The 144179-nt window shown below is 38.3% G+C and overlaps 3 protein-coding genes across 11 annotated transcripts in view; 1 reads left to right on the top strand and 2 right to left on the bottom strand.

The window, feature by feature from the left end:
* LOC306843389 (centrosomal protein of 128 kDa-like) overlaps nt 1-8897 on the bottom strand; it is a 65747-nt gene extending 56850 nt beyond the window's left edge. For 4 of the 6 annotated variants that reach the window (XR_013781838.1, XR_013781839.1, XM_079374859.1 and 1 more), the window contains exons 1-5: nt 8782-8895; nt 8250-8406; nt 8067-8153; nt 7856-7982; nt 5955-6076 (exon numbers count right to left, since the gene is read on the bottom strand). Coding sequence is in view for 4 of the 6 variants with exons in the window: in XM_079374859.1 (XP_079230985.1) it covers nt 5955-6076; nt 7856-7982; nt 8067-8153; nt 8250-8405 (492 nt within the window). In the remaining 2 variants the exon portion in view is untranslated. Of the gene's footprint in view, nt 1-5954; nt 6077-7855; nt 7983-8066; nt 8154-8249; nt 8407-8781 lie in introns of all 6 variants that reach the window. The other 2 variants (XM_079374860.1, XM_079374858.1) reach the window with 2 other exon arrangements.
* Nucleotides 8898-29840: 20943 nt separating this feature from the next.
* Nucleotides 29841-55084, top strand: LOC306844173 (thyrotropin receptor-like; the record flags this gene model as incomplete). The annotated part of the gene is made up of 8 exons (XM_079376124.1): nt 29841-29901; nt 30701-30833; nt 32729-32803; nt 32888-32965; nt 33352-33420; nt 49764-49841; nt 51066-51254; nt 52809-55084. The coding sequence occupies 8 exons, from the start codon at nt 29841-29843 to the stop codon at nt 54205-54207; spliced, it is 2082 nt and encodes a 693-aa protein (XP_079232250.1). The 3' UTR covers nt 54208-55084.
* An 11418-nt stretch (nt 55085-66502) lies between these two features.
* Nucleotides 66503-142494, bottom strand: LOC306843388 (pumilio homolog 2-like). 4 transcript variants are annotated; one of them, XM_079374853.1, is made up of 23 exons: nt 142316-142494; nt 140628-140964; nt 139650-139718; nt 139373-139478; nt 115626-115813; nt 108787-108959; nt 107271-107565; nt 98701-98794; nt 98393-98497; nt 98150-98292; nt 94775-94886; nt 93820-93960; nt 93355-93657; nt 91215-91445; nt 87667-87934; nt 87025-87154; nt 85637-85771; nt 85271-85408; nt 81661-81786; nt 80475-80546; nt 78924-79045; nt 68969-69161; nt 66503-68874 (listed from the first exon to the last, which is right to left on the bottom strand). In XM_079374853.1, exons 2-23 carry the CDS (start codon nt 140952-140954, stop codon nt 68743-68745), a joined length of 3603 nt encoding a protein of 1200 aa, XP_079230979.1. In that variant the 5' UTR covers nt 140955-140964; nt 142316-142494; the 3' UTR covers nt 66503-68742. The 4 variants fall into 4 exon arrangements, with proteins under 4 accessions (XP_079230979.1, XP_079230980.1, XP_079230981.1 ...); XM_079374854.1 differs by having other exon boundaries at nt 85643-85771; XM_079374855.1 differs by lacking the exon at nt 80475-80546.
* Nucleotides 142495-144179: the final 1685 nt, after the last annotated feature.

Here is a 144179-nt window from a genome sequence, read left to right as displayed (position 1 = left end):
TTCCCCCAGAGAAATGCCTGTCGAAAGTGTGGGACCATTTTGGGTACACCAAGAAGTCATTTAAATATTGCCGTAAAAAAACTAATGCTAAAGAGCGAATACATAAGGGATAATGCACGGCTAGCTGTACGTTGAATGATTTTAATGCACGACATGAAGGTAAGAACCACCTGACGTGAAGCTACGGCTCGTTAGCTCAGCATTCTGCCCGCTTCAGATCAGAAAGAGATTAAATAGTGCGGTAAGATCACATTTATTTGAATTAATTATATTTAGCTACTTTAATTATTCGAGAGAGAAGGAGAGAGAAGTGACAGTTGCCTGTGTGAAGGCTGTTTCTCAATTCCAAGAACGCAAAGAACGGATTTGGGTTCTCGTGGAGAGACCGGTCTTGCCAAGCTTCCTTGGAAGAACGAACTCGGAAGGACGAGAGAACACAGAACGCACACTTATGAGAACTGGGATGTAATTTACTGCGTTCTTGCTTAACTGCCCGCATAGTCTCAGCATAAGCAGCGGCCAATGAACAATATTACAAAATGTCATAATTTATTAAAACATTTCATACTATTATATATATATTACTATATATTACTTAATTGTATTGTGTTTTATTTTACAGCGTTATGTGTTTTATTGTTAAGATTCATTTTAATATGCCAATAAAAATACAAACTTTCTCCGGGTCTTATAACTTTATTAAAATTAACCAAAACAAAACGATAAATGTTTACTTTCAACTTCAAGAGCCGTCAAGTATTTGCGAGAGCGAGTTTAAAGCTTACAGGCTTCCGTACACCGGCCGCCCTCAACGTCTTCTGGGATTTCTAACGGCTCGATTCTCTCAAGTCTGCACTCGATGCATCCTCAGTTTCAAGAACATATCCGGGCACTTTCACGCATCCTCTATACTTGCGTTCTTGAGAACTGGAACTGAACTTCGGCGGTTAATGATGACGTAGAACGAGAACACAAGTACGCAAGATCGCTGAAGAACACATATTGAGAAACAGCCTGTGTCTCTGCAGTAGGCTATTTCATTTATTTAATTAATAAAAGTAACGGGCAGTGTTCTCAAGACGTTTGTGTCCTCCTGAATGAATTCCCGATCTCACAAACCAAAACAATAGACATGATTTTCTCAGGCTACATGTAAAATCATATGAATTATTATAAAGATTATTAAAATGAATACGTATGGATGACAGTTGATTACAATAATATTTCACTTTATTTCCATCATTAGTAACAGTTTCCCCTGTGGGATAAATAAAGTTAATATTAGTTGTATATTAATAATACTTCATTAAATGTATTTACTATTCCTGTTGTACTATTTACTATTCCTTATTATTCATAAGTAAAAACCAACAAGATTTTTTTTTCACCATGTTTCCCAATTCTCTACCCCAGGTACAAAAGAAATGTAAAGAATGTACAAACTGAAAATATTAAATACTTTTGTGATCTATTTCCATTTCTTATTTTCAAAAGAGAAATACTGTCATGGATGTTTACAGAGCAGCGGTCACCTTTTTTTATTCTAATGGGAGAGATGGACTTTTGTTTGTTGTTTGTTTATTTTATTATTTTGTGCTGTATTGTTGGTTACTGTGTTATTTCTGTTTCAAAAGCCAGTAATAAATAACACTTTAACATCTAAAGAGTGTTCATGTGATTTTATACATTATTAAATGTTAGGAAATTAGTAAATGCATAATAGTCGTCATAATCGTAAAACCGTGATTATTCATCAGACAATAATCGTACCAGCAAAATCTATAATCGTTGCATCCCTAGTGGGATGAATGACTTAGATGGGCAATGTGGCCAAAATCTTATATCATGGGTTATTATTTCAGTTTCACATGGGGGGTTGTTTCGGCTGGGAAGCGTGCAATCTGTGATCGCGTACATTTGCTGAAGCTCGCGAAAGCGTGCAATCGCTTTCTTATGCGCGCTGTGTTTTAGGTTTCACTTTCAATGCATACAACCAAGTAGGTTTCCAAGATTCGGAATAGAAGAAGGCATCAGTTACTGTAGAAGATCTGTCGCCTCGCGCCACTTCCCGTGTGGACAGTCACCGCATCAACTGATTATAATGGGTTCTCTTAGTGTAGACACGGCTTTAGATATGGATTAATCACACGTCTTAGGCTGGAAATATCCAGAATTAGGTCAAACAAAAGGTGTCCATGGGAACGGAGCTAGTGAAACACACGCCATGCATTGAATATACAAGCATCATGCTCATCTAAACAGCACCCGTCATGTGCCCTCAGCTTTTTGAGCTAACTGCATTTTTTTTATGTAACATCAGAAACAAACCCGTAAACTGATGTCCAGGGGCATTTTTTTTAACTGCATTAAATGTATGCATGATGAATATGGAATGCCACGTTCTTAATTCCAATCGATAAATTCAGTTAAAGGTGCCATAGAATGAAAAAATGTCTTTACCCTGGCATATTTAAATAATAACAGTTCTGTACATGGAAATGACATACAGTGAGCCTCAAACACCATAGTTTCCTCCTTCATATGTAAATCTCGTGATTAAAAAAGACCACTGAAAAACAGGCGAATCAGAACATAACACCGACTGTGACGGTGTTAACAGTCGGGATCACTACGCCCCCAACATTTGCATAAACCCGCCCTTGTTCTAAGCCGGCCGAACCATCAGAAGCTCTGCAGGTATTGTAAATAAACAAGCGCGGACAACAGCGAAAATAACCAAATAAATGTTATGTTCCAGGCCGTGCAGGGGGTGTGAAGTGCAGGGATGGGTTGGTGTCTGTATTCAGAAAGGCACAGAAAGCAAATAACGCGAGCCACTAAAGGGACATGGTTAGCTCCTTGCTAGCGGTAGCCTGTTACAGTACATAAGATTTCACTCTCAGTAAGGAGAGATGAGGATGATGGCGAATGACTTACAGATCCTGAGCACCACTGGCAAGCATCTGATCTTGTGAAATGTGTGGTAAGTACTGTTGCTCCATAATGTAAACATAGTTTGTGTGATCGCGTCTCTTGAAAGTGAACTATAACGCGATCGATGGATCGTTCAAAAGCAGTTTCAATGCCTCGCATATTAACAACGGCTCCCTGATGCCCGCGTTTTATAATACAGTATAATTACCCGACGATATAACTGCGAGAGAAAGTATTTAAATATATATTTTCCTCCCTGTGCTTCCTTCTTGCTGATGAGCCATACTGTGAAACAGCCAATCAGAGCAGAGCTCAACATTGAGCAGCACTGTGAAACAGCCAATCAGAGCAGAGCTCATTATTATTCATGACCCTGCCAAATAAGCCAATAACAGACCGTTTCATTCTAGGGAGAAATCCTAGGGTTGTAAATGGACATGTAAAATCGTTTCTGGAGATTTTTTGCCCTTACCTAAGCCACATACCTTCTGTGTAGATATCAGAGAACAATTTAACATACTATATCAATGCATTCTATGGCACCTTTAAAATAATAAAGGGCTGTTATTAGAAAAAATCCAATCAGTGTCAACACAAGCCATCAGAGGCATCATTACTGAATGCATTTAAAACTGCAATTAGCCTACAAATGCATAAAATGTTATGAAATTAATGTTTTGAATTTTGAAGGCAGAAATATGTCAATCAATTAAATTATACGTTTGATATTAAACTAAAACAGACACTAGGTGGCGCCAAGTCACTGCCTTAACAAGTGAGTTCAATTCATTCAACTGATTCCTTCAAATAGGTTACGCCGATTACGAAAACACCACTACTTGTTGCTGCAGTTCAGCTGTGAATTTGTTTCTGTGATAATTATATGTAAACCTAATGTATTATTTAAAAAAAAAAATCTTTACATGAGATCTTTACAAAATGATCAAAGAGATGGCAGGTAGGGGACATGTTCGGGGGAGCACAAATTCTTATGTTGAGAAAACTACGTTTATTTTTCGTGGCCATGCGTTTAATGCACGAACCTGCATGACCATAGCAACCTTGGATTATTCAGAAACGGATATTAAGAATACATTAGTAATTACATTAGCAATGTTAGTACATTAGTACATTAGCAATGTTTTGAATTCAATAAAGAGCAAAATTAAGAAAATATTATATTAACCTACCTGTACATTGTGCGCGTGATATGTTGCAGATATATGCAGTCCACAGACAGCATTTATGAACCTTGTTATAATCAATACTGTTACATTCCATGTTTATTTATAATATTGTTGGATGCTACATGCTGCTGTGTGCTATCTTTCTCTCTCTTTTCGTGTCTCTCTTTGTGTTACTGCTGCTCAACCAGGTGCGGAGGAGTGGAAGGTGATCGCTTGCACCTGCCACTCGTTACTGTGCAGAGGATGCAAGCTCAAAAGCTGTTCAACATGCCTACCCCACTGAAGCTTGACTTCCAGAGTGTTGTACCTCTCGCCTGCCTTGTGTTGTTCTTGTAGTTTTGTCTGAGATCGATATTGTGTAAAACTTACGGCTTATTGAAGCCTTCCTAATTAGCGTTGTTGTTGCGCTACGTGTCTCTCTGTGTTGGAAGCCGTAGGGAGGTGGGTGCCATTTTATTTCTTTGAATCTTTTTATCTGGTTTTTGCTTAGTTAGGGAGTTAGTGTACATTTCTGTTGTTCATTTTGTTTTGTCAGTTTAGACAGTTTTACTCCCTAACTAGACAGAGGGGTCCTTTTTATTTGTTGTTTTGGCCTTTCCCCCTCTTGTCTAAGTCTATTTTGCTTCCTATTTTTACTTTTGTCACTTGAAAATTTTGTAAATAAATACTTGACTTTGGAATTTGATGTCTGTTGTGCTAGCAAGGGAATGGTACTACCTCACCCCAACCAATTTTATTTTTACTTTTCTCTGTTACACCCTTACCCTAGACCAGGGGTGCCCAACCCTGTTCCTGGCGATCGACTGTCCTGCAAAGTTTAGCTCCAACTCTTATCAAACACACCTGCCTTTAATTTTCACGTGATCCCGAAGACCTTAATTAGTTGCTTCAGGTGTGTTTGATTAGAGTTGGAGCTAAACTTTGCAGGACAGTCGATCGCCGGGAACAGGGTTGGGCACCCTTATATCTGGGATGTAACAATGCATTTAAAAATAAGACCTGTGACATGCCTAGAAAAACATTACTATCTTTCCCATCCATGCAGCTTTTTAAATCCATTCAATGATCATTTTCCAGGAGATCCAGGAGGCGTGGTTGGATCCACATCTAGGAGGTGGAGATTGGTAGGTTTAGGGGTGGAGATGGGGGGTGGGTTTAGGGGTCAGGGGGTCCACGCCCCCTGGATCTTGTGGGCTGCTGATCCTCACTATGGGAGCTTCTCTGAGCTTTGTACCTAACAATGCCTTTCAGGTGTAACTATACACACAACACCACACATCCTCAATTATGTACTTTTATAAAATGGTCACCTACATTAAGAAATATTATTTTAAAAAATTAAGAACAATTATTTTAAGCAATTTTGTTTTATAACGTTACAAGGTTACACCCTGACAGTTATTAATAAATTAAACACTTGCAGGACAACAGTGCATATAATGATAAACATTTCTGATTGGCCAGCTACAAACATGGCTTAGACAACCATATATAATTAACTAGTATTTACTATACGTATTTCCGTAACTTTTTAAGATCTTAATTTCCATGACATTTTTAGGGCTGGACATAAAGCAATAAGCCCCAAGAAGTCATGGTTATAATCATGATACTAAAATTCCATGACCAAAAGAACCTGTTCTGGTATCTTTTTATTTTTTTTTATCAAAAAGTAGCCTATATGAAACACTTTTTTTTTTTTTTTTTTTTTAAGAGAAAGTTTGAGTCATTTGAGTAGTATTTAAGTGGGTTATTATTACTCGCTGGGTCTCCAGAGCAACACAAACCATATCCAGCAATTCAAACAAATCTGGGTCACAGATGCAGTCATACCTGCTCTTCAGCTTGAGCGAAGTCTCTGAAACGCACAGCGACAGATCTAGACCGTCTTCTGTTACCTGTGCCTGCACTGCCATAATCTCTTAGAGGCGACGTGGGGAGGTAGCGCCTCCTATCTACAGGGCAAGAGACAGAGATCTGGAACTTCCGTACTGCTTACAGATATTGTCTGTGTCTCATTTTGAAGGCTGTGCCCTCCAGACAATGCATTTGTTGGCCACATAGGTCACAAGTCACCTTTACTTCTATAGCACTCTATATAATACTGTGTCAAAGCTGCTTTACCATCAACATTAACATCAGAATCCATTTTGGAAAATTAACTATGGAGAAAGATTCTGCTGTAAGGACAATAGTGTCATTATTTAGCTCAAGTCAGTGCAGTGTTGGTTCAGTTCAGATCAACAACAGTGTGACGTTCATCAGTCTGAGGTGAATTAAATTCTGCAAAAGGCAGCAATTTTGTCATTCAAGCTTGAGTCAGTTCAATGCTGATTCTATTCCGTTCAACACCAGCGTCAATATCGCCAGATGCAATTCAGTTGTAAAGCAGCCGACAATACTGCCATCATCCAGCTTAAAGGATTAGTTAACATTTAAAAAACTTTTGCTGATAATTTACTCACCCCCATGTCATCCAAGATGTCCATGTCTTTCTTTCTTCAGTCGAAAAGAAATTAAGGTTTTTGATGAAAACATTTCTCCATATAATGGACTTCATTGGGACCCAAACGGTTCAAGGTCCAAATGACAGTTTAAACGATACCAGACGATGAATAAGGGTCTTATCTAGCGAAACGATCGGTCATTTCAAAAATAAATAAAAAAAGTTTAAGTTTTATAAGCACAAATGCTCGCCTTGCTCTGTTCTGTGATGCGCGTTCATGACGTCACGTAATGCGCAATGACGTTGAAAAGGTCACGGTTGACTTAGGCGGAAGTACCGAGTCAGTGTTTACAAATGTGCGGAAGGAGGACCATATACACATATTCAAATGTCTTTGTGTCAGTTTATCGTTTAAAATGCCCATTTCATGTGCGTATCCTGGGTGTTTTAATATTAAAAAGCCTACTGACTCGGTACTTCCGCCTACCTCAACCATGACCTTTTCCACGTAATTGCGTATTACGTGACACGAATGCGCATCACAGAACAGAGCAAGGCGAGCATTTGTGCTTATAAAACTTAAACTTTTTTTATTTATTTTTGAAATGACCGATCGTTTCGCTAGATAAGACCCTTATTCATCGTCTGGTATCGTTTAAAGCCCTTTGAAGCTGCACTGAAACTGTCATTTGGACCTTGAACCGTTTGGGTCCCAATGAAGTCCATTATATGGAGAAATGTTTTCATCAAAAACCTTAATTTCTTTTCGACTGAAGAAAGAAAGACATGGACATCTTGGATGACATGGGGGTGAGTAAATTATCAGCAAAAGTTTTTTTTTTTAAAGTGAACTAATCCTTTAATTCAGTTCAAATTTTCTCATTCAATGGTTCAGTCACTGCAGTCAAAACTGACACTGAAGATGTCTTATTTCAGAAAAGTAACTATTATCAAATTTACTGTTATTCCTTGTGAGCTGTAAATTATTGTAATTTCTTTCTTACTTTGGAATGTAATGGTCACTGTTCTGAAATGATGTTTGCGGCTGACAAATGTGAACTCGGAAGGGCGCATCCTTTGAAATGAGACAGCAGTTTTCTCGTAAAAGAAAGTGAAATGTAATTTTGTGTAAAATGTCTTTTAAAAAGTACTTTTAGCAGGAAGAGTAAAGAATATACGCTACATGATGTATTAGCATTAACTATTACAAATAATAACTTGTACAAATAATAAATGTACTGACATGCTTCCACTACTTTAATCAAGCAAGCAATAGCTTGTTCAGTACCTGTGGTGTTGCCATCTTCCAGGTCACTGGTGTGCAGGGTGGAGAGGGAGGCGCTCCACCCACCAGCGGACCTCCTCAGCTGCTGAGCCTGCAGATGCTGGATGGACTCCTCTAAGCTCTCCCTCAGCTAATACACATGGCATGCTCTCAAAACAACACCCTTATCTGAAATCAGAGACAATCCCATACCATTTTGTGCACCGATACTCACTGTCGCCATGGCTTCAGTTTGGTCATCTGTGTGTTCCTTATACTGTCCCAACATCCGATCTACTTTGTTTAGATTTCGGCTTGTATCCTGTACAAAAGCACAAGCTTGCATGTTAAAAGACCCCAGCGATCCCTGTTCTACACAGCAGATCGGGATTAACGTGCAATGAATAAAAAAGCTTACTTGTAGAGTGTCTGCTAAAGTATCAATTTTGTCTGATATGTCTGATACGTGAGTGTCCCTGGGAAACCCGCTGTCAGGCCTCGTTCGGCGCTTTCTGACCCGCGATCGATGCCCCGTGGGTCTGTCATAGGTGTCAGATTCACTGGAGGAGTCCATGCTGACATGAGCCAAAGAATGAAAGTAAGAAACAGCACTAATCTGAAATCAGAAACCAACTTCACCAGTCCTGACACATGCATTATCTGTTTAACGTTACCTAACTGACAGACGTGTGTAATTACAACTGGTGAGAAAGTATTCCGCTTAATGTTGAAGGCTGATTATCACTGGTCCAGTTACTGAAATCGTCAATTTTATGTAACGTAAACAAATATGTAAACACTTGACTGAGCACAGTTTACGTACCAGTTTAAATATCAAGCTAGTTAACGTTAGCTTCGTGCTTACAGATTTTATTTGTTTAAAAGCCGTGTCCGTATGTAACGTTATATTACCAAATTGCAAAACTACAAAAAACCGTATATAAACCTACCCCTACCCACGTAGCCAGCAGTTTGACGGTTATCTTGTATGATCAATGTAAGGCACCGCCATCCTCTGCTATGGCAACTTAAACTGACCGCCTAACAGGAAACCAACAAACGCTATGAATCATGGGAGTTGTAGTTTTGACACTCGCGCTGCACCTGTTACGTTTCAGGACAATTCCTTTAAATGATTTGTTATATAAAAAAGCAGTGATGCAGGAGTGATTCCAACGAAGAAAAACAACAACAAAAATATTTAGCTATTAATTTAATCAAATATTTTTGGCTGATGGCACCTACACAACAAACATCACCCCTCTCCCTCTCTCTCTCTCTCTCTCTCTCTCTCTCTCTCTCTGTATATATATATATATATATATATATATTTATTTATTTTATTTATTTATTTTATTTTTTTTCGTGATAAGACTGATCAATCGATCAATCTGATCGTGATCAGACTGACGCAATTATTAGTAAAAGAGAGCCGAATGAAATGTTGCTTACAACTATTCAGTTCCCATAGAAACCGCAAGGGCGCATCAGCCGTCCGCCTCACTCACAGCCTCTCTCGCTCGCACTGACTCTCACACTCAATCAAGTTTGAGCTTTTAAAATGCTCGTCAATGTTTGTGTCACTATTTAATGGTCCAAGAGAAGAGACTTTTTCCAGCGGAAGAAAATAAATTTATTCTTTATATCATGGCGACAAATGTGCTGTTGATGTTGATAATGTTAATTGTGTGTGTGATGGGATATACGAATTCATGCCCTCATAACTGCGAGTGTTCCCAATGGAAAGCCTTCGCCGTCTCATGCATGGGCATAGATGTTATTCCAACATTTCCCCCAATGACAGAATTCTTGTAAGTATTCATTCTTTTCTTTTTTTTCTTGTGAGCTACTTCTTTTTTCGTTTGTTTTGTTTTGTTTTGTTTTATTTCGTGTTTGTGTGCTTGTAATATTCCTTTATGAACGTTTTGGCAGTTTAGAGAATTATCTGAACAACATTCAGAAATCTAATACACTTAAGTGAGAACCACAGATTATAACCACAGAGTGTTATATCACTTTAACCAAAAACAATAGTGAACAATTTATTAATTGGCACAGTCGGCCTATACATACATAACATGCATGAACAATTAGCAATTCTAACAGTTATAGCAATTATAACACTTATAACACACACTTAGGCCTATGATGTGTTAGGTTAACATTAAAAAGAAATCCCATGACATTTCATGTATAGATAGATAGATAGATAGATAGATAGATAGATAGATAGATAGATAGATACTTTTGCTTTCTGCTCTATTTAAATGCTCCTAGGGTCCCAGGTTTGTCATTTCCTAAAGTTAATTCAGGGTGAGAGGGGGACATCAGCCCCAGGGCCACTGCAATACTGTTTATTGTTTATTGTGCAGGGGCGCCCTGTGCAAATTTGTGGTCCGGGGTGGGAGATGGCCCTGATCAGCCTTCGTGTTGTGTTGTAATTAGTCTACACTGAGAGATTAGCAAAGGAGGTCTTGAGAGGTTGAGTTTGAGATACCAGAGGTAAATTCAAACCTTTTATCCTCAGCTCAGTAAATCGGCACCATCCCGCCAAAGTTATTCATTTAGAAGACTCATAGTGAGTTAATACTCAAACTATCTATTAATATCTAAAGGTTCTAAAATGATCCCATGTGTTGTATGATAACATGTTGTAAAAACATACTAATAGTAATATCATTTTCTATCATTAGCATATAGTACAGCACATTTAAACAAGACCTTCCCTGCAAACAAGCCTGCACTGACCCTTTACGGGCTGCCAGCGCAGGATCCCTGAGAATTTGCTCATTGGCAAGACTTTGGTTTGTAGTAATCCTAGAATACAACTGCATGAAATTTTGTCCTGCTTTAATATTTTGAACATTAAATCGTTATGCAGAAATTATTTGGATGGTATTACATAGACTCACACAGATATCAAGATTAAGTGTATGAACCTCAACAATGGTGACAGTCAACAAATGGTCACACTTTATATTAGGTGGCCTTACTATGTACTTACATAAAATAAGTACAATGTACTTATTGTGTTAATATTGTATTGCAGCGGGTAAGGTTAGAGACAGGTTTGGTGGTATGGGTAGGTTTAAGGGTGGGTTAAGGTGTAAGGGATGGGACAACAGTGTAATTATAAATGTAATTATTGAAATTAATTACAGATGTAACTACATATAGGTATTTTTTACAAATATAAGTACAATGTAAGAACATGTATGTACACAATAAGTGCATTATATGAAATTATTAATTTAAATGTAAGTACATAGTAGTTGAGGCCACCTAATATAAAGTGGGACCCAACAAATTATTCAGATCAACTCTGAACATCACAGAACAAGCTTTTCGTTGATTGTCACCATTGTTGAGGTTAATACGCTGAATATCTGTGTGAGTCTACATGATCCTGTCCAAATTTTTAAAAACATTCAAAATATTAATGCAGGACAAAATTTCATGCCGTGGTATTCTAGGGCTACTATAAAGTGAAATCATTAAGCCTAAATAATGTTCTCAGAGATCAGTGAATCAGGACACTACATGATGACTGAATCATCAATAAATAACCATCACTATCTGATCTGCTTGTCTTCTTACAACTTTTGCTATAGCAAATGTGCTTCAGAAATACACAGTTACAACAGCTGCTAGAGAAACCTTAAGTTAAAAAGTCAAGGGTCAGGAACCCAACTAAAGCAAGCTCTTACCCCCATAATGGTGACTTCAAACTTTATTATTTTCAATAAAACAGCGCTAAGGCTTCCTGGAGGTTAAGTGAGGGCTGCCCGTGCACTGTAAAGGGCCAGTGCAGGCTTGTTTGCAGGGTCAGTCATGGATATTAATTAGCCAAACAAACCCTAAAGGCTATGCATGTAATTTTATTATTTTTTATTAAATAAAAAAAAAAGAAAGAAAGATAGAAAGAAAGAAATTTGGCTTATTGCTGTACAAATAATTGTTGTTTACTAAAAAGCAGTGTTGTCTTCCATGTTGAATTAAACCTAAGTGATGATAATTTGTTTTTAACATTCTTGATAACACCCTTTTTTCAGACATTTTTACTAATTTATTTCTGTTCCAAGTATAGTGGAGTATCAAAATTCAAAGACAAAAATGTCTCTGAAAACACACAGAATTGATACACTTCACCTTTAACTGTGGTAAAATCACACATACAGTGGGGCAAATAAGTATTTGATACACTGCCGATTTTTCAAGTTTTACCACTTACAAAGAATGGAGAGATCTGTAATTTTCATCGTAGGTACACCTCAACTGTGAGAATGATTTTTGAATAATTAATTTCCATTTTATTGCATGAAATAAGTATTTGATCACCTACCAACCAGCAAGAATTCTGGCTCTCTCAGACCTGTTAGTTTGTCTTTAAGAAGCCCTATATCCTCCACTTATTACCTGTATTAATTGCACCTATTTGAACTCGTTACCTGTATAAAAGACACCTGTTCACACACTCAATCAATCAAACTCCAACCTCTCCACTATGGGCAAGACCAAAGAGAGTCTAAGGACACTAGGGACAAAATTGTAGACCTGCACAAGGCTGGGATGGGCTACAGGACAATAGGCAAACAGCTTGGTGAGAAGGCAACTGTTGGCACAATTATTTGAAAATGGAAGAAATTCAAGATGACTGTCAATCTCCCTCGGACTGGGGCTCCACGCAAGATCTCGCCTCGTGGAGTATTAATGATCCTGAGAAAGGTGAGGGATCAGCCTAGAACTACACGGGAGGACCTGGTCAATGACCTGAAGAGAGCTGGGACCACAGTCTCAACGGTTACCATTAGTGACACACTACACCGTCATGGATTAAAATCCTGCAGCACGCGCAAGGTCCCCCTGCTCAAGCCAGCACATGTCCAGGCCCGTCTGAAGTTTTCCAAAGACCATCTGGCTGATCCAGAGGAGGCAAGGGAGAAGTTCATGTGGTCAGATGAGACCAAAATATAACTTTTAGGTATAAACTCCACTCGCCGTGTTTGGAGGAAGAAGAAGGATGAGTACAATCCCAAGAACACCATCCCAACCGTGAAGCATGGGGGTGGAAACATCATGCTTTGGGGGTGCTTTTCTGCAAAGGGGACAGGACGACTGCACCGTATTGAGGGGAGGATGGATGGGGCCATGTATCGCGAGATTTTGGGCAACAACCTCCTTCCCTCAGTAAGAGCATTGAAGATGGATCGTGGCTGGGTCTTCCAGCATGACAATAACCCCAAACACACAGCAAGGGCAACTAAGGAGTGGCACCGTAAGAAGCATTTCAAGGTCCTGGAGTGGCCTAGCCAGTCTCCAGACCTGAACCCAATAGAAAATTTATGGAGGGAGCTGAAACTCTGTGTTGCCCAGCGACAGCCCCAAAACCTGAAAGAACTGGAGAAGACCTGTATGGATGAGTGGGCCAAAATCCCTTCTGCAGTGTGTGCAAACCTGGTCAAGAACTACAGGGAACGTCTGACCTCTGTAATTGTAAACAGGTTTCTGTACCAAATATTAAGTTCTATTTTTCTATTGTATCAAATACTTATTTCATGCAATAAAATGGAAATTAATTATTCAAAAATCATACAATGTGATTTTCTGGATTTTATTTTTATATTCTGTCTCTCACAGTTGAGGTGTACCTACAATGAAAATGACAGATCTCTCCATTCTTTGTAAGTGGTAAAACTTGAAAAATCGGCAGTGTATCAAATACTTATTTGCCCCACTGTATCATCTATCTCACTCCATAATGTAGTTCATCTTTACATGGTAGGAAATTACTGCCGAGATAAATTTTTTTAAAAGGTCAACACTCACATTTACTGGTTAGGAGGACACTGGTGACCTCCTCTGTTCTGTTGACAAGTGCCTCATGCCATGCTCTAATCCACACACTCCATGGGTTTGTTTAGCCATCCAGGAACATTCCTCCATGGCTCGTCTCTCCAGTCACGATCACATTATCTATTTTTCCTCCATCTCGCCTCGTCAGGCACCATCACATGAAATTACCGCCAAATCAGTGCGCCAATTGAGGCTGCCGCCCAACTTTGGAGCGCAACATTCCTTCCTCCTCAGAGTGCTTGCCTGAAAGGAGGTGGACAGATAAATATAACTAAATATAACAGCCAAATATAGACCAGATGGGACCAGTAGGTCCTGAAGGAGTTTTTGTTCCTTTGCCACTGTTGTGGCTTGCACAGCTGGGGCGTAAAAGACAATTATACAAAAAATATTATTGCCATTACAACTTTTACAGCAAGACTATCAGATGAGAACATAAACCTGTAATGTTTGGGTCAAAACAAGACCCACTACATTTTTGTTGTTCCAGGATAGCTTGATATGATGCTTGATAAGAATGTGCTTGGTACTACTAATGGCACCAAAAGTCATGAAAATCTTTCAGTTCTTTTTTGTAACACCATCAGTTGTGTTGGTATACCTTCCTCCAAACCGACTCATTTCCCTAGTTTGCTTTCATGGTTTTGTACCTTAAAAGACAGACTGAGCCAGTGTTTTTCTTAAAGACAGAGGTTGGCACACGTGTCCACTGTAATGTGGTGCAATTTAGATTGAGGTTGAGGTGAGCCAACCAGGATTGCGGTGTAAAGTAACGGTCTGTTCGCTGTCATAGAGTTTGTTTAATTTATCAGGGTGGTCTTTTCCCCTTTGTGTCTGTCTACAGCTTTGGGCTGTGAATCAGCCCATTGTTTAAACACCCATCAGTGGCCATTTCTGACAAGTGAAAACTGGACCATATAGCAGTTTCTTTATATACTTTTATAAACAACAACAACTTGACAACATTATTAATCATGTTTTCTTTGCCATTTAGAGTTGTAGTCTGTGAAAACACGTTATAGAGGCAACATTTTCCTTTCTATAGCAAAAACAGGTGAGATATTTGTTTGATTTGGCCATGATTAAATCCACACAATTTTGTTTAGACTTACCGCTTCAAAGAACTGCTCCATTCACTCAAGGAGAAAACAGGCAGTAACCAGAACCACACTTTAATTGCCTCAAGACCTCTGTAAAGCACTATCCACTTTTTCAGCACTATCCTTTTTTTCAGAATTGAAGTCTTGAAGACTTACATTCTTCGGTTTTGGTCTCTTCATCTATTAAGTTTCCGATCTTTATTTTAGAACTATTATATATACCCTCTTCCCAATTTGTGATGATAATTATTTGCTTAATGAAAATCTCTATGTGGCTTTAAAGGAATAGTTCACCTAAAATAAAAATGATCATCATACTCTCATGCTGTGAAAGTTTACAGTATCTGGATGGACTCTGTCAAACTCCAGTGGCATAAAATTAGTCCATATGACTTCTGTCTTAAGTTAAGTCTTCTGAAACCATACCACACAAACAGTTATGGTAAGAAGATATTTTCAGTTAAATTTGGAATTAATTAATTGAATCTCCACTGTGTTATTTCATGGTTTTAAAGAATTTACTGTCCGCTTCAGACTTCAAACTTAACCGCTTGTTAAGTCTGAATTCACATTTTCAAGTGCAGATTACAAAAGCATCAACATACTGTAATTTATACTGTGTGCTGTTAATCCTAACATGATCCTAGGATATATCCATACCAAAATCTTCATTGGTCTGATTAATTTTCTCTGAAATGTTGGTATCCAGGATCCCAGAGACTAATGTGTACACTGTGAGTTTTTAAAAGCTTTGCTTGTGAGCAATAAATAAATAGTGCTCATAAACAGCTGTGGAAATTGTCACTTGAAATGGAGTGGAGACTTGGAACTGGAAACCGCATTCATGATGTTTTTGTTATGTTGTTATTTTTTTAAAGGTGAAAAATACAAAACACAAAATACTGACACAGTGGAAAGACAAAGAAAAAAGGGAAGGTTAGGAAGAAAAGAAAAAGACAATTTATTTGAAGGCAGTGGAATATAAATTATAGTAAGAAAATTAATTGTCATAAGCTGACAAGTTATAAGATCCATAAGTTAAATTAAGTTATGTTTTCAGCTACGTAAGGTATGTTCCTCATAGGTTTATCATGATTTACGACAAAGAGGAATCAGTTCTGAAAGTGTTGAAAAAGGGGACCAGGTTTGGAATCAATTTTATCATGTGCAGATGTGATACTAATACACACTAATAATGGAATAGTTTTGATGCTTCCAATTGAGGCGAATGTTTGTTTGTTTGTTTTTTGCTACTGTCAGTGGGGTAATAAAACTGAAAAATCTTTAATGTAAACACATCTCCCAGTAGAGCTATTATGGGTCAGACTGGGATGCTGAGCCTGCTCATAACCTCTGAGCCTGCTCATAACCTCCGACCAAAAGTGGTGAACAAGTGGACACAAGCAGAATATGAAAGTAATCGGAGGCTAGACATTATGGACACTTACTATTTTCATGTAACCCATGCACTGAAGGTTGTACATTGTGAAGTGTGTTCTATGGATAATTCTATATAGAATTATTTCAATTCTGGTATTGCAAGACACAGCATAAATATTATTGCATGTTAATATTTTATTCTATATTCTGCATGAAATATTTGGAATAAATGGAATATTTCATTTTCCCATTGTTGAATTGGAGCAAGTATGTTATTTTCTTTATATTTTGAGGATGTATATATTTTTATATTATTTTATTTGGTTTTAAAAAAAAATAATAGTTTGGTAGATGGGATAATTAGTTTTTAGAGTACTAGAACCGATAGTATTTTTGTATAACTCTTTATATATAATGGTATATATTGAAAATAACTTTGATTTGTATGTTGTATTTTAACTGAAGAACATCAAAGGTCATAACAGGCCTTCATTGAGGTGGCCCAGGCTGGTTACTTCTCATGATTCCATGTGGAGAAATAAAAAGTAAAACTTAAATATTGTATTGAGTGGCAGTAATCATAAAGAAAAATCATTGATATTTGAGTATGTTCATTTCTACCAAATGATAAATTTGCCAATTAGAGATATGGGCAAACTGTTCCATCATTTCTGTAGGGATTTTGGACAATTGTCAAGTCAAGTCATCTTTATTTATATAGCGCTTTTAACAATACAGATTGTGTCAAAGCACTTAACAGTATCAAATTGGAGGATAGAGTGTCAGTAATGTATAATGATAAGATTAAACACTCAATTTTCAGTTAAAGGCATTTCGTTATTGAATTCAGAGATGTCATTGTCTAGCTCAGTTTAGTTTAAATAGTATTTGTGCAATCAAATCGACGATAATCGCTAGAAATTAAGTGTCCCCAACTGAGCAAGCCAATTGTCTCTTTGCGGTTTGAAAACAAGTGATTTGAAATTCAAACAACAGCACTATATGCACGTGCTGTCTGTGAGACTGAATGCACTGCTCATAGAGTGTGACTATTTTTGTTGCTTTATTGGCCTTGAACAGTTAAATACACATACTAATATGTATGAAAATGCCCGTCTTTGCAAGTATCCTCATAAACACAAGCTGGGTTTCCATCACCCTGTTTTAATGTGCATTTGAAGTATCGTATGAGAAACGAGTGATGGAAATGCCAAATTTCGAATAAAAATCCCTTAATTCGCAAAAACGTTTTTATGCTCGCTTGAGGTGGTTTTTGACTTGTGCAAAAAAGGGTTAATGTGAATCATGGGAGATGGAAATGCATTTTGCGAATAAATTGCTCCCAAGTGCATCAAAAAAGTCATGTGACTTTGTGCTATGAGATGGGATAACTTGACTAGCAGCGGACTCGTTCCACAGCATCTGAAATTTTGTTATGTTCGTTCTAAAATGCCTGAGCAAAGTCTGCCATCAAATTATTTCTGTATAATTGTCTTACACGACTGCGTTCCCAAACAGCAGCATTTACCTCCGAAAGCAATGACAGCATTTATTGTGTTTCGTGTGCACAAGGCGCAATTAATTTTTAATATTATGAAAATTATTATATTCAGTAGCTTATCCTAGTTTGCTATAGGCTATTTAGTGCCAGTTTACCAGGAAGTGACGATTTTGTTCTCTTTGACTCGTTGGATGGAAACGGTACTTGTTTGCAAATGTTTTATGCAATATTCCAATTTTGCGCATAAGTTAAATTCGCAACTTTGGATGGAAACCCGGCTACAGTCATTTTAGGTCTTAAGTGAAAGGAGACAGCTGAGAAAGAAAACACATGTGTAACAGTTGGATGTTCGGTCTTAAAGGCAGAGGTGTCAAGTAACGAAGTACAAATACTTCGTTACCTTACTTAAGTAGAAATTTTGGGTATCTATACTTTACTTGAGTAATTATTTTTCAGCCGACTTTTTACTTCTACTCCTTACATTTTCACGCAATTATCTGTACTTTCTACTCCTTACATTTTAAAAATAGCCTCGTTACTCCTATTTCATTTCGGCTCGTTTTCATTCCGGCTTGCCATCGTCATGGGCGTTGCTAGGTCATTTTTAGGGGGGCTTTAGCACTTTCTGCTCAGAGAAATAGGTAAAGGTGGCGCAGAGGAGAGGACAAGGTGCGTGTTTATCGATAGATTGTTATAATATCTACATCTGTGCAGTTCTTTGTCTTAAATACAGTTTACAAAAAGTCATGGGAGAGCAATCGGTTTCCAATCTTCTGTAAAGTTTTCGCTGCATTCACCACTCATCACACCACAGCTGTTTCCTTCAGCGAAAGTCCTTAACACATTATACGCATACTTTATAAAACGATCACGTTATTGCTATTTTCATTTGAAAATTTAGCTTTCAATATAGAACTTAATATTACAGTGCATGTGGCATTAACTACCATACAGTTATGCATAGAAGTGATTAAAGACAGTGACAGACAGCACTCAGTCAGTGCACTCATTTTAATTGCATATCAGAGTGATTGACAGAGATTGAAACATTGTGTGTCCTTCTCACAGACTGCTTCAGTTTTGCGGGGTTTTTTTATTTTTTATTTTTTTACTTTTAAAAGTTAATCACAGCACCCACATTTTAATCCATTGCCCAGCCTTATAGCTGTGTTGTTTATATTGCTAATATGGATAGTCAGTGTAAGTTTAAAGTGATATGATGTTTTATGTTTACAATTTTCTGTTTGTACTTGAGCATAGAAAAAGATTTGTACTAGTAATGCAAACAGTAACATTTTTGGTTTGTACAGTAAACAGGTGTGTGTGTGTGTGTGTGTGTGTGTGTGTGTGTGTGTGTGTGTGTGTGTGTGTGTGTGTGTGTGTGTGTGTGTGTGTGTGTGTGTGTGTGTGTGTGTGTGTGTGTGTGTGTGTGTGTGTGTGAGATCAGGTAGACTTGGGGAAGTTGTGGCCTAATGGTTAGAGAGTTGGACTCGTGATCCAAAGGTTGTGGGTTCGAGTCTCGGGCCGGCAGGGATTGTAGGTGGGGGGAGTGAATGTCCAGCGCTCGCTCCACCCTCAATACCACGACTGAGGTGCCCTTGAGCAAGGCACCGAACCCCCAACTGCTCCCCGGGCGCTGCAGCATAAAATGGCTGCCCACTGCTCCGGGTGTGTGTTCACGGTGTGTGTGTGTTCACTGCTGTGTGTGTGCACGTTGGATGGGTTAAATGCAGAGCACGAATTCCGAGTATGGGTCACCATACTTGGCTGAATGTCACTTCACACTAGACTTGTATTTGGCTTGTACTCGGATGTTATACCCATCTATGCAATACAGTGGAATACTGCAATAAGTTTAGTATACCATCCTACCCTATTAATACATTTGTTTGTAAATATTTATTTATTTTTTATTATTATACCATCATTGGGGGCTGAGCCCCCCCTAAAATGAAAATCCTAGCATCGCCCTTGCTCATCGCTCAAAAAAAAATATAAAAACCTATCCAGATAAATCGCGCCATCCGGAGAGAGTGAATTGTGGTTGGATGAGAATATAAACCTATACCATTCCGACACCCTATTGGTTTGTACGCGATCCATCGCACCTGCACATGACACAAATCACGTCACACTCAAAAAAGATTATTTCTTAAAAGTTATTATTTCTCCACTACTGGCTCATTTATCAAACGGGTGCTTTCTCTTCGTCCGTTGCCCTCACAGATTCCTGCAGCTAAGCTTGGATGTACATTTACATTCCAATAAAGGTTATTGATGACATGCCTCTGAAGTTTGACTTTTTGCACCATTACAATACTTACAGGCAACTAGTCATCATATCTTCCGCTCCATGAAACACGTTAATCCTCAGTAGTACACATATATGGTTTTTTTAATGTATTTGCATTGTACTAAAATGCGTTCATTTTCAGTGGGCACATATCCGGCTGAAACAGGTAGCCTAGTGCATCCCACATTTTTCAACATTAACATTTTAATATAACATTATAGTCATTATGGCCTTTAGAAAAAATTTTTTTGAGGAGGTGGGGTAGTGCACAATAGGCCTAAGCCTATTGTGCACTACCCCTTTAGAAAAAATTTTTTTGAGGAGGTGGGGTAGTGCACAATAGGCCTAAGCTTTTGTCCTTAATGGCATTTTTTTTTCCTTCCATTGCTTTTACTTTTATACTTTAAGTAGTTTTGAAACCAGTACTTTTACACTTTTACTTGAGTAAAAAACTTGAGTTGATACTTCAACTTCTACAGAAGTCTTTTTAAACCCTAGTATCTATACTTCTTGAGTAATGAATGTGAATACTTTTGACACCACTGCTTAAAGGGGAAGCTGTCTTAAATCATTCCTGTTTGTCATTCATTTTGAGAAAATCTCTCACTGCTCTTGATGAAATGTCACTATCCCAGTTCTGTTTCTTGTTGTTTTGTAGGACTTTTATGTTGACATTTTCCTTGGGTTCTATGCATCTTTCCTGTGTTTCGTTCCTGTCTCTCCTTGTCTTTGGTTTCTATGTTTCTATGGTTACCGTTATTTGACACACCTGTAATTAGTGATGGGAAGATTGGATCATTTTACTGACTCAGATCTTTAAATCTCGTTCATCAAAATGAACAAATCTTTTTCATTTCGTTCATTTCAGCAGAATATAATTACAATGTTACATGTTCATAGCCAAATTCCACAACACATCTACTTACGCAACATTTCAAATAAAACTGCTAATGCAATAAAACTATTATGAAACCAAGGCCAGATTATGAGAAACAGAAACGATTAATTAATTTCTGATTATGCTTAGTTTCCCTTACCTCCTGATCCGTATCGTTCATTTTTTTGTCACATCACATCCCCGTAAACTATGCAGTCTGTAACGGAAACAGAATTTATTAGTTCATGTCTCGAGTCTTTGGGTTCAAGTTGTTCGTTCCCAGTCCCATAAGCTATAATGCTATGCAGTCCCGGAAACCGAACTGATTAGTTCATCTCTCGAATCTTCAGGTTCGAGTCATTCGTTCTTTTGTCATGTGTCGCTTCCCGGCTCAGTATCTTACAATAAATACAAAAAAATACATATTTGTAATAACTGTATGCTGTTATTATATGCTTTGCTTTATCCGAGTGATTTTTCCTCATCAGACAGATAAAGTTTAAAGCCTCTTTATTACCACATTATGTTAACCATCATGACAAAAATTTACAAATATAGTATAAATTGTGAGAAATAAAAAAGCTACAATTTGAGACCAGAAAAGCATCACATAACTGTAAATGTGTTTGTAAGGAAGGTTGGGAATTATTAAATTATAGGCCTATCTGTATCCAATACTGCTGTCATGTCACAAACGAACAAAGGACTCAGAGCCGAAGACTCGAGTAGTGAACTAATAATTTCTCTTCCATTACAGACTGCACGGGATGCAATCATAACTATACCGTCGATCACGGGATGAATGAACAACTTGAGATGTAAACTAATCTTTTCTGTTGTCTGTAAAGAACTAATAGGATTTTGCACATGCATTGTCAACACAAAATGAACAAATCTCTCGCTGAGATGAGTTATCATTCCCGAGTCATATTAATAATTAGTCAGTCATGTTTTGTGAGCCGTTGTTTGTTGGTGTTCTTATTTTTGCTCAAGGTTCAAGGCATAGCAGTGTTTCCCAAATGAAACAAGAGCTGTTCATTTTGAATGATGTAGAGCAGTGGTTCTCAACTCCAGTCCTCAGGACCCAATGCTCTGCACATTTTGCACCTGATTCAGATCATCAGCTCATTAGGAGAGAGACTCGTGAAGTGAGCTGAGTGTGTCAGATATTGCTGGGTACACACTAAAAGATTTTTAAAATCTTATAAGATCTTCAAAATGTGAGAGACCACAAACATAAGGACAAAAAAATCATAGATTTAACCATTTTGCTCCTATAGTGTGTGGTGTCCTCGGGTGTGTGGTGCCGACAAACCTAGGTAATGTCCCGATTATCTTGGTGGTTCTAAAGAGTATCTTATCAGATTTTCCTGTGGTGTTGAACATGTTGAATATTTACGATCAGAAATCCTGCATAAGCATAAGGCTGGCCACACATTTTTTAAGCCCGATTTGCACCCCCGAACGATTCGAAGCTTGTCGCAAACTACTTTTTGTCCAAAAAAATCCTCTATTGTGTGGTGTCATTACGATTATTTATCTGCTTCCAAACAAGACGGAACATCCCCGAATTCAAATCGTAAATGTCACACATTGATATTTACGACTCTTGATCTGGCTGCCTCTGACATGATACCTGCGATAGCCAATGAGAGCGTCTGCAAGAAAAGTAATGCTGTAGTATAGGGCATGGTCTGCAAGTAAGAGCTGATAAAATGTAAAAGCTGTAACTTGAATGCAATGTAAGTAGCTTTGGATAAAAGCATCTGCTAAATGCATAAATGTAAATGTAATGGTCAAAAATTGTAATTGCCCGAAAAATTTATTGGTTAATGGTTAATGATTTGAAAAAAATTAAATAAAATCTATACCAGAATGAGATTTGTGATGTGGGGAATAGTATGATAAAGATAAACCACGCATTGTCATGCATTAAGAATTTTACAGTGTGTCAGATTATGGACTGACTCGAAAATCCTAACAATAAGGGCTACCCTTTACTGTTAGGATTTTCAAGTCAGTCCATAATCTGACACACTGTAAAATTCTTAATGCATGACAATGAGTGGTTTATTTTGTAAATAGTCCTTTTTTGGGTTGTTGCTTAATAAAGTGGGTTAATATGTGGAAAATAGTAATAATAAGCAATGAATAGTTAACAAAATGTTGTGATATTTAACATTGTATATTGACAATGATGTTCTTTGAAATTCCATGTGCAACATTGTTTAATATGTAAATGTCAATAGGTTGTAATTATCATACAAATTTATATGTATTTGTGATGATCTTTTCAATTGTAGAAGTCTCTACGAGTCAAGCCTGACGACAGTTCCCCAAGATGCCTTTGCAAATATGGTCAACATCTCAAGAATGTAAGTACTTTTTTAGAGACCAGAGCCATTTGCTATTAGATTATTTACCAGTGTGTGTGTGTGTAGCAGTCTTACATTTTTTTGTGGCAATCCGTGCCGCCCCCATATATATATATATATATATATATATATATATATATATATATATATATATTAGGGCTGTCAACGTTATTAATCAATGTGATTAATCTAAAACTTTTAACGCGTTAGTGTGTTTTTAACGCAAATTAATCGTTCGATAAGGTTTGACCCAACTTCTTGCCGTCATCGCAGCACGGAAGATAGTCATTGCCTGTGTCCCAGTGTGCACACTATCCATCCAAAATTCTGTATCCATCCTAAAGTGTATTCATCTCATAAATTGTCGTATGTAGCATGATGCTAATGTTAGCTCTAATGAACTTGCAGAACAGGTCCAATTCTTCTTCATAATGCATTTTATCATAATACTTCATGTAAGGTCGCAAGAAAATGTTTTGTTGTATTTATTTAGAAATACTTTTGATAATAGTTGGGTAAATGTGTACTGGGATTGAAGCGATGTGGCTTGGTAAACTTTTTATTGCCAATACAAAGGCTGATAATGGCTGAATTAAAACAAAAGAATAATAAGGATTATGTCTCATACCTGGAGGAGATGTGAAAGGTTCTGTTTCCTTAAACTAGTTTGTCGTGCATTCCTTTATTTCAACACGTTTACAGGTAAATCCTAGTATTTTAAATTTGCGATGAATCGTGATTAATCACAGTCCAGGACTGTGATTAACGCGATTAAATTTTTTAATCGATTGACAGCACTTATATATATATATATATATATATATATATATATATATATATATATGTGTGTGCAAATTGCATATATATATATATATATATATATATATATATATATATATATATATATGCAAATTCATTTTCTGCCAGCAGAAGGTGCTTTTAGAGTGCCAGAAATAGGTTTCCCCGTTAACGCTGTACATAAAGCAGCGCTCCACAGACAAACGCTGCTTTATCAGGCATTACATGCAAGATAAAATGAAAATGACATCGAAAATGTTCTGAAGACAGTCGGCTTCCTTCTGAAATACAGTGATATAAAAACACCCGCGCCGGAATTTGATTTGTAAACGTGCGGTGCTCATGTTTATTCAACGAAATCAAAGCCTTTTGGAAAATCAATTTTTCGATCTTTGTGTATATATATATATATACAGTAACTAGTTACATGTAACAGAATTACGTAATTTAATTACAAAAAAGTAACTGTAATGTGTATATGTATGTATGTATTTATGTGTATATATATATATATATATATATATATATGTGTGTATGTGTGTGTGTGTGCGTATATGTATGTATGTATGTATAAGTGAGCGATTGAACCGAATCATTTAAATGATTCATTCAGGAACGAAACACTGTCACAGTGCTGTGGCTGTGTTTGGAATTATTTTTGTTTTGGCGAAATTGAGCAAAAACAGGCAATATGCTGTCTAAAACGTAAGTCTCTTAAATAACTTCTTGCTTATTGAACTGTTGTAAGAATCATTTGTAATCATGCTGATTTTTGGAGAGAAAAAAAATGTACGCTTCTTTGATATTGATTAACTTGAAATTATGTAAATATATACATTTTCAGCCCCACATATCTTGAATTTTGTTATCATTCTGAATTAATTTTAATAGGCTGAATCATGCAGTGAAAGAACGCACTCTAAATGCGCACATGCGCACTAATCTAATAGGGTAATATGCAGTAATAGGATTAGTCCAACGAATCGTCTGGTTTTTTAATGCGTACCGAATTACACCCCCTAATATATATATATATATATATATATATATATATATGTATGTGTGTGTGTGTGTGTGTGTGTGTGTGTGTGTGTGTGTGTATAAATATATATATATATATACATATACAGTGCCCTCCAAAAGTATTGGAACAGTAAAGACAAAATTGCTCTGTTGGTTGTAGAGTCAAATTTACAAATATGATTAAAAGATGAATATGACACAAAACTACAGAATGTCACATTTTATTATTGGGTGATTCAACACATAGATGTTTTACCAGCTAAGTTCAGCACTTTTAGAGTTTCATCCCCCTATCTGATGTGAGCATAAGTATTGGAACAGTTGCCTCACAGGTCTTTCTAAGGGATCAGCTGTGTCCTGTTGCATTAATCTTGCATTCGATGATGACACACACAAACCAGGACGAAGATGAGGGAGCTGACTTCGAGAGAAAAGCGAGCAATTTGGATGCTAAAAGAAAAGAGGAAGTAAATTAGAGCTATAGCAAAAATAAAGGGCATGGAGAAATCAAGAGTTTGGATACCACCAGCGACACCAGCAACCAACAACTACCCGATCGGCTGAGAAAACAACAGTAGCTGATGACAGACAAATCATAAAAACTGTGAAAATTAATCCTAAAAGACGTGTCTTTATAATCACCAACAACTTCTAGAGAGCTGGGGTGATGCTCTGACAATCTACTGTCCTCAGGAAACTTTGACACAGAATTACAGATGCTACACAGCAAGATGCAAACCTCTGACCAGCACCATAAATAGAAAGGCGAGATTAGAGTTTGCAAAAAAAGCACAAAGGTGAGCCAGAAGAGTTTTGGAACTGTGTTTATGGACTGATGAGACAAAGATGAACCTTTATCTAAGTGATGGGAAAGCAAAAATGTGGAGGAAAAAAGGGAACTGCAAATGATCCCAAGCATACAGCCTCATCTGTAAAGCATGGTGGAGGTGGTGTCATGGCATGGGCATGGGCATGCATGGCTGCTTCTGGAACAGGCCCTCTCAACAGTAGCAGAATGAATTTGGAAGGGTACAAAACCATCTTGCCTACCAATATTCAAGAAAATGCACCAGATTCATTGGGAAGTGCTTCATATTGCATCAGGACAATGACCCAAAACACCCTGCCAGTTCAGTCAAGGAATTTATAACGGCAAAGAAATGGAAAGTCTTAGATTGTCCAAGTCAATCTCCAGATTTAAATCTGATTGAACATGAATTTCACAGCTGAAGAGGAGAGTAAAGGCAGAAACTCCCCAAAGCAAACAGCAATTGGAATTGGCTGCATTAAAGGCTGGGAAAAGTATTTTTTTATATATTTACAAAGGATGAGACCAAGAGTCTGGTGATGTCTATGGGTCACAGACTCACTGCTGTGATTGTGCTCAAGGGATCTGCAACTAAATAATAGCTTTTAATCTTTTATATCTGCCTTATGTTCAACTGTCCCAATAATTATGCTCACATCAATGAGTGGGATGAACTCTAAAAGTGCTGTTCTTTTTATTTGGTAAAACATGTATGTGTTGAAACGGCTAATAATAAAATAAAATTTGATGGGTTATTTACAGATTTTTTTCTCTTCTTAGAGGTGGGCAACTTGAAATAACCCTGTGTTTTTATAAAACTCAGGATTTTAACAGGATTTTCTCCATTCTTTCCTTAGCTATCTGTCCGTGGATGTTTCTCTGAGCAGGTTAGAGAAGCATTCCTTCTACAACCTGAGAAAGCTTACTCATATGTAAGTTAAAGCATCCAAAATCCATATATAAATTCCAGTTAACCACACAAAATAAAAACAGAAATTTAAATTAAATTAAATTAATAAATTGCGTAGAAAACATACTTTTGTAAGTTTGGGTAAATGCTGAAATGTGCCGTATGAACATGTTGGCAGGATTAAAAATGTAAGCAGTATTATATTTAAAGCTATAGAAATTTAAAATAATTATAAATCCTTTATATCATAAATATATTATTATTAACAACATTGTTAAGGTGTGTTTGTGCCACACATGTACACGTTTCTCCCAAGGTTTTTTTTTTTTTTTTTCTCCCTTGCTACCACCAAAATTGAGTTCCCTAATGATACTTCACTCGTACTGCATCTGCTAAGACGCTATGTGAAAACTTATTTTTCTCCGATGACTGAAGCCTTTTTCAATAACGCAGTGTAATTGCATGGACATTGGTTCGTGCAGTGAATTAAAACGACTGAATCGTGCAGCTACATGGCACGGCCAGCAAAGCAGTACTCGTTCCTATATCTCAGGGAAACAAGATTATGTTAGTAACCGAGTATGTTCCCTATCGAGCATATAAAGGGCTGTTCCCACTGCCTGAATGGGGTAGAGCGTTCAACGTAAACTTTCAGCGCCCTGACGGGGCAGAGTGAATTCAACTCTTGGTCTTGCTCCAAGGGAAGAAGCGCCGATAGAGTTATTACCTGTGCTTTGAACGGAGTAGAGAGCACTTTAGGTACGTAACCATGCCTTGGCTCTGACGATTTCAGAGTTGCTGGGCCCGAATTCGAGGCAGGTGGGGCTCACAGAAAGCGCCTGTAAATCTCCCATACGCTTTACCGATGCTAACACCAGTAGCAGATTGGTTTTTAGCATCAGGGGACAAAAGTCAATGGACTGTAGTGGCTCAAAGGGAAGGTTTCTTTCTCCTAGACCCCTTCAAAAAACAAACAACCAGGTTGTTCCTGCCCACCGATTGGCCAGCTATAGGAGTGTGAGAGGCTGCTATGGCTTCTACATAGACCTTGAGTGTTGAAGGGGAACAACCCTTATCCAACAGCTCTTGCAGAAAGAACAATATCAGCGATATGTCACAGGAAATTGGGTCTGCGCCAGTGTTAATTTTGGCAGGCATTTTTGATTTAGTCTTAGTCTTTATCTTGAGACGAAAATGCTTAATAGTCTTAGTCACATTTTAGTCATTTGAGTCTTTCATAGTTTTAGTCTAGTTTTAGTCGACAAAAAGTCATTGCATTTTTGTCAACTTTTAGTCATTACTTTTAGTCAAACTGCAGTTACCAACATTTATTTTGGTAGCTATTTTATATGTATTATTCAAACAAAAATAGTCATTAATTCTTCTCTCTTTAGATCAAATCAACTTAAACCATAACGGACTGTATTTCCATGAGATGCTCTACATGAGAGACATGTGGACTGCTGTGTGTGTATTTGAGCACTGAGAACTGATCGTGCTCTGTATGAGAACTGAAGAAGTGGAGTGTGCGCGAGAGAGCACTTCTATCACCACGTTTCCACCTATCACACCTTCACTGACTTTAAGTTAATCGACAATGAATTTTGACTCCCGGGAAAAACGGGACGTCTAGTCACCCACTCCCTAACCCTTCGGGTGCTGAGGCCATTGTTTCAGATCGCTAGTTCGCGTTTTGGTAGGCTATCCGTCCACTGCGGCTGCCATGCAAACGCACCTTATCCAATGACAGAGACGCACATTTTGAAAGACAAGACAGTTAACTTAGCCTATAGGATGTATTTTGAATGTCCGTTAGACCTCAAATAACATTTTAGTCCCGTCTCGTCTTGTTAATGAAGACGCGCATACATTTCATCATAGTTTTTATCATCAGATATTAGTTTTAGCTCGTCAACGTCTCGTCTTCGTCACAGAAAAAAGGCTCATTGACGAATATTTTTTGTCATCGTCGACGAAATTAACACTGGTCTGCGCTGCGAGCTGCACACCAGGCGGAGAAGACAGACCATTTAAGGGCAAGAGGCATCTCGTAGACAGTGCTCTAGCCTGAGAGATTATATTTAGTATGCTCTCGGGGAGGTCCGCAGGCTACCATCAAGAGGCCAAAGGTGCAGAGCCCACAGCTTGGGCTAGGAGTGCCATATCATTCTGTTCGCCTGAGAGAGGAGGTCCCATCTCAAGGAAATGGGCCACGAGGCTGCGGAGAGCGGGTCACTAACAGAACCTTGTGTTTCTGTTCCCTGATTTGCCTGATTGTCTGTGGGATCAGGGCGATCGGGGAAAAAACGTAAAGGAGGAGGTTGGGCCAGTCGTGGGCCAACGCATCCCTGTCCTTCGAAAAATAAGTTGGGCAATGAGCGTTGTCTTCTGAGGCAAAGAGGTTGACCTCTGCCTTGCCGAAGATCTCCCAGATTAGCATGTCTGCACCTTGGTTCAACCTGCTCGGCACATGCGTTGCTCTCAGTGAACGCAATTTGAGCTGAGCCCATTCCAAAAGGCACTCTACCAGAATGAAGAGGTGCTTCAAGGAGAGACCACCCTGGCGATTTATATAGAACACCACCGTCATGCTGTCCGAGCAGACTAAAATGTGTCGCACCGCACTCCCCAACCTGTGTTAGAAGCATCTGTCGAGACCACCTTCCTTCTGCAGACCATTTCCAGGGGCACTATGCAGGCCTGGTTCACCTTGATATGAAGGCGTCCAAGACGCCAAGTGTGGGATGGAATTCGTGGTTTCAGCCAGTACTGAAGGGGCCATATGCGAAGCAGGCCCACTGAAGTACCGGAGATACGGAGGCCATGAGGCCCAGCATCTTCTGAAACGACTTGAGAAGGCTCCAACTGAGGCCGCGAGCTGCTGAATGGACAGTGCACGTTCTGGCGTGACTACCGCCCTCATTTGGGCTGACACGAGAACTGTTCCCAGGAACGATATCCATTGGCTGGGGGACAGTGCGCGCTTGGCAAAATTGACCCTGCGTCTCAGTGGCTGAGGAGGAAGGATCTGTGAGATAGCAGCTCGTCCTCTGACTGGGCCAAGATGAGCCAGTCGTCGAGGTAATTCAGAATGCGGATTCCCATCTGTCTCAGCGGGGAAAGAGTTTGCGAGGTGCGAGGGACAGTCCAAAGTGAAGGACCGTGTATTGATATGCCACGCCCTCGAAGGCAAATCTCAAGAATCATCTGTGGTGGGGGGCTATCGGGATGTGAAAGTAGGCATCTTTCAGATCCAGTGAAAAGAACCAGTCCCCTGGGCACATTTCACAGAGGATCCATTTCAATGTAATCATCCTGAACGGCTTTAGGCCGTCATCCTTTTTGGAGACAAGGAAGTAGCGGCTGTAGAAGCCTGACTCGCTCTGAGCTGGGGGAACCATTTCTACGGCTCCTTTCGCCAGGCAAAATCATCACTTCGGAGCCCAGGATGGGTGCGCCTTTGCTCTGAATAAAAGGAGGGAACCACACCGCTGAATCGCAGAGGTCTTCTAGCGAGTTGAAGTGAATAGCCTCGTTTTATTATCCCCAAGTCTGACACTCAGGGCCTGCCAGGCCTCAGCCTGTGTGGCAAAGGGTTGGATTGGTTCGAGAGGTGGGTCGCCTTGTGGGGACAGACACTCGCGATAAATGGAAGAGAAATTTGCTCTCCTTTGAAAATGTTGGTTGTGTGGACACTTTTTGAATGGACCCAGAGTTCACAAAAGTATTTACAACAAACACATTGGCATCAGCACCTGGAGCTGAACGAGGCTTGGAGGCTTGACAGAGGCCGTTTGGGGGCGCTAGACTCGATGCTTTCATAACGAGAGCAGTCAGCCCCCGTGGGTCACACACCAGCGGATCAAAATGCAGCAGGGGGGCTTTGTGCCGGTGTGAGATTGCTCAGGCCCAGTTGCTCAGCCCCATGACTCCGCTGTTTCTCTCTCCAAGCCTTGCTGAGAAAGGAGAAACGAGAGGGTGGAGCTGCCTTCATTGAAGAAGGCAAGCAGCGAGCAGCGTTTCCACTACAGCTTCAAATCTGCGCTCAGTGCCACTGGCAACGCTACAACGCCACTGCTTTGGGGCATGTCAAATTTAGGGCAGAGCATGCCTCTGAAAACAATGTTTACATCCTGTTTGCGTTTCATCTTCTACTTTTCACAGTGATTGAACGTTTATGCTCAATTTACATAGGAATGAATTGAAAATGCTTGCTCCGCTGTGCTCACTACGTGCCAGTGGAAACGCACTGTTAGTGAGAGAGCGACTCTGCTTGGGGACTGCCCAGACAGGCGACACACTCACTGCCCTTCTGCATTGTGCATGTTGACATGTGTTGACTTTGTAGCAGCTCCCTGTTTATACTACTGAAGAGATAGGCAATCTTTACCGTAGAAGTAAAAGAATAAAATCTTTACCATTTTCAACCAAAGTCTTTACCACAGTAATTATTTTCCACCATAATATGGAACAGAATCACAATATATTAAAGGTGCTTTATGTAATTTTTTGACTCTATTAAAGCATAAAAATACCATATGTTTTCAGATATTTAAGAAACATGCTAAGTTAACACTTGTTTACCTGAAAAACAATGCTACAATCAGTTATTCTCCTTTGAAAATGTGCATTCTGGCCCGGAATGTCAGTCTGTGTTTTGGTTTGTGAAACCCACCCACAGCCAGTTTACCCAATTGTATTTAGGCACGCCGGGTTGCCAGTTGGCGGAAAACACAGCGTATTTAATTTCATTTATTGTCATGTGCGCTCGTTCCTGTTGGTGTCGTTAATTTGGCAACCTGCATATGCATCAAGTCTGAGGGGCTGGGTGAAAAGAACCCTCTCCAATATTTTGAATTTGGACTGCAATACCTAGTTCAACCGCTAGTTGTCAATCCTACATACAGCACCTTTAATTCTACCTCTAATCAGAGACGTTACAAACTTTTGTTACTTAATTTTGTGCACTCAGGCATGTGCCCAAGCATCAGACCTTTTCAGATTTTTTATCGACAAACAAATAATATTTTCATCAATACATTTTGAGATTTACTCTCACTTAGAACAAAACTAACCAGCATTTAACTGAACAATACCAGTATTGAATCCCTGATTAAATGCACCCATGATTTTAGTGAACTGTTCTGCCACTGTACTTTCTTTGTTGAGGTTTTCTTATTGTACTAGAAAATGTGCTTTCATTTAGCATATCTGGCTGAGTAAACTGAACAAGAGAAAATGACGTAAAGAACTGTTATTCTCATCATCTGCAAAAACAATGTGAAATGAATTCTGTTACATTCAAGCATAATGTCCAGCTAAGATACTGTAGCATCCTATCTCTTTCATTCAAGCACTTTAAAAAGAACATTTTCAATTAATGTAATTTCTCTCTCTCTCTCTCTCTCTCTCTCTCTCTCTCTCTCTCTTGTTTCAGAGAAATAAGAAACACAAGAAATTTGACATTCATCCATCCAGAGGCCTTTAAGAATCTCCCTAAATTACAGTATTTGTGAGCAAGACACTGTCTACATACTTTTGTCTGCAAATTGCAAAAAAAAAAAAAAAACATGTTTTGTCATGTATTCCTGTTTTAAATATTTTATTGAGGTTAATGAAGTAACGTTCAGTTAATGAAGTAACAACTTCTGCTATTAATCGATTAGGGATCACAAATAATGTCAGAAAAGTTTCTTTATGGAACATTTAGACAAAAAAGTTTATTCTATGGCATCATGAAGCACCTTTATTTTTGAGTGTAGATATAGAATGTACTACATGTTTGATTATTGTGCTCAAGAGAATGGTCTTGATATGTAAAGCTATAATCAGGTAGCCCAGCAATAGCATTAGGGCACTCAGTAGTAGGAACACTTATTTGCAACCAAAAGTGCAGGTACCTCTAGCAATAAAATCAGTGTCATTATGGACAATGCATAAGAACTTGAAATAATAACCAGGAGGTGTTATATTTTGCAGAGGCTTATTCAACACAGGCCTCACCATCTTCCCTGTCCTGACCAATATCCAGGCTGATGACTCATACTTCCTACTGTGAGGAGTGTTCTAATGCAGCAGTTTTCGTACAGATCAGTGTTTTGAAAGTATTCTTTTAATCTATTTCTGCTGTTCCTGCAGAGAACTAAGCGATAATCCCTATATTGCTGAAATTCCAGCTAATGCTTTTCTTGGCATTACCAATGATCTGCTGTCAGTGTAAGTCTTGTAATATTCCCTCATATTCACATTTTTGTCACACATTTTTGTCAACAGAGAAATATTAGTTTTGAGCTATCATTTGTCCATTTCCTCCATGATTTATTCTTTTTTTTTTTTTTTTTGGAGAAAGTGCATAACTATTGTTACTTATAGTTATATTGGAAGGATTCTAGTGATGAAAATAAACCCTTTTAGCACAGGATATTTGTAATTCTGTTCTAGTTCCTGGTGCAGTTATTTGCAGTGACTCCAGCATCTCTGTCTCCTGGAGAGGCTATTTGTATATCTACTCCAGATTGTCAAATTCTGAACAAGTAGACACTGTTATTAGCAAGATTTTTACACAAAGACATGACTCTTATTTTTTGCTTTTTATTCAACAGGAGGCTGTACAGCAATGGCTTTACGAAAGTCCAACATCATGCTTTCAATGGCACAAAGCTGGACTCAGTGTAAAGTTGTTTATAAAAACTTGTTTAACAAAAATTCAAACAATTAAGTGCTACAAATGTATCTAAAGCCACATAAATACACAAGTTTGATGCAACACATTTATGGAGCATTGATCATTAACAGAATAGTTTACCCAAACATGAAAATAAATAAATATACAGGTCCTTCTCAAAAAATTAGCATATTGTGATAAAGTTCATTATTTTCTGTAATGTACTGATAAACATTAGACTTTCATATATTTTAGATTCATTACAACACAACTGAAGTAGTTCAAGCCTTTTATTGTTTTAATATTGATGATTTTGGGATACAGCTCATGAAAACCCAAAATTCCGATCTCAAAAAATTAGCATATTTCATCCGACCAATAAAAGAATGGCCATTATGTTCATTTATGCACTCAATACTTGGTCGGGAATCCTTTTGCAGAAATGACTGCTTCAATGCGGCGTGGCATGGAGGCAATCAGCCTGTGGCACTGCTGAGGTGTTATGGAGGCCCAGGATGCTTCGATAGCGGCCTTAAGCTCATCCAGAGTGTTGGGTCTTGCGTCTCTCAACTTTCTCTTCACAATATCCCACAGATTCTCAATGGGGTTCAGGTCAGGAGAGTTGGCAGGCCAATTGAGCACAGTAATACCATGGTCAGTAAACCATTTACCAGTGGTTTTTGCACTGTGAGCAGGTGCCAGGTCGTGCTGAAAAATGAAATCTTCATCTCCATAAAGCTTTTCAGCAGATGGAAGCATGAAGTGCTCCAAAATCTCCTGATAGCTAGCTGCATTGACCCTGCCCTTGATAAAACACAGTGGACCAACACCAGCAGCTGACATGGCACCCCAGACCATCACTGACTGTGGGTACTTGACACTGGACTTCAGGCATTTTGGCATTTCCCTCTCCCCAGTCTTCCTCCAGACTCTGGCACCTTGATTTCCGAATGACATGCAAAATTTGCTTTCATCCGAAAAAAGTACTTTGGACCACTGAGCAACAGTCCAGTGCTGCTTCTCTGTAGCCCAGGTCAGGCGCTTCTGCCGCTGTTTCTGGTTCAAAAGTGGCTTGACCTGGGGAATGCGGCACCTGTAGCCCATTTCCTGCACACGCCTGTACACGGTGGCTCTGGATGTTTCTACTCCAGACTCAGTCCACTGCTTCCGCAGGTCCCCCAAGGTCTGGAATCGGTCCTTCTCCACAATCTTCCTCAGGGTCCGGTCACCTCTTCTCGTTGTGCTGCGTTTTCTGCCACACTTTTTCCTTCCCACAGACTTCCCACTGAGGTGCCTTGATACAGCACTCTGGGAACAGCCTATTCGTTCAGAAATTTCTTTCTGTGTCTTACCCTCTTGCTTGAGGGTGTCAATGATGGCCTTCTGGACAGCAGTCAGGTCGGCAGTCTTACCCATGATTGCGGTTTTGAGTAATGAACCAGGCTGGGAGTTTTTAAAAGCCTCAGGAATCTTTTGCAGGTGTTTAGAGTTAATTAGTTGATTCAGATGATTAGGTTAATAGCTCGTTTAGAGAACCTTTTCATGATATGCTAATTTTTTGAGATAGGAATTTTGGGTTTTCATGAGCTGTATGCCAAAATCATCAATATTAAAACAATAAAAGGCTTGAACTACTTCAGTTGTGTTGTAATGAATCTAAAATATATGAAAGTCTAATGTTTATCAGTACATTACAGAAAATAATGAACTTTATCACAATATGCTAATTTTTTGAGAAGGACCTGTAAATATACACTGCCCATCCAAAAAAAAAAAAAGTCACCACCTGGATTTAACTAAGCAAATAGGTAAGATCCTCCCATTGGATAATTACTGCATGGATGATTATGTTATGTGCCCAAAGAATGAGGTCAGCTGACTACCTGAATATACTGAATGACCAGGTTATTCCATCAATGAATTTTTTCTTCCCTGATGGAACGGCATATTCCAAGATGACAATGCCAGGATTCATCGGGCTCAAATTGTGAAAGAGTGTTTCAGGGAGCATGAGACATCATTTTCACACATGGATTGGCCACCACAGAGTCAAGAGTCAGACAGACCTTAACCTCATTGAGAATCTTTGGGATGTGCTGGAGAAGACTTTGCGCAAAGGTCTGACTCTCCCATAATCAATACAAGATCTTGGCAAAAAATTAATGCAACTCTGGATGGGAATATTCTGGAATGTTGTGACATTGCAGAAGCTTATCGAAATGATGCTATGGCGAATGCGTGCCATAATCAAAGCTAAAAGCGTTCCAACGAAATATTAGAGTGTGTGACGTTTTTTGGGTTTTTTGGACAGGCAGTGTATAAATATGTATACAGGTGCATCTAAAAAAAATGGAACATTATGGAAAAGGTCTTTATTTTTTGTAATTTAATTTAAAAAAGCAAACTTTCTTATATTCTAGATTCATTGTCAAGTCAAGTCAAGTCACCTTTATTTATATAGCGCTTTTAACAATACAGATTGTGTCAAAGCACTTAACAGTATCAACATTAACAGTATTAACAGTATTGATGTCAGTAATGTATAAAAATAAGATTAAACACTCAATTTTCAGTTAAGGCATTTCATTATTGAATTCAGAGATGTCATTGTCTAGATCAGTTTAGTTTAAAAAGTATCTGCGAAATCAAATTGACAATAATCGATAGAAATCAAGTGTCCCCAACTGAGCAAGCCAGAGGCGACAGCGGCAAGGAACCAAAACTCCCTCTGTGACAGAATGAAAAAAAAAAAAACCTTGGGTGAAACCAGGCTCAGTTGGGAGGCCAGTTCGCCAGGAGAGAATTGTTTATTTATTGTTTACTTATTGTTTTAATTAAAATTTTAAATGTATAAATGTATTTATTTCTATTTTATATTGTTGCAATTTCTAACAATAATAGTATTATGTAATTAGGTATTTTATTATATTTTTAGTTATTTTCTTTTCTTTTTAGTTTTATTTTATTTAAGTCGAGGTCTTCACTGGGGATATGGCCCCGAGGCTAATCCAGGTGTCCCGTCCTCCGCCGACGATCAGGGAGACATCATCTCCCGGCGCTGATCCCACCATCTGATCCGGACACGGACTGAGAAACAGAATAAGAAAGAAACAGACAAATATTAGTGTAGATGCCATTCTTCTTACGATGTAACGAGTACATCGTGTGTTATGGGGAGTGTTCCCGGTTCCGGTTGATCTAATTAATACAGCCTAACAATCCTTTAATGGATTTGAATAATAGAAGCGTGTAATAGAAGTGTGTAATAGAAGTGTGTAATGTGTAAGCCAGGTTAAATAAATGTGTCTTTAATCTAGATTTAAACTGGCAGAGTTTGTCTGCCTCCCGAACAGCGTTAGGTAGATTGTTCCAGAGTTTGGGTGCTAAATAGGAAAAGGATCTGCCACCCGCAGACGATTTTGATATTCTAGGTATTATCAAACTGCCAGAGTTTTGAGAACACAGCCGACGTGGAGGACTATAATGTGATAAGAGCTCGCTCAGGTACTGAGGAGCTAAGCTATTCAGGGCTTTATAAGTAGTTAACAAGATTTTAAAATCTATACGATGTTTGATAGGGAGCCAGTGCAGTGTTGACAGAACCGGGCTAATATGGTCATTCTTCCTGGTTCTAGTAAGAACTCTAGCTGCTGCATTTTGACCAGCTGTAGTTTGTTGATCAAGCGTGCAGAACAACCACCCAATAAAGCATTACAATAGTCTAACCTTGAGGTCATAAACGCATGAATTAGCATTTCTGCATTTGACGTTGAGAGCATAGGTTGCAATTTAGATATGTTTTTGAGATGGAAAAACACAGTTTTACAGACGCTAGAAACATGGCTTTCAAATTAAAGATTGCTAACAAACAGCACACCTATCTTCCTAACTGATGAAGAAGAAATGACAGAGCAGCCGTCAAGTGTTAGATAGTGTTCTAGGTTATTACACGTTGGGTTTTTAGGTCAGATAATTAACACTTCTGTTTTCCTTTTACACACAAACTGAAATATTTCTGAAATATTTTTTTTATTATTATTACTTTTTAATTCTGATGGTTACGACTTACAGCTTAGGAAAATAAAAAATTCAGTATATCAAAAAGTTGGAATATTTTCTCAAAGATTAATCAAAAAATATTTACAAAACAGAAATTTCAAGATCTCCAAGGTAGGTTTAATTATGCACTTAATACTTGGTTGGGGCTCCTTTTGCACGAATTACTGCTTCAATGTGGCGTAGCATGGAGACGATCAGCCTGTAGCACTGCTAAGGCGTTATTGAAGCCCAGGCTGTTTTGATAGCGGCCTTCTGCTTGTCTGTATTGTTTGGTCGGATGTTACTTATCTTCCTCTTGACAAAACCCCATAGATTCTCTTTTGGGTTCGGGTCAGGCGAGTTGGCTGGCCAATCAAGCACAGGTCCTGGTCAGCAAACATATCATGGTCATGGTCAGCAAACCACTTGGAAGTGGGTTTGGCACTGTGCACAGGTGCTAAAGTCCTGCTGGAAAAGGAAATCAGTATCTCCATAAAGCTTGTCAGCAGATTGAAGCATAAAGTGCTCCAAAATCTCCTGGTAGACGGCTGCATTGACTTTGGACTTGATAAAACACAATGGACCAACATCAGCAGTCATGGCACCCCAAATCATCACTGACTTCGGAAACTTCACACTGGACTTCAAGCAGCTTGGATTCTGTGCCTCCCCAGTCTTCCTCCAGACTCCAGACCTTGATTTCCAAATTAAATGCAAAATTTACTTTTATCTGAAAAGAGGACTTCGAACCACTGAGCAACAGTCCAGGGGCCTCATTTATAAAGTGTACGTACGCACAAAACCAGCCCTGAAAGAGCTGTACACCACTTCAAGATTCAAGATTTTTATTTGTCACATACACAATTATACAGAGTATAACCAGCAGCGAAATGTAGGTCAGGTCCGTTCCAAGGACAGTGCAATTATAAAGTATAAAAATATTAAGAAAAAGAAAAGTAGAAAAAAATTAAATAAAATAAAAGATAAAAAATATAAATATAAATATAAATGTGCAGGTCAGTATGTTGTTGACTTAGATAGTAATAAAGAGGAATGTGCAAAAAGTTGTACAGGGTATTTAAATAGCAGCAATATGAGGTAGAAAAAATTATGAATAGCTTATTGATATGGTGATATTTACATGGAGTCATGTGATGTTATGACACAGAGTTAGAGTTTAGGAGCCTGATGGCCTGGGGGAAGAAGCTCCTCCTAAGTCTCTCAGTCTTTGCCATCAGGCTACGGAAGCGCTTACCAGATGAAAGCAAAGTGAATAGATGGTTACCAGGGTGATTTGAGTCCTTGATGATTTTAACAGCTCTACTTTTGCAGCATTTGAGGTAGATGTCCTGCATAGAGGGGAGAGCAGACCCTGAGATGCGCTCAGCTAAGCGCACAACTCTCTGTAGTGCTTTGCAGTCCTGATTGGAGCTGTTTCCATACCACACCACATACGCACAATACACTTTCTATGGTCGCTGAATAGAAAGTTTTCAGGATTGCTGGTGAGACCCTGAATTTCCTCAGCTGTCGCAGATGGTACAGTCTTTGCTTGGCTTTCTTAACCTGTGTTTGGATGTGTGTAGTCCAAGTCAGGTTCTCGGAGATGTTTACACCGAGGTACTTGAAGTTATTCACCCTCTCCACAGGGGTCCCACTGATCATAAGAGGAGTGTAGGGCTGCTGCTGTCTCTTCCTAAAGTCCATGATCAGCTCTTTAGTTTTGCTCACATTCAGAGAGAGACAGTTGTCCTGGCACCATGATGTGAGTCTCTCTACCTCATCCAAGTATACGGTCTCATCGTTGTTGGAGATGAGGCCCAGAACCACAGTATCATCAGCGAATTTGATAATAGATGTGGAGCTGTGAGAGGACACGCAGTCATGCGTGTAGAGAGAGTAGAGCAGGGGACTCAGGACACAGCCCTGTGGGGCTCCTACATTCAGGGTGATGGAGTTTGAGGTGAACTGGCCAACTTTCACCACTTGAGGTCTGCCGGTGAGGAAGTCTTGAATCCAGTCACAGAGTGAGGAGTTTAGGCCGAGGTCTGTGAGTTTAGAGGCCAGCTTGATGGGGACTATAGTGTTGAAAGCTGAGCTATAGTCAATGAATAGCAGCCTTACATAATTCCCATTGTTGCTGTCCAAGTGTGTGAGGGAAGAGTGGAGGACGTGAGAGATGGCATCGTCCGTAGATCTGTTTGGGAGATAGGCAAACTGAAGAGGGTCCAAAGTATCAGGTATGGAGGAGCAGATGTGGCTCTTTACAAGTCTCTCAAAAACCTTCATGACTATTAATGTGAGGGCAAGTGGGCGATAGTCATTCAGGCAAGAGGGTTTATTGTTCTTAGGCACAGGGATAATGACAGATTTTTTGAATGAGGTGGGAACCACGGAGGTAGCAATGGACTCATTAAAGATAGACGTGAACAAACCAGCAAGCTGATCGGCGCAGGACCTCAGAACACGGCCGGTTATCCATCAGGTCCGGCTGCTTTCCTGACGTTCACTTTCTTTAGTGCCCTCCGAACCTCATCCTCCGACACGGTGATTACAGGATCATCGCTGCTCTGCCTGCTGCTTCCTGACGAGCTGGACGGCAGAGACGTGCCGCCGCTGTTGCAGTCTAAGCGGCCGTAGAAGATGTTTAACTCGTCGGCCAGCAACGGATCTGCTCTCACCTCCGCGGAGGATTTGTTTCCAAAGGCACAGATGTTCCTCAGTCCCTGCCACATGCTTCGAGAGTCATTGAGCTAGAAATGAGACTCAATTCTCTCTTTGTATCGGTGTTTGCCGGCTCTTACTGCGCGTCGGAGAGCATAGCACGATGCTTTGTACTCGCTCATATTCCCGGTTAGAAGAGCCTCATTGTAAGCGGCAGTGCGTGTGTTAACCGCAGCACGGATTGTTCTGTCCACCCACGGTTTCTGATTGGAGAATGCCCTTTTAGTTATTGTTTCTGTAGCTTGCTCGGTTAGCGTGTTTACAAAGCTCAGTGCTACATCCGTGAACTCGCTGACGTCAGAAGAACTCGTCCGGAACATGTTCCAGTCGACGTCATCAAGAGCCGCCTGCAGCATAGCCTCTGAGTGGGAGGACCAGCGCGTCACTACTCTCTGCACCGGAGGTTCCTGAACGAGCCTTTGTTTGTATTCCGGTGTTAGGAAAATGGCGGCATGGTCCGATTTGCCAAAAGCCGGTAGTGAGCGGGCTTTGTAGGCATTCTTGAACTGAGTGTAGCAATGATCCAGTGTGTTTGGTCCTCTAGTTGGACAGGATACATGTTGATGAAAGTTTGGCATGACCCGTCTGAGGTTAGCTTTGTTAAAGTCCCCCGCGATGATAAATGCAGCGTCAGGATGTTTGTTAATGTAGCCGCTGAGTACATCGTGAAGCTTAGACAAAGCCAAGCCAGTGTCCGCCTGTGGAAGCCTGTGGAATGTACACAGCAGTAACAATGATCGATGAAAACTCCCGGGGCAGATAAAATGAGTGGCAAGTAATGGAAAGATGTTCCAGATGAGGCGAGCAGGAACGCGACAGAATGGAGATATTCCTGGGATCACACCATTTCTTGTTAATCATGAAACACACTCCTCCACCCTTGGATTTACCGGCCTCTGCTGTTCTGTCCATCCGAAAAACAGAGAAGTTATCACTCGGCATTACAGCAGTGTCCGGGATCAAGGACGAAAGCCACGTTTCTGACAAACAAAGGATATTGCAGTCCCTTATGTCCCATTGGAAACTAATCCTGGCTCTAAGATCGTCCATCTTATTATCCAAGGATTGGACATTTGCGAGCAGAATGCTCGGAAGAGGAGGACTGTGAGCCCATTTCCTACGCAAAAGGTGGGATTTATAAAAACAAACTTCATGGGAAAATGTGTGCACCTGCACACAAACTCTGACCCATGCCACAAAGTCTTTTTCCCTTAAAATGATTTTAAGCTGTTTTCATGTCGATATATGCATTTACATTAAATATTCCACTTCATTAATGGAGATAAGAACTGAAATTACATAAAGTCATTACGCAGAAGTTAAACCAAAATTATATGAATTTAGACCTATTTGTAGTGGATGCGCTTGATCACTTTTCCTCTTTTAATGACAGCGAGGAGTGCTATAGGTGCACAATAATTCATCTTTAAACTAAACTGCAGATCTCATGTTATGAGAAAATATTTTTTTAGCAAGAACAATGATAAATTATACAATTTCTTCAATATTATGGCGGACACTTCTGAATTCGGTGGTCAAACGTTCCATTGTCCGGTTTGAATAGGTCCAATAATAATAGCTTACTGTACAACCACTGCTGCACGGAGGTGTTGATGTCGTGTGAAGGCATCTCCACAACATTATGAAAAGTACCGCTGTATTTGAAGGATAGGACGTTTCCTTTAAAAAACACTTTGTTAGTGACTCACCGAGTCAGACCATTTGGCACTGCAATAAATCCCATCTGTTTCCACTAAAAATAGCTAAAAGATGTTCAACTTATCAGCAAAACTGCATACATTTAGTTTGATTTGAATTGTTTAAAACTATTGAAATACTGTTTGGCCAGTGTAAAAGCATTAGATCAACTCTATTATAAAATATTCTAATATACCTGCTAACTATTTTAAACAGTTTTTGTTTTTATTTTGTTAGTTTGTATCTTGATATATTTATTCTAAAACATAACAAGAATATTCAATCATTTTTAGCAATAAAAATTAATGTATGGCACAAATGGCATTTATAGTCTGTATCTCATATTTCCTTAATGCACCTTTGACGATGTTAAACATGGCATCAGGTGGATGGGAGTATGCATGGAAATTATATACAGATGAGGTTATGCATAAAAAACTAGGTGTTGTAAGCTCCATATATGGTGATTTCAGGGAGGAGTCGGGGTGGAGATGCACGTATGCACAATCTTCCCATGACTGGGATTTATAAAGGGATATTTGTGCAGGTTCTGGCATACGCATGGCTTTATAAATCTGAAAACTTTTGTGCATACGCAAAATCTAGCTTTTGAGCATACGTACACATTTAGAATGAAATCTACAGAGAGTTTTATAAATGAGACCCCAGTTCTTTTTATCCTTAGCCCAGGTAAGATGCTTCTGACATTGTTTGTTTCAGAAGTTGCGGTGTGGGTGTGGGCGTGCACTTGGATGGGTTAAATGCAGAGCACAAATTCCAAGTATGGGACACTATACTTGGCCACACGTCACGTCCTTTCCTTAATACAGCACTCTGTGAACAGTAGGGCTGAGCGATATATCACACACGATGATCATGCACATCTTGTCAGTAAAGCCGATTCCGTGATTAGCGCTAAATCTCCATCACCTGCGTTCAAATGGAAAGCTTTCATTTAATACACAGAGCTGTAGTTCACTGACAAGCTACGCAATGTCACGTTCGTTATCGCAGATGAATCGCCTTCGATGATGAAAGCGATATTGTGTCGCTTGTCAGTGAACTATGGCTCTGTAAATTAAATGCCACTCCATTTGAAAGCAGGTGATGGAGATTTAGCTAATCACGGAACCGGCTTTACTGACGAAATGCGCATGACAATCGCATGCGATATATCGCCCAGCCCTAGAACAGCCACCCCTTTCAAGAATAACCTTCTGTGACTTACCCTCTTTGTGGAGTGTGTCAGTGATTGCCTTCTGGACCATTGCCATGTCAGCAGTCTTCCCCATTATTGTGGTTTCAAAGGACAAGAGATACCGTTTCAGTTACGTATATAATCCTCATTCCTTGAAAGAGGGAAAGGAAGCATCACGTCTGTAACCTATAAACTGGCATCTCGCTTAAAGAGACCTATCCACTTCAAGTGTAACTAAACGAGCTAATGCACATTGGCATGCGATGATTGCATGCAGCTGCTGCTGATCACAGTGTGAGTATAAGTAGACAGCAGGTGCAGTGCATGTTCAGGTTTTCGCTGAGGAGCCGAGCTGGTGACCCGGTCACTCAGCGGTGGTACAGAAGCAATGGTGACGTGACCTCTCCTTTTCCTCCTTCACGTAACCGAGACGTTCCCTTTCAGTCGGTCACTCCGAGTCACGTCGGTGACCGACGAATTGGGTTCCCAACCAATGGGCCACGAATACTGCCCCATCCAGTGTCCTGTGGAAGCCTCCTGCGCCCCTTCTTTTTGGCGTAGGCCGGGGCTTACCACAAGAAGACCAGTTTCTGTTGTTTTGGCACTACCCACTCAGTAAGACTGGATAACACTGGGAAAACATACCCGTTCCGAACAGGAACGCTGCGGAAGCCCCATCCTTCCCAAAGGAGGTTCAGAGGACTTATGCATATGAACAACCATTTAGGTGCATATGAAAGACTAAGGTGATTGTAACCCTCTTGAAAAATGGCAGAAGGTTTGCCAGGGAACATGGCTCAGGGGTTATACCGTGGAATTTACACATCTGGGATCCATTTAGGTACATATGGAACCCAGCCCTCTAACGGTTCTCATGGATTTATAGGGTGAGGGCCTGTCGCTGGACGCTCCGCCACGTCTGGCTGCCGAGGGGACGGAGGAGCTCAACAGGGTCTACAGTACAGACTCTCTGGAGTGATTTTAGCAAGCATTCCCCTTCTGCTGGCCTCCGTGACAGATAAAGAGCTGGTCTGAGGTCCTGAAGCATGGCGTCCTGTCAACATTTGAGATGCTCTCAATGCTCGGACTGGACAAAGCAAAGCTAGGGCTGGGTCTGCCTCCTCTGGGGGCAGCGCTTGCAGGTTCACCACCTGATCCCTGAAGGGAATAGTGGGAATCTTGGGCACATAGCCGGGCCAGGGCCTCAAGATTACATGGGAGTCAGCCGGCCCAAACTCTAGGCACGAATCGTCGACTGAAAACGCTTGCAGGTCCCCTATCCTCTTGATGGAGGCCAGTGCGAGCAGAGTTTTCATTGATAGAAACTTAGAGCTCAACTGTCTGCAAAGGCTCAAATTGACCCTGCTGTAGTAAGAGGGTATAGAGGAGGTTCTGTGGAGGATTTAACCTTCTCACCCCCCTAAGGAACCTGATGACCAGGTCATGCTTCCCTACCGACTTCCCTTCCACGGGGTCGTGGTTAGCAGCAATTGCAGCCACATAGACTTTTAGAGTGGAGGGAGCCTTCACTCCAGCCCTTGCTGTAGAAAGGACAACACAACTCTGATCGGGCATTTCCAGGGGTTTTTTCTGTGAGAAGAGCACGACTCGACGAACAGGTTCCACTTCAAGGCGTAAGCGTGTCTCGTAGACGGTGCTCTCACCGAAGTGATGGTGTCAACTACCTCTCGGGCTAGGTCACCTAGAACCTCCGTATCCCTTCCAGGGACCAGACATGAAGTTTCCAGAGGTCTGGAAGAGTGCCCCATCTCTGAGTCAGAAGATTCTTCCTCAGAGGAATCTGCCAAGGAGGGCCTGTCATGAGGAGCATCAGTTCCAGGAACCAAGTCCGATTGGGCAAGCATGGCGCCAGGAGCAGGACCTGCTCTTCGTCCTCCCTGATCTTGCACAATGTCTGTGCGAAAAAGGATCACTGGGGTAAAAACATACTTGTGAAGGCCCCACGGCCAGCTGTGTGCCAGTACGTCCGTGCCGAGTGTTCCCTCGGTCAGGGTGTAAAACAACTGGCGGTAAGAGTTTTCTAGAGATGCAAACAGGTCTACCTGAGCGACTCTGAAACTTCTCCAAATCAGCTGGACCATCTGGGGATGGAGTCTCCACTCTCCGGGGAGCGCAGCTCGTGATAACTTGTTGGCTACCTGGTTGTGCAGGCCAGGAATGTGAATGGCACAAAACGACCTCAGATGGTTCTGAATCAAGAGGAGGAGGTGGTGGGCGAGTTGCGACATGCGACGGGAGTGTAGACCACCTTGTCGGTAGATGTATGCACAGTGTTGTCAGTGCGGACCAGTACGTGCTTGCCTCGTAAGTGTGTCTAGAGACGGTTCAAGGCCAGATGTACTGCCAGCAACGCTACGCTATGTGCCTGTGCAGTTGGGGGCCTGTCCAAACCCCCGACACTGCAAACCCGTGGAACGTGGCCCCCAGCCAGTGGTGGAGGCATCCGTGTGAACCACGGCATGCCTGGAGACCTGTTCCAGGGGCACTCCTGCCCAGAGAAATGAAAGGTCTGACCACGGGGTGAAGGTTCGGCGGCAGGCCGGTGTGACTTGAACCCGGTAAGTGTCGCGTTGCCATGCCCACCTCGGGAGTGTTGAAGTGGTCTCATATGAAGCAGCCCCAGCGGTGTGACTGCAGCTGCCATATGCCCCAGGAGCCTCTGAAACTGTTTCAGTGAGACCGCCATCCTGCTCTTGAACGTATTCAAGCAGTTCAACACCGACTGAGCATGTTCCTGAGTGAGGCAGGAATGGCCTGTGGCACGGAAGGATCGACACATGGAAGTACACGTCCTTCAGGTCGATCGCTGGAAACCAATCTCAGGGACAGACGCACCCGAAGATGCACTTCTGCATGAGCATCTTGAACGGGAGCTTATGAAGGGCCTGGTTCAAGATGCGCAGATCCAAGATTGGCCTTAACCCACCACCTTTCTTGGGTACAATGAAGTAAGGGCTGTAAAACCCTGTCCTCATATCGGCTGGAGGGACCGGCTCTATCGCATCCTTCGCCAGTAGGACTGTGATCTCTGCACGCAAGACAGAAGCATCTGATGGTCTGACGGAGCCAACGAAACGGACTGGGGAGCGCTAGCCACCGTACAAGAAACCGTACAAGTGGCACCAACAGAACCACCGACAGTGGGGCAGCGAGGGGGAATGCAGGGACCCATCTCGGGTGTCTCATTGTGGGCTCAGTGTGTGTGCAACACCTACCTGCATTCGGGCAGAGGGTGCGTGAGTAGTACAATTGATCGCACTCTCGAACCGCCCACAGCTGCTCACTGGCGAGAGAGGAGGGTGAGTGTGAATCATGACTGGCTCGTCCACAACTCTCCATCCCCTCTGGGGACCCAGAGATAGAGGAAACTGCTCTTTTGTCTTTTGCCATCTCTTGGCCGCCCATCTCAGGGCCTCATTTTTCTTCCGCTTGCCACCAGGTTTGGCGAGGGCCCGGACGGCTCCACGGTGCCGCTTTGCTGGAGGCTCCTGCGTTTGCAGGGGGCCGCCCTCGGCGACGAGTAGACTGGGGCGCTGCTGTCGGAGGCCGGGTGGAGGCAGCAGCTGCACGCCGGGGCAGGATGTGCTTGATAGCCAGAGTCTGCTTCTGTACAGCTGAGAACTGTTCTCTGTACAGCTGAGAACAAAATTCTCCACTGCGTCACCAAAGAGTGTCTGGGACACAGGTGCATTCAAGAACCGCATCTTTTCATTCTCCCTCATGTCAGCCAGACACAGCCAGAGATGGCGCTCCTGGATCACCATAGTGGACATTGCACGGCCCAGAGACGCTCGTAGCGCGAGGTCAGTAGTGATACAAAGCTCTTTCAGAACTTCTGGGTCGTGCCCACCCTTATGCAGGTCCTTCAGTGCGTTGGCCTGATGAACCTTCAACAACGCCATAGTGTGCAGAGCGGAGACAGCTTCTCCACAAGTCGTATAGGCACTGCCGATCAGGGCCAATGAGTACTTACAGGCCGGGGAGGGGTGCGATGGCTTGCCCCACCAGGTGGCAGCGGTATTTGAACACAATTGCATCGCAACCGTCTCCATATCTCCATATACTCCTGGGCTGCCCCCCATCGAGGGTGGTGAGGTAGGACGAGCCACTGGGGCGGTTTCGGGCAGTGAAAGGTGTCGTCCACGACCTCTAGGAAGAAAGGCACTGGGGTGGGCCCTGAGAACCAGTGCGAGCCACCCCGAGAAACCAATCGTCCAACCTCGAGGTTTCAGGACGCGGTGGACCCTCTCGGCGGCCCGGGCAAGCATAGCCACCATTTCTGGATCTGGATCTGGTATTCCTGGCTGCGTTGCCAGATCATCATCTGTGCATTGGCTCGTTTAGATACACTTAAAGTGGATTGGTCTCTCTAAGCGAGATCCCAATTCGTCGGTCACCGACATGACTGAGAGTGACCGACTGAAAGGGAACCAAAATTTATACTGTAGAGATGGTCATTTAATGAAACTCAAATGTAAATATTCTAATATTTTGAGATACTGGATTTTTGACTTTCATGAGCTGTAAGCTCTAATCTTCAAAATTAAAACAATAAAACTTTTGAAATGTTTTACTTTACGTGTAATGAATCTAGAATATATGAAAGTTTCACTTTTTTAAATAAGTTACAAAATAATTAACTCTTTCACAATATTTTATTTTATTTTATATATATATATATATATATATTACATAAATTACATTACAAACCTGTTTTTTTTTTTTATTCTTACCATACACCATTCCAAAAACACTAAATCACCACCAAAACCGGTTCTTAAACTGTCCAAATACCCACACTTGCTGTCTTGGCCACAAGTGCGCAAGACTGTCCTAGGTCTTAACGGCAAAGCGCAGTGCCCTTAACGCACACTAAATCCACACTCTAGAGCAGTATTCGCGGCTAAGTGTATCCCATCCTGCATCATGTTCTGGAAATAAATCGTGAGACTTTTTGATGAGATCTCGCGGGAGGTCACGGAAACCTTTCCAATGTAAGTTAAATATTAATATAATAATTAGATATTACAAATAATTTGGTAGAAAAACAGTGGTTTTATTGGTGCAAAGATGAGTAGTGGTGATATTTATTTTGCACAACATTTGCAACTGCTTTTTATCATTTAATTAGAAGCACCACAAATTAAAATTGTGATGTTATAGGGACTACTGAACAGACATTTAGAAGTTGATTTTAAAATGCAAAGTAATTAAAATTCAAATAAAGCTATGTAAACACTTGCATTTTTACAACACTATAAGTTCGACACACACTTGTGGTCTTCATCCTCACTTGAACATTTGGGCCAAACACAGGAAATACGTCATATAAGTTGTCAAGTGGTCAAGTGCAAAGACCGCAAGTGTGGGTATTTGGACAAGGCACTAATCTTCCAAGAAACAGACTAAAAAGGACTTAAAATATGGTCTGTAGCTCACACAAAGCTATCATATTGCTTTAGACAACTGTTTCTGGAAAGCTAGCAGATTGCAGCTCCAACTCCAATCAAACACAACTAAACCAGCTAATCAAGGTGTTTAGGGTTACTTGATAATTACAGACAGGTGTGTTGGCTCAGGGTTGGAACTGAAGTCTGCAGGACGTCTCTAGGAGCAGGGTTGTAGATCCCTGCTTTAGGTATACAATATATGTTAAAGTTGTATGGACTATTGTATGGAACTTTTGTTTTTATGTCCTTTCTGACAGATGTGTTCAGATGTTATTCCACTGAAAAAACAACAGGTTAAATAAAGATATAATTTCTATATCTGGTTGAACTATCCATTCACGTAATCGTGTGCATAGCATAGTGTCTTCTCAATCAGTTCCCATGGAAAAGTGTATTCTAGAGTAAAGGTTAGTTTGGGGGTATAATATTTACTATTTTCTTGTGTTATTAACCTCTGCTGAGAATACAGGATATTAAGGTCAATCTCCCTTATATCTCAAACTCCCTTAGGTTGTAATCTCTTGCTAATGTCTCTGGTTTTGCATGTTTACATTGGACTGCTAAACCAGGACAAAAGCACCTGATGAAAGTGTTAAACTCCATTTCTGGATTTCTAAATTGCTTGTAAAGGTGGTCCCCCCTAGCAAGCCTTGTTGCGCTGCTACATTGCACTGGAGAATTCATCCAGCATGGTTATGAAATTCATGTTATTTTAGAAACCACATTGCACAGAGTAATTTTCTTCAGCATTCAGTATTTTTGTCTTGTTTTGCAAGAAAAAATAAATAAAAAAAATCTTAAATGTGTTGTAGGGTATTTAAAGGAGCAGCTATTTAAAAATGTTCTTATTTTGAATCAAATTATTGGAGATTGCATTTTCTAAAGAAAATGTGGTTTTGTGGCAATTTTTGCTTCCTGGCCCCAAAGAGTCTTTATGACATTCTGGTTCAGTCCTGTGTGTGCTTTAATGTAAATCAGTAGGACTTTTGCTATCAGCCAGGTGAAAGGTCTAAATCTGAAGACTTATAACAAATAATTGTGCACCTATTCTCAACAAGCAGCATTTATATAGCACAAATATTTTGGGACGTTACCGACTAAATACTTTAGGGTTTATGGGTTTGTTTGTGGCTTAACAAGCACCACAAAAAGTATTTTAATTTCATCTTTAATATTTAATGACAGAATTATAATCACCAAACTGAAACCTTTTCTTTACAGGTACCTGCATAGAAATAAGCAGCTGACAAGGCTGGATGAGAGAATGTTTGCTGGGACTAGCAGTGGGCCAATGCTCCTGTGAGTGCCTTTTGTTTCTCCTGAAAGCACTTCAGATTCAGTGTCTGTAGTTCTCTCTGAGCTCTTTTACTCAGGGTTTGCTGCCTTTGTCCATGAATGATTTTGCTGCATTTTGGTTATATATATAAATGTGTGTGTGTGTGTGGGGGGGGGCGTGTGTGCGTGCGTGTACAAATTATAAAAATGTACTCTAAATAATCAGATTAATATTGTATTATTATGATTGTAATATAGGGCAGATAAAGATGACTTGTACAAGTTTGTAAAAAAAGTTTTTAGAGATTAGATCATGTGTCATAAGACAAAAATACACAATGGAATTAAAATTTTAGCATTTTCTCTTTAAAAAAAAATGGAAATAATGTGGTTTAACTAATTTAATAAAGATTATATATTTATGTTCGTAACAGACTTCATAAATCTAGCCTACTCTTCATCGGTGTTACTAATAATTTTCCTGTAAGTGCAAAAATATCTTCTCATCTGAATGCAGGATGTTGACCATAGTAATCTTATCTGTCTGCTAATGTGGGCCTGCTGAAATCATAATTCTTTAATAAGTTAATCATGTGGCCCCTCAGCTACCCTCTCAGGAGTCAGCTCAGTGTGAAATCATTGCTATGAGGTCACTGGCTAACTATCTCAAAATGAAAAAATCAGACAAGCAGGCTGCAATTGTTTTTTTGTTTTTTTGTTTTTTTTCTCTCTTTTTTCTTCTTAATTTTAAACTCATGTTGCACAATAGACTCTTTGGAACATCTGCAAAAACATCAACAAGCTCATATTATCATGGACATTTTTTACTCTGAGGGTTAATATCCTATAGGGAGGATTGATGATTTTCAGAGAAAAACAAAACAGGCAGTGGTAAATTTATTCTTTAGGTAATACTGAAACCCACACAGCACAGCTTACCCTAAGTCTGCATTTAAATTGCAAGCACTAACGCCCTTTTGACAGTGTATCCATTTTTTGTATCCATTAACAATCTTACATTGTTAATACTTGAACAATTGTTTACAATGTTGTGCCAGAACACTCTAACAGCAGCACTAGTATTAATTCTAGTATGCTGTATAGAATGCTGTAGAATGTTCTAGAATGCTGTATAATGAGAGCACCATGAGTGCTGTTTAAATGAGAAAGTATCTGATCTGTTTATCGGAAAATTAGTTGCATATCTTAGCCATTCTTTGAAAGTCTGCTGTCTTCTTTTCTCATCAGTGATGTATCAGAATCGGCTGTCACTTCCCTACCAACCAGAGGCTTGGAGTCACTTCGGGAACTCTGTGCTCGGAATGTCTGGGCCCTCAAAAAACTACCACCGATCAAGACTTTCAGACATATGATTACAGCAGACCTGACCTACCCCAGCCACTGCTGTGCATTCAAGAACTTGAAGAAAAAAAGAGGGTTTGTGGCTTTGATTATTCATTGCAATACTACACTAAACTGTGGTGTCATATAATTGGTTGCCTAATTCTATAAAAAATTCTGAATATTATGGTACAACCCGAATTCCAGAAATGCTGGGACTTTTTAAAATTTGAATAAAATGAAAACTAAAAGATTTTCAAATCACATGAGCCAATATTTTATTCACAACAGAACATAGATAACATAACAAATGTTTAAATGGAGAAATGTTACACTTTAATCCACTAAATGAGCTCATTTCAAATTTGATGCATGCTACAAGTCTCAAAAAAGTTGGTACGGGCGCAACAAAAGGCTGAAAAAGCAAGGGATTTTGAAAAGATTCAGTTGGGAGAACATCTAACAATTAAGTTATTATAATTGACATCAAGTCTGTAACATAAAAGGGATGTCTTAGTGAGACAGAGTCTCTCAGAAGTTAAGATGGGCAGAGGCTCTCCAATCTGTGAAAGACTGCATATAAAGATTGTGGAATACTTTAAAAACAACGTTCCTTAACATCAAATTGCAAAGGCTTTGCAAATCTCATCATCTACAGTGCATAACATCATCAAAAGTTTCAGAGAAACTTCAGAGAAACAAAAAAAATGTGCGTAAGGGACAAGGCCGAAGACCTTTGTTGGATGCCCGTGGTCTTTGGGCCCTCAGACGACACTGCATCACTCATAGGCATGAATCTGTTATTGACATTACTAAATGGGCCCAGGAATGCTTCCAGAAACCACTGTCGGTAAACACAATCCCCCATGCCATCTGCAGATGCCAACTAAAGCTCTATCATGCAAAAAGGAAGCCATATGTGAACATGGTCCAGAAGCGCTGTCATGTCCTGTGGGCCAAGGCTCATTTCAAATGGACTGCTTCAAAGTGGAAAAGTGTTCTATGGTCAGACGAGTCCAAATTCTTGTTGGAAATCAAGGACACCGTGTCCTCCGGGCTAAAGAGGAGAGAGACCTTCCAGCAAGTCATCAGCGTTCAGTTCAAAAGCCAGCATCTCTGATGGTATGGGGGTGCATAAGTGTATACAGTATGGGCAGTGTGCATGTTTTGGAAGGCACTATGAATGCTGAAAGTTATATAAAGGTTTTAGAGCAACATATGCTCCCCTCCAAACAACGTCTATTTCAGGGAAGGCCTTGTGTATTTCAGCAGGACAATGCAAAACCACATATTGCAGCTATTACAACAGCATGGCTTTTGTAAAAGGAGATGCTACACCATGGTAAACATGCCCCCGTCCCAATTATTTTGAGACCTGTAGCAGGCATCAAATTTGAAATGAGCTCATTTTGTGCATAAAATTGAAAATTTCGCAGTTTAAACATTTGTTATGTTATCTATGTTCTATTGTGAATAAAATATTGGCTCATGTGATCTGAAAGTCTTCTAGTTTTCATTTTATTCAAATGTAAAAAATGTCCCAACATTTCTGAAATTGTAGTTTTAGTGAGCATGCAAAAAAGATTTAAGGCCTTTTAAAATGTATTTTCTGGCATGCAAGCATAAGGATTTTTGCTTTTTACATGACAGGTACTTAGAGGACATCATATGTAACCTTACTGCCAGATATAACCAACTTCAAAAAAGATCTGTGGGAACTTTTACAATTCCTGGCCTGCACAGCAGCATGGAACCTGGCATCGATTCGGGTGATAACCTCTTTAGAGACACCTACGACCACCAAGACTTTTACAGCAGCCTGCACTACCACACCTACTTTGGCGGGCACCCAGATGATGATGTGGGCTTTGGCGAAACCCTGAAGAACCCCCAGGAAGACACCAGCCATGAGTTTGACAGCCGCTATGACTACATTGTGTGTGAGGAGGGAGAGGAGGTCGCCTGTTTTCCTGCCCCTGATGAGTTCAACCCATGTGAGGACATCATGGGTTTCAGCTTTCTAAGGGTATCTGTGTGGTTTGTAAGTTTGCTTGCTGTCTTGGGCAACCTGCTTGTACTGTTGGTGCTGCTCACCAGCCACTACAAACTGTCAGTTTCAAGGTTTTTAATGTGCCACCTGGCCTTTGCTGACCTGTGTATGGGCATTTATCTTCTGCTGATTGCTTCCGTGGACCTCCACACACGTTCTGAATACTATAATCATGCTATTGATTGGCAGACAGGTCCGGGATGCAACCTAGCTGGGTTCTTCTCCGTCTTTGCTAGTGAACTTTCGGTCTACACACTGACCACTATTACTCTAGAACGCTGGCATGCCATCACATACGCCATGCGACTGGACCGTAAGTTGCGTCTGTCCCATGCTTCAGTCATCATGCTGGTAGGCTGGATCATTTGCCTCTTATTGGCTCTTATGCCTCTCATTGGGGTCAGCAGCTACCAGAAGGTCAGCATTTGTCTGCCCATGGACACCCAGACACTTGTGGACCAGATCTACATCCTATGTGTGCTTGTTTTTAACATCCTGGCTTTTGTAGTCATTTGTGCCTGTTACATCAAGATCTATTGTGCTGTTCACAACCCCAGTCATCAGTCTGCCAACAAAGACACCAACATTGCCAAGCGTATGGCTGTGCTAATTTTTACAGACTTCCTTTGCATGGCACCAATTTCAATGTATGCTATGACCGCTGCGTTGGACCACCCACTCATCACTGTGTCAAACTCCAAGATTCTTTTGGTGCTCTTTTATCCTCTGAATTCCTGCGCTAACCCTTTCCTATATGCCATCTTCACCAAGGCCTTCCAAGGAGATGTCTTTATACTGCTCAGCAAAGTGGGTCTCTGTCAACATCAGGCTCAGCTGTTCCGGGGTCAGACAATATCTTCGAAGGCAAGCAGCAGAGGAATCACTAGACGTGAGAGGGAGCAAACAGGAGCAAAGGAGACCCCTATTTCGCTTCTAGATTATCCAGGCAACCTGCCAGTCACCCAGCAGCAGGAGGACAGTGATGGTCAGGACACTTGAACCCTTTATGTTATTTCAGGCCACAACAACTGGAATGTAGACGTCCAACCGAGTTGGAGTCCATTAAGTTGCAATACAGCACAAAAAAGACAGGAAATTAATGAATTACCTGAACAATCTGCATTAAAACGAACTGATGAATTTTAGGTTGTATATTCAATGTATTATGTATTATGCACTGGTAATAGTCAATGATTGACTAGTATACAGACAGTGGGCCTTGTTCATTTGACACAAGCATCATGAATTAATGTGTAAATTGTTGATAAATCAATCGACTGTTCAACTGACTGAATCAACGACTGTTTGCGTTCAATACAATACACTAAAATTTATTAAAGAATCATTTTAGAATTGTTTTAAAAACAAATTTGCTCATCTTGGTGTTTTTTGAGGCCATTGTGAATGGTTTATTAAGCTGTTTAACACTGCACACAAAAGCAGTGCATAGTTATTCCAGCACCCATATTAACTTTGTATACATTGTGCATAAGCAGCCCAGCACTTAGAATTATATTTCATGATGATGTTTTTCATATGAAGTTTGTAACAATTTTCAATGGCCCAACCGTGATAACTGTTTTAGAATTTATGGTTGTAATTTAGTAACATCCTGAACTACTATATTTTCTATATAGCGCCTTCTACTGCAGTTCTTCTACTGGCCATTGTTGCTGAGCATCATGTTTTTGTAAAATAAGAGCTTGTGTGTAGATCATTCAAGTGTTGTGCTTAGATATTGTTTTTAGCTTGTGTCACTAACAGTTTCTAAGCTGTAATGTTGATGTTGTAATCACAAAACATTATATTTAGTTTATTTAAATTCATGTTATTATATCGTCATGTATAACTAAATAAAAATGTGACACTTTTATGTATTTAATGGTGATTTGTTTATTTTTTTAATTATTCCTCCTATTCCAACTTAAAATAAAGATATGGGAAACAATATTTAAGTGCTGTGACAAATCCCGGTTAGTCTAATGCAGTACACATAGCAAGGTTTATTTATTTAAATAATAAATGAAAAGAAGATAGAATAGAAATAGAACAACGAGAGCTATTGTTAGAGGGTCAAGTTATTATTATTTTTATAATAAAAGAAAACAAGTGGATAGAATAGAAAAAGAATAGAGAATGCTATAGTATATAGGGTCGGTTTTTTCAATAAAAAGAAAAATTATTATTTTAAAATAAATCATTATTTTAATTATCAACACAAAGAATAGAATAATTGAGTTAGGGTTTATTATACATTTCTCGTTCAACTTATTTAACTCAGAGAAGAAAGTGGAAAGAAATTTTATGTTTCTTTTTTTTTTTTAAATGACTATTCACTACCGTTAAATTGACAACTGCAATCAAAAGTGCAAATTTCAAATATAAGAGAGAAATAAAGGTTACAAAAGTAAAAGAGCAAATAGCTGTTGTGTTGGGGCCCCCAAATCACTAGAGTTGCATCCTAAATGATGCACTATACACTGTACTCAAACACTTATAGTGGATGAATTTTAGAGTCTGGTAGCTCCTCCCCCTCTGCTATGTAATTAATTCTGCAACTGATGAGTGCATTCCACACTTTATTTTTTCTTTTTTTTTGGCTATTTAAGTGCACAGTCCAGGTGCACTTTTTTTCTATTTGGAATGTTCATTGTGAACACAAATTGCACTATATATATTACAAAATGGTATAGTGCATGAGTACTTGATAATCGGGGGATTAAATCAAGTTATGATTGTCTTGTATGTTTAGTATGCAAAAAGCAAGTGATTTGCAAGTGACAAGCACAAGTAAATTAATCCACTTATCAGCCACAGTGTCACTAATAACAAGGGTTTTGAATTTAGTCCCTTTAACCACTGGTTCAAAATCTCTCTTTCTCTCTCTCTTTAATCAACAATATGATTGTATTTTTATTTTTGTAAATCCAGGACTAGTATACTAATAAAAACAAAAATATCATTGGTTAGCTGGTCCTTTTTTGACCTCATTGCATGTTAAATAAAATTTACATGTAACATGGCATCATTGCATTGCATGTTTAATGTGCAGAAAAACAAGACTGGATTGTATTAGCTAATTTATTTGTTCACACATAGTGAGGAAAAAAGTTCAACTAATTTCACTGAATTGTTTTTTTTTTCTGATAAAAAAATGCATCTTCAAAAACAGTTCAATAAGCCAAAAACTGTGTATTTGCTGTCTGTCTGAACAACACCATCGCTTTTCCATATGAAACTTTGGTGCGCTTCTTTCCATATGGCTGGTAATAACAAGTACTAAAGGGATTTGAGTTACACTTTCAATAACCTCTTACTGAACTTTCCAGCTGACACTAATTGAGAGGAGACTCATGTATGGGTGTGAATGTACCAGTCTATTTTCCATTGAGGGAATTTATTTATTATTTTTAATTAGCTTTGGTTATTACTGATTTGTGATTTGAAGCACAAAGCTGGACTGCAGACAGGGATTTCACATACTCTCCTGGTAGTGTATATGACTTCTGCATTTCCTGAATGAAAAGAAACTGATCCCATCAATCCAATACTTGCCATTAGTAGCGTCACAAAACATCAGTGTTTTAAAATAATTGATCAAATTACACTGACACTGAAAACAATTAACAGAGTTTCATCTATATTTTTGCTCATTTTGAACCAATATGAACAAGTATGATAACTCAAGATATAAATTCTGGATTTCCCATCTTGTAATGTGGAATGTGACGATTCTTCCAGATGGCATATTATTCTCCCTCGATTGAACTATCAAATACAGCTCTATTTTCTCATCAGCTAGCAGTGTCAATGTTTCTTACACTGAAGCATAACTTGTAAGAACTAAAACAATCAAACTCTAGGTGCGAAATTGAGGGGAATGATAGGAGTCTTTCTGGAGAAAATATTGCACTGTTCAACATCTGGTTAATATTTTAACTGAGCTGGTTTCAAAGAAATGCAGATGGAATATCTAACACCCACATGTGCTTTCATTGGTGACATGCCTTTGAGTTCTCTCACCTTTAGATTGGTTTCAAGTAATGCCTGGTATCTTTATGCCGACGCCTGTTTATATATTCTGTAAATGTTCTGGATTTTGAGGCAGGCTGAAACAATGACATCTTTCCACTCCTAACTTTATTTAGTATTGCAAATATATATTGCAAGTGACCTCATAAGTATATTGTCAGTTTATACCCACTTTTTGTTTATAGGCTACTCTCTGCAAAATACAGAGTTATGATGATGTAGTAGTAGTATTTCACGGCTGTATATTGGCAGTGTTCAGTTACTTGCATAATTATTTGTCTCATGAGAAAGCATGGTCTAATTGACTTAGTGGTGCTTTTGTCCACAAATTCAGATGGTGGACTGCAAATTTACATGGTGTAAAAGTTCAAAGGGAGTTTTCACTGGTAATACTTATAAAGGTTTAGGCTTTTCAAAATGTACTATGTGAGAATTTCTTGAGTTTTGAATAGGTAGTTTCAGCATTACAAAACACCATCCATGTGTAATAACAGATTAAACCATGTTATATTCCTAAAAAATCAGTCACATAAACAGTCTCAAAAGTTACCACAAAGTGCAATTTTGAAGCACAAACCAGTTCATAAAATTAAAACTAACATTACAGCACTAGACACTTTGGCATATTTGTGTGGATTATATTGTAAATATGAAATGAAGTTAAATGAATCTTGTGCATTTTAATGTGTTTGCTGTAGTGATACAGGGAATGACAACCTTTTTGTCACAGTTGAAACCTGATGTTGATCCATGTTATCCCAGCATAACATGAACAATCATATACTTACATATTTTTGACTTTTCTGTAAACTTGTCAGTATAAGACAAGTATACAATGCTGTTGCATTACGAGTGTCCCGAATTCGAATCCTGGCTTGAAGACATTTCCCGATACCACCCCTCTCTCTCTCACTTTGCTTCCTGTCTGGTCTTCACTGTCAAATGCCTGAAAATACAACTGTAAAAAAAAAATATAAAATTAAAGATTATCTCCAGTGAGCACATAAAAAGTAGACTGAAAGTATAGTCTTATTTTTAGTTTTAAAAAAGTATACTAATAAAGTAGCATACTTGAATAATCAGCTTTTTTGTAGAGCATCTACAATTCACCTGTCCTTGGATTGTGGGGAAAAACTCAGAAGAAACCCATGCTAACTCAGGAAGAACATGTGAACGCCATACAGAAACTGTGAACACAAACTGTGCTACAATAATATGTGAGCAGCATGCATGTACAAGTTTGTACGTTTGATAAAAAAACATTCATGTGTGGTTAACTAAAAATTTACTGAAATAAGGCCATAAAACACAAACACCTATCATTTGTTCACAAGCATTTTGAGAACTGGATGTGGTAGACTAGAGTTTTTGCTACAAAAATAATGTGAAAATCGTCCTGCTCAATCATTCACAAAAAAAACAAACAATGTATTTATTTAACTTTTGTAAGACATGTTTTGTGTTAGAAAGGCCGTATGCGAGGGAGTGACAATGACCATAAATAGTGATTCACACCTGAAAGGCAAATTGCCTCCCCTAATGAGCCATCAGTCAGTAATGTGTCTGTGAGGCAGGTAACAAAGTCAAGTCAAATCAAGTCACCTTTATTTATATAGCGCTTTTAACAATACAGATTGTGTCAAAGCACTTAACAGTATCAAATTGGAGGATAGAGTGTCAGTAATGTATAATAATAAGATTAAACATTAAATTTTCAGTTAAAGGCATTTCATTATTGAATTCAGAGATGTCATTGTCTAGCTCAGTTTAGTTTAAATAGTATCTGTGAAATCAAATTGACGATAATCGCTAGAGATTAAGTGTCCCCAACTGAGCAAGCCAGAGGCGACAGCGGCAAGGAACCAAAACTCCCTCTGTGACAGAATGGAGGAAAAAAAAAACTTGGTAGAATTTTTTCAGATATTATTGTTTATTTATTGTTTTCATTAAAATTTTAAATGTATAAATGTATTATATTTCTATTTTTATATTGTTGCAATTTCTAAAAATAATAGTATTATGTAGTTCGGTATTTTATTATATTTTTAGTTATTTGTTTTATTTTAAGTTTTATTGTATTTTAAGTTGAGGTCTTCACTGGGGGCATGTCCCCGGGGCTCATCCAGGTAAACCACCCAATAAAGCATTACAATAGTCTAACCTTGAGGTCATAAACGATTTCTGCATTTGATGTTGAGAGCATAGGTCGCAATTTAGATATTTTTTTGAGATGGAAAAACGCAGTTTTACAGATGCTAGAAACATGGCTTTCAAATGAAAGATAGCTATCAAACAACATACCTAGGTTCCTAACTGATGAAGAAGAATTGACAGAGCAGCCGTCAAGTGTTAGATAGGGATCTAGGTTATTACATGTGGGGTTTTTACGTCTGATAATTAACACCTCTGTTTTTTCAGAATTTAGCAGTAAGAAGTTACTCGTCATCCAGTTTTTTATATCGACTATGCCTTCCGTTAGTTTCTCAATTTGGTGTGTTTCACTGGGCTGCGAAGAAATATAGAGCTGAGTATCATCAGCATAACAGTGAAACCTAACACCATGTCTCCTGATAATATCTCCCAAGGGTAACATGTAAAACGTGAAAAGTAACGGCCCTAGTACTGAGCCTTGAGGTACTCCATACTGCACTTGTGATCGATATGATACCTCTTCATTCACTGCTACGAACTGATGGCGTTCAGATAAGTACGATTTGAACCATGCTAATGCACTTCCACTAATGCCAACAAAGTGTTTTAGTCTATTTAAAAGAATGTTGTGGTCGATAGTGTCGAACGCAGCGCTAAGATCCAGTAGAACTAATAAAGAGATACAACCACGATCAGATGATAGAAGCAGGTCATTTGGAACTCTAATGAGAGCAGTCTCAGTACTATGATACGGTCTAAATCCTGACTGGAATTCCTCACAAATACCATTTTTCTTTAAGAAGGAATATAATTGCAAGGATACTACCTTTTCTAGTATCTTTGACAGAAAAGGGAGATTTGAGATCGGTCTGTAATTAACTAGATCTTTGGGGTCAAGTTGTGGATTTTTAATGAGAGGCTTAATAACAGCCAATTTGAAGGTTTTGGGGAAATATCCTAATGACAGTGATTAATTAATAATAGCCAAAAGAGGATCTATGACTTCTGGAAGCAGCTCTTTTAGTAGTTTAGATGGAATAGGGTCTAACATACATGTTGTTGGTTTAGATGATTTAACAAATTTATACAATTCTTCCTCTCCTATAGTAGAGAATGAGTGGAATTGTTCCTCAGGGGATCTATAGTGCACTATCTGATGCGATACTGTAGCTGACGGCTGCATGGTTACAATTTTATCTCTGATAGAATCGATCTTGGAAGAAAAGTAGTTCATAAAGTCATTACTGCTGTGCTCTTGGGAAATGCCAACACCTGTTGACGCTTTATTTTTCGTTAATTTAGTGACTGTATTGAATAAATACCAGGGGTTATGTTTGTTTTCTTCTAGAAGAGACGAAAAGTAATCAGATCTAGCAGTTTTTAATGCTTTTCTGTAGGATAGGGTACTTTCCCGCCAGGCTATACAAAATACCTCTAGTTTTGTTTTCCTCTATCTGCGCTCCATTATCCGGGCTGCTCTCTTTAAGGTGTGAGTGTGCTCATTATACCACGGAGTCGGACTGTTTTCTTTGATCTTCCTTAAGCGTAAAGGAGAAACTGTATCTAAAGTGCTAGAAAAGAGAGAGTTCATAGTTTCTGTTACATCAAGTTTTTCTGCGCTGTTGGATATGCTGAGGAATTGAGATAAATCAGGAAGATTACTTACAAAGCAGTCTTTTGTGCTAGAGGTGATGGTTCTACTGTACTTGTAACAAGGAGTAGAATTTACAGTTTTAGCTATATGGAGTTTACACAAGACTAGATAATGATCTGAGATATCATCGCTTTGCAGCAGAATTTCAACACCACTATCATCAATTCCATGTGACAGTATTAAATCTAGAGTATGATTTCGACAATGAGTAGGTCCGGAAACGTGTTGTCTAACCCCAATAGAGTTCAACAATTAAGACTTTATCTGCAGTCAGTACTAACTCAGATAGAAAATCAGCAAATTCTTTAATAAAGTCTGTGTGGTGCCCTGGTGGCCTGTATACAGTAGCCAGTACAAACATCACAGGGGATTTATCACTAACACCTGTTTCTCTAGATAATGTTATACGCAGCACCATAACTTAAAACGAGTTATACTAAAAGCCTGCCCTCCGAGAAATACTGAGAATATTGCTATAAATTGTAGCAACACCTCCCCCTTTACCTTTTGGACGTGTTTCCTTTTTATAGCAGTAATCTTGGGGGGTGGACTCATTTATAGTAATGCATTCATCTGGTTTTAGCCATGTTTCTGTCAAACAGAGCAAATCTAGATTATTATCATTGATCAAATTATTTACAAAAAGTGCTTTTGTAGAAAGGGACCTGATATTCAGTAAGCCAAGCTTTATCAATTGTTTCTCTGTATTGTAAAACATTTTTATTTATTGAACATCAATTAAATTGTTACCGTTAATTTGGTTTGGACGTTTTCTGTATTTTCTAGTTCGGGAACAAACACAGTCTCTATAGTGTGATATCTGGGTGAAGGAGTCTCTATGTGCTGAGAATTAACTGACTTCTGTGATGTGAGGCGGCTAGCAGACGGTCGGTTTAGCCAGTCTGTCTGCTTCCTGACCTGGGCCCCAGTTAGTCAAGTATGAACTCTAAGACTATGTGCCATATTTCTAGAGAGAAGAGCGGCACCACCCCTGGAGGGATGAACACCATCTCTTTTCAACAGGTCAGGTCTGCCCCAAAAACTCGTCCAATTGTCTATACAATTGTCCAATAAGTCTATGTTATTCTGCGGGCACCACTTAGACATCCAGCCATTGAGTGACGACAGTCTGCTATGAATCTCATCGCCACGGTAAGCAGGGAGTGGACCAGAGCATATTACAGTGTCTGGCATCGTACTTGCAAGTTCACACACCTCTTTAACATTATTTTTAGTGATCTCTGACTGGCGAAGTCGAACATCATTAGCGCCGACGTGAATAACAATCTTAATTTACGTTTAGCATTAGCCAGCACTTTTAAATTTGCCAAGATGTCAGGCGCTCTGGCTCACGGTAAACTAACCAGATAATAACCAGATTATTATCTACCAGAGCACAATAACCAGAGCACTTTCATCAGGTTTCTCAGTGGGTGTGTCACTGAGTGGGGAGAACCTGTTTGATGTTTTGATCGGAACGGAAGAGCAGTGTTTTGACCCACGACTAGGCTGCCTCACAGTCACCCAGCTGCACGGGCTCATCCAGAACCGAACAATGTACAGGACTCCCTGAGCTAGTCGCATCCAAAGCAGTATCTACAGCCCTCACATTCTTACTATCCTCAACTAAAGTTTGGATGTGTGTCTCTAATTCTGAAACCTTCTCTGTCAGCCTAACTATTTCCCTGCATTTATCACATGTGAATCCCTTGTCGCCGACAGAGAGAGATAAACTGTACATGTGACATGAAGTGCAAACAACAATAGCAGGAGAAGAAGCCATTACTCACCGTGACTGATGAATGATACCAACTTAACTTACCACTTACCACTGTTGTTTGATGAACTCGTGAAAAACGAGAGAGAAATTAAAACGGAGCAAGAAAAAAGAAAACAATAATAGGCACGAATAGAAATGCGAGTAACAAGCTAACCGGCTGATGCGCTGCTAGCGGTTTTAAAAAGCGAACGATCAAATTAGTTTGATTAGTTTGATAGATAATACCAGAAATATGGTGGGAATTAAGTTATATATTATCACTTTAAACAACAGAGAGTGAAAGTAAGGTAAAGATTCAATAAAAAAACCTTTCAGCAGCACAACAGACAGGGACAGACTGAAGCAATTTAATCAAAGAATGTGAGGAGATTAAAATAATGGCGTTTTTCATTACTTGGTATTTCCAAAGTGTTTGCTACTTCTTTCCATGGATTCAAGGCAAAAAACAGCCCCACCATCAGTAGTTATTGAGCTTATTTTACCATATTTGTGTAGCACACTTGAATAAACATATTTTTCCTGAATATTGAATACATGGGTGTTTTTAGCTTGTATACAAATCAGAGGTAGAAGAAACAGGATTCCAAACAAGTCCTTTTTACATATTTCTGGCCTCTCCTATGTAATAAAATAGATATGGACAAACATAAAAGTCCAAGGATCCAGTAGTACCGAGACAAGATGCATACCTTCCTGTAGCATTTGCAGTTTATGGTAGGCTCAAATTTACCCTCCTTAATTGATGGATTATGTGAATATATCTCCGGGAGCTCACCGTCCAATTATAATCAGTCTCAGAAATGCCTTGGATTCATACCTCCAAGAAGTCTGATCACACTTACAATCAGAGAGAAAACACAGCTGCCACAGTGAGCCCTTGAGCTTATTTGGCACCCTTATGTGCCCTTGAGTTATGGGATTGGCCAAAGAGGGAAATTAGTACAAAAATCCAATAAATGTAACTGGTGGACAGTGATAGCAGCTGAGTTAATGTGCAATCATTCACAATGTTTCCCAACCTTTTGTCCTTGAAGCCCTTTTGTCCTATATCTATTCATGGGAACTGCCTGTGAATTGTTCTGAATACCTTATATGTTTTGAGGTCAAATATAGATGCACAGGTTTCTTAAAATAAACGTAACACATTTAAAGACATACAATTTGGAAATGAATGATGTCCAAAAATCATATTCATGTTTATGTATCTGGGAAATTTCACTGCAGCGTAAATCACACAATATGGTTTTCACACTCAGGAGTTCTGGAAGAAAATCAGTGGAACAAATTTGTGCAATATATTAGTGGTATCTCCAAGGAAACTGGACTGGCTCTTAAAAACAGTCATCACTTCCAAAACATTTGTCTCTTTGAAATGCAGCTGTCTTCATAAGTAATGTCCAGTTTTGGCTTAGTGAGTTTATATACTCCAAACACACCACTGAACATTTAATGTGGTTCTGCAGTAGGTTACTATGACAACAGGAGAAGTGTTCAGGACTTAAAGAGCTCTCAAGGAGCTCTTTACTCTGGCTGGAAGACACTTCACAACAGCGCTCTCAGACTCGGTCTGACACATCTTGATAGAACTGGTTTAATGACTGATATATGTGAATACTAATTTAGCCTATTAAAGAAATTGATTCTTATATTGTTTCTTATATTGATTGATATTGTCAGATCTTTTAACTGTTCTTCTTCACTTCTTCACTACTTTAAAAAAACTAAAACCTCATGATCATGTTCATATTTGTATTTCAATATACCGTTTATCAAATCCTTTTGATTTATAAGATGAAACTGTAATATTATGTTTTCTCTCCAGATCTTTTGAACAAAATAATTTATGGGCAAAACGTTAATAAACACAGTTTTAAATTTTCTCAGTTTTCATGTTCAAACAACGTCTTACTAAAAACTCAAGTCTGAAGAAAAAAAAAAGTTTGCATCTCTCTGCATCAAACTTTCATTTTGAAAACCTGGCACTGTAAGGAACCTGATAAAACCTCAGCAAAATAGCGCCATCTGGTGAGAAAAAAATAATTTAATCAATAACTTTACTGATATCTAGCAGGAATAGATCACTTATTGAAAATTATGCCACAGCATAATTTTCAAACCGCAAAAAAAAACGCACACCACCTGCAAAATGTATCTACTTTAAACATGTTGTGAATCAGTGAAATCAATCAATTTTCTTCATTTATTATAAGAGAATTCCTCCAAGATCAAAACTTCAGGGTTATGTATGCATGTAGCCTTTTTCTGAAAAAGGGATCATACAAAAAAAAAAAAAAAAAAAAAACATTCAACACATAATAACAATAACTAATAAAAACGTGAACCACATCAAAAAAATATTACAAATAATGATTAAAAATAATACAAAAATAAGAGGGCCATTACATTACAAAAATCAGCACATGAAGAGCCTGAAAGCAGAGCAAATTCCTTATAGCTATTATTGGACTGTTAGATACCTTAGGTATTTGGCATTTGGAGATAAATTTGTTTTGATTATTAAACGACCACTTTACCAAAAACCTAACCCAATTATCATAAAACAGAGGTTTGTTCTTGACTAAAATGTTATTAAAACACCTCTGTGGTGAAAAAATATGTTCATAAAGTATAGAGACCATGCTCCCAGAAACTTGTCAATGAAAGCTGAAAAGTTTGAAAGAGAGTTTGGATATGTCATAAGTACACATTAGAAGAAAATGAATGCCACCAAGTTGTGAAAAAAGATGGTTTTAATAGGTATTGATTTAGCCACTTCATTTTTAATTTATTGAGGAAATCAAAATGAATAAAATTGAGACCATCACTATTGTAAGAGTTTAATATGACGACTTTCGCATATAAATGACATTTGTTTTTCCATGAGGATTTTATTAAAACCTAATTAATTTGCAAGTTGGCTTAACCACAAAGAGTTGCGTATGCCATACGAGACTGACCCTCTTGCTTTTTTGTGTTTTGGTGAAAATAGGTTTGAAGTTTATTTGTATACCAAGATGTGTTACACTATATTTAACAGAAATACCCTCAACTGAAATAGAGCATATTAGAGCCTTTCCTATTTGGTAGCAATTCACATTAATTATAATTTAAATTGAAAGAGTCAGGAAAGGACTTAAAAATACACAAAGCCACTGCAATTTGTGTCTAATAATTAAAAAATAAAGCTATATTAGTGTTGCCAATTGTAATATCATTGGTAGTTATCTAAAGGGTATGTAACCTAAGGAACTGTATTGCAATTAAAAACTTTAGTGGTATTAATAGTCTGATATTCCCATCTCCCCATCTATAGACCAATGAGCTATGTGATGTATCCCTGACAATTTAAGTCAAAACTGAAAATATGCTGCATTTTAAAAAGTTATTTTAATTTGATTGTTTAAACCGCATCAAACAGGTATCAACAACTTTTTTCGTTATTTTGAATTCAAAGTAACAGAACTATAGTACTTATTGAATATTTTGCAACTTCTACGTGTGTGAGAAAAAAGTACTTTTAAAAAAATGACAGCAGCAATATTTTGTGATAATCGACAGCACACTACATTTCAATGAGGAATATTTAACCAGGAATATTCCTTTCAGCTGTCAATGAGTGTGCAGTGAGTGTAGTATATTTAGAATGAATAATAAAAGCTTCAGACACTAAAATCAAATGTTAGAAGAACAGTTTAATCATACATAGTCACAATTCTGCTTCCAAAAAAAACAAACACAAAGTTCTCATCTAACATCTGGAAATGTACATAAGGCCACCTGAAAATGTACATGACTTTGACAGTGTGACAAAACTCATATGTTCATATTTATATAATTGACAATATCTTACAATTAGTTAGTGGCTGCTCCAAAATACAGCACTCCTTTATACAAAAATAATTCTTGTCCTGTCCTTTGAAATTTCCATGGTAGCAGGTAGAACCAAAGACAGCCCCATGTTTTTTTTTTTTTTTAATTCATACATTTTTAGTTATTTTATTCAACTGCCATATGTCAAAATGACATGTTAACAGAAGGTGTCATTGCTCCAGGTACATAAAGAGGCTGACCTTTTCCAAGAACTGATTAAAAACAAAACCACCTTGAGATTGTGACGCATAAAAAGTTTTTTTTTTCTTTTTTTTAAAATAACGCTTGTTCAAAGAAAACTGTATACATTATATTCAAAGGGAAAGGAGTGATGAATATTCACACATCAAAATGCACATTTTTGATTTTTCTTCCCCAAAAAGTGTAAAAGACATTCCATTTACAGCGTTAACGTTTACAAATGTACAACTGTACAGACAAAATAAAAGCAAATCACTACGCAATTTAGCAAGGCCTGTCCAACATCACAACTAGATTCTTTTTCTTCTATTTAACTAATAAACTTACACTTAATAACTCCACATATACTACATGTATTCTACATTTATTCATATGAAGCAAAGGAACAAAAGCCATTAATATATTAGCCATACAGAAAAATTGTGCAGCAGAAGACGGCAGCCCCACGTCCATTGTCTGAAAAGTATACTCTTGCACATTCTCAATCTACACCGCTGAATGCCGCACATTTGATCCTACCCCGCAACGTCTCACGTTCATGAAATCAAATCTGTCCTACTTGCTCCGAAGCCAAACATCCTTGGATGACTCCAAGGGCAAGGACGTCGCCTACCAACTTCTCCACTTTGCCCAGGAGAGCATAATCTAAAACTCAAGCGCCGTCTCCCCCCACACCCGAAAAACAGCAACAATTTAATATTTGTACTTGTACATGAAGATGCTATACATTTTGCCTAAGCTATTACAATGTAAAGAGATGATAATCAGTACAACCATACCATTTCTAGGGAAGTGTTCAAAAAAACTACTCAACAGACAGATGTTCCACAAACATGATGACAAAGAAAAATCATTCCATTAAAACATTAAATCCAGAAACAGCATGCCAAATCTCCCCACCCCCTGCATACCTCCCACGCACCCCAAAATGGAAAAATTCCAAGTATCGGTGTCCATTCGAAACATAATGAACCAAGACAATAGGTGTGCAACAGACTTGGTCAGTGGGGCTTATAGTATACTGCAACCACACGCTTCTAAAAAACCAAAACGGAGCAGTTAAATAAAATACGGTGCGAGGGAGGGAAAGAAGAAAATAGATGGCAATTGCAGCCACTTCAAACCATTTCTGAATGATACGACCCCCATTTAAAGGCAGCAAACTCTAGGCAGCAAAGCTCTATGATTGGTTGAGAATATATTAACGCAACTAACTCAATGGCACGGCAGACGGAAGTGGTCATCTACAAGCAAGATTTTTTAAGATCAAGCTGACTGGTTCATTATTTTTCATCAGCAGCTTTGGCATGTGTACCATTGGGCTAAAACAGGGCTTAAATGTACCACACTTCTTGAATGTGCCATTAAGAAGAATGGATAAAAACAAAAACAAAAAAAGAAAGTTAATTAAAAAGGATCACTCAGTTTGGCCTTATAAAGTCACTTGCTGGTGTAAATTGTAAGAACTGTAAATTTTCAGCAAACATTTCTTTTTCTACAGAGAATGTACAAGGTAAAAAAATGTACAAGATATTTACTAGAAAAGAAAAAAAGGAAACAGTCAGTTACATCAATTACATCATGAACAAGGGTGTTGTGCTTTACCCAGGAAACAGCTTACAGACCATGCACTCTCTAGTGGGGGGTGGTGGAGGTAACAATGGGGACTGCACCGGGAACTGCACCAGCGACTAGTCAGACATCTCAGCATTTTTAGGTGAGGCCAACTTCTTTTCCTTTCATTTTTTTGGTAAAACCCCTAAAGGGTATGAACTCCACGGTGGAGGAGATGCCCATAACAGACGTGGTTTTGAGGGAAAGGGGCGTGGGGTTGGGTGGGAGGGCCTTACATTAGGCCATTGGTGGGGCCCCCAATAGGGCCTAGGTCTGATCCACTCTTCATGTAGTACTTCTCCAACTTAGCCAGGATGTGTTTTCCATATGTGTATTTACGGAGAGTGGCAATATGGGGCCGAATCTGAAATTGACAACAGCAATGGTTTAAATACTGCCTGTGATGATTGCGTTTGTAATATTTTCATAAATTATGTGACAGCATTCTGTGCTTATACCTTGTGCATGATGATCTTGCGCTGCGCAGGTTCAGCCATGTCAATCATTCTTTGCACTACATAATTTGCATACTGGTCCTTCATCATGGTGTAGAGGGCACTGTGAGGGCCATCCTTCTGACAGCAGACTTCATCAATCAGCAGGGCCCTCTCCGCACGGGAAGAATGAATCACACACTTCTCTACAACATTACTACAAGAGACAGACACAAACAAAATAAAGGGAAATTTAAAGTTTTCTGATGACCAAAGGGTATCTTTATATATCTTTACATAATATCTTAAATAGTTAATACATTACGCAAAAATTATACTTGAAAAGCACACAATAAAAAAAAACATTGTTAGTGCACTGTTAATTTGGGGTTATTTACTGTTATTACCATTCCTCGATTTTGTTGACTGAAAATAATAGCTGTACTGTAATACCATAAAACAATACTTGTTTTGAGATTTGAGGTAGCTCTGCAAAAGGAAACTTCCTTTTGCGATCACATGTGGAATTTGGTCTTTTACAAACACTCATGGTGGTTTAAAGTGAGTTTTGAGTAAACTTGTACTATTAATCTCATAAATTTTCTTATGTAGCTTGATGCTAATGTTAGCTCTAATGCACCTGCAGAACAGTGCAATTCTTTTTCATAATGCATTTTGTCATAATACTTCACGTAAGTTTGCAAGAAAATGTTTTGTCGAATTTATTTAGAAATACTTTTGATAATAGTTGGGTTAATGTATACTGGGATTGAAGTGACGTGGCTTGGTAAACATTATTGCCAGTATAAAGGCTGATAATGGCTGAATAAAAACAAAAGAATAATGATAAAAGAATAAGGATTATGTCTCTAATCTGGCGTAGGTGTGAAAGGTTCTGTTTCCTTAAACTAGTTTGGCACGCATTTCTTTATTTCAACACATTTTCAGGTAAATCCTAGTATTTTAAATGAATCAACTGACAGCACTTTATATATGTACGTACGTACATGTGTGTGTAGATGATAGATAGATAGATGATAGATAGATAGATAGATAGATAGATAGATAGATAGATAGATAGATAGATAGATAGATAGATAGATAGATAGATAGATAGATAGATAGATAGATAGATAGATAGATAGATAGATAGATAGATAGATAGGATTAGATAGATTATAGGGTACAAAGGGGCTAAAGGCCCCCCCTTAAGAAAAAAATGTGCTATTCACTGCGCCTAAAATGTATAGTTGCAGAAAAAATATATACGTTGTATTGAACATGAATGATTTATTTTCACACAAAATCTGTTGCTCTATTAAAGTTGTTTATTTTGTTTAAAAATCTTATAAATGTATGAGGTGGCAAGAGGGGCCTTTTACCCCACACATGGGGTGAAAGGCCCACCAGCATGGGGTAAAAGGCACACGGTATTGATACAAATACTTCAGCTAAAATAATGTTTTTTAAAATAATGTCTAAGTTAATACTTGTTCAAAACAATCACTTTAGCAAAGTTTGTAGTATTTTCTGCTTATTTTGAAAAATAAAATTTTGTCGGAATATCCCTGAAATTATTGTTTTGCTTAACTAAGCTGGTCTAAATTAAGGCTAACGCACAACCTACATCTACAGAACAAAATACAATTTTCTCACATTTCTCGTCATAAACACTATCTACTTCTACAACAATGGTACAATAATCCAAGTTGAAAGATGAAAATTAAGCATTTTCTCCCTAATATAAACCTTTATAAAGAAAATGCTTCATGTGACAATGCAATAAGATAGTGATAATCAAAGACCACACTCTGCAAAATCAGTAAGGTGTATACGAACACATCAAGCAAGCAGATGTGGCTAGAATATTAACACAATGCACTAAATTGTACGTTGAGAATTTTTGTTCCATAAAAAAATCATTATAAAGAAAACACAATGTGGCTTAATGGACAAAGACAGTGGTTTAATAAAAAGGCCAAATTCAGTGAACAGTAAAAGTATACAGGTGCATCTCAAAAAATTGAACATCTCTGTCTAGCCACGTTAAACTTTTTCTTTATAATGGCTCTATGGGAGGAAAACGCTCGTCTGTACATTCTGTGAAAATTCTGGGCTGTACTGCTTGTCTGTACATAATATGCTTTATTAATAATGTAGTGTTTCCCACACACAGACTTTACCTGGGTGGGCCGCCCAAGTATATTTGGTGACACATTTTTGTTTTTATTACTATCATAATTTTTTTTTTTTTTTTATCCGCCCGAGATAATGAAACCATCCACGATCGATTAACTAGTGGAAAATCTCCCCTCGCCCTAGGCGTTTTGTACTGCTCGTTCTGTGTGCTCAAGAACTGTCGACACTCCCACAGACAATCTCCAGTGTTTCCTATACGTTGACTTATTTGTGGCATCCGCTGCCATCTGTCCCACACACACGAGCGTGACTTTAGCACAATATTTAGCAACTTTCAGACCCTTTTGGCTGCTTTTTTTTCCCATAACAGGTACATACTGACAAACCTAGAGACTTTTTTGAAAAACCTTAGTTATCGTTCAGTTGGAAGATGTCTCCAGTACTGCCCGCAAGCGTGAGGTCTGACTTAGGCCTGTCGCGATAATTAAATAACCATCTAATCGCGATTAACGTTATTTGATCTAACCGCGGTTGTTTCAGACTAATCGTGATTATTGTGCTTTTTATATGGCACAAGGGGGAGTCATAGACCAAAAGAAACGGAAGAGCACCAGATTGGTTTCATGTGAGGGACATAATTATATTTACATTGTTATATTTAAGTTTACAGAAACTCATCTTCCTTCTGCTGCAGGTGTCAGTCGTTTTCCGCTCAGCATTAAAACAGCACGTCACGTTCAGTTATGACAGTCAGCACGGTAAAACTCTCTCTCCAAGATGATATATTCCCATTATAATACTTGATGTGTAGATAAAGGTCTGGGGATTCGCATAACATGACTATATCTTGCTAGAGTTCATTGCTCTCTGATTTCTCTTCTCTGTGTTTGTACAGTGTGGAGTTCAGCGCGCTGTGACTTGTTGTTTTAAGCACATCATTCTTGAAGCATTCATTCGTCTGCCCCCCCCCCCCCCCCCCCCCCCGGACCCCTTCCAGTTTGCATATAGGTCCAACCGCTCGACCGATGATGCCATCGCCACTGCCCTCCACCCAGCCCTCACACATCTGGACAAAAAAGACTCATACGTCAGGATGCTGTTCATAGACTTCAGAGTTAGACATAGAACTCTATGTCATAGACAGAGTTCAGCATTCAACACAATCATCCCTCAACAGCTCACTCACAAACTGGTCCAGCTGGGGCTCAACACCTCTCTGTGCAATTGGCTGTTGGACTTCCTGACCGGGAGACCTTAGGCAGTACAGGCCGGCATTAACACATCCAGCACCATCACACTGAACACTGGGGCCCCCCAAGGATGTGTGCTGAGCCCCGTCCTCTTCACTCTGCTGACCCATGACTGCACACCGTCACACAACTCCAACCTTTTCATTAAGTTTGCGTATGACACGACTGTGGTGGGTCTCATTAGCAACAGAGATGAGACAAACTACAGGAGCGAGGTGAGCCGCCTGACCGGGTGGTGCAGTGACAACAATCTCTCTCTGAATGTAGAGAAGACGAAGGAGATTGTTGTTGACTTCAGGAGAGTACACACTCAGCATGCCCCTCTGACCATCAACGGTGTGACTGTAGAGAGAGTGAGCAGCACCAAGTTCCTGGGTGTGCACATCACAGAGGACCTCTCCTGGACTAACAACACTGTAGCACTGGCCAAGAAAGCACAGTTCCTCCGCAAACTTAGAAGAGCCAGAGCCCCGGCCCCCATCATGTGCGCCTTCTACAGAGGCACCATCGAGAGCATCCGGACTAGCTGCATCACTGTGTGGTATGGCCCTTGCAACGCATCCTGCCGCAAGTCACTTCAACGCATAGTGAGAGCAGCTGAGAAGATCGTTGGTGTCTCTCTCCCCTCCCTCCAGGACATTTACAGCACCCGTCTCTAGGGCTGGGTATCGAGTTCGATACTTTTTAGGCACCGACCGAATTGCCTCAATACCACAGAGTATCGAAAAACGTCTTGTCGTTCGGTACCAAATTTCGATACCTAAGGGGTTAATCTCATCACCGTCAGTGAGCCAATAATCCTGCAGCACTAGGTGTGTTTGACTAGAAGCGGCGCGGCGCTGATAGATCAGTGTTTGACATCCGCGAGAGCGTTTCGAAAGCGCACAGAGCAGTCCGCTCTTTATATCGCGCGGTTTGTTTACTAAACACAGACTGAAGCTCGCTGGACGCTCGCGGTGATTTCAGCGTCTGCCGCCTAACTAAATGAGGACATAAACACATGAACAACAGCTCCAGAACTGCTGTGAGAGTCAATTAATGAGCATTTTACCGTTTGATTCGAGTAAATCTAACGTCATATCATATACACACAGAACTGTAAAGGTATTCCCGGAAACCCGTCAAAATAAAAGTTTGGATTCACTTGGAAGACACTGCGGCAGAAATATATTAATATTGTTCAGCGGACAGTACATACTGCTACTACTAGGCTACTATTAAAATTATTAAAACTTTATTATTATTTTTTTTTAGAAATTATCACACAACAGTTATTCCATTTTTTTATTTTAATAGTAAACCCCCTTTGTTTGCCAAAATAAATAAACTTTGATTTTCAATAATTTAAAGAAATTAAATTAATGTTTTATGTCTTCATTTGAAAACCAGATACAGAACACAGAATTTCTGAGGAAAAATAAAACCTTTCATTAGGCTATTTTAAGAATAAATTTAAATAAACTAAGTTGTTTTTATGCATTCAAATAATTAGACATACTACACCAGAATTTAATAACAATAAAACATACGGTGAAAGAAAATAAAACACCCACTTATGAAAGTGGATGAAGATTTTAAATTTCTTGACGTCTTTAACAACCTAGAAGTGATGATGTGTTTTAAAATGAACACGCACTAATGTAAACGTAGCCTAACAGATGTGTAAACTGAAAACAATTTGAACTTTATTAAAATTATTTATTTATTGTGTTGGCTATATTTTGTTCCTTTGTGCAGTGGCTCAGGAGATGAGGCTTTGAGTCTGTATAAATATCAACATTAAAAAATATTTTTTTTGAGATAATGTAATCTTATTAAAACTGATTTCATAAAACTGGTATCGAAAAAAGTATCGTTCAGGAACCGGTATCGAACTCAAGGTATCGGTATCGAAAATATTTGAACGATACCCAGCCCTACCCGTCTCACCCGCAAAGCCCTCCGCATTGCAGGTGATCCCACCCACCCGGCACACAGCTTCTTCAGTCTGCTGCTATCAGGGAGGAGACTGCGGAGTCTCCAGGCGAGGACCAGCAGACTGAAGGACAGCTTCATACATCAGCCTGTGAGGAAGCTGAACTCCCTCCCGTCCTTGCCCCCCCTCCCCTCTTTTACCCCATGCAATACTGAACACTGATACTACGACCTCCCCCCACATTCCCAGGACCCTTCCACTCCCCCCCACTTAAAAACTGTGACCAGCACCTGTCACTTGTGCAGCATTGGACTGATTCAGCACTCATTCAGCATTGACTGCAAACTACCTCTTTGGATAGTCTGATAAAAAGACTGTTCTCTTGTCACTTTAACAGACTGATAAGCTCTTATTGCACTACACATATATCTGCACAGTTTTGTTTTATTTAACTGGTTTGCACAATCTGCCATGTGCCTTATGCCACTTTATTTTATTTATTTTTCTACAATGTCCTCAGACTGATAAGCTCCTCTTGCACTATATATGTGTATATGTATACACACTCTATACATATACACATATATCGCACAGTTTTGTTTTATTTAACTGGTTTGCACATCTGCCATGTGCCTTATGCCACTTTATCTATCTCTTTCTTTATTTTTCTACAAATGTCCTCATTTGTATATCTGTATAGTTGTATGTACATATGTTTAAACTGTATGTATCTGTATTTGAACGTCTACTGTCAGTGTCTTAAATGTTAACTGTATGCACCAAGGGTCTGAGTGTAACGCAATTTCAATTCTCTGTATGTACATGCGGAAGAATTGACAAAGCAGACTTAACTTGATTCTGCACCCTGCATGTGCATAAGAGCTTTGTGCTGCTTTGTTTGAAGCGTTTCACATGATCAAAGTTTTGCTCACAAAGACTATTAGAAGCCTTTCTTTTTCTCATGATCTCTATATTATTTTCATGAATGTTTTTTGTAAGAATACAAATAGTTAACAGAATCAATTTGTTTAAATTGTATAATGTGCACCAAATATTATTTTTTCAAGATTTCTTTGCAGCTAAATTATACAGTCAGCTAGTTTAATTTCACAGCTTATATATTTTTACTCAAATGTAGTTTTTCTCTGTAGTGAGAAAGTGAGAATTTAGTGGATTGTGTTTAACAAAGGGTTTAAAAAGTGACTATTAGTTCCACAAACACAGTATTGATATTTTGTAGTTGTGTAGGAAAAAAAATAGCGCTGATGTTGGATCTGTATTGGCCGATTATTAGAATTTGGAGTACTCTATGAAATCTTACACTGCAAAATAATATCTAAAGAAAGATTAAAAGATAACATCATAATTATTTACTGAACCCTTAAATTAATTACAATTATATGATAAACGCCATAAAAAAACAGACAATTAATCGCGATAATCGGCATAATCGCTAAAGCCCTAAAACAAACAATTAATCGCAATAACTGATTATTTTTAGACAATTAATCGTCAGACAAATTTAATAATTGTGACAGCCTTAGTCTGACTCTCCCGGCGCAGTGTCGCGTTTCTCTGCGTCTGTTCTGAGTAGGGCTGCAACGATTAGTCGACATTATCGACAACGTCGACAATATATAATTGTCGACAAATATTTTTGTTATCGAGTAGTCGTTTGATCTCATGAGCTAATGTAACAGCCTGCAATACTGCGGTTTGACCAGTGTGGCGCTGTAGCGCAAGACTGTAGTTCAGCCCTCCTGGATGCAATTCAAGAGAAGAGACACAGCGCTTCAGAGAAAACGCATCTGAACATGAGCAGCGTTTGGATGAATATGCAAATATATATTGCACGCTTTCCTCTCAGTAATGAAATAAACAACAAAAAATGACAGCAGTGTGAAAGCAACAGTTAAAAATGCATCTGATTACAACGATGTGGATGTTTGCATGAGCTCTGCAGTAAAGTCCGGTCACATCATGTTTATTTATATAGTACTTTATGCAATAGATAGCTTTAATTCAAGCAGCTTAACGGTATTAAACATGAAAAACCAGAGCCTGTTGCTTTCAGTTAGAATTACAACTTGATTTTCTGTTATAAAGCTGCTCTCCAGTGTGGAGCTAGCTACTGATAAAATATTTTTATTAGTGGGAAAAAAAATATTTAAGCTTGATCTAGCTCAGGACAGTTTTAGTTTTCATAACCCTATAAGGTATCTGAAGACATTACGTTGTGAATAAGATAGTTTATTTAATTTTTTTTACCCATATGACTTACAAAAGGAGATGTTAGGCAGAATAATGTGTCATTCAGTTACTTTTTCATGTAGCTTATTAAATGGTGAGTGTCTCTGTCTGTCATCTCATTTTGTGTGCCAAATACATCTATTTGTATAAAGAATTGGTAACACTTTACAATAAGGTATCATTTGTTAACATTAGTTAATGTATTAATTAACATCAATGAACAATGCATTTATTCCATTTATGTATTCATCTTTGTTACTGTTGGTTAATAAAAATACAGTTGTTCATTGTTTGCTCATGTTAGTTCACAGTGCATTTACCAATGTTAAAAACACAACTTGTGATTTTTATAAATGCATTAGTAAATGCTGAAATTAACATTAGCTAAGATTAACAAATGCTGTAGAAGTATTGTTCATTCTTAGTTCATGTTAACTAATGAACCTTATTGTAAAGTGTTACCAATTAATTGTATAATTGTAATTACATAATATGCTTTTCTAAAGCTGAAGTGACCTTTATTTATTTTAGAATATGTATAACTTTATTTTAACAAATTGAAAAAGCTGAATAATCAATAAAAGTCTACTGAATAATCAGTGAAATAATCGGTGATTAGTCGATTAATCGTTCTAATAATCGTTAGATTAATCGATTATCAAAATAATAATTTATTGCAGCCCTAGTTCTGAGCAGTGAGCGGCAGAGAAACAGCGCTTTTAGTTGTCCGTAACGCAGCAAAATCGTCAATAAATCATTTACAAAACAGCGTTTCCACGCTCCGGTCGCATACTGACTGTTTGGACTTTTAAATATGAATATAATTCATCTGTTAATATGCGCATAGTTTGTTACTCAGACGCAGGCAGTGTGCTGAATGCGACAAAACAGTAATATAGCCAAAACCACCACATAGTCGCTTTTTAGTGTAAATAAAGTTAGATTTATATTGATTTTATCAGTCGATGTCGCCATTATAAATCAGGATTTAAGGAGCATAGTGAGAGTGATTCCTGGTTAACATGTAGTATTAATGGGTTGTGTTTACTATTTATACGTGTTTTATGTATGACAACAGAAAATATAACGTGAACAGCTTTATTGGGCATTCAGTTGTATTACAGTATGTGACATTTCATAGAGTAGAACAGATCTGGGCCAGTATTCATCAAGCCTCTCAAAGTGCCATTTTAGTCTTAAGTTTTTAAAATTTACTCCTACTTTCAAACTAAAATATAAAAACAAGTTATCAAATTTATTAAAGCTAATAATCACTCTTACTCTCCCAGTTATCTAGGACAGTTCAAGAGGTCTCTCAAGTGATGGCACTGAGGAGACAGAGACGTGCGCGAATCTTTCAGGAGAGGAAGAATGTTCTTGAAATGTTTGGCGACGAGCACTTAATCAAATGGTTACATTTCCTCAGTTATTCAAAATGAGCAAAGAACATATACATTACCAAAAAACATCATAACTGACTACAGTCTAGCACGAGTATTATGCGATCTACACTGTATGATGAATAAATCTCTTACCCCTTATTTACCCCTTATCCACGGCCACCGGAGCTGATCAGCCGCGCCGTGGCAAGTTTCTGAAGCGGCTCTCCGCGCTGCATCACTAAAGATAGGCACCTATCTAACTAGTCCAACTAGTCTATTTTTGACGGATAATAATAATAAAATTGTCTCGCTGTCGACAAAGGCATCAGCAACAGGCGATATCTTTGACTATTGTCCATACACTATATTATCGTCTATTGGCACTCTAAATTGAGTTGTGATGACGCTTCGTTTCCTTGCCGTAATATATTCTCTTGAAAATTGTTTGTCAAATGTGTGTTGAATGTAAACTCCTATTAGGAATTTAACCATTCAATGTGAAGTTATCTGAGAATATTCTTTATTAAGGAAATCTATTCAGTGATTGGTCCATGTGTATGTCGTCATCCAAAATCCCGTTTGTGGCACAGCAAAGTGTTGTGAATCATCTCTAAGACTGACACTTAAGATTTAGGTCCTACACTTCGCTTAAATTACGACTGAGATGATTGATAACTAACTTTTAAGCGCAGCTTTGAGCCAATCATTTTTTTCACTTAAGTCAATTCTTAGCAGTGTTCTTGAGTGTAATTCTTAGAGGCTTGATAAATACGGGCCCTGAAGTGGCAAAACTTCTCATGAACACAAAACTTGATGCAATGACGTCATAAATATGCAAATTAATGTGTGATGTCACCTGCCACCACAAGTCTCACAAAATCCTGTGGGAAACACTGTAATGTGTATATTAACGTTGGTCCTCCAAATTGGGTCTTAGTACGTTAAGCAACGTTAAGAGTTTTAGAATGTTTTTGGTCACTATAATTGTGTAATTATAATTATAATAATTTTTCAGAGAACACAGTTCTCTCAGATTAACTAACCTTGCAAATTTATGCTGACTTAAAGCCAGAACCTTCCCTCTGACCTCCGCCACTATCTTGCTCTTGTCTTCTGGACGCCCATGCTCCAAAACATGCTGGATCACATAGTTACCATACTGATCCTGAAGGTGGAGACAGGCAGAGGACAGTGGGAGGGAGAGAGAAAGAACATACATAATATTACTGTAACAGCTCATAAATAAATAAACAGAAATAAACAGAACAATATGAGAAATACTAGTACAAGGTTGAGCAAGGCTACTTTAACCACATACCCTCACAATAAAACAACTGACCTTAAAAAAGATGAAATCTCCAGGCCCTCAATGGAGTGATTTCAAAAATAGCAACCCATAGCCATTGATGTATTAATACTCCCAATTTATCTAAGCAATGATTGATCCTAAAAATTGGTATTTGGCAAATAGCCCAATAAGAAACCATACAACACCCACTCAAATACAGACACACCAACATTCATTTGGAAGGTGGCAAAAACGTGCACGTCAATATCAGAAGCTGTGGAATTCAGTCTAAACCCTTTGTCTATTCTAACTTTCCCTCAAATTTGAAGGAGCGGTCACAACTTTATTGTTTTGGGTAGGTTTATTTGCACAAGATTAGTTCAACTATTTTGGATGCACATCACAAATCAAGTTGCTGGTCTGAGGTGCTCTGGGTGGAGCAGAAAGAGAAAATTATTGAAAGTGCCAGAAACACTGAATTACAGAGAGATAAAAAAAAATAATAATTCAAAGAGGGAAACAAGACCTAATTAAGAGAATTGTCCCCATTTAGTTGATGACAACAAACAAGGCTGTGAGGGTTAGATGTACAGTTCATCGAATATGTCAGGACTCAACAATAAGGAATGCTGAATTACCCTGGGTGAACTAGAACCGTCACTCTCCCTATCGATATGTTGTCTCTCTTACATTTATGTGCCTCACAAACCTAATCTAAAGTGTACAAATAGATGTGTGCTTTAAGACATGGTGTAAATGAAGATTAACAGACCCGACACAGCAACATTGACTAAGAAAATAACTAAAATACTCAAAGACTACAAGCTGCATGTTTTAATTTATTATTTACATATAATTGGCCTCAATATCTTACATTTTCAAGTTAAAATAGTTGTTCAAACAGTTTTTTGCTATAGTATCATAAATTGTAAAGTTACTACACTATGATAATAATAGTATAGTTAATTTGTATTGGTAACAGTATCTTGACATTTTACTGGTATTGACTTCCAGACTACCAAAATTCTGGTATTGTGACAACACATACATATATATATACACACACACATATATACATATACATATATACATATATATATATATATATATCTCACAGCCTTGCTTGTGTGTGATGTGGCAGCCATTAAGAAAGAAAGTTGTATAAGGTAAAGTGTGAGTGAAAAGAACCCTGCGATGCAAATAGCAACTGGAGAAGCATCTAGGTGTTAAACACAGGCTGGTTAGGAGGTAGACGAGGAGACGCCAGGAGGTACTTGTGAGTGGGAGGTAGGCGCGTGACTCTGACCTTGAACAGTGCATCGCTGGACACTGTATAATATGTTTTGGGGGTCATCTCCAATGAAACGCCTTGATATTTCTAGATAAAATAAGTGAGGGGGGCAAGGGGTGGGTAATGTTTTGCATCATGAAAATCCATCAGCACATCTAACTGGACATAAGAAAATCCTTCAAAGCAATTGAATGCAACTTCAAAGTAGGCAAAAAAGTTATAAAATAAACAAGTCATGCAGTAAACATCATGCAATCGCCTCCACCCTATCCCACAAAGTTGACATCCCTAAGGTCTTCTCATTGCATGGCCTCCTTTCCATTCACACAGAAGGAACAATGAACAAATGTGTACTTGACTATAAAGTGCCCAATCTCAAAAAAATATATGTATTGTAATGAATAAAATAATAATAAGAATAAATTACACACACAAACCTAATGGGATGAGCTACCTAATAGGGTAAAATTTTTAGACATCATAGGCACAAAGTACAAAAATGAAAAAACTAGGCAGCAAGTTAAGTTACCTGATTTTAACTACGGGGAAGCATTGCATGTATTTCATAATGCAAAAATAAGGCAAACACAGAAAACTCCTCTATTTCACTCAAATAATTGAGAGGGTTGCTGAACTTCGACAAAAGTTTAAGCAGATATACACAATTCAAAATAAAATCCCTCAAAATATTGTCTCTTTGTGTACTCAAAGGCTTATCCAAATTTTTGTCCAATAAAACTCATAATGTCCCTCCTTAATAACACCACTATTTCTAGTAGTAAACAATGATTCACTAACTAAAAGTTATTGGCAATTTAAAACACACACACACACGAAGTTTGACTAATTTTTCTCCCCAAGTTCTGGTTCAATAAGAAAATACAACTCTGCCATTCTGCTGGGTGTTTAAGAGCAGAGTTGTGTTAGTTCAGCAACATTTAAAGTCTGTATTGCATATGTTTATAAAGCAATGGAAAATGAAGAGCAGTGGAATGCAAAAACATGTTCTGTGTAAACGGTCCCTTAGAAGGTAGCTGTCAATGTTGGCATTGACAGTTAATTACTTAAATTTTGACATTTTCTACTGGGATTATTTTTTGAAAGATGAAAAGAGGCCACACAATAAGAAACTAACTAAAGCAACAGTGGTGGACTTCAGAGATTCCTAGAATTCCTGGATGAAACAATCAGGAAGTCGTACCTGTCCCAGCTGCTCAGAGTGCTGGTGGAGTTCTTCTAGGATGGGCAGGGTCTGCTCCTGGGTACAGTGCTCCAGGATACGCTGGATCACCCTGCAGCCATACGGATGAGTGGACAAAACAAATACCTACACACAGAGAGGAAAAAAAAATTAAAAAATCCTGATATTATATTAAATGGCAAAATGTGTTATTAAAAAAAAAAGACAAATGAAGATTTGGAAAAAAATGTAAATGTACATTTTAAAGTTAAATCATTATATCTTATGCACTTTGAGAGTTCAAAATTAAGAGCTCCAACCCATGTTTCTTAACTAAGAAAACTCGAGTCAGAAAAAAAGTCAATTGACTTGTACCTGAACTTTAAAGGGGTCTCAACCGTCGTTTTATTTGTGATATACTGTCTCGGTCTAAATTACATTCACACTGATGTTTTAGGAAGCCAAACAAATTAGAATATAATAACAACAACAGCAATACCCACATATTGTAAAACAATTGGACAGTAAAATAAATGAAAATGAATATTTCATAGGTATATTATTTTTGCTTTACAGTAGGGAAACTGAACCTTCGCAAAGACCCACAACATGTTCTTACACAGTGAAAAATACATCGCAGAGCAAAGAGGAAACTGACAGATAAGACAGAACAGGTTACTTCTGGTATGAAAACTTCTCAGAACTCTAATTTTGTCATTTTTAAAGAAATTCAAACAATAAATAGTTTTGTGGCTCTTTAATGTGTCGTGACAGACCGCTGTAGTGCCTCAGTTCAAGCAGCACACGTGAACCGATTGTCTTTTCATATGTACATAAAGCAAGAAATAAACATGAATAAACATCAGAATGCAGAACACACCAATTTTCAAGTTCAAGTCCACCAAAGTCTGATTAAGTAGTTAAAGCTAAAAGGGATACAGCTGCAGATACTGGGCATGTGCACATCAATATATACTGTATAAATTTTTGTCACTGTACAACAATAATTACTGTTTTTGCATTATTGTTTATGGTTGGGGTAGGTGTAGACGTTAATTAAACAATCTAATCCACCTTTTTCTGAACGCGGAAGTCTCGCCTGACTGGAACGGTGCTTTACATTTCTGGTCTCTGCTGTTTCTAGTTGCATTTACTTATTTTCCGAGCTGACAATATAACGTGAAACCTATGAAAATGGTTTAGTCACTTTACTTTATAGTTTCATCACTTTCCAGTGTCGCAATGACTGTTTTTTTGCAGTAAAGGACCTGTCATAGTTTAATGAGTGGGAAGGGACGCGAGGTCAGCTGCATTGAAAACAGATGAGCGCACGTGCGTATACAGCTCCTGATTGGGGCGAAGTTCACAGGATTTGGTCCACAGAATGATAAGAGCACACATTATTTTAAAGAGGTGGTTGACTGCATTTCACATTTTTTAACGTTAATTAGTGTGTAATGTTGCTGTTTGAGCATAAGCAATATCTGCAAAGTTGCGGCGCTGAAAGTTCAATGCAAACGGAGATATTGTCTTTTAAAATTCTGTCAGTTTAATGCCTACAAAAATAGCTCGTAGTGACTACAACGATTTACTTCCCGGGTCCGTTACGTCACGAACCCAGATAAACCCCGCCCCCAGGAGCATGCAGCAAATGGGGGCGAGGCCATGCTGCGCTGCTTTAGAGAAAAGGAAGAGAAAACTAGGCGTGCACGCAAAAATCTATTCATATATGAATCGCGATTCTGTCTCCTAGCGATTCTAATGGATTCAACATCATATGTTCTAATGCAGTGATTCTTAAAACTGTTCCTTGCATCCCCCTGCTCTGCATCTATCTCTCCCTCCCTCTCCTTCAGATCGTCAGATCAGCTCCAACAAACTGTTCCAATTATACGCTTATTTTCACATAGCTATGAGAAGCTTTATAAATGGACGCACGTGCAGTTGCTGTGATGTATTAAAGCTTTAATCAGGATAAAACCGTACGTTAAAAGCTAACAGAAGCAGTAGCACTTACAAATAACAGCGTATCTAAAATTATGAACCAACAACAAATAAAACAAAACATACCATTAAAAGTTGTGCTTGCACAGGTTCTGCGCGATCCTTTTCATTAATATCCTCTCAATCGGGCTCAAATTGATAAGCAATATTGACGACACCATTGTTTACAATACAACCGGAGCGCATGTCGCTGAGCTGAGGGGCGGGACGTTTAGTTGTGCACTAGAGGCGGTTTAGCCAATTACAACACACTGGACCAGCTAACCAATCTGAGCCCATCGCGTATTTCTGAGGGAGCGGCTCCATAAAAACACGAAATAATCGGGGAGTTTATCAGAGAAGGGACAGAGTGTTGTAGAATAAAGGTTAATTAAGTGAAAATAAATGCGTTTTTTAAAAAAGGAAGCACGAACACATGCTTGACTGCACCCCATAAACAATCAAGCCTATAAAAAAAAAAAAAAATAAAAAAAAGTCAACCACCCCATATTACTTTATTATTTCACAATATTTTAGCTATTTTAACAAGCCATGCATACAGTGCCAGACATGACAGACTTTCTGGTACATAAAACAAGTAATTTAAAGGAATTCCTTTAGCTTATTGCCGTTACTGTGGCAGAACAGCACAGCTTAACTCTACATACATTTTTAGTTAGCCTATATTAAAAAAGTTTCAATTCAGTCTATCTTTTTTACCCCGTTTAACATGGATTTCTACGGAGACTGGCTGTAGCTGTCGGACTAGATGGCAGACAGCAACAGCGGCACATAACATCGTTTTATTTTGAAGGAAAACTCAGTAAAAAAAGAAAAGAAAAAAGCTTCAGTTAAAAAAAACAAAACAAAAAAAAAAAACGCATCTCACTACAAATCTAGTGAACTGCTGTAATCCTCTGCCGCAAAAATAAAGCATTGCTAATGTTTCATAGTGTCATGTGACCACGATAATATTGAGACAGTTTTGCTTTCGCGATATAATGATATTGATATTATTACATCCCTACTAATCATATTTTAAGCGATTCTCTAAAATACCAACATCTAGGGTCAGGGAGGTGTGACTAAAATTATTTAGCAATGTATGAGATAATTTCCTATCACAATATAATTGAATTGTCTTAAATTTAACCAAATAATTACTTCCTATTCATCCTATGTTAATCCACATCTTTACTTATGGCATGACATCCTGGATTTTCATATTAGTCTGTTTCTTCGTTACACAGAGGGGATAGGCATAGATACAGCTACTAAGTTAAACCTTTGTTTTTAGTAGTATTGTTGCTAATTAGCAGTTAGATAAAGAATAATCAGTCTTTTACATTTTCAAATTAGGCCAACTGACTTAAACTCTAATACTAGTCTAAGTATTTTATGCAACTGTCCCCAGGTGTAAGTAACAAAGCAGTCCTAACTACTGATATAGTATATAGCCAGAAAATATCTACCAGGGTATAAACTGTATAGCAAAATCTCTGATTTTAACATGGACTAGAGTAGACAACAAAGCTTCTTAAAGAAGTTTTTCAACAGACATGCAATAATATGCATCAATATTTGGTCTGCCACCAACATATATGTAAATTCTGTTTCTGAGTGTTTTGAGTGTCTGTGGAGCTGATACCTGTCCCTGAAAGGCATCAATGATGAACTGAAGAGCCTGGGGCTGGACACACTCAATACATTTCTGCACCACATGATTTCCGTTCTGATCCTTGACACATTTCAGCACATGACCATCCAACTCCCGTACAATGTCACTCTGACACACGAGAAATTAAAAAAATTAAAACCTTCAATTAAACACTCCGTAGTTCTGAGAACTACCACCATTTCTAAACATTTTTTATTTTAATATATGTAGACAAATTTTTTGTTTTTTTTAATCATAGTGGACTATATTGTACTGTATGAAGTTACAGTACAATCAAACAATGCCTAACATTGTGGATTAATGTGTAAAATGGAAAGAAAACAAAAGGCAACTTACAATTACCTGCTGGTCAGAAGAGATGGATTCCAGAGCTTTTTGAATCACACGACAACCGTACATCTGCAGAGCCAGCGGCAACACATGGCCGCGGATACGAGTCGCAAGTGCCAGTTTCTGATCCGCACTGCCAAACTGTAGCAGAGAATTGGAGAAAGCAGTTACTCTCAAAGACAGAAATGCATCATGAACAAGTCATCACACACAAAACGTACATTTATATTTTCATTTACAGTTTCAGAAGTAAAAGCATTTTTTGGGAGAAAAAAATGAATACACACTCTCTTCTGCTTTCCAAGACTGCATTTATTTGATCCAAAGTCCAGCAAAAATAGTAAAATTTTGAAAGGTTTTTAGTATTTAAATAACTTCTATTTGAATATATTTTAAAATGTAATTTATTCCTGTGATTTCAAAGATTAATTTTTTATCATCATTACTCCAGTCGCATGATCATTCAGAAATCATTCCAATATTAAGATTTGCTGCTCAAAAAACATTTATTATTATTATGTTGAAAACAACTAAGTAGAATTTTTTTCAGGTTTCTTTGAGGAATAAAAGTTCAGAATAACAGGATTGATATGAAATAGAAATCTTTTGTAACATTATAAATGTCTTTATCGTCAATTTAGATCAATTTAAAGCATCCCTGAAAAGTATTAATTTCTATAATTTCTTTCCCCCAGAAAAATTTACTGACGCCAAAGCTTTTGAATGGTATATTGTATAAAGTTACAAAAGCTTTTTATTTCAAATAAATGCCGATCTTTGTATCTTTCTATTCTTCAAAGAAACCTGAAAAAAAAAAATGTACTCAACTGTTTTTCATATTGATAATAATAATAAAAAAAAGTTTCTTGAACAACAAATCAGTATATTAGAATTATTTCTGAAGGATCATGTGACACGGAAGACTGGAGTAATGATGCTGAAAATTTAGCTTTGATCAGAGGAATAAATTACATTTTAAAATATATTCAAACAAAGCAGTTATTTTAAATAGTAAAAATAATTCACAATATTAGTGCTTTTACTGTATTTTGGATCAAATAAATGCAGGCTTGATGAGCAGAAGAGACTTTAAAAACATAAAAAAATCTTACGGTTCAAAAACTTCTGACTGGTAGTGTATATTCTTTTTTTTAAAAAATTGCATTCACGTGTAGTGTACAAACAATAGACTTCCTACATTAGTATTGTGTGTTTGTTTTCAACTGACAATATTTTACATTTTCCATGTTTATATTCAAAAGAACAAAAGGTGGAAGCCTGATCCTGTTAAAACTGATCTGAGTCTGATGGGGATACGCATTGGAGCAACTGATTAAAGCATATCCTAGAAACGCAGTCCTCGACACTGTGGTTGAATGTTTAAAATTAATTACCTCAAAGAACTTCTGTATGACATAGTTCCCAAAGACATCGGTCATGAGTTGGTAAGCAGCCTGTAGGATCTCCCCAAATACCATCTGCCTCTCTGCAGGAGTTGCACGTTCCAACTTTTGCTGAATAAACCTGGACGTTGAGAAAATGACCTTACATTTAAAAAAAAAATGTTTTAAGGAATTTAAAGGAATATTCAACATAGAGAGTTCCCAATCTTTCATTAAATTATTTTCCAGGACATGTATTTTATATGACAATAGTGTTTTAATTGTGTTCAATTGCCATTTTTGCAATGTTTCCAGACACGCATGATCTAAATTGTCAAATGCTGTCAAAAAATATATATATAGTTAATACAAAAAACATTTACAGCACTGTTAATAAGCAGATATAGGATATATAGATTTAAAATAAATAAATAAATAAAACAGATGTCAGAAATTGTAAAACGTGCAAGACTGACATACAATGAACAAGTATTAAAATAATGTGATTCTAAAACATTTTCAAACACAAAAAATTATTTTTCTGAGTATTAAGGTAATCTTCCCCATTTTTTATTACTGGAAAACTGAATAAAAAAAATAAAAATCCAAGATTTCCCAAATCCTGCAAATGTATAAACTGGGAGGAGTTGGGACCTGGATCCGTGCTGGTCTTGAGAGAACTCCACCATGTGACCAGGCAGGTCTCGTAGCTGCAGGTTGGGAAAGCGATTATTTCGGAAGTCCTCTAGTAAGCGGCTACGTCCTGAAGGCATGACATCTGAGCGGCTGTAGCGGGCTCGTGGTGGGGGAAAGAGCTGACTGCTAGAGCTAAAAAGACTGGAGGTACTGCCTGAACTCCTGTATTTGGCTTCTGCTCCCGGTGCAGCCGAAATATAACGACCACTGCCATTGGTCAGACCACCTGAGAGGAGCAGGAGAGAGGGGAAAACAGGATTTTGAGTTTAGAGTTTTCTTCCCTTGTGTAGTTTCTCCTGCAGAACATGTGCACCACCCCTGGCAGGCATGCCCCACACTTTGAAAACCAGTGAACTAAACAAACGAAACCAAACTAAGCTCAGGGGGTTAAAACATTCTCACATAGCTTTTAAAATGGACCAGAGCCCATTTGACCTTAGTTTGGGTTTGCTTGGTGTGAAAATTGTTTTCATTTAACCCAAACTGGAAAACAAACCACTGATCTATAATAGAAAACTGGATTGCTCATGACATCATAAAAGTGAAGCCACCACACCATCATATTGGTATTTCTAGTTAGTGGTCTACCAATATATCGCCAAGGCCGATATTTTTGTCATTTTTCAAATATCGGCATCGACCGATAAGTTTTTCTGCTTAGCCGTTGCGTTTGACTGTTATTTTGACGGCGCGACAGACTTTTATTTTGACAATGCTGATAATGGCAGCACCTGAGCACACAGTGCTCACATTCTCCCTCTTGTTCGCCGTCGTTAACAGATCTGTCTAATAAGGATAGAGGAAGCATGTCTAATAGGGGTGTAACGATACACGTATTCGTATTGAACCGTTCGGTATGAGGCTTTTGGTTTGGTACGCATTTCAAACCGAACGATTCGATTCGTTGGACTAATCCGATAACATTTGGAAAATAAAACCGCTTAAAGTGTGTGAAATATAATTCTCTCAGTGCCACTGCGCTCAACAAGGCAGCCCAAATGGCGTAACACACAACGTGCTGTCTGCCCAGTGGCGTAACATTAGCGGACGGGCACGCAGGGTGAAAGGCCCTGTGATAACCTCCCCTTGCTGGGTTGCGTCGAAAGACGATGATCTTGTATCGACGATAGCCAGATATATTGTCAAAACATCAATTGTTGGCAGTATTAAGATATTTGGCATTTCCAATTAATGTAGGCCTGTTACATTCTTATTTTTATTAGGCCATTTATTGTTATTATTATGAAGTTAATTTTATTATTAAATTAAAATTACAATTAATTAGCCCCGCAATAATTACCAAATAACTGACGTGCTGCGAGGATAACAAAATATTAGGCTAGCCTATATATTTACTCCTCAATTAAAATGTTTTAAAAAAGGGTATTTTAAAACAGGTCTATAATACAATGAATTATAGGCCTACAATTAAAATATTAACACTGCAGTCATCAATAAAAATCAATTAAATAAAAAGCTTTTATTTCAAGCACCGACTTTTTAACACGAAACATGTTTCTTCAAATTTTTTCCACCATGTAATAGCCTGGTTAGCTGATCCAGTGTGTTGCGATTCGCTAAACCGCCTCTAGAGTGCTTCTAAACTTCCCACCCTTCGGCTCAGCAGCATGTGCTCCGGTTGTATTGTAAACAATGGCGTCGTCTATATTGCTTATCAATTTGAGCCGCGATTGAGACGCAAAGGATATTAGAGAAGAGGGTCGCGCAAAACCTGTGCAAGCACGGCTCATAATGGTATGTTTTTTTTTAACTTGTTGTTGTCTCAAACATTTAGATACGCTGTTATTTGTAAGGGCTACTGCTTCTGTTAGCTTTTAATATACGGGTTTATCCTGATTAAAGGATACAGCACCTGCACGCGCAGTTCTCATGGCTCAAACGCTTCTCATTGCTATGTGTAAATAAGTGTACAATTGGAACAGTTTGTTGGAGCTGATCTGACAATCTGAATGAGAGAGAGAGAGAGATGCAGAGCGTGTGCAGAGCAGGGGGATGCGAGGAACAGTATTAAGAACCTCTTCTTTAGAACATATGATTTTGAAACTTGTGAAACCATTAGAATCGTTAGAAGACAAAATCGCGATTCATACATGAATAGATTTTTACGTGCACCCCTAGTTTTCTCTTCCTCTTCCCTAAAGCAACGCAGCATGGCATCACCCCCTTTGCTGCTTATTCCCGGGGGTGGGGTTTATCTGGGTTTGTGACGTAACGGACCCGGGAAGTAAGCCATTTTTGTAGACATTAAACTGCCAGAATTTAAAAAAACGATATCTCCGTTTGAATCGAACTTTCAGAGCAGCAACTTTTCAGATATTGTTTATGCTCAAACAGCAACATTACACACTAACATTAAAAAAAGTGAAATCCCAATCAACCACCCATTTAAACAAAGGGATTAAAATATCCAAAAAAGTATTATAAAGATTGTTTTTATATTATTAGTAATAGAAATGCAAACATTATAATACTTTCTCGTTTGCCGTCAGCATTCAGCAAATATGCATTTATATTATTTAAACAAATCTTTGAATGGCTAATGAACATTTAATTTCACAAACCTTGCAAACTTTGTCGAATCCAGTTGTGAGATCTTGTGAAGTGTGCATGTGTATCCTGCATTATCGCATGTTCTCTGCGTGACTTTCAGTGCGAACTGAATGCTTTAAACATTAAATTTGTGTTTTCAAATTATGCTGGACTTTATGCATTTGTCCACTGTCATATTCATGTCATCTTCACTGTGTGCTCTATGTAAAATTGAGTGTTTACTTCCTTTTTATTAAATATTTATTTATTTGTGAAAAATACTTTGTCATCTAAAGTATAAGTATGTTTATTTTACAAATTTATTTTTTAATCAATTTTCAAATTTAAAATTTCTTAAATTAAAATAAATACAATTATATCGGCCACCCTGCTTTCCAAGATATCGGCAGTCAAAAAACCAATATCGGTCAACCACTATTACTAGTATTCCCATACATTCTATTGTTTTAATAGGGAATCGTAGGATTTTAATGAATACATCACATAACGAGTCAGCATTTTTATATCTGAGGTCTCCCTGTATATTCTTACAACACAAACGTCCCAAGTATGTAAATGGCTATTTGTTTAATGTCGTGAAAGAAATTTATATTGTGTTGCATTAGTTACATATAGTGCGCAGCCGGCACACACCTTAATTTCAATAAATCGCTTATCCTGGCCGAAAAGACCATAAGCATTGCAGATAACATCTAAAGTAAAAATTTAATTACATACACTTATTATTACAAAATTATATTACAAAACTAATCCTGTGTGACTGATGCACTTCAGATTGGGAAGTTTTAGGTCAAGGTTTGGGCTGTCAGTCAATGATGTCCTCTGTCAGTAGGGAACAGCAAGATGGCCGCTCGAGCACTTCTGGTGGCTTCACTGTGCTAGATCAGGGAAACAAACTCAGATTTGGATAAATCAGTTGAACTAAGAGATCATACCCAGATGGAGACTGGATGAGGACCCATGGGAGGAGGGCAGAGAGGGTGGAGGTGTCAGAGGGGAGTGACCAGGCGTCAGTCCAATGGGGCTGGGGGAGGAAGAGTATCCTAGGCTGTTGTAAAAAGATTGGCCAATGGGCGTCAAGCTACTACCACCACCACGCTTATACAGGTCAGAGCTGGCCAAAAGGGAGTCCCGACGGGTTGCGCTGCTGCTAGTGGAACTTGATACTGCAGGAGTACAAGAGTACAAAAAAAAAGAGAGAAAGATAAGATCAACTGAGCACAACTGACAAACTGATCTGCTATGACAACCAAATCCATGCGTCTCAAACTCTATTCAGTCAGTTCCTTCACCTAAAGCAAGAGTATCAATTTCTGAAGCTCAGATACTCAATTGCTGCCCATTCCACATCACATTAGGAAAATGTAACACATTTCATAGCTCATTATCAGGGGCAATTCTAGAGCTTGATGATTACAAAGGCACACATCCCCCAAAGAATTTCACGAAGATACTTCAAAAACAGCACCAAAACATTCAATTCTGGTTATTTTGGGAGAAGTCTTTCCCCCGGTTTCACAGACAAGGCTTAAGGCTAGTCTCAGACTAAAATGCATGTTTGAGCTGTCTCAACTGAAAATATCTTGCTCCAACATATCTTAAAATATGTCAGTGCCATTGTTGCACTCAAGATGCACACCTGTAACATTTTCTTCTAAGGTATTTTTTATAAAACCTGCTTATATATCTTAAATAAACCAAGGCCTAGTCCTGGCTTAAGCTAAGCCCTGTCTGTGAAACCGGGCCTTTATTTCTTAATTAATCATATTATGTAACAAACATTAAACATGTAAAACTTATCTTAAATAAAAAATTGGCAATGGTGTGGTTGATGACAAAAACATGTATTTATGCCTTGGAACTCTGTTATAGAATTTAAATTTTTAAACAGACCATCACTGTTTTTATTAAAATCTTTTTACTAAAATTTTCTGAAAAAACATAAAAAGATATTATGCATTGCATTCCTATTTCCATGGCTATACAACAAGTTTGGCACTTCTATTTTGATTAATGTACTGTTTTTGTTTTTTTCAACTAGAAATAGTTGATATTCTAATTCTCGAATGTGTAAGCAAATGTATTTTGCGATTTAAATAGTTGTATAGCGATCATGTTAGTTGTTAGTGCATGTTTATGTACATGCCACACAGTGACAGTGAAAGTGCAACATGCAAATCTGTCACGTGCCACAAAACAAATACCCATGATTCTGACGATATATTGAGGTTTTATTAAGCGAATCAATCGTTCTGTGCAAGAAACTGAAAATTATTTACAATATTACCTGTAATCCATAGCCTCAGGTAACGGGGAAATTCGATTATTTTACATGAACTGGTTCTTTTGAAGTTGAAGTTCATTTCAATGAACTGGTTTAATCATGCAATGACGCAACATACACGCATTGTATTATTAAAGCACCTAATAATGATGTGAAACATGGACGTTTTAAATTAATTTGAATGCAAATAAAGCGAATAAACTAGTCTTTAGCAGCCCACCTTTTTACATAATGAGAAAACATTACAACTTTAATTTTGCCCCTTCATTCAAGAAATGGACATCACTCCATTTGCAGAGGCTGTAGATTAAGGATAATCATTTTTTAATAATGTTCAGTTTCTAGTACAAACCAATAATTTCTCTTCTTAATCGTTTAATCTTCATAATCATGTTGCTGAAAACGCTGATAAATGACAAGCGCTGAGTAAGTCCAACTTGCTCAATATGAAAGCCAGTTTACAATAAACAGTTCATTAAGTTACAAAGTTTAAGAACACACTGATGTGACACGTGTGAAGGACTAACATTTACAAGGAAAGCACTACTAACTGATTGATAGGCAAGCGTTTTGTTTATGTGTTACAGAAATTAATTCCCAGGCCACATGAGGTGGCGGGCCAGTTTTGGCCCATGGACCTTGAGTTTTGACACGTGACCTAAAACATACTGGGGCAGATGTCTATTTAAAACCGCATTCTAATCAAAATGGAACATAAAAAGGGGTTGATTTTACATACTTTTTTAACTTAAAAGTCACTAATGGATGCAAATGCAAATGGTGCAACAAACCTGAGGAGCCAAAGGCACCAAGTGCAGAGCCTAGCCCAACACCTAGAGATCCACCAGTGTTGCTGAAACCCAGAGAGGTGCTAGGAGGTGCCGCACTTGTATGAGAGAAAAGCGAGCTGCTCTGGGAGCTGGGTGCCACCGAGCCAGAGCCATAGAAGGAGTTGGAGGGCAGGCCACTAGAGGGTGGAGGTGGCTGCTGCTGAGGTTGAGGCTGCTGGGGCTGTTGGCAACCCATGGACCGGTACAGACCATTAGCAGGACCAGACATGCTGTTACCAGAACCTGATGCAGATGCAGCTGCAGCTAGACGACAGGATGGAAAGAAGTCAAAGAAGGAAAGAATGGAATAAAATGAAAACGTAAATCAGAATGGTCAACAGAATAAAAAAAAACAAATACATTATTAAATACAAAGTCCCGAAAAGGTTTTCAGTTCAAATAGAACGCAAAAACAAGCATATTCACCAGCTTGTGCAGCTGCTGGGTTGATGAGGAGAGGGGTTTGGACCAGTCGGAGAGGTCCACCCAGGCCAGTGCGAGCTCCAGGACCCATAACCAGTGCTCCAGTCTGATCATAGTAAGCAGCCGGTGCTAGAACTTGGTAACCTGATCAAAATATAACAAACAGGGGTCTGAATCAGTGTCTTTACAAGCTTAAAGACAAAAAATAAATAAAAGGTTTTACTTCAGGGTTCTGTCTACTTTTTACCAAGTAAATTATTTTAATTAATTACTTTTAGTTGTTGATTACTAGATTGGGGGGAGGTTAAAAAAAATGTACTGTAAAAAATAAATTGTAAACTTAATTGTGAAATCTACCAGCAAAAAAGATTAAATTCACTAAAGACATTAACAAGACATTTAAAGGTGCCCTATTTTGAGCCATGAAGAAACAAGTCTATTTTTGGTTTTTCTGTCACAGCTACAGATCTGATTTTGCTCAAATCTTGTCGCACTCGCTAATTAAGGATGGACGTGACAGACTTAAGAACTGCCAAAATGAGCACAAAAGCACAGTGTTCATGCATTTCAGTGATAAAAAAAAGATTTATAAAATCAAACAAAGACAGTTCTGCCTCCATTTTCTAATTTTATTTGTTGTGTAAATGTAGGCAGACCCCAGAGAATGTGTCATATTAGTTCTTTAGTATGAAAAGCAGCTCAATGCCAAGTCCATGAGTGTCCACCTTCAATAATCCCAAACTAGTTAGAAATTGCATGTGAATCAGAATGACCATGAACTTTTCTGGGAGATCACTGGAACTGTTAATGGCCAAAAACACACATTTCCTCAGATTCGCATTCCACATAAAGCACACAGATGAATGGAAATTAAGCACAGCCTATGTTATGAGGAACAACTAACCCAAGACTACCTGCACAAGTTAAAACAGGAAGAAAAGAACAAAGCATAACTCACCTGGCATGCCTGTGAAGGCCAGCGCTGGGTTTGCAGCAGCAAGGGACTCCTGCTGACTTTGTTGGCTCTGGCCAGGGGTCAAAGGTCGCTGATTGGTCCCTGCACGAATCACCTGGATTGGGTGAGGGAAGAGTTACAATACAAACCACTAGCCTCTAAAGCTACTAGTTTCTTTAATTCACTATTAATTTTCAGTAATGTCAGCCTGAGTTGAAATGCATTTTAATGTGCAGGAGATTAGTGGAACATTTCAGAGTAGATGGTGAGCAAGAAAACAAATGAATGGATTTAAATGAATGAGCACTACACTTTTGGGCACGAGGAGTGTCTCACTGCAGATTGAACAAAGTAAAAACGTTGCTCTTTTAAACTATTAATTGGGTGAAGACTTAAGCAAAGTTGCCTTATACAAATTCCGGATCACATGTAAACAATGCTAAGGTCATGGCACTCAATATCTGAGGAGCTCTTTGGTCTTGTGACTGAAAGCTTGTTAAAGGAATGTTGCTGTGTCAATAGTAGTTTAGCTACATCAACAGCATTAGTGTAAATGTTGATTGCAAGAGAAAATAACTGACTTGTTCAGTTTTTTTTTAATCGTGGTTACAGTAAATCAAATCATGACTACAGTAACAGTTTTTGCATTTAAAAATTTCTCAGTACAAGCTCATTTACTATTTGAACTGTAAAGCTGTTTAATGGCATTTTCAGACCTACACATTGCTTACTTTGTTTCAAAACATTGTAGCATTTTTTTCTTGGTTAAATTCACTTTCACAAGGCAACATAACTAAATGTGTTTATGCATGTCTTACGATTAAAACTGCCCTCTCATTGGTTAGTTTACACACTTGTTTATATTCCACTCATGGCACCCATCAAGATGGATTGACAAGATTGCAGGCTTATTGTGACTTTATCTGCAGCTGTCATTACACACACTTTTACATATGCATATAAGCCTGCATTCCTCTAAGGTTTACATTCATGTAAGAGTTCATGCCTAAATGAACTAAAGGAGAAAACGCTCCAAGTTAGAAACAAATGTTCTAACCGAGCAAGGTGTGAAAATTGGGCCGGGCCAAAGATGACTTAAAGGGATAGTTAACCTAAAAATGAAAATTCTGTAATTACTCATCCTCATGTTATTCCAAACCAGTAAGACCTTCGTTCATATTCAGAATACAAATTAAGATATTTTTAATGAAATCCGAGAGATCTCTGACCCTCCAAAGACAGCAAGGGTCCTACCATGATCAAGGCACAGAAATTTAGTAAGGACATCGGTATAGTTCATGTGACATCAGTGGTTCAACCATAATTTTACGAAGCTATAAGGATACTTTTTGTGCCCAAATTCTTCTCATCCCGTCTGCTGTGGCGTGCCACCACTGTGGAGAGTATCAACACTTTGCATGTGCTTTCCCCTACATGTAAACTATGCATGCGCACACTGTTCTCTGCTCGTAAACAAGGCACAGCACATGCGTGCTCAACATAAAGAGCAGCTCCCACACGCGTTGCTTACATGCAGAGGAAAGCATGCACATGCATTGCAATACTCTTCACAATGTACCCCACTGCAGAAGGGATAAGGAGGAGAACAATTGTTGAATGTTGTTATTTTTCTTTGCGCACAAAGTATTCTCAGAGCTTTGTGAAATTACAATTACAGAGAACCACTCATGTCATATGGACTAGTTTAATGATCCCCTTACTACATTTCTGTGCCTTGACTGTGGTACAACCCTTGCTGTCTATGGAGGGTCAGAGAGCTCTCAGATTTCATCAAAAATATCGGTAACACTTCATAATATCTGCATGCTATGAATCATTAGTTAAGCATTAGTAAATAATTAGTTCATCCTTTAATAAAGCATTGTCCCAACATTAATAGTCATTAGTAAGCAGTTTATAAATACAGCTATAAATGCCTTGTTCTTTATTTATTAAGCATATCTATTATAAAGATTTAAAGGCTCAGTTATCTTCCTAACAGAAAGAAATACACAAACAACACAGAGGGATACAAAACAGAAATATTTTTTCAAGATGCAAAAAATGAAACTGTACTCTTGAAATTTAATTTAATTTTTTATTTTTTCAATGAAATTGCAGAGGTTTATTTTCCATTTTATCATCAAATGTACAGTTTCATTTTTTGCATCTTGAAAAAATATTTGTGTGTTCTGTATCCCTCTGTGTTGTGTTTAACTTTTCTGTTTGGGATATAAATGAGCCTTTAAATCTGCTTTGTAAATGCTTTACAAGGTATAAATAGTCCTCACTTTAGATGAGCTCACAAAAATAGATGACTGGCAACTGCTAAATGTTTTATAACTACCTGACTGAATCATGAATTACAGCAGGAATATGTGTTAATAAAGCATTTATTAACACACTGAGAAATTATTATGATGTGTCTACAATCAGATTTATAAATGTACATTTAAATAGTTTATTTTTAGTTTACAACTAAATAACTGGTTTGTAAATAACGTAATAATTTAGAAATGTTAAATTGATCATTAATAAAGTATGAAAATACAATTATTAAACATTATATATAATAATAATAATAATAATAATAATTTATTACATTTATATAGCGCTTTTCTGCTTTTTTCTAAGCACTCAAAGCGCTCTACATTGTGAGGGGTGGTGTCTCCTCGTCCACCACCATATATATAAAAAGGGAAGTGGTGTGTGGCCAAGTATGGTGACCCATACTCGGAATTTGTTCTCTGCATTTAACCCATCCAAGTGTACACACAGTAGTGAACATACACCCGGGGCAGTGGGCAGCCAATGCTGCGGCGCCCGGGGAGCAGTTAGGGTTTTGGTGCCTTGCTCAAGGGTCTCACCTCAGTCGTGGTATTGAGGGTGGAGAGAGTGCTGGTTATTCACTCCCCCCACCTACAATCCCTGCCGGACCTGAGACTCGAACCTATGAACTTCGGGTTACAAGTCCAACTCTCTATCCATTAGGCCACAACCATCCTAATATGCTCAAGAACAAATTTCAATCTTTCGCATTCAAAGAAGTTTTGCACTGCGCTGCGTTCTAAAGTTCAAGTTTGGTAAACTCTGACCAACTAAATAGTATCACGTGAAACCATGAGACCAACAGAAGATCGATGTGTCACTGCATGAATTTACAGAACATACATTTAAAAACTGCAGTACCGCAGAAAAGGAGAGTAGACTGCATGTTTTTACAGTTTGGAATTATTATTATTTATTGTGTGTTGAATTTAGGTTTTTAAAAAGACGCCACAGAGTGTGACGTCATATCACAACCATTGCAGTGTCCAAAGAAATTTTGTATGTTCAAAGTCTAGTGTAAGCTTTATATGTTGAGATAGTGTCATCAACCTGTTGTCCCGGTCCTGGACCCTGACTGGATGCCTGCTGGTTGGCAGAATGACTGGCAGCAGCTGCAGCCGATTGTTGGAAGAGGTTGGCTGGATACACGCCCCACGGAACTCCATAGTACTGAGGAGGGACTACAGCTGGACCTATGGAAAAACATGAGCTTTATACTGAGGACACCATATTTAAGATCCCCGGATTGTCTATAACATGGTTGATATTTATAATGTGTATACATGCGTATACCTGCAAGTGTGGCAGCTGCTGCCAATCCTGCAGCGGTGTAAGGGTCTGCTCCAGGAGGGGCAGCATTGATGATGTAAGGGTTTGGCACAAACGCAGGTGCAAGGCCTACCGGAACAACAGGCCATACAACAGTCATTTCAAAGACTGCCTGCACAATGAAATTAAACCACTAATCCCTCAATTATTGAACTTTTACAGTGTCTTATTTTGCCCTCTTAAAACAAATTAAAAAAAATTACAGTGGAAACAAGTTATAGGAGACAGAGTGTCTCTGGATGAAAATACAAGTCTGAAAGTAATAATGTTACCAAGGTGTTGCTGTTGGGCTGCAGCAAGGGCGTACTGTTGCTGCTGTGCTGCGGTCAACTGCTGAACTGTAAGATGACTGGATCTCTGGAACAACTTAAAAAAAAAAAAAAAAAGAAAAAAAAAAAGATGATATGCTACCAATATGAACATTTTGTTTCACAGAACAAATTACGCAGATGAAATTCTTGCTTATTTTGTCCAGCAGAGTGCACTCCATTGTTTACTACTGGCAATCCAGGTCACTGTAGTGCAGTGTTGCCAAGTTCACGATAAACCCCACGGGGAACCTCACCAAAAAATGTGTATTTTACCCCCTGGAACACAATTTTTGCTGGGAGACCCCCCTAAAAATGTGAAGTCCAATATAACGTTAACCCCGTCCCTTAAAGCTGCCATTTCACTCTTGCTTATCACATCGGTCACATCAAATTTCCTAAATCAGCATAGTTTGTCAGTACAGTCACTAACGTAGCAGACTGAAAAATTAGGATCTTTCTGCAGTTCAATAGATGGCAGTGCGGTGGTTTCTTGAGTCTGTTGAATGTTGATTTAAAGGGTTACTTCACCTCAAAATGAACATTGTCATTAATCACTTACCCCCAGGTCATTCCAAACCTGTAAAAGCTTCATTTGTCTTCTGAACACAATTTAAGATATTTTGGATGAGAACCGGGAGACTTGTTGACTGCCAAGTAATTAACACTGTGAAGGCCCAGGAAAGTGTGCAAGACATCGTCAAAATATCTGCCATCAGTGGTTCAATCTGAATTTTATGAAGTGACGAGAACACTTTGTGCACAAAAAAAAAAAAAAATTATCGACTTTATTCAACTTTTTCTTCTCCATGATACTTCCTGCAAGCGTGTTAATGAGTTCACGAGCAGCGCCTTCCGGGTTCTCTGTCTGCATATTATTCATATTTATATAGTGTGTGTGTGTGTGTGTGTGTGTGTGTGTGTGTGTGTGTGTGTGTGTGTGTGTGTGTGTGTGTGTGTGTGTGTGTGTGTGTGTGTGTGTATATATATATATATATATATATATATATATATATATATATATATATATATATATATATATATATATATATATATATATATATACACACACCTGTTCAATTTCTCATTAAATGAAATTATCTAATCAACCAATCACATGGCAGTTGCTTCAATGCATTTAGGTGTGTGGTCCTGGTCAAGACAATCTCCTGAACTCCAAACTGAATGTCAGAATGGGAAAGAAAGGTGATTTAAGCAATTTTGAGTGTGGCATGGTTGTTGGTGCCAGACGGGCGGGTCTGAGTATTTCACAATCTGCTCAGTTACTGGGATTTTCACGCACAACCATTTCTAGGGTTTACAAAGAATGGTGTGAAAAGGGAAAAACATCCAGTATGCGGCAGTCCTGTGGGCGAAAATGCCTTGTTGATGCTAGAGGTCAGAGGAGAATGGGCCGACTGATTCAAGCTGATAGAAGAGCAACTTTGACTGAAATAACCACTCGTTACAACCGAGGTATGCAGCAAAGCATTTGTGAAGCCACAACACGCATCAACCTTGAGGCGGATGGGCTACAACAGCAGAAGACCCCACCGGGTACCACTCATCTCCACTACAAATAGGAAAAAGAGGCTACAATTTGCACGAGCTCACCAAAATTGGACGGTTGAAGACTGGAAAAATGTTGCCTGGTCTGATGAGTCTCGATTTCTGTTGAGACATTCAGATGGTAGAGTCAGAATTTGGCATAAACAGAATGATAACATGGATCCATCATGCCTTGTTACCACTGTGCAGGCTGGTGGTGGTGGTGTAATGGTGTGGGGGATGTTTTCTTGGCACACTTTAGGCCCCTTAGTGCCAATTGGGCATCGTTTAAATGCCACGGCCTACCTGAGCATTGTTTCTGACCATGTCCATCCCTTTATGACCACCATGTACCCATCCTCTGATGGCTACTTCCAGCAGGATAATGCACCATGTCACAAAGCTCGAATCATTTCAAATTGGTTTCTTGAACATGACAATGAGTTCACTGTACTAAAATGGCCCCCACAGTCACCAGATCTCAACCCAATAGAGCATCTTTGGGATGTGGTGGAACGGGAGCTTCGTGCCCTGGATGTGCATCCCACAAATCTCCATCAACTGCAAGATGCTATCCCATCAATATGGGCCAACATTTCTAAAGAATGCTTTCAGCACCTTGTTGAATCAATGCCACATAGAATTAAGGCAGTTCTGAAGGCGAAAGGGGGTCAAACACAGTATTAGTATGGTGTTCCTAATAATCCTTTAGGTGAGTGTATATTATATATATATATATATATATATATATATATATATATATATATATATATATATATATATATATATATATATATATATATATATATATATACACACACACATACATATATATACACACACATACATACACACACACAGGTCCTTCTCAAACAATTAGCATATTGTGATAAAGTTCATTATTTTCTGTAATGTACTGATAAACATTAGACTTTCATATATTTTAGATTCATTACAACACAACTGAAGTAGTTCAAGCCTTTTATTGTTTTAATATTGATGATTTTGGCATACAGCTCATGAAAACCCAAAATTCCTATCTCAAAAAATTAGCATATTTCATCCGACCAATAAAAGAATGGCCATTATGTTCATTTATGCACTCAATACTTGGTCGGGAATCCTTTTGCAGAAATGACTGCTTCAATGCGGCGTGGCATTGGAGGCAATCAGCCTGTGGCACTGCTGAGGTGTTATGGAGGCCCAGGATGCTTCGATAGCGGCCTTAAGCTCATCCAGAGTGTTGGGTCTTGCGTCTCTCAACTTTCTCTTCACAATATCCCACAGATTCTCTATGGGGTTCAGGTCAGGAGAGTTGGCAGGCCAATTGAGCACAGTAATACCATGGTCAGTAAACCATTTACCAGTGGTTTTGGCACTGTGAGCAGGTGCCAGGTCATGCTGAAAAATGAAATCTTCATCTCCATAAAGCTTTTCAGCAGATGGAAGCATGAAGTGCTCCAAAATCTCCTGATAGCTAGCTGCATTGACCCTGCCCTTGATAAAACACAGTGGACCAACACCAGCAGCTGACATGGCACCCCAGACCATCACTGACTGTGGGTACTTGACACTGGACTTCAGGCATTTTGGCATTTCCCTCTCCCCAGTCTTCCTCCAGACTCTGGCACCTTGATTTCCGAATGACATGCAAAATTTGCTTTCATCCGAAAAAAGTACTTTGGACTACTGAGCAACAGTCCAGTGCTGCTTCTCTGTAGCCCAGGTCAGGCGCTTCTGCCGCTGTTTCTGATTCAAAAGTGGCTTGACCTGGGGAATGCGGCACCTGTAGCCCATTTCCTGCACACGCCTGTACACGGTGGCTCTGGATGTTTCTACTCCAGACTCAGTCCACTGCTTCCGCAGGTCCCCCAAGGTCTGGAATCGGTCCTTCTCCACAATCTTCCTCAGGGTTCGGTCACCTCTTCTCGTTGTGCTGCGTTTTCTGCCACACTTTTTCCTTCCCACAGACTTCCCACTGAGGTGCCTTGATACAGCACTCTGGGAACAGCCTATTCGTTCAGAAATTTCTTTCTGTGTCTTACCTTCTTGCTTGAGGGTGTCAATGATGGCCTTCTGGACAGCAGTCAGGTCGGCAGTCTTACCCATGATTGCGGTTTTGAGTAATGAACCAGGCTGGGAGTTTTTAAAAGCCTCAGGAATCTTTTGCAGGTGTTTAGAGTTAATTAGTTGATTCAGATGATTAGGTTAATAGCTCGTTTAGAGAACCTTTTCATGATATGCTAATTTTTTGAGATAGGAATTTTGGGTTTTCATGAGCTGTATGCCAAAATCATCAATATTAAAACAATAAAAGGCTTGAACTACTTCAGTTGTGTCGTAATGAATCTGAAAAAAGATTGTGGAATACTTCAAAGGCTTTGCAAATCTCATCATCTACAGTGCATATCATCATCAAAAGATTAAGAGAAACTGGAGAAATCTCTGGGCGTAAGGGACAAGGCTGAAGACCTTTGTTGGATGCCCGTGGTCTTTGGGCCCTCAGAGGACACTGCATCACTCAACGGCATGATTCTGTCATTGACATTACTAAATGGGCCCAGGGATACTTCCAGAAACCACTGTCGGTAAACAATCTGCCGTGCCATCTGCAGATGCCAACTAAAGTGGGTTGAATTTTATTTACAGTAACAGAGCTCGACATTAATGCTTGTGGGACAAGTGGATTTTTTTGAAGGGGCAAATGAATGAAGAGAATTTATCTTGCCCGACTGGACAACTAATCTGATTAAAACATCTAATTAGGGAAGAACCGAAATTTCGGCGAGAATGTTTCTGATTTTATTACATTCGGTGTGAAGAGTATGGATAATCAACAACAACAAGGATAAGTTGAGGCTTATGCAGCCTGTCTGTATGTGAAAATCTCGTGAAAAAAAAAAAACAAAAACAAAAAAAACAAAGAAACAACTGCACACAGAGGAAACATAAAAATGTAACTTAGTTTTTATATTTATAATGTACAGCCTAGTTAAGCAACATGACACGACCAGGAGAGTGATGTTTTTCTCTGAAAACCATGATTGCAAATTTGACTTTTTATACAAGAGTTAAAATGAGTAGTTAATATAAGTTCATTTTAGTTCAATATTTAAATTTTAATTTATTGAAAGGATATATTGCCAACATTGACCGTTTTTGCTTGATTTGGTTAATGAAAATAGTTCCAAACAAAGATCACAGCAGAACAGTCGTGTAGAGCACTGCACGGGCCTCAAATTTAGGCCCTAGCCCGGCCCTGGCCCAATATGCTCAGGCCCTAGCCCGGCCCGTGTCCGACAAATTATCAGAATTACCGGCCCGAGTCCGACCCGAGCCCGTCGTTTTTTTCCCCCTTCTCCCAAAACGGCTCATGTTTCAGCTATTAAAATAGTTCAGTTTTGTATGTAATGGCAAAGTGATTATATTTCGTTTGTTTGCTTTTTTTTTTTTTTAAGGTAATTTAGAAAACCATTTGAAGCAGACCAGCAGGCTGATATAGCATGTTTGATCAATTTAGCCTTCTCAAAACATCACGACTTGCCTAAAATAACATCTATAGATATACTAAAACAGTTCAAGCATATAACAATGTTTAAACGTTGAACCAAGATAAATGTGCACTGTATCCAACAGTTTGTGCGGAGAGTGGAAGCTAAAGCGCAGGACATGGAGGCACCAGCGCAATCAATTGCATTTTTTTCAATGGAAACAACTTGAAATAGGCCTACACCGTAATTTTTGCTCATAAAGGTAAGAGTAATACATCATTCGGAACTGTAAAGGGTCTACTTTTGTGTGCACTCAAAATCCTCAAAAAAGAAAACGATGCGCTTTTTGTGCCGTCTCGTCTTGAACAGGAGCGCTTGAATTCACAAAAATGAACTGAAAGTCAGCGAATACATGCCTCACAGACATGATAAATATATCTATAGAAAGCTTTGAATTACTACTACACGAAATAAATCAAATCGAAAACAAAAACTTTCATAATAATCATAATCCGTGAAGATGCACTTCTCTCTAAAGGCACTTCTAATGAGGAGACAGCGAGTCAGGATCATCATCTTCATCTTTGCGACACTAGTTTATTAGTAAATCATTCAAATATCGCCTTACATTTCCCCCGGACACATTCATGGTAATTACTTTTGCCGGGGCTTTACGGAAAGCTTTGTTTTGTATTTGAATGCAGAAGTCTTCATCTGCGCTGACCGCATGCTCGCTGCTGCCAGACACTGAACACCATCGAGCCGCTCTTGACAGTCGTGGTAGCACGGATTCGCATTGTTTCCACCAGGGCGGCAATTTTTTTTCATCACTAATTGATGGATGTCTAAAATATAAAAATAAGGAGAAGCCTAAAACAGGCCCGAGGCCCGGCCCGCGTCTGAACTATGACGTGAAAATTGGCCCAAAGCCCAGCCCTAGGGACGTAAAAAAGTCAGGGCCCGGGCTGAAATGCAGGGCTCTACAGTCGTGCATCTCTGAGTAGCACACAGCGGTGTTTCGTTACTGAATGATTGGCGTTTTTGAATTTTGAACCATTTGAGTCAATGATTCAGTGGTCCATTCACAAAGACAGGCATTTACTTCATTCTTGAATGAATCAGCCGTCTGAACGAATCGTTTAAAGGCATGCTTCAATGACTCATTAAGACAGTCACTTGCTGCCACCTACTGGCAGTTTACTAGCTTATCTTTACATTATTTTCCAACATTTCATATTTGTATATTAAAAAAAACAACAAGCTCACAATATTATTTATGCTGTTTAAATGCATTCGTGCTACATTTCAGCTACATTGAACTGTCTGTGTAAATGCATCTGAATGTCACTTCTTCTGCAGTGGAAAGATCGGTTTTGTAGATACTAATTTGATTTGATTGGTAACAGCCCTATATTGTCTTATTATATTAAGTGAAATTATTAATAAAATGTAAGAATTTGATATGAAAGACAATGCATGCATTTAATATGGTTAGGGAAAGCATTAAGTCATATAAAATGTAATTTCGCATCAACAAAATTGTTACCAGTGAAAATGCTGAGTGGCTAGTAAATTTGGAAATCCACTAGCCACAGTGGCATAAAAAAAAAGTTAAATTTCTTGAGCACCAATAATTCAATTTCTGATGGATTGTGGGGCACTGAAGACTGGAGAAAAAGATGCTGAAAATTCATCTATGCCATCGCAGGAATTAATTACATTTAAAACATTTTTTTTTTCATTACGTTACATCTGAAAACAAAGAAGTTGTCCCGGCTAATAGGCTATAATATGCAGGTGGCAGATCGTTTATAGCCTTTTCTCAAAGCAGCTGGAATAATTAAATTTATCATTTAGGTGGCAGATTGTAATCCAGAAAGAATTGTGTTTACGAAACGCTTGTGACTGAAATTAAATTATATTCCAGTTTTAAATGTGCATCTGATTACAGATAGCCTGGGATTACACAGGATTTGTATTTTAAAGAGAACCAGTTCGAAGGAAGAATAATTAGCTTTTTGGGTTAAAAATTTCTTAATCTGAAATTCAAATGGTTTGACAATTAGAGATTAGACTGTACAGATATTGAAATGTACACGCTAATACCTACTTTATACACAGTCACGCAATGCTGATGTTGTTCACATCAACAATTTGAGAACAAAGTATAACAATAATTTGCACGGTTTGATGTGATATGACCTAATTAATCGATCGTTAAATTTAATCACCATTGGCAGTGCAATTTATGCAATGCTTTTTCCTCAGTTGGTCAGAACAAACGTTACTTTGTACTTCCTTGTACGTTACTTGTTCAGATGACAATATCTGGTGAAAATTCTTATTTGGGTCATATATTCCAAGACGTAGGCTAGAATCTGTGATTCCGAAATACGGGATCCACACCGGTGCGGTGCGGGTGCAAAACCCAAGCAAGGAAGATAATTCTGCAAATAACTGCAATTGCAGATTTTCAAATAGAGATGGCGACAAAGAGGCAAAAAGTATGGACTGCAGGTTTAAATAGATTTAAAATGGAAAAAAATATTTTTTATAACAGAAAACAAAAAGAACTATATTGTGAATATTAATGTAGTAATTATTAAAAGAACTGGAGAAAAAGATGCATTGAAATTTTATAATTGAATCATTACCCTCTGAATTGTGATAGAATCGAATAGTAAGGCAAGTAAAGATTCACACCTCTAATTACTATTGTAGTGAACAGCAGGCAGAGAAAATGGTCAAATTTTTACTTCAGTGTGATTGTGTTTCTGTGAACAACATAAACAGATGCCTTTTGGCCTTGCTTTTCTGCACTTTTACTTCACATGTCTCCGTCATTTTCAATCTCTCTCATGCTGCACAACTGGAGCTGCTTTTAGCAGGTTTGCCATCAGTGCTGGCTTTTGGCAGAGATGAGGACTGTGTCCACAAAAACTGCACATCATCTCTGTTTATTACGTCAACATAAACAATGTGGCCACAAAACATTCAGGAAAAAAGGCATTACGGGGAAATTTTTAAGTCACAACATTTGGCGACCTTAGCAAAAACTTCACTCGCAAATTAATATTTTTGGTTGAAAATGCAACCGTTTTAGTCACAGCCTGGAGCCCTGAAAATGAAATAATACTGTACAAAAATGTTGTATAAATTGGCACAATGTAGCTGGCAAATAGGGGCAATAACTACTCTGTTATAGTGGCAAAAAGATGCCCAGGTTGCAACCTGGTCCTTGGTTTCACTTCTTTCCCTCATTACAATTCAATCACTTCAATAATTAAAAAAGTTCTACCCACACATTATTTCAGCTGGACACCTGTTTCAGGTGACATGTCACAGTAAAGAAGTCAAATGCAATGCAAATGACGTTTCATGTTGTCAAGACACTGACCCTTCATACTGCAAAAGCGAAAGCAAACAAAAAGTAAAAGTAATTGTAAACAAAAAACAAAAGTGTAAATATAATTAACTGCAGGTGAGCTTTTGTACCTGCTGTTGGGAGTTGTACTCAAACAAGCCGACTGGAGTACCAGATGAGTCCACCTGGATCTGGTTCCCAGCATAGTCAAATTGGAGCGACTCCATGCCTGCCTGATGCTCCATGCCACCCATGCTCTGGGCTTCCTGGCTGTGGAAGTCCTCGGTGGGAGGTTTGTTTGTGACAGGGTTGGGTGGCTGCAGAGTATGCGGGTGGTGCTGTGCCATCATTTCCAACCCGGCCTGACTGGGGCCCAACCGTTCTACTGCCTCTGTGGGGGAAGCCTGGCGACTGCCTGGGGTAGGGCTGTAGGAAATAAGTTTTTAATCAAAACATGGATACTTCACTATCATAAAACAAAAAGAAAGCAGTAACATTCTTACAGTTTCACTAATTGCTATTCTATTAAAGGCCAAAAAGGTTTTTGCTTTATTTCGTTTTAGCTGGATCCATACAGGTCTAGTGTCAGCCAACAAAAAAGCCTATAAAGGTCCAGGGCATACATTTATTATGTACTTAATAGCAAGTAAGGTAACTGGTTTGTCATTTTACATATGTCAAAATTGCTCTTCAATTTGAATTTTAAACCATTCTAAACCAATAACTGTCTTTCTCTCCCAATTTTAACAACCCTTTGTGCACACACTAGCAATAGAATTGCAATTGGCTTGTGTGTGTGTGTGTATACACTGATATACAGGTGCTGGTCATAAAATTAGAATATCATGAAAAAGTTGATTTCAGTAATACCATTCAAAAAGTGAAACTTGTATATTAGATTCATTCATTACACACAGACTGATATATTTCAAATGTTTATTTCCTTTAATTTTGACGATTATAATTGACAACTAATGAAAGTCCCAAATTCTGAATCTCAGAAAATTAGAATATTGTGAAAATGTTCAATATCGAAGACCCCTGGTGCCACACTCTAATCAGCTAATTAACTCAAAACACCTGCAAAAGCCTTTAAATGGTCTCTCAGTCTAGTTCTGTAGGCTACACAATCATGAGAAAGACTGCTGACTTGACAGTTGTCCAAAAGACGACCATTGACACCTTGCACAAGGAGGGCAAGACACAAAAGGTCATTGCTAAAGAGGCTGGCTGTTCACAGAGCTCTGTGTCCAAGCATATTAATAGAGGTGCGAAGGGAAGGACAAAATGTGGTAGAAAAAAAGTGTACAAGCAATAGGGATAACCGCACCCTGGACAGAATTATGAAAAAAAAACCCATTCAAAAATGTGGGGGAGATTCACAAAGAGTGGACTGCAGCTGGAGTAACGAAATATTGGTGTTAAACGTACACTTAGTCTCTAACTCAAACACTGGCAAGTGAAATCTAACAACTTATTAGCCAATGGCTAACGATAGACATTATTTGATTGCCTAGCATGGAAATTTAGTTGCATATGCAAGTGATTTACTCGCATTGTAGAGGGCTGTTTAAATACTTTTTAACAGAAAGTAAATTTTTTTTGTTAATAATGTTACAAGTTTAATGAGCAAAAGAACCATCATACTTGAAGTCTTTACAGTCGCGATCCATCCCATTCAACAATCCTCTGGAATTTGCTTTTGAAGCATCCCCTTCATCTCCGACTATCATCTCAGGACTTTTGTCTTCTTCAAATGGAGAAACCTTTTCTTTTGAATCACCTTTCTCCCTGCCATCTGGATCTGCATCTGCTCCACCCTGGAATCACCAAAAATCCAATTAAACAAAGCCATCCCCAAGGCCAAATTACTTCAGGTTGTGAATGAATTATCTTAATCTAGTCTAATACCCCCCTCTACAAAAAGTTACTCAGTAAATATTCATCCATGGCATTTAATGTTTTACCTTTCATCACTATTGTGTGAGGAAGTTTCTAAAATTCAGTTGATCTGACACAGAATGAGCTATTTTCAATCATTTCTACTCGACTGCTCTTTTTTCATAATTTTGACAATAGAACTGTTAAATGATTGATCTTTAGAGGAGTCCCTAGACATAAAATTTGACTCCTATGTTGACACATAAAATCGAGAATTTGATAGGTCATTTTTATAAATTGTAGTTTGATGACTATTTTTCAGTTGTTTGAAATATTAAGGCAATTATCAATGTTTGATAAAATGGTTAAGACTATACTTTTTTACATGATGTGTTATATTTAAATCACCTCTTTGCAGATTTTGACCCATACAAAAAAAAAAAAAAAAAAAAAAGAATACCAGCAAGCGATATGCATCTTCAGAGCTGAGTAGTAACTGATTACATGTAATCTGGATTACGTAATCAGATTCCAAAAATTAAGTACTTGTAATTAGATTAAATTACATTTTAAAATAATCGTAATCTAAACCAGAGGTCCCCAACCACCGGGTCGCGACCCACTACCGGGCCGTGGAAGAATTCCTACCGGGTTGCGAGAACGTTCCGAATTTTCTGTTATTTTTCCCCCGAATTTTCTGTTATTTATTGTGCATAAATTATTTTTCTAATTATTCTGTATTTTCGTTGTATGCGATTGATATCGAGTAGCAATTTGACGATTTCATGTTAAATTAGTAAATAAAAGATTGCTCTGATCTGTCATATAAGCTATTAGGGCTTAAACGTATCGCAGTTGATCAAATCGGTATGCCGCGCTGTCTGAAACACGCCTCTATGCTTGTGCGCGCTTCGGGTGTGTGCCAGTACAGCGCGCACAAGCATAGAGGCGTGTTTCAGACAGCGCGGCATACCGATTTGATTCCTCTTTCATGTATCCCTGCGTTTAAGATACATATGCAAGGCGGGGTTGCAGTTACGTTGCAATACTGGAAATATTTCTGTTTTAAACCATGAAGGCGAGCCAATGGATATCACAACAACAACGTGCAAACTTTGCGCAATAGTTATGCCGGTGAATGTCTTAACTTCAGTCATACAGAAAGTGAAAGTAAAAAAACTGATGGCGTTTTCTAACGCTGCATTAACAGCGCATATTCTCAAGAGACAAGAGACGAATATACTTCAACGTGCTGATAACAGTATAAATTAATCGACCTGTTTTAAAGACCATCCACAACAACCCAAAAGCGGACCAAACAAGCGTACCGAGACCTCCTTGAAGAGGTGGTCTCGGCACGCTTTCAAACGAACCCTGGAGCGGTTCGTTTGTGGTGAGAAAGCAATCCGACCCAATGGACCAACGAACCAAGCGGTATCATAATTCATAACGGGAAATATGTTATATAAAGAGCAGCAGTCAGTGTCTTGTGTGTCTAGCAGTCAAGCGCTTTGAGTACCCGGAAAAGCGCTATATAAATGTAACAAATTATTATTTTGTGAATGCAAGTGAGAATTGAAGAACTTTGATTTTGTTAGTGAGAATATTTGTTATTGCAGTTGAAAACCAAAGAGCACCTCTTCATATTAAAATATTAAGCCGTAAAATGTAATTAATTACTCTTCTCAGCGCATTGCAAGAATGCTGTCCTGACGAAGCCTCGATTCCCTCTGGCTGTAACTGCATTATATATACTGTATCTCACTTGCATTCACAGATATACATATAATTATACATATAGTGAAAACACATACAGTGGGTATGGAAAGTATTCAGACCCCCTTACATTTTTCACTCTTTGTTATATTGCAGCCATTTGCTAAAATCATTTGTTCATTTTTTTTTCCCTCATTAATGTACACACAGCACCCCATATTGACAGAAAAACACAGAATTGTTGACATTTTTGGAGATTTATTAAAAAAGAAAAACTGAAATATCACATGGTCCTAAGTATTCAGACCCTTTGCTCAGTATTTAGTAGAAGCACCCTTTTGATCTAATACAGCCATGAGTCTTTTTAGGAAAGATGCAACAAGTTTTTCCACACCTGGATTTGGGGATCCTCTGCCATTCCTCCTTGCAGATCCTCTCCAGTTCTGTCAGGTTGGATGGTAAACGTTGGTGGACAGCCATTTTTAGGTCTCTCCGGAGATGCTCAATTGGGTTTAAGTCAGGGCTCTGGCTGGGCCATTCAAGAACAGTCACGGAGTTGTTGTGAAGCCACTCCTTCGTTATTTTAGCTGTGTGCTTAGGGTCATTGTCTTGTTGGAAGGTAAACCTTCGGCCCAGTCTGAGGTCCTGAGCACTCTGGAGAAGGTTTTCGTCCAGGATATCCCTGTACTTGGCCGCATTTATCTTTCCTTCGATTGCAACCAGTCGTCCTGTCCCTGCAGCTGAAAAACACCCCCACAGCATGATGCTGCCACCACCATGCTTCACTGTTGGGACTGTATTGGACAGGTGATGAGCAGTGCCTGGTTTTCTCCACACATACCGCTTAGAATTAAGGCCAAAAAGTTCTATCTTGGTTTCATCAGACCAGAGAATCTTATTTCTCACCATCTTGTGGTCCTTCAGGTGTTTTTTTGTGTCTTGCACTGAGGAGAGGCTTCCGTCGGGCCACTCTGCCATAAAGCCCCGACTGGTGGAGGGCTGCAGTGATGGTTGACTTTCTACAACTTTCTCCCATCTCCCGACTGCATCTCTGGAGGTCAGCCACAGTGATCTTTGGGTTCTTCTTTACCTCTCTCACCAAGGCTCTTCTCCCCCGATAGCTCAGTTTGGCCGGACGGCCAGCTCTAAGAAGGGTTCTGGTTGTCCCAAACGTCATCCATTTAAGGATTATGGATGCCACTGTGCTCTTAGGAACCTTAAGTACAGCAGAATGTTTTTTGTAACCTTGGCCATATCTGTGCCTTGCCACAATTCTGTCTCTGAGCTCTTCAGGCAGTTCCTTTGACCTCATGATTCTCATTTGCTCTGACATGCACTGTGAGCTGTAAGGTCTTATATAGACAGGTGTGTGGCTTTCCTAATCAAGTCCAGTCAGTATAATCAAACACAACTCGACTCAAATGAAGGCGTAGAACCATCTCAAGGATGATCCGAAGAAATGGACAGCACCTGAGTTAAATATATGAGTGTCACAGCAAAGGGTCTGAATACTTAGGACCATGTGATATTTTGGTTTTTCAATTTTAATAAATCTTCAAAAATTTCAACAATTCTGTGTTTTTCTGTCAATATGGGGTGCTGTGTGTACATTAATGAGGAAAAAAAAATTAACTTAAATGATTTTAGCAAATGGCTGCAATATAACAAAGAGTGGAAAATTTAAGGGGGTCTGAATACTTTCCGTACCCACTGTGTGTGTGTGTGTGTGTGTGTGTATGTATATATATATATATATATATATTATATTATATTATATAATATATTATACTAATTATATAGTGAAAATAGAATTATATATAGATAGATATATTAGAGCGGAATGACAGCTACATTCGTTTTGCTTTTGCCAGGGCAATAAGCCCGCGGAGCAAACTTGTCAATGCATCTTGATGAATGACGCAGAGGAACGTAAACAAGTGAACTCTGACCAATAAGAGGACAGCTTTACTCGCATGTGACTTGCATAAACACAGTTTGGTACGCTTTGCAATGTTGCCGTGTGAAAGCGAACCGAACCAAGAAGAAAAGGCAACAATGTAACAAATGAATCCCTGTTTCGGAACAAAGCAAACGATCTACAGGTCTGAAAGCACCCTAAAAGTACAGTACTAAAGTACTGGGACGATTTTGCGCGAACTATTTCCCAGTACCATTTAAAGGGTTGCATTCGTGCCGACAGTGGGTACTAAGAAGTGACGTAAGCCGGTCGACATTGACATTGACATGACAAATCGTCATTTGTACGCGGTGTTCAAAAATGTAAACAAAGAAGAACTTCTCGTTCCAGCTTCTCGTATACATGGATCTAATGTGAAAACGGTAAATTCATGGCATTCAGCTTTTAATGTTGTCATCTTTTCTAAAATCATTTTATTATTATTATTTTATTTTATTAATTTTTTTATTTATTTTTTTAAGTCTACCAGGGGGTGGGTTCTAAATTGGTACAGCTGCTTTTTGTTTTATACTACTGTTCCCAGGAAAATAAAATAATAATAATTAACAGTCGTTAACGAAAAAAAAGACTCTAAAGAATTAGATCAACTTGTGTAAAATGGGCATCCGATGACCCCTTTAACAAACCACAGTCTGGGTAACCTAATATAATGACATAATATAATGTTTAACGCACTTCATGTTGCTAATAACAATAAATGGAATATATTTTCTTAATCTTTGTATTATTATATCAATATGGTATAAGATCAGATCAATATGACAGAAGACGATATTGGTCAAAAGTAATCTAAAAGTAATCTGAAAGTAGTCTGATTACATTACCTAAAATAATGTGTAATGTTAAATTAAATTAATACATTTAAAATATAAAAACCAGTAACAGATTACAATTAGTAAATAATCTACCCAGCTCTGTGCATCTTTACTTTTCAAAGCCATGAAATCAAAACTGACCATATTTATTTCCTTAAAGGGAAATGACATAACATACTTTCTTCGGTGTGATTTTTATTGGCGTATCTTTATATATCATACGCAAACAATGTGTCAAATCCTAAAGGATCAATAATAATGGAAATCTGCAGATGGCTCTGTTTCTGACTGCTCTTTTCTGGGGTGTGTTTGTTTGTAAACAGTAGTCCACTGCCAAGTAACCAAGGCTGTCTCACCCACCCAGGGGTAAAAAGGATAAATGCCCATTCTGTTTTTTTTTTGTTTTTTTAATAAACAAATAATTAAAGGGTTAGTTCACCCAAAAATGAAAATTCTGTCATTAATTACTCACCCTCATGTCATTCCAAACACGTAAGACCTTCGTTCATCTTCGGAACACAAATTAAGATATTTTTTATGAAATCTGAGAGCTCTCTGACCCTCCATAGATAGCAAGGATACTACTATGATCAAGGCACAGAATCGTAGCAAGGACTAGGGCTGGGCGGTATATCGAGTTTGTATGATATATCGATATATTTTTTATAAGCGATACGGTATGAAGCAATACCGTTAATGTCGATATACAGTAGTTTGATACGAGCGCATCTGAAAAAAAATATCTAGGGAGGACAAACTGAACTGCTGTGGAGAAAGTGCATAATACAATTTGTTCTAAACATGTGACAAGTTTATATGAAGGGCTTTAAAAAACTCGTAAGATATAGTAGTTTATTGTTTCAGTTTAAAGCGGCTTGGCTCGCCCTGTCAGATGCTCTTGACAGAAAGGCTGCGTGTGCTGCTGACAGAGATGCTTCTCGTGCTGTTTAATGTGTTTGAGATGTGCTGTTTTCCTTAATGCGTAACTTATATTTCAAAAGTATATTCTCCATCTGTAAATGTAAAAAAATCATGGAAATATTTCCATTTTGCTGTCAGAGGTGCATGAGCTTTTGCTTTGCGATTCTCTGCTAAACTTCACAGACTTCATTTAGAACGTGCGCCACCACGCGCATGCACACCAAGCTGACAGAGCGCAATGAAAATAGAAGCGCAATAACTCTGACTAAAATATACATTTTGTTGAAATATATTTGTAGTTGAACAATAAATGTGACATATGTAGAATTTTAGACCTACAAGTTAAGTGTATTTGTATGATAGCACTAACTGTAATGTGTAATGGGGTAATCAAAATTGCCCTTTTTACTCAATTAGACTGTGCTTTTTTATTAATTTCATTTTTAGTTTAGTAAATCTTACTTCTGCTTTAAAAGGATTATTTTTGTTTTTAGATTGCTATGTTACAATGTTAGAATGCAATGTGATTTTAATCCTTTTTTGAACATAATATATGCCTATATGCTTACATTCACTTTATTCGTTTAATCCAAAATACCAAAATATATACCGTATACCGCAAATCAGCCAAAAAATACAGAGATATGCATTTTTGCTCATATCGCCCAGCATCGTCATTTTGGAGAGTACCCCAGAAAGTAATCAACATAATCAGCGTTGTTTACGTTCGGTAGAAAGCGCACACATGTTGAATGTAAACAAAGCTAAGGATGAGTAATTAATGACAGAATTTAAATTTTTTGTGTGAACTAACCCTTTAAACACTCCATGTATTCACTTGTGCAGTGGTGGCCAAAGTCAGTACTGGAGAGCCACAGTCCTGGAGGGTTCAGCTCCAACCCTAATCAAACACACCTGAACAAGCTAATCCAGAACTAAGGGTTACTAGAAAGCTACAGGCAGGTGAGCTGTAATCAAGGTTGGAGCAAAACTCTGCAGGACTGTGACTCTCCAGGGCCGATGTTGTCCACCTCTGCACTAGTGCTTCTTTCAAATTATTTTTATTCAATTAAATTCCACAAATTCTGTCCGGATTTTATAACACATATGCTTGAGAAAAAAAAAAACATGTTGTAATAAGATACCCAATAAGTGTAATAAGATAATTGACTCACATAGCCTCCGTTTCTGTAGCGACCATCCATCTTGTCTCCAGGGGAAGAACTGAGGACATACTCCACCATACTCACACCCAGACCACCCCCCTCTGAGCGAGGGGACAGTACCGAGCTTGCATCTCCGTTCCCATTGTAGCTCTGGCCTGGTCGCCTTTGCACCATAATAGGCTGAGAAACAGAATGATCTAGACACAGCAGATGAAAATAATATTGCTATGACAAAAACAAACCAGAAGAGAAATAAAACATTTAAACATGCATCATGAAAATCAAAGCTAATGCTACTATAATGGAGATGTATGCAATGTGGAACTTCTAGAATGATAACTACAAGTAACAATCAACAACTTTGAGGCTGATGCTGATAATTTTATATTTTTCAATTTATTTATTTTATGCCGTTTACCCTTTACATTGGAGCTGCTATCTATTTAGCTACTGTCAACTGGACAGATTAGTGTTTCCCCTGCCATTATATTTAGGGGGGGCGACCCACTCCCCCTTGAAGGTCAAGTTAATTTTATTTAATTGAATTTTCTCTATAGCACCAGATCACAACAGAAGTCATTTATAGTTAGTTACCTTTCCAATAGAACAGGTCTATACCTTTTAAATAAAGCTTTTTTTTATACCTTTTAACACAGCTTTGTGTTATTCAGCTTTTATTTACACGAGGGCATGTCATTTCTGTCTCTACATGGTCACGCGTTTACAATTTTCCTCTGCTCTGCTCTGTATCGCGCACTGCGGAGTTCCACCCCGATGTGCACACACACAGGTGAGCACACGCCCACTTATATTTGTAAATATTAAGCCGTAAAAAGACTATTTAAATATGAATTCTGCGTGTCTCTGTGTTAATGAATGGTGCAGACGTGGTAGCCTACTTGTCGCACCAGGTAGGGAGCATGTGTACTGTAGAGCACGAACGGCAGCATTGTGACTAGCTTCTGATTGATGGCCAGCTAGCACTTTTTTGCCATTATTGCCATATTGAAGTCTCCTGTGGCATAATGTGCAAAGACACGTACCTGGCTGTTTTATTTTTTTAGCCCACGAACTAAAAGGCTTGCCATTCTCCCCCATTTCGCCAAGCCAAGCCCATCTCCATTTATTTTTTACACTTTTATCGATCTCCGATACATCGAAGCCTTCCTGCATTATAAGTGTCCCCATGCTAGCTGAAATATAGTTCTACCTCAGCTGTAGCCTGACATGCAAAAACTAAACATATTAGAATAACTTTTAAAATGGATTGAACACACGGAACACTTTTTCCGTGAGCGGGAAAAGAAAACCCGGAGTGGATCCAGAGCGGAGTGATTACAGAACGCTTCGAGAGGAGAGAGGAACGTGCTTTCACTCCACGCCAGGCTTTGATCACATCCCCCTCAGCAGGCTGAATGGTGTATATCTTTCCTTAATTTAAGACCTATTCAAACTGAAATTAAGACATTTATTACACTATTTGAGAAATGTAAGCCTATTTACGGCCTTAAAATTGTGAAAAGTGAATTTAAGACATTAAGGACAGGCGGAACCCTGCAATTGACGGAAATCCGTCATAGACTTGTTGCAATTAACGGAAATCCGTCGTAGCGACGGAGAACTTTAATCCCTGTAAAACACATAATTTGGTAACAAAACATAAGGTTGGAATAAATGAAAAATTTCATAGGGCCCTAAAAATTTAATTTTTGTTAAACTTAATAAATTGATGTTAAATTGTTGACGTTTCATGATTTTAATTAATTAGACATGCTTTTTGATTAATAAAAATTAATTTAACCATTAAAAAGGAGTCCAGAAGAATTAAAATGGGAAAAACAGAATCCAGAAAAATTAAAACTGAAAAAATGGAATTTGAAAAAAAATAAAACTGAATTTGGGAAAAATACCTGTTCAGTTGTTATATTGACTGCTGTCATTAAAAGCATGATTTTGTTGGTGTCCATGTCCATCTCACCCACCCCACCCCACCCAAAAGCCGTAAACCTAGGGGAAACACTGGATTCTTAAATCATATTTTAATGGGTGACAAAAATTTGAAAGGTTTTGTTTCAATTTATGAGATAAAGTAATCCATTTCAAAACATTGCTAACAGCAGGTGATCGTGATTAAAACAAGCACAAAAAATGCAACAAATCCTGAAACAGGTACATCTATTGAATCTCTACCACACATGCTCTAGCTGAATCAGATTTGTTCATAATTCATGAATTTTGCAACACTGACAGTGTTACTGAACAGAAATTTATCAACATTGAATTCACTTAAGCAGAATAACACTTCAGCGATATGCTGCTCTACTGAAGACTGTACTAAACTTTCATAATGAATTAACTTTACACAGTTATTAAACTGAACCAACACTGAAGAGATAAATAATAACACTATTGTCATTAGACCAACATTTTAGTAGTCAGTACCTATAAAGTACCAGTAAAAATCTACTTTTCTAGATACCAACTTTGGTACCACAGCAAAAACTACTATAACGTATATTTTTTAACTATTTGAAAATAAGAATATTAAAATTAGCTCATTATTAATATAATATAATTTATATTATAAATAATGGTTAAACATTAATATGCAGCCTTCAAATGATGTTAAATAATGTAGACATCACATTAAAAAGATCAAATGAAAGTAATAAAATAAATAAACATTACAGGTAATAAAATAAGAGGCAGGTCTATTGCACTTGCACTGCAAGACTTAATGACTATTTTGACCACTGGTCTAAATAAATGACTGGATTGCTCATAGAATTCTACACTGCCATCAGTAGGTAAAGCCACCAGAAGTCTTTGAATGGCCATATTGCTATTCCCAACCAACAGTGAGCATCATTGACTGAAAGCCAAAACCTTTACCTAAAATTACCCAATCTGCAACGTATCAGTCATACAGGATTAATTTTTAAGATATAAGTAAATTAACTGTTACTTCTGATGTTATCTGTAAAGGCCGAGACACACCAAGCCGTAGGGCTGGGTATCGAGTTCGATACTTTTTAGGCACCGACCGAATTGCCTCAATACCATCGAATATCAAACAACGTTTGGTACAAAATTTTGATACCTAAGGGGTTAATCTCATCAACGTCAGTGAGCCAATAAGCCTGCAGCACTTGGTGTGTTCAACTAGAACCCTAATCAGAAGCCATGGATGAACAAGGAAGTGCGGCTCTTGCTAAAAGCCCGCAACACTGCTTTCAGATCAGATGACGCTCAGGCCTACAGCATATCCAGGGCTAACCTGAAGAGGGGCATCAAGAAGGCCAAGCACTGCTACAAGCTAAAGGAGCATTTTTCCAACTCTAACCCCTGGCGCATGTGGCAGGGCATCCAGGTCATCAGTGACTACAAGCCATGCAACTCCACTCCGACGGTCACAGACCTTAACGAGCTAAATGAATTTTATGCTCGCTTTGACAACAACAACAAGGAGACAGCCACCAAGATCACACTCTCAGGAGACCATCAGACCCTCAAACTCACCTCCACAGATGTCTGCACAGCATTGAGCCGGATCGATGCATGCAAGGCTGCTGGCCCCGACGGCATTCCTGGACGTGTGCTCAGGACATGTGCAGAGCAGCTCGCAGGGGTCTTCACAGACATTTTCAACCTGTCACTCACCCAAGCAACTGTGCCAACATGCTTTAAGTCCACATCCATTGTGCCAGTGCCGAAACACTCCTCCCCAACATGCCGGAATGAATACCGCCCCGTAGCTCTCACACCCATTGTTATGAAGTGGTTTGAGCGACTGGTCCTGGCACACCTCAAGAACTGCCTCCCACCCACACTGGACCCACACCAATTTGCCTATCGAAGCAATAGAAGCACTGAGGATGCAGTATGCACAGTACTGCACTCGATACTCACACACCTGGAAAACAACAACACATATGCACGGATGTTGTTTGTTGATTTCAGCTCAGCATTCAACACCGTCATTCCCTCCAAGCTGATCACTAAACTTGGTGACTTGGGTGTTAACACCTCCCTCTGCAGCTGGATTATGGACTTTCTGACCAACAGACCTCAGCATGTTAGGTCAGGCCACACCTGCTCCACCACCATCACACTCAACACCGGCGTACCACAGGGCTGTGTGCTGAGCCCATTTCTCTACTCCCTCTACACCCATGACTGCAGGCCTGTGCATGGATCCAACTCCATCATCAAGTTTGCTGACGACACCACAGTCATTGGCCTCATCAGAGACAACGATGAGACTGCCTACAGGGAGGAGGTACAGCACCTGGCTGCATGGTGTGCTGACAATAGCCTGCTCCTCAACACCAGCAAGACAAAGGAGCTTATTGTGGACTTCAGGAAGAAGAAAAGTGGAAGGCATGACCCCATCCACATTAACTGGATGGTTGTTGAACGTGTCTCCAGCTTCAAGTTCCTGAGAACCCACATCTCGGAGGACCTGACCTGGACCACCAACACATCCAGCCTAGTCAAGAAGGCTCACCAACGCCTCTTCTTCCTTAGGACACTGGAGAAGAACCACCTGTCTCCAGCCATCCTGGTGAACTTCTACCGGTGTGCGATTGAAAGCATCCTGACCAACTGTATCACAGTCTGGTATGGGAACTGCTCAGTTGCTGACCACAAGGCACTGCAGAGGGAGGTGAAAACCGTCCAACGCATCACAGGGACACCACTTCCTGCCATTGAGGACGTCCAGAGAAAACGCTGTTTACGTCGAGCTCGCGGAATTCTTACGGACTCCTCTCAACCTGACCATAGACTGTTTAAATTATTGCCCTCTGGGAGGCGCTTCAGGAGCCTCCGAACAAGGACAAGCAGACTCAGGAACAGCTTTTTCCCTACTAAACTCTGCTCTTCACCCCTCCCCATCATTAAATCGGTTTAAAAAAATAAATAAAAATCTACACACTGAGTACTATGTACTGGAAATTTTTATTTCTATGTACTTTCAATGTTCATTGCACTAGTGTTTATATATCTTAATGTATAGCTTATTCATATCCATTTGTAATTATATTCATAGTTTTTGCTCATAGTGTACATACATTTACTGCACAATCCATCTGTATAGTATGTTCATATCACCCATCTGTATATCATACTGATAGTATTTAAAAAATTTGTAAATTATGTCCATAGTACTACTGCCTTATCTGTATATTCTGTATATATGTAACATATTGTAGGCACTGTATATCCTGTACCTCTGCTTATTGCACTTCTGGTTAGACGCTAACTGCATTTTGTTGCCCTGTACCTTACATGTGCAATGACAAAGTTGAATCTAATCTAATCTAGAAGCGGCGCAACGCAGATCGATCGGTGTTTGACATCTGCGAGAGCAATTTCGAAAGCGTATGGAGCAGTCTGCTCTCTATAGCTCGCGTGGTACTGTAATACACCGATCAGTCTGCACAGTCGGTCCACGTCAAGTCGAACACAGGTTACACTCAGAGAGATAAATGAGGACTTCAAATGAGTCAAATGAGGACTTCGACATTCCTGAAGTGTTTCCAGAAAAGTGTGCCATATGCATCAGACGTTTAGCCAACGTTCTGTGGGCGTGACGTCTGAGGCTGAGACTAGGTCTTTTCAGGCAGGATAAGAATATTGAAATCATTAGGGTGAAGTAGTTATTTTATTTCTTGAATGGTAATTTAATAATAAATTATGTATTTCATCGGCTCCATAAATAATTCTAGATACCTTATCCAAATTGTTTAAATGTGTAGAAACCAGATGAGCTTGTTTTTCAACAACCAGTCAAAATTTACAGCAGGGCATGCAAATTTGGTCTGTTTTTTGGCCAGACAGAAACTGCACACAGGCTGAATGTAAATATAAAATTCAAATAAACTATATTCTGCTTATCTGAGACTTTTTTTCCATGGACGGTCTCATTCTGTTTGTAAAACTGTATGCTACAGCACCGTGTTGTTTTTTTACCACCAAGACGCTGTTTTTGAGCGTAATTTATTCCATAACGGACGCGAAAAATAACTCTCCCGAAGAAATTAAATGTAAACAAAGGAATATTCATCCTTGTTACAACGTTGTTTCGCTGGACTAAAAGTGCTCGCTGGGATGTTGTTCTGTGGACCCTTACCTCTCTAACTAAACTGGGATTTCAGCAGTGGACGCGTTTGTGGCTCGTTATTACAATCATAATGGTACGTACTGCTTTTTTATTCTGCATGTTTTGATGTGTACTGCTTACACAAATGTAGCAAATACATTCCTTATAAGCTTTCCATCGAAAAACAGCGATCTGTCGTCGATGCTTGAGGCTTAGACCTTCAGAATGATATATAGTTTGTCAAGATTAACTTTGTCCTGCTTCATTTATTCTATTAGAAAACAATGACACATGCAAACAAAAAGCGTTCAGTGCGTCGGCGATCTGGTGCAGGGTAACAGGTAAAAAATAAAATAAATAAAAAAAACACTACTTTGTTAGGTATTACATGGAGCACAGGTGAAAACAAAATGCCAATGAATCTTTTCTGAAGACAGAACCTTCAAATGGTACATTCATATAATTAATTCATTCAAATATTAATTTGTATAATTCCCTAAGCACTCTTTTAAAACCTTGCAGCTTTCAGCCATGTTATCTGCGTTCTGTGTACACATGAGACTGTTATTTAAAACTTTGCTTTATGCTGGATAGTATTTATTTATCCTCAGTTGTTCAAATTACGGTAATCGAATATGGATCTAACTAGTGCTGGTGTAGTGCTGTGTTCGATACGACGATGTATCGCCACAGAGATTTGACGATACGAGTATCGATACAGCTGGCCCTGTATGGATATTGTGGCACGTGTGCAGCAGTGGACCTCGCTTAATTTGAATACAAGAACACCGTTTATAATGGAGTAGAAAAGTGCGAGGTTCCTAAAAAATAACGAATAGAGCATAACATATAGGCTACAACAATGTGTAATCTCTCCGCAGAGGAACACAACTGGGTTGCCTGATATAAAAAGACGTAATCCCCAAAACAGAGCTTCCCACTTGTACAATGCGGAAATATCTGCTAAGTATGTTACTTTCTTTGTCAACCTGGCAACCATGTGCACGCGCTCTCTCTCCACTGAGGATATCTCCTATAGGCTATTAATGTATCAGTGTAATTCATCAAGTGTTCATTTATGAGAGAGAAATGCTGTGCATGTATGAATTACTACCGTATTAACAGTGAAGCTGTGGCTTTCATTCCTTTAGAAACAATGATGTTACCAGCTCCTTGAGAAAGATAATGTAGCTCTTGAGCAATTAAGCTATTTTATTTAGTTCCTGAAGTTCTGTGTGTGGCCGCAACGTGATCTATGTGAGTGACTGAGCATGTGTGTGATACAGTGAAGACGGCGCATTAGTTTAGAACGCTTCTAATTCTTTTTTTTTTTAATGTAGAGAGAGTGTTAATTTGTGAAATGATAACCTACCAGCAATGTTATGATGATTTTTTAATATAACACAAGATGCAAGCAATCAGGGCCCTGTATTTATCAAGCTTCTCAAAGTGCCATTTCAGTCTTAAGTGCTGAGAATTCATGAAATTTACTCCTACTTCCAAACTAGAGTATAAAAGCAAGTTATCAAATTTCTTAAAGCTAAGAATCACTCTTACTCTCCCAGTTATTTAAGACAGCTCGAGAGGTCTCTCAAGTGGTTAGGAGTTGCAAGTAGGGGCTTGTGATGGCGATGAGGAGACAGAGACGTGCGCTAATCTTTCAGGAGAGGAAGAATGTTCTTGAAATGTTTGGCGACGAGCACTTAATCAAACGGTTATATTTCCTCAGTTATTCAAAACGAGCAAAGAATATCATAACTGACTTCAGTCTAGTATTATGCGATCTACACTGTATGATGAATAAATCTCTTACCCCTTATTTACACTGCACGCGTCTGCGGCGCGTTACAGCTCCATGGCCACCGTAGCTGATCAGCTGTGCCGTGGCAAGTTTCTGAAGCGGCGCTCTGCACTGCATCACTAAAGATAGGCACCTAGTCTATTTTTGACGGATGATAATAATAATAATAATAGTTGTCTCGTTGTCGTCAAAGGCATCAGCAACAGGCGATATCTTTGGCTATCGTCCATTCACTATTCTATCGTCTATCGGCACCCTAAGTTGTGTTGTGATGACGCTTCGTTTCCTTGCCATAATGTATTGTCTTGAAAATTCTTTATTGTCAAATGTGTGTTGAAAGTAAACTATTAGGAATCTAACCATTCAATGTGAATTTATCGGAGAATATTCTTAAGGAAATCTATTCAGTGATTGGTCCATGTGTATGTCGTCATCCAAAATCCCTTTTGTGGCACAGCAAAGTGTCGTAAATCATCTCTAAGACTGACACTTCAGATTTAGTTCTACACTTTGCTTAAATTACGACTGAGATGATTGATAACTAACTTTTAAGCGCAGCTTTGAGCCAAGATTTCAAGAAGTCAATTCTTAGCAGTGTTCTTGAGAGTAATTCTTAGAGGATTGATAAATACGGGCCCAGAATATTTTACCTGGTGGAAGAGCCCAATGTAAACATTAAACATATGCAATTGCCTATAGGCTATTGAACTATGGTACAGTTATGGAGGCCCTTCATAATGCAGAAGTCAACTGCCTGCTCTGCAAATAGTTAGCAATGGCCCTATAGTATGCAGTGTTTAATAAACAGCTGCTTTACTAAATTCCTCTGAGGTGAAATTTAGTGCAGTCCAATATCGTGATACGTATCGTATCGTAGGGGTGTAAGAAAATATCGATACACGTGAGTATCGCGATATTTTGTTTGGCGATACTGTATCGACTCTCAAAAACGGAATATCGATATAAAAAATAAAAAAAAGTCATACAGGATTCATGGCAGTGGTTTCGTTTTGAGTTCATATCCCGACCACTACATAGCAGTCTTCATCTCTGAATTTAAACAGTGACAGGAAATACTAGCATTAGAGCACGCCACTAATGTTAGCGTTAATATAGTTTGCGGCCAGTAATGGAGAATGAAAGAATTGTTCCAGTTCCCGTTTTTTAGTGTACAAAGCTGAAGTGTGGTGTCATTTGGGCTTTTGTGGTAACGTCAACCCCGGGACCGTGGCGCGAGCGCCACCTCAGTTACGCTGGTTGCAGCGTCCCGTGTGAAGAGCCTACGTGCGGGGCGCGGCAGGCGGTATAGGGTCGGCGCGCGGCTTCAGTTTCTCTCGTGTTGGGGGCGTTTTGGGCATTATGTGTGTGATATTGTTTTACAATAGTTTTGTTTTCTTTAGGAATCCCACAAGCACTTTATTTTTCATTGATATTAAGCAGATGTAATTTTTTGTTCAGATCAAAATGTTATGACGTATATTACAATTGTGAACTGTTAACCTTTAAAGCAGGTATTAAAAATAGATATGGTATTTTTATAAAATACATTTAACTAAAGAATCCTACAATCACTCCAATTTTTCCCCCTTGACTCGTACTGCACAAAAAGTGGTTTAGTAGCGTTGAATGTTACAGGGACTGATTATTGAAAAAACTTTTGCTGATAATTTACTCACCCCCATGTCAACCAAGATGTCCATGTCTTTCTTTCTTCAGTCGAAAAGAAATGAATGTTTTTGATGAAAACATTTCTCCATATAATGGACTTCATTGGGACCCAAACGGTTCAAGGTCCAAATGACAGTTTCAGTGCAGCTTCAAAGGGCTTTAAACGATACCAGACGATGAATAAGGGTGTTATCTAGCGAAATGATCGGTCATTTCAAAAATAAATAAAAAAGTTAAAGTTTTATAAGCACAAATGCTCGCCTTGCTCTGTTCTGTGATGCGCGTTCGTGATGTCACGTAATACGCAATTACGTTGAAAAGGTCACGGTTGACTTAGGCTGAAGAAAGAAAGACATGGACATCTTGGATGACATGGGGGTGAGTAAATTATCAGCAAAAGTTTTTTTAAAAGTGAACTAATCCTTTAAACAATTTTTATTCATTTATTTATTGCTAAGGTTTGCATATGGTGGTGTGCTCTTAATAACAGCTTTCCTAAAAAAATATATCCTATTCCTAAAATTAGAAATATCCCAATATATCGCCTTGCTTACAGTATCACAATGTATCGCAATATCATATCGCAAGTCGTAGTCGGTGAAGCTGCAGCGCTGTTTAGACGCTTCAGGACGCGCAGACGGCAGAAGCGAGCCGGCGCGCTTGTGAAGCTCAGACAGCGTGGATTTTGAATGCCGTTGCCTAGCATCCATCTGGCTAATATCCGCTCTCTACCCAACAAAACGGACGAACTCCTTCTGCTTTTCCGGTTTTAACAAGGACTTTTCAAACTCTGCTGCTCTGTTGTTTCACGGAAACCTGGCTGAACGACACCATTCCAGACAGCGTGTTACATCTGCCTAATTTCCAGCTGATCAGACCAGATCGCGACGCAGAATCAACGGGGAAATCGCACGGCGGTGGGACATGCTTTTACATCAATGAGAGGTGGTGTACAGATGTAACTGTGTTAAAGATGTGCTGTTCATATCTAGAAACGCTTTTCATCAACTGTAAACCTTTCTATTCGCTCATTCTGAATCACAAGAATTCGTTCATTCTTGTGAGTGTCTACATTCCACCGCAAGTGCACGTGAGCACAGCTTTACAGAAACTCGCTGATCTGATCACAGACACAGAACAACAACACCTGGACTCTGTTTTAATCATTCTCGGGGACTTTAATAAAACAAATCTCTCCCGCAAACTGCCAAAATACAGACAGCATGTTACATGTCCCACCAGAGACAGTAATATATTGGATCACTGTTACACAGCGATAAAGGACGCATATCACTCTGTTCCATGAGCAGCTTTAGGACTCTCTGATCACTGTTTGGTTCATTTTATTCCAACCTACAGGCAGAAATTTAAATCTGTTAAGCCTGTATTAAGGACTGTAAAGAGATGGACTAATGAGACAGAGCGGGTTTTACAAGCCTGTCACGACCTTACTGATTGGAGTGTTTTTGAAGCTGCTGATGATCTGGACGAGCTCACAGAGACTGTAACATCATATACCAGTTTCTGTGAGGATATGTGCATTCCTACCAGGACTCATCTAACTTATAACAATGACAAACCGTGGTTCACTGCTCCATCAGGCCAAAGAAGATGCTTATAGGAATGGGGACAGAGTCTTATATAAACAGGCCAAATACACACTGGAAAAGGAGAGTGGCAAAGAGGAATTATTCCGATAAGTTAAGGATCCAATTCTCTTCCAGTGACACGGCTTCAGTGTGTAAAAATCTGAAAGATATCACCAATTACAAGACATCATCCCCCAGCACTGTGGAGAATCAACAAGTGGTAGAGGATTTTAATGAGTTCTATTGCAGGTTTGAAAAAACACCATTCACACCTCCTGCAACCCCCCTCTCCCCCACACCTGAAGTGCAGATAAGAGAAGATGACGTGCGCCAGGTCTTCAAAAAGAACAAGAGAAGGAAGGCACCCGGCCCAAATGGCACACCAGCCTGTCTGAAATCCTGTGCTGACTAGCTGGCCCCAATCTTCACACAGATCTTCAACAGATCACTGGAGCTGTGTGAAGTCCCCTCATGCTTCAAACGCTCCACCATAATACCCATTAGGGATGCACCGATACCACTTTTTCCAGTACTCGCCCGATACCGATACTTAAATTTTTGGTACTTGCCGATACCGAGTACCGCTACCGATATTTTTATTGTATTTTTACATTTTTTAAATATTGGGTAAAGAAAGCAAATGAGTATGTAAAATGTTAGTTGATTAACTTCATTTATCAAATAGATACTGTCAAACCAAAATTTATTCAGCCACCTTCAACATCTCACATTTTATTCGCTATAGTTTAGAAAATGCTAATAAAATATTACAAGAACTCCAAGTTAAACTGTGTCAGAACAAATTTAGCTTGATAATACCTTTCTATCAATCAATCAAAATTATTCAGACAGCTGTTGGTATGACAATATTTACACAACTATCAATCCATTGTATGTTCAGTGAAGGGGGCTTGATAAGTCAGTCTCTCCTCACCTAACTTTCACAACCTGTGAAATTCAAATTGTGAAAATTTTTAAGATGAGACTTTCTTTTTGGGCAAACCAAAGAAAATGTGAGGTATAAATTGAAACATCCAGTATGTTTCTGCTAACAGGGCAAAGTTTCCAAACACAAACTTTGCCTACAGCACAAACGTAACGTATTCGTGGCTTAATGATCTCAGCAGAGGAGGATTAAACAACTCCACAAACAGCATTACTCATTACTAAACAGACTGACTTTATGTTAGAGATCCACAAAAGTTCTTACTGAGACTTAACAGGTATTTAACGTTTAGTTCAACAATATTGCAAAACTAGTTAATTTTTATTTATTTTTTTAAAGCACTATGTTAAATTCAAATAACACACAATGTCATGATAAATCAACACATGAACCTCAACAATGGTGACAATAAAAAGTGTATTGTTGCAATGCATGCTGGGTACCATAGTACAAAACTCCCAGCATGCATCACAGCATGAATAAATTATGCAGCTGAATTGTACTATTATTTGTTTTAATTCTAACTTTGGTTAATGTACTTATTTTGTAATTGTAATTTTCTGTTTTGTTTTTTGTGTCTTTTTGTAGCTTTTTGTGATGATCAGAATTGCTCCAATTGAATATTTTGTCATCATCATTGAAATTCATATGCTGATTGTTGACATCTAATTGATAATTGTTAATTCCATTACTTGGTCTGAATAATTTTTGGTCTCACTTTTGTATCAATTTTACTGGTAGTCCACTGTATGAAGAATTTTTGGGTATAATTTGTCACAGTTTACCAGAGGTGGGTAGTAACGAGTTACATTTACTTCGTTACATTTACTTGAGTACATTTTTTGGGTAACTAATACTTTTAGAGTATATTTTAAAATTGGTACTTTTACTCTTACTCAAGTATATTTTTAGAGAAAAAATGGTACTTTTACTTCGTTACTGTGGGCGACTCTCCTCTCGTTACTGTATCTTAATGCAATACAAGTTAAAAATGCTTCAGTTTATTCCAAACGCGCCGTCTACTTTTCTCTGGGCAATGAACGATGAGTTTGAATCTTTTGAGTCGATTCTGTTTAAAGGCTTTATCAAACCAGTTGGCAAACCAGTGAATCGGTTCGCGAATCAGTTCGAATGATTCGTTCAGTTCCCTGCCGCACGTGCTGAGTCTCTGAAGCGGTTTTCACTCAGATAACAAAGAGTTTAAGAACATCAAGAGCGCTGAAGACATGGCTTTGGATCTACAGTCAATTGAAAGCAAATCTGCAAAGGCTTGTTTGCTAGAGCTATATGAAGATCTTTTATTAGATGAACACCGCGTGTGTTGTCTACTGTTCCACAGGTATAGGCCACGATACCACTATGACATCACCAGTTTGTTGTACATTTACCTTACATTAAATACAATGTATAATTTATACATTAAATAAGCTGTCACAAAGTATGACATGAACACTCGCGGAACCCGCGTTAGCTCTGCACAGTTCTAGACACAATTAATATTCATTTTTTTACAATATTTACGCTTGCAAAAATATAGGCTACATTTGTTTACATTTTGCAGAACAGAAGATCCGTCAATATGCATTTGTTTCGTTATGTTCAGAGCAGTCGTGAGGCGTTTTCAGAGGTTTCAGTGTCAGAGGTTATAGGATAATACATAATTAATTTACTTTAAAATATAATTTAATTCAGTGATGCAAATCAGAATTTTCATCAGCTGTTACTCCAGTTTTCGGAGTCATATGATCCTTCAGAAATCATTATAATATATCGATTTATTACCAGTGTTGGAAACAGTTTTGCTGCTTAATATTTTTTGGAACCTGTGACATTTTGTTCAGTATTCTTTGATGAATAGAAAGCTAAAAAGAGCAGCACTGATAATAAATCAACATGATTTCTGAAGGATTATGTGACTCTGAAGACTGGGGTAAAGGCTGATGAAAATTCTGATTTGCATCACTGAAATAAATTACATTAAAATATATAATATATATATATATATATATATATATATATATATATATATATATATATATATATATATATATATATATATATATATATATATATATATTATATTGAATGGCAGTGTGTGTGTGTGTGTGTGTGTGTATACACATACACATTACATAAATGTAATCTATATATCTAAATAAAAATAGACTATATTCAGTACCTATATGATCCAAAGTAACTAGTAACTAACTACTTGAGTAGTTTTTTTATCCGATACTTTTTTACTCTTACTCAAGTAACTATTCAGACTATTACTTTTACTTTTACTTGAGTAAATATTTCTAGAAGTACTTTTACTTTTACTTGAGTACAGTTTTTGGCTACTCTACCCACCTCATATTTACACCCCTATCCTCAGTTACTGAAATTAAGTATAGTGTCCAGCACCCACTAAAAAAAATAAAAAAATTATATCTGGTCTCTGAATAATTTTTGGTTTGACTGTATATCCTTCGGTTATTTTTCACACTTAATTATGCCCATTAAAATGTAATTTACAATTTTTTGTTACTTTCACTGTTAATTTTTTATTTATTTATTTGCTCTATGGTACATCATCTTAAATAGCATTAGAGCTGCTCCATTGCAGCGGCTCAGTGCTGTAACCACGCTTTTTGCTGTAATTATGCAGGGAACCACTCGTTATAAATCAATCACTTTCAGATATAGATTTTTTTTTTTTTCATCTGAAACATTTAGATTTCAAAGCCATATAATTGCAGAAACACGCATGAAGCAAGGAAAACACGCACAGCGCGCGCACTTACCGGAGCAGATGAATAGAAAGCTAAAAAGAGCAGCACTGATAATAAATCAACATGATTTCTGAAGGATTATGTGACTCTGAAGACTGGGGTAAAGGCTGATGAAAATTCTGATTTGCATCACTGAAATAAATTACATTAAAATATATAAATATATATATATATATATATATATATATATATATATATATATATATATATATATATATATATATATATATATATATATATATATATATATATATATATATATATTATATTTGAATGGCAGTGTGTGTGTGTGTGTGTGTGTGTGTGTGTATACACATACACATTACATAAATGTAATCTATATATCTAAATAAAAATAGACTATATTCAGTACCTATATGATCCAAAGTAACTAGTAACTAACTACTTGAGTAGTTTTTTTATCCGATACTTTTTTACTCTTACTCAAGTAACTATTCAGACTATTACTTTTACTTGAGTAAATATTTCTAGAAGTACTTTTACTTTTACTTGAGTACAGTTTTTGGCTACTCTACCCACCTCATATTTACACCCCTATCCTCAGTTACTGAAATTAAGTATAGTGTCCAGCACCCACTAAAAAAAATAAAAAAATTATATCTGGTCTCTGAATAATTTTTGGTTTGACTGTATATCCTTCGGTTATTTTTCACACTTAATTATGCCCATTAAAATGTAATTTACAATTTTTTGTTACTTTCACTGTTAATTTTTTATTTATTTATTTGCTCTATGGTACATCATCTTAAATAGCATTAGAGCTGCTCCATTGCAGCGGCTCAGTGCTGTAACCACGCTTTTTGCTGTAATTATGCAGGGAACCACTCGTTATAAATCAATCACTTTCAGATATAGATTTTTTTTTTTTTCATCTGAAACATTTAGATTTCAAAGCCATATAATTGCAGAAACACGCATGAAGCAAGGAAAACACGCACAGCGCGCGCACTTACCGGAGCAGATGAAAGGGACAAGTAGACAGAACAGCCTAGCGCATTTCACACAGGCTGATAGTTTCACTTGTGTTTCACTCGTGTTCAATGCTTAAGGTTAAAAATAAATGATGTTTAAAGTGAATGAATGCCCCTATATGTTGTCATACATTTACGATTTAGTTTTAATTCAAATGATGCGTGCTGAGCGAACATCAATAAAGATCACACCACAAAAGTGCGCGCGCGCTCTCTCTATCTCTCTCTCCCTACTGTTAAGTAACTTGTGCATTGTTTTACTTACTAGTTTTTGACATTTCCGACCGAAGTACAAACTTTCCAGTGATATCTGTGAGAAAGGGATATTCACTCGACAAGCTCGCGCATCTGCGCCGCCGCGCGCTGGATCCACTCAGCGTGTTTTGCTTATCAGCTTGCTCACTATACAGGCATTAATACTGAATGTTTAACATTATATTCATTGCATGTACATTTTTAGACATCCTTAATCTCTAATAACTACATTCTGCTGTCTGTTTTTCTGTTGTTGGTGTTTCTTTGTCTGAATATGGCACTGATCACATGCGTGGTATCGACGTTTAGTATCGGGGCATTTTAACGAATACGAGTACATGAGCTCAGTATCGACCCGATACCCGATACCAGTATCAGTGCATCCCTAATCCCCATCCCAAAGAAGCCCAAGATTACAGGATTTAACGACTACAGACCTGTGGCTCTAACATCTGTGGTCATGAAGTCATTTGAAAAACTGGTTTTGGCTTATCTGAAGCACATCACTGGACCCTTACTGGACCCCCTGCAGTTTGCCTACAGAGCAAACAGGTCTGTGGATGATGCAGTCAACATTGGACTGCATTACACACTGCAACACCTAGACAGACCAAGGACTTATGTGAGGATCCTGTTTGTGGACTTCAGCTCGGCCTTTAAGACCATTATTCCAGACCTCCTCCTGCCCAAACTAACTCAGCTCTCCGTCCCCACCTCCGTTTGTCAGTGGATCAACAGCTTCCTGACAGACAGGCAGCAGCTAGTGAGGCTTGGAAAATTCTCATCCAGCACCCGCACCATCAGCACTGGAGCTCCTCAGGGCTGCGTTCTCTCCCCACTGCTCTTCTCCCTCTACACCAACGACTGCACATCTAAAGACCCCTCTGTCAAGCTCCTGAAGTTTGCAGACGACACCACACTGATCGGCCTCATTCAGGACGGTGACGAGTCTGCTTACAGACAGGAGGTTAAGGAGCTGGCTGTCTGGTGCAGTCTTAACAACCTGGAGCTCAAGATGATCGTGGACTTCAGGAGAAACCCCCCTGCTCTTCTCCCACTCAACATCATGAACAGCACTGTGACTGCAGTGGAGTCATTCAGGTTCCTGGGCATCACAATTTCTCAGGACCTGAAGTGGGACATTCACATTTACTCTAGGGCTGTCGCGATTCGTCGATTTTAGTCAACTAGTCGATTTTTAAAAATCGTCAACTTCATTTTGCTCGCGTCGACTAACCGGCAAAATACCGAAAGTGGCACATTTCACGGACGAGAATCCATAAAGCACATTATTAGACTATTTTCCAAGGCTGCATGATATATTAAACCCATTTAAAAAATCATAATTAAGCATAATTGTGAATTCACAAACGCTATGATTTAATTAAATAATTATATGCGATGCAGTTCTAACACAGTATATGGGCTTTAATTATTTTACATGTGTGTAGGTTAAGTTCGTGCGTCACACAGCGGCTCTGTTCACAGTAGCTCCAGAGGAACTGTTATCATTTACATGTGTAGAGCGTCTCAAACTCATCTCTGCATGTTGTTGTGAGTTTGGGTTTATTATAACGGTCATCTGGGAATGCAACGTGCACCATTTCATCAGATTTGTAAGGTAAATTATTTATAAATCTACACAAACACAGGAGAATACATTGCGATTTCAAAATAAAAGCTCAAACCCTCACTCTGAGTTTACACGTTTTGATGTCCACATATTCATTTAATTACAGTGGCTATAGCATTTCTGTCTTAAAAAAATGGCCAAATATTAAAGAATAAGTGGAAATTTGAATTAAATGGTGCTTGGTCAATATTAAACAAGGATTAGATCGCGCAGTAATGTGTACAAATAATCATCCGGCTGAAACCAGCCCTATGTATTTTAACAGTTTTGTTCAATAAAACCATATGATTTCTTGCTTTTGATACTTTACTTGATCTAATTATTGCATCATTGCTATTATATATGTATTGTAAGTCCTTTTAAAAGCTATTGTTTATTTCCAAATTCATTTTTTTCCATTTTCAGTTTTCAGTTAATGGTTAAATTAAAGTTTATTTAAAATCTAATTAATTAGCCTGTCTAATTAATTGAGTTTTACCTTTACCAAATTCAGTTTTCCATTATTTTCTGGATTCCATTTTAATGGTTCCATTAAATGTTAATAATCAAAAGCATCTCCAATTAATTGATTTTATATTAAAAAAAGTGTTTTTCTCAGAAATATTTACATTTTTCACCTACATAAATTCTGGTAAATAACATTTCTGGTAAATGCTCCTTTAAAAAGTGTTTTTCTTTTATTTTAATTTTATTATTAGACTGGAACACGTAGATATGTTGTCTTTCTTACACTATAATACTGAACTTTGATTTCAGTGATTTGGACTATGAGATGGACACTTGCTTCTTGCACTCTATGCTGCACTTTACTTTTGATTTAAAAACAGGATTTCATAGAAATTTGGATTTCATTTGTTTTAATAAAATATTCTTAAGTAAAATTGTTGATTTTTTGTGGGAAATTAATAGTTTAGATTAATCGATAAATTAGTCGATAGATTAATCGAAATACAAATAGTCGTTAGTCCATACAAATAGTCCATCTCATGAACACTTGAACTCTTAACAATAAACATGAAACACACAACACTATCATACTTTTTATTTTTATTTTACACGCATACTTATTACATTTCAAATTTGCACCTAACATACCTGTACATACTGAATTGTCTATTTTGTATATTGTGTTTGTGCTATTTGGCACATTGTCCATTTTTGTATATTTGTATATTGTTTCTTTTATTTTTTTACTATCTGTGTCCTGTCCTGTTGCTGTCATTCTGTCGCACTGTGGAGCTACTGTCACTAAAACAAATTCCTCGTATGTGCAAACATACCTGACAATAAAGATAATTCTGATTCTAATGTTAAGTCACTCATTTATAATCACGACATTGTCTGATAAAATCAACACGCATCTACACTATGTGGTGGTTTTGGCTATATTACTTTTTTGTCTCATGCAGCGCACTGCCTGCATCGGAGTAACTAATTAAAAAAACAACACACAAAAAAGTGCATAATATTAACAAACAAACTATGCTCATATTTATAATTCCAAACAGTCAGTTAACGACATATGCTTGGAAAAAGCTGTTTTGTATTTAACTGACGAGATTGTTGCGGTACGGCCAGCTGAATGTGCTGCTTCACTGCACAGAACAGACGCGGAGAGAGGCGATACTGGTAAAGTAATAATACTATTATTGTTAGAAATTGCAACAATATAAAAATAGAAGTAATACATGTATGCATTTAAAATTTTATTTAAATCAATAATTAAACAATAAATAAATAATATCCTGGCCAGAGGAGACCTGCCCCCCTGACTGAGCCTGGTTTCTCCCAAGGTTTTTGTTCTCCATTCTGTCACAGAGGGAGTTTTGGTTGGCTTGCTCAGTTGGGGATACTTGATTTCTAGCGATTATCGTCAATTTGATTTCACAGATACTATTTAAACTAAACTGAGCTAGACAATGACATCACTGAATTCAATAATGAAATGCCTTTAACTGAAAATTGAGTGTTTAATCTTATTATTATACATTACTGACACTCTATCCTCCAATTTGATACTGTTAAGTGCTTTGACACAATCTGTTTTGTTAAAACCGCTATATAAATAAAGGTGACTTGACTACTAATTTCGGAACTTTCACACTTAGTAACACATACAGCTGTGCTCTCAACACCGTGGAACAGTGAAAAGGAACCCCTCTCAAACAGTGTCGCATCCCGAACGTTATTTAAACGACATATTGCGGTATTTTAAAAATTAATATCATAAGAAAAATAAACACCAGTATTCGGTATGAACCGGTATACCGCCCAGCACTATTTCTAACCATGGGGAATTTTATCATGATTTATCATCAAACCGGTAATTTTTCCGTTCCTATTGCAGTGTGTGCTTAACAGCATAAAATATAAAACTTTTATTCTAATTAAGAATGGATTTTATTCTAATTAAGAAGTTATTCTGTTCTCTTATAATAGGGCTACTGGCGGTGATCTAAAGAATGGTACTTGGCTGTCATGTTACTGTCACTGATTAAGACGGGAGGGCGGCCGCCTGGGGTTTTCACCCCAGTCTGTAAAAGTTTTATATGGGTGGGTTCTCTTTATGTGTAGAAAGCTGCTAGCACGCTAGCTAACATATGTAAACATCAATGAAATATCAATGATGATCTGCTGCGTGAGATCACATGAGGCGCTCCCTCTGGCATGATAATCTTAATATCTTGTAGTGTGTGATGCGCCACGATTTTCAAATCTTGTAGTGCATGTTTAAAATGTCATGAAACCCCCCTGTTTCAGCACTGGTCTTTCACACCTTAGGTCAGAAAAAGACTCCAGAAATGGAAAACTTTGGAAAAGTGGGAGTGTAGAGGGTGGGAAGAGGGGAGAAAACAACCAATAAAACACAGACCTACAACACACTCATTATACAGACAAATTAATATTAAAATATCTTTAAAACAGAAAGAATAAAGGCAGTCACTTTTTTGTTTACTCTTCTTTGAATTTTTGGTCTATATATCATTGTTTGCCGTGTATCGCAATAATCCGTCGTGTCATCGCATTCATGATCAGATGCACCGCTGTATCAGCGCATACACTTATCACGTTGTCTTCAAATAAAAAATGCAATATGTGCGCATGCTGGTTCATGTTTTGAGCACAGGAGAATATGAAGTATGATCACATAAACTTGAAACACACTTGCTCCGGTCCGGATATGAACTATGATCCGCGCAGGGAGTGTTATTAAACTCATCACGGCATTCCGCACAGAAACCGCTCTCTCATGCACACTACATGTGTTGTTATATTAAATATTGTTACGGTCATGTTGCCACGGCAGCTAATCACCACTGCAATTAACGCATATACGTCACTTTTCGTGATGCAGGCTCAACTTTGCTTTTTGAACCGGAAGAACGAAATTGCTTCAAAAAATGAAAAAATAAGCACTTTTACCTTAAAAATAGACATCATGAGTCCTAAAGTTGTTTTCACTGATGTGTAACCTACCCATATATAGCCCCTTTCACACAGTAATACCAGTAAATTGCCGTAAAATTACCGGAACGACTTTACCGGTAAATTAAAAAATGCGCTGTTCACACAGGCAACGACATTCCGTCTTTTTTCCGGAAAAGCACCATTCACACATCCATTCAAAAATACTGGTAAATTCCGTGACATCATTAACCTCCAATGGCTGCGCTTGTATTTGTAAATATGGAGGGTATGCAGTCAGTCTTTTTGTTGATGGTTTCATTTTTGTTTCAAACTTTTGCATTCATGCAGCTGCTTTTGTCCCAGAGACATCGTAATAGATGACTACAAACCAGTGTTTAATTTGAACATTTCGAGGTCCCAGAACAAAGCGGGGTGATGGATACATCATGTGATTAGAGGAGGGAGAGGTAACGCAGCATTCAGCTGATCACATTGGTGGCCAGCTTAAGTGATTAACAGCGTGCATCAGTTGCTTTTATTAAATTTTGAAAACAGCCATTTCCAGGCCTGGGGGAAACTGAAAAATAATGAAATTTTATTTCTAATTTTAGTTATGATTAATCATGTCCAGAATTTTTGTGAGGGATTGTGTGTATATTACATAGTTTTACTCATCCCTGCACATTTCAAATTTATAATGAGGGAAATTCCTGCAAACATTTATTCAAGATAGCAAGTGGGTTATACGAGTAAATAAATCCACACAAACTAGCAGATTAAATCAGTTATTTGAAAACAGTGTGAGTGATTCAGCTGGTCCGGGTCTTCTCTCTTTCTCTCTCTTAAAGCGGCTTCACATCAGCTGCACACCGATCCAAGACTTTCGCTCGCATTTCGGGACAGTTGACAAAATTGTCCCTTGCTTAATCGGGTCATTGTTGCATCGTCACAAAAATGTATAATTTGCACGTCTTTTAAAGCCAATAGGTGCTCGCGCTCTCCAGAGGCTGTTTCAAGGCTGAGCGCTCACAGTCACATCCAAAGCCGCCTAGCGAGTATTATATTGAGTTATATTTTACGTAGTTTATCTGTTGTACTTAAGTGGCTAAATACACACACAATTTCGCAAAAATGGCTGTCCTGGCGAGTATCCAGGTTTTTTCTTAAGTAAATGTGAACAGTTAAAAAACAAACAAACAAAAAAAAAAAACAGTTATGTTACACAAATGCAGAGGTCTGTGCGACGGACATGGGCAGATACATGGGTAAGTGTGGAGTGAATGCGTCGTCTGTGTCAGTGTGTTATGATTGGCCCGGAGTAGAGTCTTACGTCAGCGCGTTCTGAATTTGTACGTGCTCATACCGGTAATTTTCCTTCTGCGTTCACACACAGCAGAATTCTGGCAATTTACTGGTAATGTTACAACTTCTCATACTGGTAAATTGCCAGAATGAATTTACCGGTATTTTTGAAAAGGTCCTGTTCACACATGATCTCTTTACGGCAATTTACCGGTAATTTTCCGGAAAACTCTGTATGTGTGAAAGGGCTATATGTTAACATCTCAAAAAATGTGTTTTAGGGTTTCATGACACTAAGATGTGAGGGAAGAAAATCTGCCAAGATTCTCCTTATGTGTGCTGCAGCCAGATTTCATAATCTGTTAGGATTTTAAAACTCCTGTAGTGTGAACCCGGCTTAAGTCTGCTTAATTTTGTTTAAATTTATTGTATAAAGTGCTATATAATTGTATGAGGGACTGCTGAATTACACTCTTGCGCTACAGTGTCAAAATCTCATTACTGCAGACCCTTACATTAGGTCAAATGAGATCAAACAACTATTCTAAAAAATATGACGACAATTTTTGTATTGTAATTGACAGTTGAAAAGTCATTTTAGCCCTAATCATTGGGTAATGTAGTTTTTCCACCACAAATTGTATTAAACACAATTATATAAAAAAAAATTGTAATTAATGTGAATAGATGGGTTAAAGAAAAACGCATACAATTAATTAACCTCAGAGCTCACACGTGGTCTGTATTTTAAAGTTTTTCAGTTATTGTTTAAAATGGAATTATGGAACGCTGAAGAAAAAAAAAAAAAAAAAATGTTAAATAAAAAAACCTCTGACACTCAGAGTGCTCACACAAATACTGGAATGTTTGAATCAGCTGATACTGGATTGAACCTGCACTCGGTACAACTGGTACAGTGGAAAGGCATTTTTAAAATTCAGGTATCGACTTGGTAACTAAGTACCAGTACTTTTGATAACCCTACTTGCCACAGCTGCTTTGCAGCAGAATTTTGTATGTGCCTCAGATTTTAGGTTTTCATTGATTCATGTCATGTTCCCTTTAATAGTGTGAATCTGCTTTGAAACAATCTCTGCTGTATAAAGTACTAACTATATGGGCAAAAAACATCACAGCAACAAATATTTGGTACACCTTTAGCATAAATTAAAGTGAGTCTTCTCTGAAGCATAATTTGTCAAACTTGTCCAATTTTATCTCAGCATGAATGTTTCTTCAGGTATATTTCATGACCAAAACATGGTGGCATTTTAGAAGAACTTACGGGAAGCACCCCAGGCATTCTCTCTCCATTCTTCACCCAACAACATCCCTTTGCGTCCATCTTTTGCCAATTCATCTGATTCCCACAATTTTTTAGCAGGAAGTAGCTGCAAAAAAGGTCAACATGGCAATCACTTTTTGCAAAGTATATTCATACAAACAACAGTTAATAACAAGTTAACATATCTTAAAGTATTACAGGGAACTCAGCACTTGTGATACTGGTCAAAAAGGATCCAAAAGGATTACTAGGTTTTTTAAGGACTGTAACAACATACCTCACCCATTCCACGAGACTCCAGAGCCAAGGCTTGAAAGTCATAATTCATCTCATCCACAGTGCGCACCTACACAGAGAGACATTTGACATTTCACAACTTTGCACACTTGTATATATTTTAGTGCTGTCAAATGATTGATCGCAATTAATCGCATCCAAAATTGTTTTTGTTGACATAATGTGTACGTACTGTGTATATTTATTATTTATATATAAATAATTAAGAAAATATATGTTTTTATATTACATATATTTATATATAAAATATATATTATATGAACAAAAATATACATGTAAATACATGTAAATATTTTCAAAATACATACTGTATGTGTGTGTATTTATATATACAAATACACACAGTATATGTATTTGGATGCAATTAATTAATCATTTGACAGCACTAATATATTTACAAGTATGTATGCATGTGTGTGTGTGTGTGTGTGTGTATACTATATATACTAAAGTGGTTTTAAAGCATCAAAACAATACCGCTTCTCATATCACACACATATTAGCATGAGCCACATTTAATTTTATATTTCTGAGCAAAAAAAAATTACTATAATTTTTTGCCACGATTTACAGATGACACCACCTAAAATGTCATTCAGTGCAACAATAGTTCATATACCAAAATATCTTGTCAGGCATATAGAACATGAATCATTAGATGTCAATAAAAGGCTATTTAAGGATCACAGTGCAGCCCTAATAAATTAACTAATAAGTTGTAATGATAAATTTGAGAATTTACCATTTGTCAGCAAGAAGTTTTTAGTCATTTAAAATATATTAAAAATAAGTATGATCACTTTTTCCCTATATTTTAATAAGTACAAGTCAAAATAAGTATGTTGTTTCAAATTAGCATGTTGTTTCATGTCGCTGTGACATTTAATTAAACAGTCCTCTGTCTTTGTGCCCATGTTCACATTCCTTTGCACTAGGGTTCAACTGAGGTCTTTCTTACCTGGTCAACATGGTTTCCATCACCAGTAGGCCAGCGGTGTTTGCTTGCAGTGCAGCCACCCAACTGCTCCCCAGGCTGCCTTTGAAAAAAATAGCCCACAGTGGCATCATCTTGGGAACGACCGCTCAGTGGAGGCTGAGGCGTGCCGGGGTTCGGATTTGCCACCCGGTCCATACCTGGCAGAGGGTGAGCTCCTCCAGGTCCCTGCCCAGCACCTCCTACTGTGGCTAGAGAACCCCCTGTATGGACTCTGACCCCTCCAGTCTCTGGCGCACCATTTGTGTGCAGCATCCCGCCTCTCGTCTCCTGCCAGGCCACGTCATTCATACCTAAGATGCTGCAGAAAAACGTGCCGTTTTAAGGACCAGGGAAGTTAAATGCAATTAAAAAAAAAAAAGAAAGTTTATTTGCCTCCATGGGATTAATGATTAAACTTCATTTTATTCCACAATAATTGACTAAATTGTTTATCTTGAACTATTTGGAATACAGAATCACTGTGAAATAAAACCAATGTTGAAGAAAACCATTGGGTTATGCAAGTTGTTTTACATAAAAGCCAACCGTTAAATGTAAACAAAGTAACCAGTCAACAGCAGCCAAGATAAGGACTACATTTCATGTATATGTGTGTGTGTGTGTGTATATATATATATACATACATACATATATATATATATATATATATATATACACATAAGTTATACACAAATATATACACACACACACACACACACATACATTTACAGGCCAAGTATGTGTTTCTCACACGTAATAACTAAGCTATGCAATCAAATACAAACATACAACTAACGTTACATAAATCGTCAAAAGAACAAAGCCGCAGAATAATTTCCTATCGTCTCCAGAAATGTGCCCATTTACTAAACCTTGTTAACTCACTTTTTAAAACCTGGACATTTTAAAAACATAAAATTCTACATTTAGAAAATGCGTTTAAGTTAAATAAAGACCTGAAATCACGCGTTTCTATGCGAATGTTTTGGGTGTACAGGGATAGCAGAATGCTAACGGCTAACACACAAATGATGGACGGCGGTGAATGTAGGCTTTATATTAGATGTAAAATTATGCCGTATTGCCTTTAAAGCTTCTAGCTCACAACTAAATCCTTAAATGTTTGGTCTCAGTAGTGTTTTTGTTTGATCGGCCTGTCTGTTGTTTGTTAGCACCGCGGGGCCCTTGACTCCGCCAGCTAGCACCTCGCTAACAGTCAGCGCAAGATAGGGCTTGTTTTAAAACAAAACCGGATTTATTTCCATTTAAAATTCAACAGCGTCATTTAGCTGATATGCGACATTGCAACTGAATCGTAAATCCAAATGTGTACTAAAAATCCTCGTAAGCCCGACTTCAATGTGTTAGTATTTCTACTAACGTTATTGCGCGAGACGCTTTGTTGATAAAACAACACACAGGCCTCTCACCTCTAAAAGTTTGTTTTACAACCCTTAAAACCATTTACAAATAAGTATACATCTCTACACGTTGACATCACTGTTATGAACCCAACAACGAGGATATTTCATAAGAATTCATTAATAAAGCCCCATGTCTTTTGGCTGATAAACTCACAACATGGCCCCCTGCTCAAGCCCCTAAACAAAAGGGGCAACAATTGACGTTCGCGCTCAGATATATCATTACATCTGGTTAAAGATACTCACGCGTGGTGTGTGATGATGTTCAAGCCTGATGTTTCGAGGCTATGATGGACGCGGTGTTGTGTATAAGTTTAGTATCCGTGGAGATAGGGTGTAGGGTATGTGTGTGTGTTTTAATGATTAGGTGTTGGAGGCGCTTGTGTAGGAGTTTGGGAGGATTGGTGCCCTCCTCCCCTGTGTATACACTGTAACACACATCAGACCTGCACACAAACATTTCAGATGATCATATTTGTATTCACCAAACTTTACGCAAGCCACTGTTTTCGATGTTTTAAATTTAAAGATGTTTAATAGCATGACACAGGTTTGTTTAGTTTCTTAAAGTGATTTATGTTATATAAATATAGGAGTGTTCACGTAACTTTAAAGTGTAAAAAAGAGCAGACATTAAATTTTTTTTTAGAAATAAATATAAAATATAAAAGCAAGCGACGATCATTGTGATCCAAGCACGAACGCGTTGTAGGATACAGTTATGGATATATTGCATATTATTGCTCTTTTGTTGGTTTTGATTCCTTCTATTGTCATCATTTTTAAAAGTGTCTGCTAAATGACTAAATGTAAATTTAAGTGTCTTTCTATCGAAGTATTATTGTATGTTCTATATTACAATAGACAAATAATATCATTTTAACTTGTCTGACAACTTGACAAATTATTTTCTGAATTTAGTATATATGAATATGAAGGTATTTTGGACATCACAGATTTAGACTTGTATTGTTTTAGCCTTTATTTAACTTTATGAATATATAACCAATTTTATGCATAGTTAACAGTGTTGGGGAAAGTTACTTTTAAAAGTAATGCATTACAATATTGCGTTACTCCCTAAAAAAGTAACTAATTACGTTACTTAGTTACTTTTTATGGAAAGTAATGCGTTACGTTACTTTTGCGTTACTTTTTAAATATGAGCAGGGCTTGATTGTTTTTAATACAAGAAATTACATTAATACAAATGTAAAAGCCCTGTATCTTGTGAAGGAAAAGTAAATTCACGTCTGTAAAGTAAAACTCAGGATAAGAAGGTTTAACACTCTTCGGCAATAACAAAAACGATGAAGCACAATTGCTAGTTTATCTAAAGTCATTTTTGCTTATTAGTATGGTTGAACTGGATCATCAAAGGTCAGCAGCAAAGACATCGGTTAATAAAATGGGATTAGATACATTTGTGTTGTTTAACATATTTAATTATTGCAGTTTGCGTCATATTCTGAGTTTGCATTCGACTGTTTTTGATGAATACTAAATCTGTTTTTTGCGAGTGGGATGAATTCATGCACATTCACATTTAGTCTAGAACAACAGTAACATGTTCACAGCGCACTGTCAGTCAATAAATGGGGAAAGAGTAACTGGCGTTACTTTTTTGAAAAAGTAACTCAGATATTTTCTTGTAAATGAAAAAGTAATGCGTTACTTTACTAGTTACTTGAAAAAAGTAATCTTATTACGTAACTCGCGTTACTTGTAATGCGTTACCCCCAACACTGATAGTTAATATATTAAACCATTTACACAGATTTTAAACTATGCGATCTAAAATAATTTGTTGTCTTGTGCCTCCCTCTGGTGGACAACATTAATATTACGGCCTCCATCTCTCATTTCAATTGATATAAATGGCTGATACATTATTAACTGCTGTTAGCACCCAGGACATCAGAAATTTATGAAGGTTGGCATGTTTACTGGTTGCAATGAGCACACTTGAATGCAGCAATATGCAGGCTACTACAATAAAAAAGAGGCAACTTCTCATTTTAAATGGACAGTAATACATATGTCATGTCATGCAATTTGACAATTTTTTTTAATATCAGTGGGACATAATAAAAATGAAGGTAGCTTTTAA

This window comes from Barbus barbus (assembly GCF_936440315.1).
Source record: "Barbus barbus genome assembly, chromosome: 24".
Classification (NCBI taxonomy): Eukaryota; Metazoa; Chordata; class Actinopteri; order Cypriniformes; family Cyprinidae; genus Barbus; species Barbus barbus.
This window is presented reverse-complemented; position numbering and strand designations above follow the sequence as displayed.

Bases quoted from the DNA above. Each gene is read 5' to 3' on its own strand.
- LOC306843388 (XM_079374853.1), bottom strand. From the start codon at position 140,954: ATGAATGACGTGGCCTGGCAGGAGACGAGAGGCGGGATGCTGCACACA. The intron at 98,293-98,392 runs GTATACGCATGT...GTTTTTCCATAG, and splicing joins AGCAGCTGCCACACTTGCAG to GTCCAGCTGTAGTCCCTCCT. The intron at 91,446-93,354 runs GTTTGTTGCACC...GTACTCCTGCAG, and splicing joins TGGTGCCTTTGGCTCCTCAG to TATCAAGTTCCACTAGCAGC.